The 123704-nt window shown below is 48.1% G+C and overlaps 1 protein-coding gene across 2 annotated transcripts; it reads right to left on the bottom strand.

Moving 5' to 3' along the window:
- Positions 1-2925: 2925 nt before the first annotated feature.
- On the bottom strand, positions 2926-97859 carry LOC149342826 (uncharacterized). 2 transcript variants are annotated; one of them, XM_089545307.1, is made up of 24 exons: positions 97477-97591; positions 49946-49961; positions 43362-43522; positions 41240-41263; positions 40066-40137; positions 38086-38118; positions 34063-34170; positions 30831-30884; positions 29328-29546; positions 28385-28411; positions 28262-28297; positions 27193-27216; positions 27076-27114; positions 26945-26986; positions 24249-25028; positions 21741-21800; positions 19989-20063; positions 19231-19398; positions 16290-16552; positions 15934-16034; positions 15248-15350; positions 13528-13746; positions 3690-3800; positions 2926-3107 (listed from the first exon to the last, which is right to left on the bottom strand). In XM_089545307.1, coding segments are annotated over exons 2-24 (2877 nt in total). In that variant the 5' UTR covers positions 49948-49961; positions 97477-97591; the 3' UTR covers positions 2926-2951. The 2 variants fall into 2 exon arrangements, with proteins under 2 accessions (XP_089401433.1, XP_089401434.1); XM_089545308.1 differs by lacking the exon at positions 49946-49961 and having other exon boundaries at positions 97477-97859.
- Between the last annotated feature and the right edge of the window lie 25845 nt (positions 97860-123704).

Raw genomic sequence — 123704 nt, 5'->3', positions numbered from 1 at the left:
AATATAGAATTCGACTTGTTACAAATGCATGCGCCAGCCGCAAGGCGTCCTTACATCGTAACCCCCCGCGCTTGTTAGAAACCCGGCGGACCAAGCGGCCCACCAGGTCCCCCACCTGACGAAGTTTGGCCGATGTTGTTTCTGACCGTCTGTCTAAATGTATAAAGAGCCCCAGTACCCGGAATTCAGCATTTTTAGGGATTGGACCTGCCTCAAGAGACAATGAAATTTTGGCTGTGCACTTTGGTGAGGGCTATGTGCACAAATTCAGACTTTTGAGTGGAGCATTGGAGGCTGCAGCGGCGAGCATAACGGTCCACTGTGGTCGCCGCCTCCTGCAGGTTGGCCTCAAAGTCGCCGAGGGACGCTACCACAACAGCAATTCAAGCGGCACGCCCGATCGCAAAAAGTATCGAACCAAATAAAAACTGACTCAAACTAGACCGAAATGCGCATTTTTAGCCGTAAACTAAAATTACACTTGCTTCGTACATTTCTTGGTGTTCAGCGTCCGTAAACTGACGCAGGACTCCGTGAAAAACTTGTAGCTCCGTACCCGGTGGCGTTCGGAAAGTGTTTTGAACGCGTAGTAAGTGCCTGCGAAGTTACTTGGAAATTTGGGCAGCAGAAACAGGTCGACTGACCATTCAGCCATGTTTACAGGCTCGAATGACAGGAAATAAAATTTTCGAGCCAGCACAGCAGTAAGGAAGCTAACGCAGGGCACGCCTAAATCCAGAGAGCAGAGGTGGAACGAGCTTCAGGTCCGCGTGGCAGTGCAGCCCACAATGCGAGCCCGTTGCCGCGGTGATGTCACGGCCATCGCCATTTCGCCACAGTATGGGGTACATGCGGAGTCAACATAAACCTTATTGATGAAGACCTCTAGGGAACGCGTAAAGCGGGCCTTGCAAGAAAAGAGAACCGCGGGATAGGTTCTCTAAAGCGCGGGAACGACTAGAAGTATACGGAGAGACGCGCGGGCGTAGTGCATTGAGAAGTTTGTGTAGCTTAGGAGGTCGTACGGGTTGCCCTAAGGCGTGGAGATAATGAAAAATTGATCGTGACTGGAAAAATTGCAGCGCAGCAGTAACAAGGACGAGACGAGAAGGACGCGAACACAAGCGCTGACTAACAACTGTGTTTTATTGCTCTGAGCCAGCCTATATAAGAACTAGGTACAAAACAACGTAACAGAAACCAACACATCATCTCACGCAGTCGTGGCACGATTATGGGAATTGTCTCCCGTTCCTCCAATCTTTCGTCCTATCATTGGCGTTCAGAAATGACATTTTTTTCACTAAGGTGCACAGAGGGGTTGCTGACATCGTCACACCTGCAGTCGCTGCTGTGGCATGTACCGCCATATTGCCCCCGGTAAAACCGTATGCCCCGGTGTCCTATTGAACTGACTACCTGCCTGTGCATGCCTGTGATGCTTTCGCAGGATGCGTTGAATGGCCGTGGCATCTCCGAGGCAGGGCGGAGTGATCCGCGCGTGAATCAGTCAAGACTGACTGGTTCGATACCGGCGTGTGGGCGGCAATGGCTCCACAGATTACGAGAATCATAGCGTGCATGAGGGTACTGGAAAGAAGGTGTAAGCCCCCCAAGTAGACGGATGTCTGCGTACAAGCCCACGCCATTCGAGCTTGTTCGCCAGAGCGAGCGGAATCAGTGTAAGAGTATCCGAGTGCGCATTTGCAAGCTGACGCATTGCATGGAGCAAGCGGAGGGGAACATTATCGCGAGCTATGGGGCGACACAGCCGTCGAGAAACGACCCGATTATCCCATGTGGATAGAGGCTGAGTGAGTAGGGGAGCATTATCATGTCGCTGGAAGTCCCAAGCCAGAAATCGCCGTCCTTGCAGGGTATCTTCGAAGTGATTGTAACGTCGGATATTGGCCTCGGGGATGTCCTGCACTGGTGTCAAGGCAGCAGTGCGTTCAAGTGCAGGTACCTTGGTGTGCTCAGGGAGCAAAGTAATGGTTCGTTGTGTAGACCTGTGAAGGCGTTCGAGATTCTTGGATGTCGGTAAGAGGGAATACAGTATATGAGAGTGGCGTAAAAAACCTTTCCTACGGCAACTACCATACTTAGGGTGCGGCATGTTGTCTTGCTCCTCTGAACTTGTCAGAGAGGCGACATGCTGTGTGAGCATGGCCGGCCATGCTTGTTGCAAATTGCGCACCCACTTTTGGGGCTGCTACAGCTGGCGATAGGTAAACCGAGTATCTGATCTGTCCGTTCTGGGACGGTGTGGTGTACGGCCCAGTATAGCGAGAGATGCGCATGTCGGTATTGGTACGATACTTACCATCTATGCTGATCAGTTCCGTTTTCTGAGGGGAAAGTCAGCCTTCGGTATCGCCTACTCGTCCTCCACCAGCGACGTCGCACTCTTTCCCAATGATTCGCATCGGCCTCAGCGCAGAAGGAACAAGAGTATTATATTCTGGATGGGCATCATCCTGTCCTTTACGACATTACTTCAAGGCCCGTTTATTAGGGAGCGCGTTGGCGAGGCTGACATTCGGTTGCGTACAGAATGACATCAAGTGGCATCTATAACCGAATATGTCAGCCTCTCCACGCGTCTAGGGCCGCCCGTGTTGAAGGCACCCACATTGCAGATCGGCGGCAGAGTAAACGCCAGTTATGATATCCCCTGTCTGCACAGATACAAGAAGCCCGCCGACATGCGACAGATGTGGCTAATGTCATCTACAGCTGTAACGAACCGACAGCTATAACGAAATCACGAGCTTCCTTCGACTTCGTTATAACGAGACATAATAAGATTTTGGCATACGGCAGCGGGATGTGGGCATATTGCGTACTTCGGAGAATTATTAACCAGTTTCCTCCATGGTGGCACATATGTGGGCATTTAATGAAAAAAAAGATGACGATGTGGATGGTGTGAGGCTTGCAGCCGCTCGCCGTCAGTACGCCAGTTCGGCAGTGGCCTGACTGAGGCTCCGCAGCAGCGGGTACGCCGTGTCCGCACTGCCCCGACAGCTGCCCTTCACGTCGTCCGAGTCCACGTGCCACGCCACCACGCACAGGTTCTCCCAGCCGTCCTTCAGGAGCCACTTGGCCTGCGCAGGCCAGTGGATCGGTTTCGAAGCAGAACCGATCTCAATTAGTTTCAGCAGTCTCGCCCTCGTCCGATCTATGTTGCTACCAGGGAGCATAATAGAAGAGAACCAACTCTGTTGTCAAGAACACGCAGCTAGTGCTTCCATCTTGTGGAGCTTTGTGAGGGCATCCAATAGATGGCGTCGCTAATCACTGGCCCTGGTAGAGCGCTCGAGCCTTCCGGTGCTTGAGAAGGCGCTCATATGTAAGCTAAGTTCAGGGGCGGATTTATGGGTAACTTTAGGAGGGTACGGGGGGGAGGGGGGGGGGGATTTGAACCGTGCATTTCCTCGGCTTTTTTCATCAATACACAGAGTTCAGCTTGGTTTTCCTCTCTAAAATTTCTCGCTTGAGGTGTGTGTGCGTGTGTACGTGGGGTGGGGGGGGGGGGGGGGGAGAGAGCATAATTTAGCCCCTGCCTACGTTCGCATCCTTTTATAGGTTCAAGTGTCTCTACCAATACACGCTACTACAGCTCTCTCGGATTATCTTTCGAACATTCGCACTCGGGATCTGAAATGACCCCAGTGACCGCAGCTTACCTTGGAGGCGACGGCCTCTTCGTCCACGAAGCCGTACCACGTGTCTCCGACCTTGTCGTAGCAGCTCTTCTCTACGTGTGCCCGGTGGCAGGTGAGGTTCAATTTGCACACCTAAGCGAAAAAGCAATATGGAACCGGGGTTGACGAGACAGACAGCCAAGAACAACACAGTAAGCATTCCTCGTTTGTAATACATTCGAACCTCGCTGATATGTTCCTGGATCATACGACTTCCAGGTTCAATAAAAATGCCTGATAAGAGTCTTACACAATTCTTCTTCCAGTTAATACGTTTAGAAATAACCCTATTTCCTGGATACTGCATTGAAATTTTCGTCGAATTCTACCCCTGTGTATGTCTATCGACAACCGCACTGAGGCAACCATACAAGTGGTCCCAATCAGGGGGCACGCGTCATGACCTATATAGAACGCAGCGGCAGTCACCCATTGTGGTGGCTTTTTTACAACACTTAAATGCAAAGCGGCCAAGGGTGAAGCAATAAAGAAGGAGCATCTGAGAACGGGCCTGGGCCTGGGAAATGTAGCATGGAGATCAAGAGCGCTGCGGCAGTCAGTTTCAGCGGATATTGTACTGCACTGCGTTAATAAGAGGAAGTAAAGTATCCGAAAACAACGAGGAGGAGATCTTGGCTACTTTCACCATTGCTATCGACGGATCAGATGTGCTACCAATCTGCGAGCTCTAGAAAAGGAGCTGGTCCAACCTTGGGCCAAAAGAATGGTGATTGATATTTTTGTGCAGTGAAACTGTAATAAATGGTATTGTACCTAATTGAGCCGTTCAATTTTTAATTTATTTAATTAATTAATTATACTGCCAGCCCTTTTTTGAGGGATTTTTTAAGGAGTGGGTTTTCGCCGCAGACAAGCAGTCGACCAGGCATAAACACTATGTCAAGTATACAAAAAGGACAGTGAAAATTATGAGGACAATGGGAAGAGGCATTGGAAAAAGGCAATACAATGATTACGCATGAATAATCACCTTTTCACTTCATAAATGGTCACGAGAAATACAAAAGAAACAAATGGAAATACAAATACATGGAAAACCTCCAAAAATGTTAGAAAAAGTAAAAAAAAATCAGTTTGTTCCCTGACAATACACTTTTGCCAGCTAGCGCCAAATATTTCTCAGTAGTTGGCTGTACAATCACTCAACCATCTAGGGAGCTCCCTTCCCCGCACAGCTCGCGGGAAAAAAAGAGCGCATAAAGGTATTAGCGCAGAAGTATTCTTGTATGGTTAGTTCATTTTTGGGACGCGTTTCTCTGGAAGTGTTCAAGGTAATGTATGTAGCAGAATCAACTTTAAGTTTGTTATGCAAAATAATTTACAGAAACTTCAGACGGTGGAGCGTCGCACGACTAGCTAGCGGATCAAGCCCAGTCTCAGATAGCATCTGCGTCGGAGAGTCGGTGCGCCTATATCTGTTGCAGATAAAGCGCACACTTTTTCGCTCGACAACCTCAATCGTAGTTATGTCATCCATTTACCGAGATAATACATCTTTATCGCATTTTTTTTTTCCTTAAACGTATCGGCGAAGCTCTACTGAGTAAACCAATAATAAGACGGAGGACGAGGAATCCGACGAGTCCCTCCTGCGACTCACTCTGGTTGAGTAGAAGCTCTCGGTCATCGCATTAATACGCGTCCAGCTTTCATTACTCTAACGGGGCGTCGAATCATGCGGAATACCTTTCAGACCTTTCGTTATAAAATGCTGCTTTTTTTTTCAGCCCGCATGGCTATTTTGTATGTGAAAGCAGCCCGGACGAAGCAATCTGAAAGAACGAGGCTAAAGTGCTGCTGCGCAGTACTGCGCTGTGTAGTTCGAGGCCGAAAGGTTCGAATACCTACAATAGGAACTGCCACAGCGCGCGATCTTAAATTGTCTTTGTATAATGAAGTTTGAATTTATTACTTGCTTTGTTATAGAGTCAACAAACGCGCAATAAAGTAGGAGCTATAGGCGTAGCCTGACAGGGGCTCCTGTCCTATCGAGCAGTAACAGCAGGCAGGATGAAATTTCACACAAAACTTGCAAGCATATACCATACATCTTGTACAGACAGCAAACGTTGAAATTGAACAGAAAATCAAACTGTAAAAACACTAAAACTAACCCATCCCAACCTAACCTAACAACTCAACCCAACCTAACCTAACCCAACCTAACCCAACCTAACCCAACCTAACCCAACCTAACCCAACCCAACCCAACCCAACCTAACCTAACCTAACCTAACCCAACCTAACCCAACAAGCATATAAAATACATCTAACACACATAGCACACGCTCGAAGAGAAAGTTAAATTATTGTATTCTAACAAAGCAACATGAGGATAAACTATAAAGTTAAGTACTTATTATTTCACTCTCCAGCAGGAATCTTCTTAGTGACTTCTTCGAATTACATGCCCTGAAATCAATCCTGTTTCTTAGGTTATTTAAAAAAAGGGAGACTTGGTAGTTTCCGTGTTGCGTGCCATAGTTTGTAAGTATGCGTGGCAGTAAACTGCCCAGATATAGGCCCGATGTACCCAGTCAATTCTTAATAAAGGTACGGCGGACGTCACTAGGCTCGTGGCTTAAGTCACGTCCAACGCACTCTTGTCGGGCTGCTTGCTCATCTCGGCAAAATGTACGAAAGATAAACGATACATTTGTGAGTTTCGAGGAGCTGCAAAAAGAAGTCCTCCCATTCATAGATCTCCGCACTCCCACAAATGACACAGGACCGGCGTCTTCGCGCCAGGTTGCGCGCAGCGAACTCGCACCAGGTTGCATGCAAGCGACGGTAGCAGGCGATGCGACGTACGCCAGCAGAGATACGAATTAGATCGGTGCCTTCGCTTCGAACTTTGTAAACAGTCGTCTAATCTGTCGCCTAGATCTGCTCGTAATTTAAGCAGGCTGCCACTATCATTTGCGCACCGTGTGATCTGCACCGACCTCTGAAGCGTAAGTGTACGCACTGTGGACCGAGCACCCGTGTCCTGCACAACACGCATCTCACCGTACAGAACACTCGTCCGTAATACTTTGTAATTCGTAAGAGATGCTATGCTAGCTCTTTTTTTACCGTCAAACAGAGCAAACAGCATGTTCACCATTAAAATTTTTAGATTCTACCTCACAGCCATGGCAAAATGCGTGTCGAATCTATTCGAGACCGGCCAGCGTGTCGATGCAAAAACGTGCTTCATCGTAGTGCACAAAAGAGCAACCGAAAAGCCACAAGCGAAAACGATCCGCTTCCGAACGAACAATAGTGACGTTATTTGTAGAAGAATAGGCTAGCACCCAGCCCGCAGCTTTGTCTTCTCTAACTTTCGCGTACATAGAGTTTATAACTCAACGGGTTCGAGGTTAGCGCAAGCCGAACAGTCCCCACTCAGCCGCCGCCATTCGCGAGCCGAGATGCAGCGCGCACTCAACTACGATAGGAGAACACGGCTCGCTGCAAGGAAAACTAAGATGTTCATGAAGCAGACTTTGGCACACAGCAGAAAATCACATATGTTCCTCATCTGGTGGGATTTTGCAGTTCGCACGCTGCAACCCAGCGACAAGTGCCAAACGGTACGTGATTTTAAGAAATGATGTCTGTTTGTCGTGCTCGCCGCAGCACGAACAGTTCATTGCTGGAACACTCGAAGTACCCGCACCGACCTCCAGTCGCCCCTTTCCAGGCAGTGGGTAGACATGGGTAAAACTGTGTAGAAAGGTACGCAACCATGCGATCCGCACTTATGCAATCGTACTATCCCGGATTTGCCCTGTTGTGAATACAACCAATAGTGGATGGAAACACACCGTCGTACCCATGACACCGAACCGACCAGAAGATTTTGTGAAATATTGTTACGGCTATAATCTTTATAGCCGGGGTGTTCTAGCTGGTTCAACAGGCCAGCGGCGAGAGGTTCGATCGGCGAGCGGGAATCAGCGTCCAGCGGGGCACAACACTCTCAACCTCTTCTTCTTTTGTTCTCCGGCCTTGCCCTTCCTGCGTTTCTCCAATCCCGTAACACTTCCCCCGTCGCAGGCGAAGCCCGCTGGGCGAGTCAGGCATCGGCACGTGGATGACAAAGTTTCAGCCGCGCGACATGGGTGAGTTCTGTGCGGGCAGAACGTCGGCCGCTTGCGGTGACGCGTGCAATCCTATAAGTGAGGTCACTGAGTCGCTCCAAGATGACATAGGGACCGGTATAGTTCGCGAGCAGTTTCTGGCTTAAGCCACGCTTCCTGAGTGGACGCCAAACCCAGACCAACTCACCAGGGAGGTAGGTGACTCGGCGATGATGGTCGTCGTAGCGGGCTTTGGAGCGGTCCTGTGAGGCGAGAGTTCTCAGGCGGGCTAGTTGGCGGGCTTCTTCAGCATTGCAGAGGATCTCAGCGATGCCAGGGTCATCGTCGGTGGAGAACGGAAGTATAGTGTCCATGGTGTGTCGTGGAGAGCGGGCATAGAGGAGGAAGAACGGACTGTAACCCGTAGTTTCGTGTTGAGCGGTGTTGTATGCGTATGTGATAAAAGGTAGGATGGAGTCCCAGTCTTTGTGGTCAGGAGCGACGTACATGGAAAGCATGTTGGTGAGTGTCCGGTTGGTTCGCTCCGTTAAACCATTGGTTTGTGGATGATAGGGGGTAGAATGTCTGAACTGCACTGTGCACAATCGAAGGAGTGCTTCAACAATATCGGCGGTGAACTGGCGGCCACGGTCGCTGATTACGACTCGCGGTGGTCCATGGCGCAGGATCACAGAATGCAGCAGAAAGACAGAGACGTTAAATGCTGTAGCCGAGGGGAGAGCAGCTGTCTCACAGTAACGAGTGTGGTAATCTGTACAGACGACAATCCAACGGTTGCAGCCATGGGACTTGGGAAAAGGTCCCAAGAGGTCTATCCCAACCTTCTCAAAAGGAGATCTGGAAGGCGTCACCGGGTGAAGAAGACCAGGAGGAGGACCGGTGGAACCTTTGTGACTCGCACACTGTGCACAACTAGCCACATACTTCTCAGTCGTATCGCGCATACGTGGCCAGTAAAAGCGCTCTTGGATGCGGTGGAGTGTCCTCGCAGAACCCAGGTGTCCCGAAGTGGGATCGTCATGCATGACACGCAAAACAGATGAGCGTAGACTTTCAGGCACAACCAGAAGGAAATGGAGACCAGTTGCGGAGTAGACCTTCTTGTAGAGAAGACCATCGCGTACACAGAATGCACAGGAGGTTGTAGGGGCCTGCGCAGCGGTAAAGAATGACGTGAGATGCTGATCCTTCCGTTGCTCCTCGTGGAATGTACGGGCATCGGGGAATTTAGGTTCTACGGATGCGATGTAGTGGTCAAAGTCGTCGGCGTCACATTCCGTCGTTGCAAGCGGCAACCGAGAGAGACAGTCTGCGTCAGCGTGTCGGCGTCCACTCTTGTACGACACTGTATAATCAAACTCTTGCAAACGGATTGCCCACCGTGCAAGACGGCCAGATGGGTCACGGAGGTTGATCAGCCAACAGAGGGAATGGTGGTCGGTAACCACTGTGAAAGGTCGCCCATAGAGGTAGCAGCGAAACCGCTGAACGGCAAAAACTACCGCAAGGCACTCCTGTTCAGTAATGGTATAGTTACGCTCAGGTTTGCTCAGGCAACGGCTGGCATAAGCAATGACGTGTTCCTTGTCGCCATAACGCTGAATTAACACGGCACCAATGCCAACACCACTGGCATCAGTATGCACTTCTGTTGGGGCAGAAGGATTGAAATGGCGGAGAATTGGATGCGATGTGAGGAGAAACTTAAGCTGACGAAAAGAAGAATCGCACTCAGATGTCCAATCATAGGGAGCGTCTTTGTGGAGCAAGCTCGTGAGCGGGTGAGCGATGTCAGCGAAACGGGGAATAAAGCGGCGAAAATACGAACAAAGTCCGAGGAAGCTGCGAAGTTCCTTTGCAGTCTGAGGTGTTGGAAATGATGCTACAGCCGCGGTCTTCTGCGGGTCAGGGCGGACACCTTCACTGTCGACGAGGTGTCCGAGCACCAACGTCTGACGTTCACCGAAACGACATTTCTTCGAATTAAGCACCAGACCAGCGCGTTTCAGGCAATCCAGCACAAGGGCGAGGCGTTCGTTGTGCTCATTGAATGTCCGGCCAAAAATGACGACATCATCGAGATAGCACATACAAATATGCCATTTCAAGCCACGTAGGATCGCGTCCATAAATCGCTCAAAAGTTGCAGGAGCATTACAGAGCCCAAAAGGCATTACGTTAAATTCAAAAAGGCCGTCCGGTGTGATAAAAGCGGTCTTCTCTTTGTCCTCGGGATGCATAGGGGTCTGCCAGTAGCCCGACCGTAGGTCAACGGATGAGAAGTACGATGCAGAGAACAGGCAGTCAATGGCATCATCAATCCGAGGAAGCGGGTACACGTCTTTCTTTGTTACAGCATTCAGGCGGCGATAGTCCACACAAAAGCGCCATGTACCATCTTTCTTTTTGACCAGAATGCCAGGAGCGGCCCAAGGACTGCAGGACTCTTGTATAACACCCTTTTGCAGCATATCCCGAACTTGTTGATTGATGACCTGTCGTTCTGTTGGGGACACTCTGTACGGCTTCTGTCGAATTGGGTGTGAGTAACCGGTGTCAATCCTATGCCGTGTACGTGACACGGGAATGCTACGGGAACCACTGGGCTCTGAAAAGTCAAAGATAGACGAGTATTTGACCAGCAAGGCTTCTAAGGCATCACGCTCGACACTGTTCAGAGACTTGCTGATCATCCGACGCAGCTGTGAGTCAGTGGCTGGAGTAGCAGCTACTGCGTCTGGTGCGTCAGCAACCAAAGCCACCGAGGCAGGGACATCTTGATTACACGTGGCGACCTTCATGTGAACTGGTAAAACAACTGGTTGCGAAGAACAGTTGATGGCCCACAACTGGGTCCTGCCCTGGAACACTGACACCAGGCAATGTGGAACCAGAATGAGTTTCTTAGCGCAGTTAGAATATAGAGGCGCCACTGTGGCATCGAAGGTATCGGAAGCACGGCTGGGGCATGAAACTGGGACGCACTTGATAGAAAGCGGGGGCACACTGGTATCCTCGGATACACAAAACACATCTTGTCGAGCCGGCGTCTCTTCGAAGAGTCCAGATGGAAGGGAACCATCAACGCAGAGTTCCCCAGAGCGACAGTCAACAGTTGCGCCACACATTCGTAAAAAGTCAATACCTAAGATAACGTCATGCGTACATCTCGGAAGCACTGCAAACTCCGCTGTAAAAATGGCTCCGCCGAGGTACACCACAGCACTGCATATCCCCAAGGGGCACAATAACTCACCGCCCGCGCCATGAAAATTAACACTGCGGTCCCAAAGAAACATAACTTTGCGGCCTAACTGGTTCTTGAATGACAAACTCATAATTGAGACAGTTGCACCCGTATCCACTAACGCCATTGTGGGCACACCATCTACAAGCACATGAACTGTGTTCTTCAGCATAACAATTGAGGGAGGAATTTCTAAACGCAGCGCACAGTCTCCAGCGGCCTCACCTCCCGCGGCCGCGCTGACTAGTTTCCCGGCGAAGGCGATGGGGAACGTCGCCGGGGTGACGAATAACGGCGCACAGAAGAGGAAGGGGGTGGTGAGAAACTTCGGTCGGAGACGGGAGAGTGGCTGCGTTGTCCGTCGGGCAGAGGATAGTCGCTCGAGGTCAAGGGCCGTTGAAAAGGAGGGTCGTACGCATTGTTGACGGGCGGAGGAGGATGGACGGGCCGCTCGTATCGAGGTGGTGGACGGCGGCGGCAATAGCGAGCAATGTGCCCCTCGATGCCGCAGCGGCGGCAAACGGGAGCGGTGCGACGAGGAGCTTGTTCGCTTGAAGACTCTGACGAGGCGGGAAGCACTGAATACCCACGCGCGTCCTCAGGCCTTCTGGCTGGGCGCCGGAAGGAGGGTGCAGGCGGTCTTGAACGATGTTCATATTCTGGATCGTAGTTCAATTCGAAGTCCGCCGAGCGTGGGTAGGAGTGATAGGGATGGCTGGGTCCACCGAACCTGGACGTGTGTGCAGTGTTTACAGAACTCAGCCCAGGCATCGAGGGGACTACTAATGGAGAACTTTGATAAACGGGAACTTCAGACGGCACAGATGGAGGACACCGTGCATGGGGCTCGAATCTCAGAAGTTCCTCGCGAACGATCTGGCGGATCGTCGTTGAGAGATCCGTAAAACGCTCTTCGACGCTGGCCACAGTTGGAACGTTAGCCAGTCGCCAAAATTTAGGCGTAATACGACGAGTCTTCAACGTCTCGAATGTGCGGACGTGCCGAATGACGTCTGAGACGGCCCCCAAGTCATCTTTGGTGATTAGAAAATTGTACACATCTTCTGCAATTCCCTTCAGAAGATGTCCTACTTTATCATCCTCGGTCATATTAGCGTTCGTTGTTTTGCATAACTTAAGTATTTCTTCTATGTAGGTCGTGCACGTTTCGCCCGGTAACTGAGCCCTGTGTGCCAGCGTTTGTTCGGCCCGCTTGCGGCGCGCGAGGCAATCGCCAAAACACTGTCGCAGTTCAGTTACGAAGCGGTCCCAGGTGGTGAAGGAGTCCTCGTGGTTCTCAAACCACACCAAAGCTGTATGGGTCAGAAAGAAGACCACGTTGGCTAGCTGAGTGGCGGCGTCCCAGCGGTTATAGCGGCTCACCCTTTTGTAATGGGTCAGCCATTCCTCCACGTCCTCGCCTGCTGCTCCGGCGAAACTGCGAGGCTCCCGATAGTGCTGCGTTGAACCGGTCGCTGTGGCCACACGCTGGTCTGAAACTTGGATCGCAGCGTCACTTCGTGCTGCGGATGGCTCTTCGGGAGACTGCATGGTTTCGGTCAGCGGTTCCAGGCCGGCAAGGCGACGACGCCGGCGAGGCTGCTCCAGTTGTTGCTGCGCCGTTTTGTTGCTGAGATCGTTACCCCGCGCCTCCACCAAGATGTTACGGCTATAATCTTTATAGCCGGGGTGTTCTAGCTGGTTCAACAGGCCAGCGGCGAGAGGTTCGATCGGCGAGCGGGAATCAGCGTCCAGCGGGGCACAACACTCTCAACCTCTTCTTCTTTTGTTCTCCGGCCTTGCCCTTCCTGCGTTTCTCCAATCCCGTAACAATATGATGGTCTTTGAGAAACACATTTCGATCTCTCCGACATACTCGGGGAAAAAAGGTACCGGGTCCGTCTGACGTACCTTCAGCCACAGCATCAAAACACAGATCAGATCCGTCCCACGTACCCGGGGAAAAAATGCCATGCCCGTACCAAAACGTACCTTTAGACACAGCCAAATAAACTTTCATTTAGCGCGAAAACCAAGGTAAGCAACCTACTGTCTACGCACAAGCATGTAGCAATTCGCAATGCACTCTCCTCGCCTGTTCCATCATCCCATTGGCGCTTTTTCAACAGCTTCCTCTACTGGTTGTCACCGACGTTTACAGGGGATCCTCCATAGGTACCACGTCGTTTGGGAGCTCAAATAGAAACTAAGAAAGGAGCGAAATTGCGAAAACGTACCGAAATGAGCGCACTGTACTCGCTGCCCGGTCGCATCTGCTCGGACTGTAATGCATACCATACGGTAGGTGCCATCATCTGGAACTCATAAGCTAGTAGCGGCGAGTGCAATGCCCTGTTCCGTCATTACAATAGCGCGAGAAGCTTTGCCGAATGTTGTCACTGCTTGAAGCAGCGCGCTTTTCAGCACTCAGTGCTGCCCTCTGTCGGAGTCAAGCAACACCACTTACCTCGTCGTAGGTGATGGGCCGCCCTTCCTGGGGCAGCTGCGCCATGCGTGCCGCCACCTGGGGGCCCTTGGCGCCCGCCTGGTTCACCAGGGGCACGTACTTGGCCAGCGAGACCCCGGCGTCCACCTTGTACGACACGCCGGACAGGCCGAACGTGAAGCACAGCTGCCGCGAGTGGCTCGCGTTCAGCTCCTTCAGCACGTCCGCGATGGCGGTGAACTGCACGCAAACACGCCGAAACAGAAACGCATAGCCGCGTTAATCTACGGCTTTATACATGTCCCTTTCACGACTGCTGTGGCTGTGTGAACCGTGAACTCATCGAAACCGTTTAGGCTGACCATTACCATTACCGCTACCATTCAAGCGCTGACAAGCATGCTTTGGCAAGCAGGCTTCTCCGCTCAGCTAGCTCAACTACGGCGAAACTCGCTTGCAAGGGGTGGTTTTCTCGACGAAATGGATTGAGTGATGTGGCTTGTTTATTCCAGCACTGTTCAAACATAATGGGAAGTTTAGCTGTATTTTGTGAATCGAATTGACGTAAATTCGATTTGCTAAACATATTTCGCACCCAGATTGTTGTAGCATATATATGCCTGACTAGCTTAAGAACAAAGACGCATTGCAAATAAACAAATATCGCCATCTTAGCGCCTGTAAAGAACAAGCGATGCCAGGACAACAGGAAGCCAGCAACAACCCGCAAGAAAGCTTCTCTACAGAGCAAAGCACCATCATTGTATCGGCACATTACATGCATTTGTCACATTGTGGCACACGTGCACAGAGCCGTCACTAGCGGGGCGCGGCATTGTAAGTAGTGCGGGAAGTGTGGACTGAACTGGGTGCAGCGCTGATAGGGGTGCAGGTGAAGCTTAGGGAAGGCGAAGGGCGTGTAGGCAGGCCCACCAATGAGAACAGAGGAGCTAGTACGTCTGTCACCTGAGCCGTCATTTCCGTCCACGTCGCGCTGAAACAATATGATGAACGAAAACCAACACGCCGAATACTGCGTGCTGTTGATGTGGTGCATTGGCGAGGGTGTGGCTTGACGCAGCACGCGAAGCATGAAATGCTAATGTGGGCGCTCAGGAGAATTCAGATTCCGTGCATTTCAGTAATTTGCTTTTTTAACACCGAAGTTTGCTTCCCTGCATTTTTATTTCTCCCCCAACACACAGGGGCAATGCAGCCTTAAAACTCAGTGAGCCTTTCTTTTCAACGCTAAACAGTTTCCACGGACCGTGTGAATTCGTGCATTATTATTAATTGCCTCTCTTGGTGATTTCAATATACATACTGCCACCTAGCATTGCCAGGTGGCGCATAGCTGACGACGACGAAGTAGGGCTCGCGCCGTGTGGAATCTGTCGCCTTGGCTGCCCCAGCTTGCGTGGCCTTGTCTGTCTTCGCACTTGGTATTAAAGCCCCCTTCGTCAACAAGTACGTTACAATATCAAATATAAAGCTTAATTGTTTCAGCATTCGACTATTTTGTCATGGATTTATTGCCTCACAAGAGGTAGACTAAATGAGCCCGTATGTTTAGCGTGTTACCATTTATCTGAACGTGGGGCGCAAACGCATTTATACATAGTTACTATACCATATCCTGCTCCGATCGTGCTGCAAGTGCATCACTGCGAAAACCGAGGGTCGTCACTCAACCACCGCATGAGCAGACTGCTCTGCACTTGATAGCTTTCCGCGTACGCACCATGCCGCCAGTGTCGATGTCCTGTGCAGGTCCGTTGAAGCGGGTGAGCGTCGAGTACGGGTTGAAGGTGTCGTGCGTGCTTACGAAGAGGTAGTCGACAAACCTGCGATGTTTTGAACCGGAAGCACGAAATGGAAGCAGGTCGACGCAGCCAGAAGAGCAGCATGCCCCACAGGCTTCCGATAAAACTTATTTGCTACGGTAGGGTCCAGTATGGAAGGTAATGTGTTGTCGCTTCTTTTCGTACACATCAAAACTGTCAAAACTGACACTTGATTCCTGCTTGCAAATACTTTGGCGGAATAATTCTTACAGTGAACTTAGCGTGTGTAAGTCAGAGCGAAAAGTGATCTGCTATGAAGCAGTCTCTTAACTTACAAGGAAGAGCCTAGGATGAGGTTAACTAAACACAATATTTGATGGGAAAAATTGCGCTAAATGATTTTCGTTTGATCAAAATCATCCTGCAACGCACTGTCTACAATGCGCCGAACACAAGCTTCATAGATCTAAGTACATTAAGAGAGTCAAGAGTTATCATTACAAGTATAAATCTAGCACATGTATTACATTACTTAACCACTATTGCGAAAGGTGTCTGAACCACATGCTGATGAAGCAACGTTTGCTCGAGTGATCGTGATGATGATGATGGCTTTTACGACGACGACTGCTGCCAAACTTACGGCTGCAGTGCTCTGACGTTGAAGGCTGCGTTTCTCTCCTCTCTTTCGTTCGGCACCACTAGAGTGATGATAGACGACGGACCCAGCTCCTTTCGCAGTTTCTGTCGGGCACAAACAAGGAGGGAGCGTTACTGTCATGCGCCTCCTCACTGGCCCCCCGACATTCCCCTGTGCCAATAACCGATAGCGCCAACCTATTCTAAAACTCTATAACCTCGCGGCGGCGCCAGACTGCGAAGGCGCCTCAAAATGGCGCACGTTTCGCCACCCTGAACGGTGGCGCTGCCATCGAGGCACTCTCCTAAAAGCGCGTGAACAATGTCAAGTTGAGACGAGTGCATTGGAGAGGTACGTACTCTGACGAAGGTGACCAGTCCCTTGGCGTGCGCTTCGACGTCTCCCTCGAGGTCCGGCACGTTCCAGTGCACGTTGAGGCCGTCCAGGCCACGGCTGCGCACGAGGTTCGCCGCCCTGGCGGCCAGTGCGTCCAGCGTCGCGCCGCCGGCCTCGAATGCGCTGGCCAGGTGCGCGTCCTCTTTCTCTCCCCCGCCGCCCAGGGTGGTGAGGAGGCCGACGTGGGGCCAGCCCGGCCGCACCATGGACATGAGGTGCAGTTGCTCTGCGCGGACGGGAAGGGGGGGGGGGTCGAGGCTTAAATGACGAGTTGACGAGTCAGTGAGAGGCTACACTGGTTAGTCGAACAATGCAAGTGGTATTGTAAGGTCAGTACGTAACAGTGAAAGCAGGAATGGTTTAAATAGAAGGTAGAAGGATTAGAAGGATTAGACTCAGTGTTATGGCGCAATACTTGAACTCAAGAACGAGTCTAGTAGTATTTAAAGGGTTTAAATTCGTTTAATATTTAAGCTCTCGAACTTTCGACGCTACAGTCGAACTTTTACGAGTTAGTCGGGAGTTATTTACCATGCAGTCTGGGCTGGCCAGGCTGCACGAATCTCATACCTGGAAGCCGCAGCTTTTTGCGCACCGGCGACTGTCGCCGTAATGCGCTGGCTGCTTGAGCGAGCCGAAGCGACGACGCTTGATTATGGCGCTATCCAAAACCCGATAGGCAGGGAAGCCTGAATCCATGGACTATTAAATTATGTGCCTCTTCGAATTGTCGCTGTTCGATTCGATCGTTGTACCGATCAAAATGTATTCTTTTTTGTCTGGTGTATTTGGTTTATTGGGGTTCAACGCCCCAAAGCGACTCAAGCTATGAGGGACACCGTAGTGAAGGGCTCCGGAAATTTCGACCACCTGGGGTTTTTTTTTTTAACGTGCACTGACATCGCACAGTACACGAGCCTCTAGGATTTCGCTTCAATTCAACCGCCGTAGCAGGGATCAAACCCGCGTCTTTCGGGACAGCTGCCGGTTATATGCAGTTTGGTTTTCTTGGAGTGCGCTTCCCTCAAACAGCCGCGCGTGGTTTGCAAGCGTCCTTATATCGCCCTGCCCAACTCGCCAGCAGCCCAACTCGCCAGCAGCCCAACTTACAAGCTGCTCCAGAGTACTGTTGTATTTTTTTTTTTTTTTTGAGTAACTACATGGTAACTTTCACTTGTAAACATCCACTAACATTGACACTTTAACACTCACTTGCTTATTGAACTTACCAGTGTTGCGCGGCTTATTTATTAAACTTCGTGATATCTTCTACCACAGCGTTATTTTTTATGTATATCCTTAGAGTATAGTGTTTAACGTGAGGCACAGCCGCTGAGTAGCGGCACAGTTGCTTTCTCCCGGTCCCCGGCTGTCCTCCACTTCGCCTCTCCTCACTTGGTTGTACACGGAGCGACCGCTCGATTTGATTTGATTTGATTTGATTTATTGGGGTTTAACGTCCCAAAGCGACTCAGGCTATGAGGGACGCCGTAGTGGAGGGCTCCAGAAATTTCGACCACCTGGGGTTCTTTAACGTGCACTGACATCGCACAGTGCACGGGCCTCTAGAATTTCGCCTCCATGGAAATTCGACCACCCCGGCCGGGATCGAACCCACGTCTTTCGGGTCTGCAGCCGAGAGCCGTAACCACTGAGCCACCGCGGCGGGGCGGAGCGATCGCTCGAGTGGAGCTACGGGAATGCGTTAGGGTGAATTTGTCCATTCGGAAACGAATCGGATTGAAGCTTTTACCTCGACGTTCTTTTATCTCTTCTCACCCTCCAGTGTACTCCTAACGTCGCGCTCCAGGTGGCCGCTTTGAGACACTAATTATCGGCGTTTTCCTTCTAAACCCACTCTGCCAACTCCTCTTTGGCTTTACGACTATAGTGCCTTGGTTAGAGGGCCGCTGTTCGATACACTGATGGTTCATGCACTTTCGCGTTTGATGCTCTCTTTTCAAAACCACTAGGGGGCTGGAAGCTAGTCCAGTGCAGCTCGCGCACCGCCGCTCGTGTAGGACGTGCGGTGGGTGACGACGCTGGGCCAATCATTGTCCTTGAGTGCCCTTCAGAACACGTTAATCATGCGCAGTTAAACGCATTGTTTTTTGCTCACGGGAGAGGACGGTGGTCAGTGATGACTTATTTCTGCGTGGTGTCTAACGCTGCCGAGCCACAGGCAATTTCCCTCGGTGTAACGGTACACAAAAAAATGAGCGTATAAATACTTCGCAAAGGCGGCTCAGCGGTCTGTGATGACGTTGAAGTAAGCCATTACGGGAAGGTGAAGTTAACGCCGGATTTGTGCCGGGGTGACTGCAGGCTTGTAAGCACAATGGTACAGCCTTCAATATGGCGATGCGGGGTAGGAGAGAAAGGTGGCAAAGGAAAGTTGGGGGTGATGGGGAGGGGAGCAAGGGATGAAGGGGAAGAAAAGGAGAAGCCGCTGGCCTATGGCGACGTGCAGAGAATAAGTAACTTGGTTGTGAAGGAAGAAAATGGCTGTCTAGTTTGGGTTCAAGGAGGAAGTGAAAGAAAGGGGGGGGGGGGGAGAGAGAAGCGCCGCGGTGAAGGGTCCCTGGTTTAATATTTACCAGCTGGGGTTCTAAAACGTGCATTGATATCGCGCACCACGCTGTCATCTTTGCATTTCACCTTCATCGGAAATAGGCTGTCTCCAACTGAGCAGGAGCGCAAGGAAAAAATTGAGAAGGGAGAGAAGATAGGGAGGGCTCAGAAGTGCAGGTACGTTACATACCACGGATAATAAGGGACATGCGTGGGGACATGCGTCCAACCCTCGCCAGTGGTCGGAACCGCGCTGTCTCGTCCTACGTTTGCGCACTGCAGACGCCCCTGCAGGCGCAGCTGATGAAGGCCCCATTCCTTAGAAAGACGTACCCTTGGTTCGGCTGTCCATGTCGCCCACGGTGATCTCTCCGTCGTGGGCCACGAGGGGAAGCCGGCCGAACAGAATGTGCGTGCAGTAGGAGGCCAGCGACCGAGTGATGGCTTTGCGCACCTCGCAGAAGAGCGGCCTCTGCGCACTGGGACCCGGCGCCAGGGCCTCTGCGGCGGGGCACAACGCATGGAGCCTGACGTGGCGACCTCAGCGAGCTTTTGGCGCCAACACTTCCGAACGTTGGCATTTACAATTTATAATACCACGCGGCTAGTACAGTGTAACGATTTAAGGTATTGAGGGCCTAAGGGCGTTTCCCATAACAAGATCATTATCCATGATGGGTTCCAAAGCGCGACAAGCCGGAGACGAAAGGGCTTGTCGTGTGTGTTCTTTTCCTTTCGTCTCCGTCATGAATGTTTACCAACTTGCCCAACTTTTTGCCCTCCTTCAGATCATTATCAATCAACCAGTGCGACGCAGCTAGGCTACTCTGTACCATATGGTGCTGTACCAAACGGGGAAGTGCGATTTCTAGTCTTAGATTACTGCTCGATATGCAGTCATGTTCTAACACTTCAAGTGCCTCTTCGCGAACCACTAAACTGATTTGCAGTATCCATGCAAGTGGTAAGGTGCCATTGACAGCTTGCATAGCATCGGGGAAGAATTTGAGGAGGAACTCAAAAAAGTGGGGAGCATCATGGCACATTTTATTGGTCCATTCTATCTGCAGGCAGCAACGCAGCCCACGCACCGTTCGCTGCTGTGTCTCTCGACTTGTCGGCGTCTTTCTGGTCTGAGGCGGCCTGGTTCGGGAGGGCGCCATCGCCTGCAAACGGAGGGGGCACGTGACGTCAACAAAGCAGCGCATTCAACTCATCACGAATTACGTCGAAGTAAATAGAATGAATCGCATGGTCTATTGACAGACAAGGCGGAAGCTTGGGCATGTTGGTTTGACAATATCGCTACAGCGCAAAAGACGTGGACGAGACGAGTACACATACACGGCGCTGAACTTGCAACTGATTTTTATTGAAGGTCTGCCTCTGCTTAAGTACTGTGGCAAAAATATCAAAAGAAAAAAAAACACAAAAAGTGACAAGGACGCCACTACAAGAGCACTGCGCGCGTCAGCAGTGACACATGACCAGCTGTGCGCATTTCCCTGTCGATCTTTAAGGAAGCGTACTTCTTTAGCTATTGATGCGGTGCTTACGCATTGGTCTTGACCTCTGAATTTGGAAGGCTTCAATAATCAATCTTGTGATTTTGATGCGGCTATCTCTCAATACTTCGTACTGTTACTGTTTTTTTTTCTATTTTCCTTTCTTTTTTTCGTGCAGTCTTTTCAATGAATGCCCAGATGACCGGCCATGGCGTTGCACACGTTATTAACATTATATTCTCGCAATTTACCTGTTTGTCCCATGTCGTGTTACCACATGACAGCCTGATGCTGTAAACAACATTGCTAGCGCACTGTACAAATATTTTTGGTACTTATTGGCGCAGCCTGCTTTGCTTGTATTACAAGAGTTTACAGAGTTTTGAGAGCTTATTGGGCGCAGAAAACAGCATTCCCACTGAACCGTTAACCAATCCTCTTGAGGTCCTTTGAAACCCTATATAATTACGAGATGTATGCAGGTAAGAGGTCCTATGTTTTCCTCGACTGATTGGCGACCGCAACGTACGTCCCTCTCACCTCCCACTTTCCCTACACATTCTCTCCTCAAAGTGAAAAGGGGCTCCCCTCTCTCCACTTTGCCTCCGGCTACCCGAGCCTTCACACGTCGTCTACGCCGGACACTTGTCTATAGCCGTTTTAATGCTAACGCATTGAAACATATTAGCTCCCAGATCTTTTTCTCATCTCCAACCTGAAGTAAGAAGCGGCAGCCACTACTGTACGAGAGCTTCAGGCAATTATTTTCAAAACTATTATCATAGTTATTCTGTCTTTTGGGTCCTTCCCAGCTCCGCCTTGATACGGGTGCCGGTGGATGACATCGACAAGTCGTAACTGCCAGAGATTTTTATTGGCCAGTAGGTGAGCGCGATGTTTTCGGCTACGGCGCACTACGCCGATGTCGATGACGATGTCGGTTACCATGATGATGATGATGATGATGTCTAGATTTAAATGGCTCAAGGGCAGCGCGGCCAAAGAGCCGCAAGGGTAATGTGTTGTCACGATGTCCTTAAACCACACTCTGTATTCCGGCCGAAGAACACAAAGTTGTCTTGAACGTCGAAAGGGAGTAAGACTGGGAGCTGACCAAGAAGATCTTCAGAAAACTCGAAATCCTGCTTTGCTCATTAACAGCAAAATGTCATAGGTTAGCATTAATGCCAGTTGTTTACTGATGGTAGTGTGTATTCCCTGTTATTCCTCTTTTATTTAACATGTGCTTTTGTGGGCCCTGTTCGCTCACTGATAAGCGCACTGATCATGTATGCCCATTGTGCGAAACTCAAGCGTGGTGTTCGCTCCTTCACTTGCCTTTGTCCTTTGCCACCGAAGGCACATCATCCGGCTTGGTCTCGGTATCGCCTGGCGAATCTGTAAAGAGGGTATTCAGGTGTAAGCCGGGTTGGGGTATTTCTTCATTTGCTTGCACATGACACAAGCCTCTAAGTATTGCAGCGGCATGGAACAAGCTACTCAGGACTGCCCAGCTCATTTTATTAACGAGGACTGTAATGCCTTGGCAAACACTTTGGTGCCCGCATTCTGCAGCCGCTGCCCTGAGCTGTGGTTGCCGATGCTTTATTTCCTGCCCCAATAAAGCACGATGGCAGGAAAATTTAGTGTTCAAACTTAGTTACGGCAGAAAGGGGATGTAACGCGTAAAACCACGCGAAATAGCAGCAGTACGATCGTGGTAGTTAGCTTTTAAATGCATCGCAATATGCAGCCAGGGCTCCTATAAAGAGGGATCGCTTATAAAGAGACGGGGCTGAAACCTTGGCTTATTCTTGGGGGCTATAAATAAAAACAATTTTCGGCAGGTGTCAAGGCTATTTCTTGTAACGGGGGGTAGGGTACTTGGCGGTGTATGCATGCTCTAGACACATCGGGGGGGGGGGGGGGGGGGATTTGAAGAGGGGGGGGGGGGGATGAGCTTGATTTGGGACGGAGGGAGGAATGCCCCACCCCCTCGTGCCCTCGTGCCATCCCTGTGAATAAAAAAAGTGGTTTTTGAGGGAAGGAAATGGCGCAGTAGCTGTCTCTCTTCTCTAGAGGTGAGACCTCAACCACGTACTAAGGGAAGGGAGGAAGGTAGGAGTGAAAGAAGAAAGAGCGAAAGAGGTGCCGTAGTGGACGTATCCGTAATTATTTCGACCACCTGGGGATCTTTAACATGCACTGACATCGCACAGCACACGGGCGCCTCTTGCGTTTCGCCTCCATCGAAACGCGGCCGCGCGGTCGGGTTCGGACCCGTCCCCTTTGATTACGTGCCCGTAGAGGCCAGATATGGCAGTAATACATTAATATAATAAAATTACTGCAATTCATTTGCTGTTGTCGGTAATTTGCAATATAATGCATTACTTTTCTGTTCCAGTATCTTTAGCAAAGTAATGAACTACCTGGAAGCAGCAATTTGGCAGAAAAAGTAATTAATGACTTCCTAAATTCCTTAGAATGAATAGCTGCTCTTCGTGTCGGCAAAGCTTTGCCCTCTTTTACGCCAGGTGGGGCACCTCGAAAGCAAGAGACGTCTGGAAAGCCTACAGGCCTGTGTAAATTCAGGAGTGGACGTATTGCGAGCATCAAGATGCGAAGTTGTGCTTCAAGGCACGTCAGAAGCGCACGAAGGGGAGCTCCCATTGTTACATAGGCCAAAGGCACAGTGGTGTCCGCGGTAACGGTTGTCCCTACGTGGAACGTAAAGCGAGATAGAAACAAGCACAGCGCTGTCAACATTCTTAAACGGAGGCTGTAAGGATGTGGATAATACCACCGAAGCAATAATTAACTGCTTTCGTAGCGTTCTGTGTAGACAGCTCCGGGCAGCGAGACACTGGGTTCGCCGCTCGTTTCTGTTTTGAGCGCAATAAAGTGACGAGCGTTAGGTTAGGTTAGGTTGGGTTAGGTTAGGTTAGGTTAGGTTAGGTTTAGGTTTAGGTTTAGGTTTAGGTTTAGGTTTAGGTTTAGGTTTAGGTTTAGGTTTAGGTTTGGTTAGGTTAGGTTAGGTTAGGTTAGGTTAGGTTAGGTTAGGTTAGGTTAGGTTAGGTTAGGTTAGGTTAGGTTAGGTTAGGTTAGGTTAGGCTATGCTAGGCTAGGCTAGGTTAGGTTTGGCCGTGCTCCTGTTTCCTTTGTTTTTCACCAGTGTACACGACACGCCGAAGTTCATCGGTGGAAGAATAGCGACGTCAGCGAATTTACGAATTTTTAGTGGCGCCCAAGGCTGAAAGAGCTTTCCACGTAGAACACTGGGCTGCTCTCATCTGTGTGAGCAGACTTGTTCAGTATGACCAAGGACATACTTTCTTAAAGTAAGGCAAAATTTTCTACATGCACTTTGTAGCTCAACTGTTCCTGCGGTGCAATCAGTTAAGAAACCTGAAGTGCAGGGGCTGTAACCAATGTACTTCTTTGTATGCTTGAAAACTCGAATGTAATTTAAAGCCACTATATTCCTTTTCATTATTAACTGTAGTGTGATGCCATTAATTTTTGTCAGCAGTAATTGGTATATAATAGAACTACATTACGGTGATTTTTGGGAAGTAATTACTACTGTATTTTAATTTTTTTTTAAGTAATTGCAATTATGATAGAGACCTTGTCGAAACTGGTTATAACGAAACAGTTTGTGCCGAAATAATGAATATAACGAAGGAATGACTATTCTCCTTGGAAGCTCGGTCAACGCGGGCTATAACGAAGCTGCGGCTATAACGAACTAATCGCCGGGCCTTATCGACTTCGGTATGACGATGTTCAACTGTACGACTTCAGGATCGGGCCCGTGCCCCTATCTCGCTCCGTCGTTCTTACCGCGTCCGTCCGCTGAAGGTTGCCTCTTCGGCTCTCCGGGAACATCGGCGGCTTCTTTTTTCGCCAACGAGCCCGCCGATCCAGAGCCAGCGGACGCGTTCGTCGACGTGCCACTGGCGGGCGCAGGGGGAATTACATTCGCTTGCTTGCCTGCAGACTCGTCAGCGGCAGTCTTTTCAGCGCCGGGTGCGGGGACAGCCGGAGGTTCATTCAGGGGTGGCGGTAGATCATCCACTGACTTGCCGCCGCTGGAAGCACCGACTGGCAGGACGTCTCCGGCCTGTGATCTGTGGTCAACCGACGAGTTGGCCAGCGAGGTTTTGTTAGCCACAGGCGAAACCGGTGGAACGGCATTGGCGCTCGGCCCCTTGACTGCAGGTTCGTCGCCGCCGTCCGAACTACCCGGGGATGGATTTTCTGCGGGCTTCTCTGCAGGAGATTTGGCGGCCGTGGCTGCATCGCCTGGTGAACCCTCGACCGGCGAGCCACTGGTCACTGAGGAAGAGTTGGTGAGCGACGTATTTCCAAGTGGCTTGATGACGAAAGATGAATTGCTGAGCACTGGCTTGTCGTTCGGTACGCTGTCGAGGGACGTATTTCCGAGCGACGCGTTGGATGCCGTAGCTTTGACAGATGGGCTACCGACCTCTGCTACTGATGACTGGTTGTGTGAGGCAGTCTCGTCGGCCTTGGATGCATTTTTAAATCCGGCCGGTTTGAGCAGCTTGATCGTGACGTTCCGCTCCGCTGCACCGACGCCACTGTCCGCCGACTCTGAACCTGGTGCGCGAATGTAGAGAACAGAAGTGTGTGTGAAGAGCAAGGACTAATTGCACTCTGTGCTCAGCATCTCTGAACCCTATTCGTTTAGAATTCTGCCTATGTAGATTATTTAGTTTGGTTTAACTACTGCGCAACTGAAAAACATTAAGTGCATTTTAACACTTCATTTTTCCTCTTGGCTTTACTGATTATTGAAAACTGGTTTCCATGAGCAGCGAGCACAGGGAAATTAAAATTTACATACTCTGTCGTTTTTCTCGGCATTGTATTCTGTAGTATGAAGTGTATTCTGTGGTTTTCTCGGAGGAGGCTAAGTCACCCTTTTCGGAGGCGTTAACTTTTTCCCATATTCCAAGCGGTACCTGACAGTTTATGGCAGTTCTGCGCTTATATCCCGTGGGTTTTTCCTTTCCTGACACTCCTACAAATCTGTGCAATACAATCTGGCCATGCTTACCGGTGTTTTCTGCGGGGATAAAGTCTGCGAAGATAAAATGACCGCAAGCCGATAAGCTCGTCGGGCTTACCTCAAGCAGGGAAGAATCAAGCTCCGCCAGTTTAGTAGAGCGTTTGATCGATAAACTTGCCGATTATTTATGAACGCCTTAATCGTGATTAGTTAATCGCAATTCATCGGCTCAAGTTTCGTGCGCCGAGTGAAGTACGTATATCAAGCCTACGAAATCTGGACAAACGGTTTTATTTTGCGCGGCTACCACAACTGTGCAGCATCGCACTGATAAAAAAATTACCGCGGTAATTTTAAATGTCTGGTACCACCCGGAGCCTGGCCACACGCTTGGCACCTGGGCACACCTTATTGATTTTCTATTGGCCGTCAGAACTAGCCGTTGCGAGCAAAGGGAGCATTTTATGTTACGCGGTGTCCTCTACTAGCGGCCGACAGGTGGCACTAGTTGGTGGCGTCCAGGAGAGTTTGACATGGTCTTGTCAGTTTGGATTGCACTTGTCTGAAGGTATTTTAAACACTTAGCGCCTTTCATTGCAAGTCTACATTTCTGACAACTTCAATAGCGACATGCTCATAAAATGCAGTGGTGTTATCAAGCGATATCCAGGGTAACGAAATCTTGGCGAAGGCCCCTTGCTTGTTAAAAATGGCCTCAGTGATGTTGAATGTATTTCGCAGTGTACGTACAAGGCAGCCAGTTCTTGCATGTACGCAGGAAGCGAAGCGCAGAAGATTGCTAATTTACGCGACGAAATAATTGTAATCGATCAGGAGATAACGTCTGATTTGGTAAAAAGTTTTTCAGTCTAACTTAGTGGCAATTTTCATGTTGTTTGTGAAATATTGGCCAAAGAATATGACAGTTTGTGTCCTGTACACGAACGAGAGATTGTATTAAGTACACTCTTGCACAAAAAGACCCGAAAAACACATATTTATGAAAATTTTTGCTGAATAACCGATATTTCGGGTTGTACCCGAATTTTAACTAAAAAAATATCGCCTCGTTTCTAGCACCCGAATTCCGGTCAGAAAACTAAACGGCCTAGGCAAACTTAGCAATAGCGCGAAGTTACGTAGTCGTGTTTTCGCGAAAAGGGAGACGAATGAACTATTTTTTTTACCCCCGAAAGCGGCCGGAGTAATTTTGGGTCTAGAGGTGGCCGTAGGAAACTAGTGCTTGAGTTGCACTGTCGTGGATAGCGATTTCAACATGCGTTCGCAACAACAGTATTAGCAGCTGTTTATGGCTTTACTGGAATTGACGTCACTTCCGGTCTGCTGACGTCACTTTCCGCCAACCAATGTGAAGGCTCCCCTCTGATGACGTCATCCAGCCAATGGGCGAATTTTATGACCGACAAATGCATTTTGGCCTCTAATACTATCACACTGAAAAGTAATTGGCACGCAATTAGTAATCCTTCCTCGAGACACGTACCAGAGACGTCGCTGAGGTTGACCTTGTCCGGTACTGCATGGGCTGCCATAAAGAAAGAGGGAAAAAACTGTTGCTTCATCGATTTCTTGTTTGAGTGGAAACTGCACGACGTGCACGCTTTAGGTGCTTACCAACGGGAGCCTTGTCTATGCTGATGTTCGGTGGCTGAGCTGGACAGAAGCGGTAACTGTTACTCTCAGAGATAAAAAAAAATGTTCCAATGGCAGCATTAGAATGCCGGCACTAACCTTCCGAGTTGCCGTCCATAAGAACTGGCGCCATGAAAAGAAAAGAAGAAAAGAAGCCCATTGAAGGATAGCCGTGCCGCGGACTAAAATCAAAGAGCCAACAGTGTGAAAAAATTCGCACGTATGAGATACATCCATTATTGACCGGCGATCGTGCAGCGCTGGTCAGTCGCGGTAACGGCCGATTAATTTTTATCCAATCATATTCACGAAAGTATGCAAAGAGCATGGCGAGTATGGATCCCGTTCACTGAGCGTCATTCCTTGTTCGCTTAACGAGAAATCGGTAATCTAAAATGATGCACGACGCACTTAATTTTAAGATTTTCCCTCGACGACTGAGAAAAAAAAACAACGAAATTTTGGATATGTAAGGGGGGGCATATTCAGCATGGAATGGGTCGTTAGAGCTACTGATCCAGTACATCCGCTCCCAAGACTGGACCATCGATTCTACTGCCCCAGTTCAATTCGCCCGTCGTAAAGTTACAATGTTCGCACCTACTGTACAGAATGTTGCCGTTCTATTTGCAGTGTTTTAATGCGGCTACAAGAAGTGCAGTACGTTTAAACGCAACAAAGGCGCTACAACTACACCCATCCCCCCAACCCTCTCCTTCAAGCCTACTTCCTCCTGTACACTGATCTCGTGCTCTCCTTGGGTTAGTCATACTTCGCTAGCTCACGAACGGACCGCCGTAAACAAGAGGCCTGGAGGCAGCTTCTCGGTTTGGAGCTTTAGCATAGCTTTACCGTACACTACTACCGCGAGTCGCACACGGAGATGGACCGACGAGAAAGGCGTGGGGAATTTGCGCATGCGCTGCTGGCGGCTGTTGGCAACGGTATGCGGAAACACTTCGTTAAATAGAGAGTTTTAGCATAGTTGCTGTGTAACGGTGGCGATAGCGGTCCGGGAATGCGGTGGAGATATGCTAAAACTCTCTTATCTCAAGCACAACAGCCACGTTCGAAGTTCGGTCCCTTTACTTCGTGCTGCAGGACCGCTCTCGCGCACTGCACAGCCTTGCCTGGGCGCCTGACAAGCGAACGATTACTGCGCGCTCACCTTTCATGGTTTCGACGATAGCTTTGCGCTTCTTCTCTGCGTGGAAATGAGTGCAAGGTCAGGCTTGTAGCTTGTTTAATAAGTTCGCATCACGAGGAGAGGTCGGTAGACACGGGTACTTACCCTTCGGAGAAACTTTCTTGGCTACAACTGTAAAAGAAAGCCAGAAAGAATAAAAGTAAAATCCTAGTTGCATTTCTGCTTGAGATAATCACTTTTATTGGGACAGAGCGCATTTTGCCCAAGTCCAGTAACCAACGGCATTCACCGCTCCTTTCATGACTGCGGTTGCGTGCTCAAAAACGCTGCGCTAAGCCTGACGAATGGAACCACTGCTGCATGAAAAAGTCTAATTTGTTGCTTATACAAATTGCAGGTGCTTTGAATGCTTGAAGGGACGATGAGGACAACAAGTTAGAGTTGGCCTGTATCGCTGGAGTGCCCTGTTGTAATCAAAAAGCTCTATGTAATCACAAAAACGAACCTGCAGTGTGTTAAGGTAGAAGAGTAAAAAAAAAAAAAATCTTAATTCAGGTGTCGCCGTCAGCGGCCGATTTCGGAAGTAAAATGCGTGCGTCGTCACCAATTTTTAGCTACGGATCCCGGTGGCTATGTTTTACAGCCATTCATGAAAAACTGTAGCAACTCGTTTTCGTTAAGGACGTCATGAGTGAATTGACTGGCGGGAAGTTGTTTAAACCCAATAATTTCCGCGATACATAAACTTTTGTTGCCGGACAAACGTCAAAATAACCAGAACGAGCCAAAGAATCTTTTACTGACAGCAGTCATTGCATGGAGTTGTACTCAGCATCTGAGTTGCAGCGTTTTTTCGCACGAGCGCTTCAAGAGTGCGGACGCTTCTTTTAGCATGACAGTGCTGCCGCCATATTTACGAAACTGTACCGCTTTGCCGGCATCAACAACCGCAAGTGTGAACACCAAAGACGCAGAGCTCCTAAGGAATGACGGCTGCATCGTCTCTGCCGTCACTCCAACTGCGTTATGCTTGCAATGTTCAGCGGTGCCTCACGGCCTTCAGAAGTGCTTTCTCTGATCCGCTCACCTTGCGGGAAGCCTTGGTCGGAAGCCTTGGTTTTGGTCTTTTTCGCACTGATCTCGATGCCATCCCCGGTGTCGCCGCCGCTGCCACTTCGGCCTTCCTTGGCGCTGGTCTTCTTCGCCTTGATTTCGACGCCGGCGACGCCCACGTCCGAGATGTCCTTTTCGGCGCCGACTTCGTTGACCTCAGCGCTGGCGGGTTTCTCCGCCTCCTCCTCTTTTTCTGATCGGGAATAAAGATGGGTCTGCTCATTTGCACCACAAGCCAACGCTAAATCATCCAAGTATAGACCACATTCTGGTTACTGCCAGCAGTCTTGGACATCTCACCGTGGTCTAGTGATGCTGGAACGCCTAGTAGCACTCAGTGATGGCATCCCAGTCTTTAATAATTAATTATACAAGAAATCGAATTTGTTAAAGGTTTAGTTTGACTCTTCGTGCATAGTTAGAACCGTCAAGAGAACCTACATTGTCATCTTGTTGCACGAGCGTACGGTTAGATTCGCGGGAAGAAAAAGAGTTGCCTAACTGCTCGCGTGCCTTTCTAAGAAAATACATTCATGTGAGGAATCAGTGGTTTCGGAATAAATTGCGTGCACCCTCTACTCTGAGGGCCCGATGTATAAGACCGTCCAGCGGGAGCAGTTCATTCTTTTTTTTCTTTGGCTGAATGACCCAGCGGAGTGACTTAATTGTGCTCAATCAAGCTAATTATGACACTTTCCATCCACTCAATCAAGCTAATTATGACACTTTCTATACACTCAATCACCTCCATTCGGAGACATGCACACACTTCAAGAGCAGCCGCTTGGGCGTCTAGTGTCGCAACGTAGTAGCACCATGAGTGGATTAGCTAGCGAAATAAATTTTGTTGTAGAGGTATTTCATCACGTTCATTTTGCACATCTATAAAATATGTCCAATTCATGTTCACTACTAGTTCCATAACGTATCCACCATTGCTTTAGTAGATATGTTTCAAGGATCCCGCCCATCCGTGGTATAAAAGCAGCAACTTAGTGAAAGAGCCCCTGAGTGAGCACCATTCCCCCAATACGGTTTCGGTGGATGTTCCGCAGTCGTCTCGTGTTATGTACCTGACAACTTTTTTTCCTTGTTTACATTTGTTGCTCACAGACAATGGCGTCACGTATTCTATGAGGTCTTGGAGAATGAAAATGTCTTAGAGTGCCACTTTTTTAAATCCTCAAAGTTCTCTTTCATGTTCGCCAGGAAGGTAAAAAGCTGAAGCAGTGAGCCCCATTTCAACGATGCTGCTTTCTTTCGCGGTCTTAGCATGATGCGACTGCACTTTTTAACCTTGGAAACCATTGAAAACCGCACCAAAAACTTACTCAAATCACGGTCTGCGAGAAAAAGAGAGAGAGAAAAAAAACTTGTTGGAAATTTAACGTTTTTCATGCGCAGATGGAGAGAGGCTGCTATGTGTTGCCCATTTAAAATTAGAGGCCACCAAAATGAGAACCGCCGTCGTTCTTACGTTGGGCGATGTTGGCTTTCTTTTTTCCGTGCTTCGCAGTTGTTCTGGCCGCCGCTGGAGAGAACACACAAAGATGTGCTCAACGGTTTTGTTAAGAACAGTGATTCTTTTGCACGCTCAAGCATGTGCAGTACAGTCAAGTTTTCAGAATGCGGATTCGCGGAAAAAAAGATTTCTGCAGTGCCAGGCTATAGCCGGATACAACTCAAGAACGAAGCGGCTTTTTCCCGTCAAAGGTTCCCCTTCAAGCCAATCGCGTCGGCCGATTCTCATGAACCTGCTAGCTTGACAATGCAGGGAGAGGTATATTTTCAACCATAGAAGGAGGGGTACATCCCCTTTCATCTGCCACTCCATGCAGTGTCACATTAGCAGGTTCATGGGAACTGGCCGACGCCATTGGCTGGAAGGGGATCCTTTGGCAGGGAAAAGCCGCTCCGTTCTGGAGTGGTATCCGCCTATAGCGAGTCAGCTGGTATTCATACAGAGAGCTGCCACTCCATGCACTGTCACGTTAGCAGATTCATGGGAATCGGCCAACGCCATTGGCTGGAAGGGGATCCTTTGGCAGGGAAAAGCCGCTCCGTTCTGGAGTTGTATCCGCCTATAGCGAGTCAGCTGGTATTCATACAGAGAGCTGCCACTCCATGCACTGTCACGTTAGCAGATTCATGGGAATCGGCCAACGCCATTGGCTGGAAGGGGATCCTTTGGCAGGGAAAAGCCGCTCCGTTCTGGAGTTGTATCCGCCTATAGCGAGTCAGCTGGTATTCATACAGAGAGCTGCCACTCCATGCACTGTCACGTTAGCAGATTCATGGGAATCGGCCAACGCCATTGGCTGGAAGGGGATCCTTTGGCAGGGAAAAGCCGCTCCGTTCTGGAGTTGTATCCGCCTATAGCGAGTCAGCTGGTATTCATACAGAGAGCTGCCACTCCATGCACTGTCACGTTAGCAGATTCATGGGAATCGGCCAACGCCATTGGCTGGAAGGGGATCCTTTGGCAGGGAAAAGCCGCTCCGTTCTGGAGTTGTATCCGCCTATAGCGAGTCAGCTGGTATTCATACAGAGAGCTGCCACTCCATGCACTGTCACGTTAGCAGATTCATGGGAATCGGCCAACGCCATTGGCTGGAAGGGGATCCTTTGGCAGGGAAAAGCCGCTCCGTTCTGGAGTTGTATCCGCCTATAGCGAGTCAACTGGTATTCATACAGAGAGCTGCCACTCCATGCACTGTCACGTTAGCAGATTCATGGGAATCGGCCAACGCCATTGGCTGGAAGGGGATCCTTTGGCAGGGAAAAGCCGCTCCGTTCTGGAGTTGTATCCGCCTATAGCGAGTCAGCTGGTATTCATACAGAGAGCTGCCACTCCATGCACTGTCACGTTAGCAGATTCATGGGAATCGGCCAACGCCATTGGCTGGAAGGGGATCCTTTGGCAGGGAAAAGCCGCTCCGTTCTGGAGTTGTATCCGCCTATAGCGAGTCAGCTGGTATTCATACAGAGAGCTGCCACTCCATGCACTGTAACATTAGCAGATTCATGGGAATCGGCCAACGCCATTGGCTGGAAGGGGATCCTTTGGCAGGGAAAAGCCGCTCCGTTCTGGAGTTGTATCCGCCTATAGCGAGTCAGCTGGTATTCATACAGAGAGCTGCCACTCCATGCACTGTCACGTTAGCAGCTTCATGGGAATCGGCCGACGCCATTGGCTGGAAGGGGATCCTTTGGCAGGGAAAAGCCGCTCCGTTCTGGAGTTGTATCCGCCTATAGCGAGTCAGCTGGTATTCATACAGAGAGCTGCCACTCCATGCACTGTCACGTTAGCAGATTCATGGGAATCGGCCGACGCCATTGGCTGGAAGGGGATCCTTTGGCAGGGAAAAGCCGCTCCGTTCTGGAGTTGTATCCGCCTATAGCGAGTCAGCTGGTATTCATACAAAGAGCTGCCACTCCATGCACTGTCACGTTAGCAGATTCATGGGAATCGGCCAACGCCATTGGCTGGAAGGGGATCCTTTGGCAGGGAAAAGCCGCTCCATTCTGGAGTTGTATCCGCCTATAGCGAGTCAGCTGGTATTCATACAGAGAGCTGCCACTCCATGCACTGTCACGTTAGCAGATTCATGGGAATCGGCCAACGCCATTGGCTGGAAGGGGATCCTTTGGCAGGGAAAAGCCGCTCCGTTCTGGAGTTGTATCCGCCTATAGCGAGTCAGCTGGTATTCATACAGAGAGCTGCCACTCCATGCACTGTCACGTTAGCAGATTCATGGGAATCGGCCAACGCCATTGGCTGGAAGGGGATCCTTTGGCAGGGAAAAGCCGCTCCGTTCTGGAGTTGTATCCGCCTATAGCGAGTCAGCTGGTATTCATACAGAGAGCTGCCACTCCATGCACTGTCACATTAGCAGATTCATGGGAATCGGCCAACGCCATTGGCTGGAAGGGGATCCTTTGGCAGGGAAAAGCCGCTCCAATCTTGAGTTGTATCCGACTATAGCGAGTCAGCTGGTATCCATACAGAGAACTGAGCCCACCCCACTCATGATTCCATGCGTTTCTTGGTCTGCTCTGTCTGACCGCACAGAAGCAATATTTAACGCGGTATCGTTACAAAAAACAGAGGAAAAGCCGTGCGCGTGGTCACACTGATTCAGAATTGGTCGAGAAGCTTGTGACGTCACGCTGAGCTGTGCAACGAAAATGATTAAGTTACGAGTTAAATAGTGAGAGGTCGTAGCATGACTGCAATGTCATTGTGACATATAAGGACGTAAAATAAATTAATAACGCTGCAAAGAAAACTGGGGCAGTCAATTTGGAATCGAACTCATGAAACGGGTTGAGAGTCAGACGCGCTACGCCTAGGCCCTCGAAGCATCTTAGTTCGACTTGGTTAAAAAGAGTCTTCCTGTGTGTTGTGGCGTATCGCGTGGTCTGCACCCTATACACGAATACGCCTACATGGGAGTAAAAGGGAGTAAGCTGTCCTCTAGGGGGCGCCTAAGGAGTACGCTAGATGACAGATCACTCCTTTTTACTCCTTTATGTACGGCTGTATGCTAATCAGTGTGCGTAATTAGAAATAAGTATTAAGAAAGTAACAACCATTAATGCTGTCGTGTCATACCCTTAAAGCGCAGCTTAAGTGTCCCAAATTTTTTTCCGCGAACTCGATTGCGGTAAACTTTGCACGAGCAGAGCGCGGTGTTTCTTGTACATACCGCGTGTTGTGTACGCTCGCTTCGTCTTGACCTTGGCCGGAGCCTTTTTCGCCCTTCTGGTAGTGTGCACCCTTCTCTTCGTCTGCCTCACGGGTGTCGGCTTCTTGTCTGCGCAGGCGAATGGAAGTGCTTTCAGAGGCACTCCTAAGCACGAAGCCCAGCGCTTTCCCAGGGCTGATGAGTGGCGCTTAATTCACGAGAGCCTTTCATCTTTCTTTTTACCTCAGCTATGGCTCAGAAGGATGGCAGCCATACTGAATGCCGCAGAGTTGTTATCGAGGAAGCCTGCTGCTGAAGGCGACGCTATGACAGAGGAGCACATAATTCTTTGGTGGCGGGATGTGAATGGAATGTCTGTTCGACGTAGCACCTGTGGCATAAGACCTCAGTTTGGCTGCAGCGTCACATAACATACTGTGCTACACTCTAAGCGTGAATATGCCTATATGGGAGTAAATAGAGAGTAAACTGTCCTCTAGCACATTCTCTTTTATAAAAGGGAATGTGCTAGAGGACAGCTTACTCTTTTTTACTCCTTTCTGGTTAGAGTGATATGATCTATTTCAGTTGGCCTCAGGCAATGCTTTCAAATGGGAAAGGAGTTAGGACTTTCATACGCTACGTCAGCTAAGGGCGAGCAGCGAGAGCTAATCTGCAGCTAGCTTTGGTTCGAACCTGTCCTATGTATCGCTCACTCTTTCTTCTGATGTGTTCGCTTCAGGTAAGATGGGAATTGGGTGTTTTGGCGGCATAAATGAGAAAACCTGGTGCAAAACTGAGCTAACATTTTGCAGGCAATACACGTCACGTCGTTCTTTCTACTTAGTGTGATATCTATTTCAGTTGGCCGCACGCATTGCTTTCAAATGGGAGAGGGGTTAGGACTTTCATACGCTCATACGTCAGCTAAATGCGAGCAGCGAGAGCTGACCTGCAACTAGCTTTGGTTCAGACCTGTCCGATGTATCGCTCACTCTTTTTTCTGAGGTGTTCGCTTTATAAAAGATGGGAATTGGGTGTTTTGGCTGCATAAATGAGAAAACCTGGTGCAAAACTGAGCTCAGATTTGGCAGGCAATACACGTCACGTCGCTCAAAGTGGCCGATATGCCGATGATAGAGCCAGAGAGCATCCAGATTCTGTCACTTCAGCGGACGGCACACACATCAGTCGAGCCACTGAAAAAAACACGGTAGCTTCGTGCGTTGTTTTGAACATCGTCGTTCTCGGACGCGGAAGGAATAGGTTTGAGTGGGGGTTATTAGAGGCGTATATTATCATATTTGGAGAAAACTGCGCAAGTGTGGGGCGCTTATCTTCAAGAGAAATAAAATTTTCTTCTGATGCGCAACATGTCCGTGTTATGCTTTGTTCGTGCCACGTGTTGACAAAGCCTTTTTTTTTTTACTGTACACCATTTAATTCAATGCTGTACAGTTGTCAGCGGGCATGCATCTAGAAGGTTTGAACGCCGCCCTGTGGCACATTGGAAGGGAAATTTTTAAGCAAGTACACGATTCTAGAGACAGTGCTTGCGCTGTAGCCAAGCAGCATAGACACACAATTTCCACCGGCCATTTCACTGTATCAACAATAGATGAGTTAAGTCAAGAGTCAGGCGTTCTGATGACTGTACCTTGCGCATGCGCGGTCTACTACTTTGCAGTTACTACTACTTTGTTGTTAGCCCAGCATCGCCCTGCCGATCCATGTGTGTTTCCCGTAAGTCTTATATTTTTCACTGGCTTCCCAATTCACTCTATGTCAGGTACAGGGTCGTCCACTCTTAGTTATAACACGCTAGCGCATGGCCGTGCTCTTTGGAGGGTCACTGCGTCCGAAACGGCTGCGCATCGAAGCGAAGTGGCAGATGATGCGAAGCACCACGTCCAGGTAAACCTTCTCCTGCGCCACTTGCTGCGATAAGCGACTTTGTCATAAAGTCTTTGCCAAAAGTAACCCGGCACAGGTGGTTTGTTTCGTAGCCGCGTAGCGAAGCACTCATGACAGCCCTTAAGCCCTGATTCTGTGTAAAGAAAGGTGAGACCTTGTCCTTACATTATGGCACCGTTCGGTCTTTGGGGCTGCTGTAAATGCTCCGTTATACGTTTGAGAAGCAAAAACATGTTGCTCGGTTACTTTTGGCAAAGAGGGCACGTACGCATCAGTGTGCTTTGCTTTTTAAGTGCGATGCGCGTTCAGAACCAAGAGTGCCGTGAAAAGCACCGCTAACCGACATGGAGCAGCTCGAATCGGCTGCGTTCTAACTTACGCTTTTTTGCCTTCTGTTCTGCATAATAAATGAAGAAAAAAAGGAGGAATGGGATACTTGCAGGGCGAGCGTTTCTGCGTCTGGCTTTGCGAGCAGGACATTCGAATCAGGCTTGTACGGCCGCAAGGCTTACATACTTGAGTGGGCCGCTTCGTAGAAGGGTACCTTCCTGTGGTAGCCATCTGTCGGGAAGAGAGTCTCTTCAGATAAACTGCCGAGTCATTATTGTTCATTTTTTCTCGTTATTTTGACAGTTTCTTGACGCTGTGTTGCAAAACGCTTCTTATGCATGGCCCCTTAGGTCTTTTAAGGTATGTAAACTAATGAATCAACGTCATTTGGGGTCCTTTGACAGAGCGTTCACTGGCCACAAAAATTTCCCGGAAATTTTATTTTGGGGCAGAACTGGCCTCTACAACAGAAGCACTATAGTCGTTTAGGGGCCAACAGACCACCATGCAATTGATGCCATACAAATTGTTGATGTTGCGGAAGATGTTGAATACAGCTTTCTTTTAAAGCAAAAAATATGGCAGCGCACATTAAAGTAGTACGCTTTTAAGCATGCTCTGCTCAAAAGAGAATTCAAAGCCATCGCTAAGCGCCACCCAATGCTGTGTGTGTGTACATGAATTAGATCTGCACTGAAACCGCCAATCAAGCCCAACCAATCGGGCACCGCGGTCAATTCTACCGGCAGTAATGTTCGCCTAAGAGGCTCTGTAATTTTTTTTTTTTTTTGTAAATATGGCTCCTTGAATTAGAAGAACGCTTTTTTCTGGCATAGCATTTTCCGCGATGTGTCGCATCAGAATACAGCTAAAACGTGCTAGCTAGTAGGTTGAATAATTAATATTTAGTAGTTAACTTTTAAACTATTTCTGATAGTCTCCTTATTTATTGAGAGGAGTCAGACCACCGTAAGTAATATCCATATTAGTTTTTATAAATTCGAAAACGCAGTTACCCTCGGCGCTGTGGCCTAACAAATTTTGGCTACAGCGCGCTTTCGAGTAGCTTGCACGTCAAGCAACCGCTTTACTGCACGTAACTCGTCGAAATAGCCAAAATTTGTTGGGAGTAACAGCTTTTGCATGCATGCGTAACTGCTTTGGAGAGAGGTAAAGTGACTACGTCGGGCCTGAAATTTCTTTTACTCCGGCATTAATATTTGCTGCTTCTGAAGAGCAGAGACAGGCTCGCTTACCTCTCGCCTTAGCCACGCGGTAATCTGTAGCAAACAGAACAGAATACGGCTTTTTATTACGTAGCATGCATCGTTACGTAGCATGCAGACACCGACATGCGCATCCCATAGAATACATTCACGAAAAAACTTTACCCTCACGTTATTCTTCTGAGCTCAGCGCATCCTTTTTGCAAAAGTTTATTACAAAGATACAATTCGGGCTTTTTTTTTTTTCCAATGGCAGGCTCTACTGCATGGCTCATCGCCTATAGAGCATGAAAATGTTTATAATCTGGCGTTAGGAGGGTGAGGCATCAAATCATCAGCACGGTATATAAGATGTAGGCTTTTATGCTGGTTATAGTGACAGCGTACGTTTCTTTAACATGTGCTAGGGATGCAGTGTAGCACACAAACAAACAAAAAATAATATTTTAATCGTCGGGCATCGGGAAGTACTCTGCACTTTCTTTTTTCATTTTCCCTTTTTCAGAACTGATTTTTTGCAAATGACAGGCACGCAAAACACGAGGCCCTGCGTTGAGGAGCTTTGGAAACTTACGGAACGGATCGTCGTCGTTGAACACTTTGAAATCTGGAAATAGAAAGTAGTACTAATCATAAGTACGCAGGAACTTCAATGTCCCCGATGCGAAAAGGAACGGCTGCACCGCCACTCTAGATGTTCAGTTCCATTCATAATCTTGGTTTTGGGGCACTGCATTATTGGGCACTACAAAGCTTTATTTGCTTGTTAAAATCTTTATGCTCATAACAAAAATTTGTTATCTTTCTTTGTATAAAACATTCTCTGTATGAACTAGTATAGAATGACGGATTGTCATTTGTTTTCTTGTACGCATAATTTGCGTAGTTTAACTAGTGCAGAGATATTTCTTACATTAAACAGTGCAAGTATTAGTTTAATTTGCTATTATTTTCCATCTCTCTTTTTTTACATGGCCGACGCGTAGTGTCGACTTTTTCGCATTGTTTTTGTGTATTACAGCAGAACTTAGTTTAGCCAAGCAGAACTTAGTTTAGCCATACATCACTTTTTGTTGCCCTAATTGTTTGCTTTATTAGCACCAAGCTATAAGAGGAGCCAGGTTCACTAGTGGAGTCATTTTGTTTATTATTAATGAATATTTCTTCGTCTAGCTGTCGTTCAAAATTAAATTCGTCCACAGTTGTGCTAAAAAGTAATGTCAGCTTCACCCCATGTTGTTCTGCCTTGAAGCAAAGCCTAATTTTAGTCGAACAACAAAGCATTTTTTTTGCCGCCTTAAAGGGCAACTAAAGAGGTTCTAGATTTTTACCATTTTAAAGGGCTCGAATGCCTGAAACTTGCAGGTAAATCATGCAAACTCTTATTGTGCTAGCATTTGGAATGGTGGCGCAATCACCATATAAAGCAGCGTCGGGGCTCAGGCTTCTCTGCAGTGCACAGCGATGGGCAAAGGCCCCACTGAACACGGCACGTATTGCGGCGTGACGTTTAGAGCAAAGAAACGGTTTTTGCAAGGAAGAAAAGCAATGCCACCGAAATTGAAGCCCACGACTCGTTGTTTGACGGCATCATACGACGCACGGAAACATGTGGGCTAAGGTAGCGAGCATCTGAAACTTCGGCAACAATGACGTCATCACAAGTTTCCCCGCACTTCACTACCTCAATGAAGAGAAACCTGTACGCCGTTGCGGTTTAAATCGGCGTTTATGTCACCATCCTATATGCTGGCGCTAAACTATTTGGCATGCTTCGCCAAGAAGCATCATACATTCAAAGTATTGAACAACCTCGAATTCTGAAACAAACATTTTAGCTTTCCTTTAAGTCGCTCTGCGATAGAAAAATAAAGCGATGGCTTCTTTTAGTACTGCAGTATGTACACAAATATCAAAAGCAAACTGCACGATTTCGGTTGACTAAAGAACGCATATAAAGTCACTCTTTGTTCTCGCTACACATCAAATTAAGAAAGCGAAGGTAGTTCTCGCGTGTTTCTCATTGCTGGCAGCTCACCGTTTCGATTGCCCGTTTTAGAGACCCCTCTCTCTCTGGGTGGCATCGGGACTTCCCCACATCACTGTTAGATTGGAGACCTCCTCAATTATTCGTGGAGTCTTGACTTCAATTTTACACATTGGTGCACCTTTTACATGAGTGTTAAGTTGGAGCTTATCGTCCGAGTACATTCTCTCATCAGTCCTCTGGCTGAGACGCGGGAACTCAGAAATAAAATTTTACAGTAAAACTGACACGAAAATTTAGAAATCCATTCACACTCTCTGAACAAACGATGTCGTTTAATCCACAAAGTATGCGCCTTTTCCAGCTATAGTTCTTATGTCTGATTTCTCGCACAAGATTGATGACGTACTTCCGGATAGAGCGCAGCATCTTTCGCCTCAACCGCTGAGCGGAGCCCACACACATCGCCGCGCACCGCGCGACGTGTCGAAATGTTTTGGCGCCTTCATCGAAACCACCGGAAAATTCTCATCGACAACAGAGATCAGGTGATCAAAGCAAACTCACCGTTCGACTCCGAGTCATCGATCGAGACTAGCCTCGCTTTGGGTGGAGGTGCCCCGGGTGCGACTGGGCCCGCTGTTTTAGAAAGGAGAAGATTGTGAGTATATATCGATTCAGTGTCTCGCCTTTCTGAACGTTAAAGGCAACAGCTGGCTCTCGTTAATTCGAAGTCGTTTTATTTCGAACTTCCGATTAATTTGAACTGGCATTTTGGTACCGTCAACATCATGTGTGTTAAAAAGACCCCCGTTAATTCGATGTAAGCTTAATCCGAACAAGTTTCGTTGCCCTGTGAGCTGAAACTCCCAAATTAAACTGTGTGTTCTATTCGTGAGTGGCGCGCTGTCTTGCGGCCTTGCGGGTGGTTATTGGCCAAAGTATGTACTGACGTCAACCATTACAGATGACGACAGCGTGCGTGTTGGCGAATGAGTCCTCGCAAATGGGTGCGTACTGAGACAGTTTCGCGCACTGCTCCTCCAAAGGCGATGTGATTTAAGTGCATTGCGGTATGGTTATATGTCATAATGGTTATACTACGCTACGTACGAGGAATACTGCCACAGGGACTTAGCGCTTGCGTGTATTGGTCAACATGCTATTCCGCAGTAAGCATTGAGTTGTTACACAAAGCATCCTTTTGGCTATGGCTATTGGTTATCTTACATAAGTGGTGCCGAGAAATTCAAGAGAGCTTCCCAAATCGAGTGAAGCACGTTGGCTATTTCTCTTCCTGAAAAAATAAGGCTGTGCTAAAAATGAGAGAGACCGCATACTGTAATGAAAAGGTAGCCTTCACCGCACTAGGAGTATTATGACAAAGCGCACTTGAAGAACGATAACGACAATATTTATGAACATATTTTTTTCCGTTTCGTTGTCTGCTAAAGAAACACGTCACTACAAAAAAAAATTATATAGGAGCTTGAAAATTGCTGCCCAGTTGCATTAGTTGTTAACTAAAAAACTGTCGCTTCTCTCAAGATGCCGTTCCAAAACAATAGTTTCGTTTTAATGCATGCAGAAAAAGCATTCACTGGAGGAGCGAGTTTGTTTTTGTTTTGTTTTTTTTTAACCCAAGTATGCTGTTTTTTCTTCATTCTTTGCTAGCCCAGTACTTAGACATGCGACGACGTTTTTCTTTGATCAAAGGACGCTCGCCTTTAGCCCTGCTTACCTGTCGTGACGTTCTGGCTGATGTCTGTCGGAGAAAAGAAAGAAGCACATGGTAACAACATCAGTCAGTGAGGTATATCATACTATCTTCGTTAATTCATTCACTTGTGTTAAACCGCTTTGTAAGCGTGCCACACGGGCCGTCCAGACCGCATTAAAATCACGACACCACGACATCTCGACACCATGGCATCGAGATGACTTGTTGTAGAGATGGAAAAAACTAGCAGCGTAGCTATAGTAGAAGCTGGCTTTTCATGAGCACATGTGTTCTGTGTTTTCGCCAATAATTCTTCTCCAGTTTTCGCGCAAATGACACTGATCACTACGCTCAAGTGCCCGCAAAAGTTCCAAGAGGTTTGGTTTGGTTTGGTTTATGGGTTTTAAGGTCCCAAAGCGACTAAGGCTATGAGAGACGCCGTAGTGGAGGGCACCGGAAATTTCGACCCCCTGGGGTTCTTTTACGTGCACTGACATCGCACAGTACACGGGCCTCTAGAATTTCTCCTCCAAAGAAATTCAGCCGCCGCGGCCGGTTTCGAACCCGCGTCTCTCAGTCTATAATTGATGGCTGCACTGCGCATGTCGCGACTTTAAGTGCACAGAGCAACACGCACAAACCTTTTGCTACTGTATTATCTGACTGCCAGTGTTGTTTTTTTTTTGTTGTTTTTTTGCGGCTTCCGAAATCTGAAAACCTCTGTGAGCACTTTTGTGTGCAAGAACGTATACTACCATAACGTTTTGAATGCATGGCGCACAAATTGTCGCTAACGAGGCATTCATTGCGGTGCCGAGGTTATTTGAGAAGCGTGCGCATTTCAGAACAGGAAGGGCGGACGTTCTCTCGTGGTTGATGATGTCAGACGTACGTGACCGCGCCATTCGAACGCAGTAGCGTAACACGAGAGCAACGCGCGTCCTGACTTGGCGGCCATCCCGAATACGATCACATTTCGTTTGCTCCCATCACCATCAATCAGTGCAACCCTTCAACAACGCTTTCTTGAGGGCAGTTGTTAAAGGTGTCTTCATAGTTTTCTGTTTAGTAAGGATAGCTGTGCCGTCATAGCTGAACACGGCACGCCAACTTTATTACTCATAGTTCGCACACTTCCCTTTTTCGCGGTATAGCATAGCGCTCTAATTTTTGGGTTAATCTGGGACGGCGCAGCTGGTAGGCTGTATGAACATGCTATTTATTGATCCGATAGCATTTAGGTTGTCGTCTTAAAAAAAAAAAAAACGCCCGGTTTCTCCGTAACGAAATTCCCTCAATAGTCGAGAGTGTTCTGAAGTCATCAGCGCTGCCGAACTTGAAAACCTGAGGACCGGAATGTTTGAGTACATTCTATTGGATTATCGTATGGTGTTGTACTCTTCCATCTTAATCCACCACCAATACCTAATAATTCACTAATCTCACGAATCCACATTCATCTACCCACAAATCCATATTAATATATTTTCTGGAATGACCCTACTTCCAAAATTTGGGGGAGGTTCTTTGGAATATTTGGGGCCGGGCCAACTTCCGAATGCTATCGCATTTTCAAGAATTGATAAATGAGAGGAACTAACAAAAATTGCCGGGCGCTGACAGAACGGCATCGATTGTGCTGTACCAGGTGTTCGGTCTTTGTCAAAAGTATACGGGCCACGGCGTTTGCTTTTGAGTCCAAAGTGGCGCCCCTGGCTCACTCCTAAAGCACAGGTGGTCTGAAAGAGGTAATGACGGGGCTCTTTTCCCCCTTAAGACATTCGGAGCTTCAAGGGCGCCTCAAGTTCTACACTATACTCGGCGGGAAGGGAAAAGCGGCCTGAAGACCTATGACCAGAGCTGTATATCGTATGTGACGTCACATGTTTAATATACTGCCATTAGCTGGACGCTCGGTTCGAACTGATTTCATTGAGCATGCACTTTAAACAGAAAGGAGTAGAAAAAGGGAATGAGCTGTCCATCACACACCCTTTCATGAAAGGGTGTGCGGTAGAGGTCAGCTTACTCTCTTCTTGCTCCCATATAGGCGTATTCATGTTTAGAGCGTATCTGAATGTTCACTTTTATCCTGGCCGAGGAGACAGTATATGCAGGCAGGGTGCAGGCAGAGTGCGCTTACCGAGTCGCTTCTTCATGAGCATGGAGAGGGCGACCACTCCGCCCACGACCATGACGACGATGACGAAGCTGCAGACGTAGACGACGACGTCGGGCACCACGGGGTCCTGCTTGCCTCCGCCTCCCGCGGCGGGGGCCGGCTCGGCCACCGACATCTCCGTCCTGCGCGCATATTCGCCCCCGTCTGTGTACACAGCGTGTGGTGGCCGGTGCTGCCTTCCGCTAGCACATCATCGCTGTAGGCATTGCGAGAGGTGCTGTACATTGTCACGTCGTAGTGACGGCAGTCAGGCGGTCAGGAAGACCACGAAAAGGGCTTCCGGAAGAACTCTGGGCTGACTCGCGCCCCGAGAGAACTGAATGATTCGGCGGCGGCGATACCAACAAGCGGACTCGGAGGTCGTCGAACAAAATGCCCGCCACTCTCGGCCACGCTCAGTATAAAGTTGACAACGAACTTTCGAGATACACCGCGCAAGTAACCACAATAGTCTCGAACAAAGTGGAATCTGTTCTGCCTGTCTGCGATCACTCGCGATAAATGTGGTCGCATCTTATCGCCGAAAAAGTGATAAAGACGCGTGCAGGCGGCACTGAGCATGATCAAATAAATATTATAAAGCCATATGGCGCACTCCTCCTTCCTTCATTCATCAAACAGTTGTAAACTTAAGCGGCGAGGGGATTCTCATTACAGAGCAAGAGAATACAGAGCACCGTGCGGAACTGCCATTTATCTTCGTCCAACCCCGTGAATAAAACAAGAGCGGTGTGTCTGGTGCAAATGTACAGCCCCCGTCAAAACAATACAGCCCGAGGGGTTCGCTTCTAAGCTTTTTAGTGGACCTGCCTAGAACATCTAGCTATCTAAAGCTTGGGAGGATCGAAGAATCGAAGCCGTTTATCATTCGAAAGTTTACGGTCGCTGAGTATGCATAACCAGGCACGCTAAAGGCCTCGTAAGCAAACCCCTTGGCCTGTATACGTTTGAAGGGGGTGTTCGTACATGGGCTCCACCGGGTGTCGCCGTTATGTGCATTTATTGCGTATTGTTGCGTACAGTTGGGGACAAAAAGTCTCCAGGAGGCATGAGCTACAAACGAAAACGGCTGCTCTGTGAAAAATCGGTGACAGGAGAGCACATTTCTGGACGTGAAAGTCGTACTCACGAAAGTCATACTCTGGGGTATTAAAATGAGGTGAGAGTTGGTAGGCATGAGTGCTATGCGTCTAGGTCGGTTCTTGCTAGTCTGAAGACTTTTGTCCCCGATAGTTCTGTCATGTTGCACACGTGAAATCATTTTTTATTGTTGCTGTGACGCTTGCTATGCATTTTATGTTAGTATTCAGGATCAAGAAACTTTCAGAAATATCCTTTCATTATTCGGGGGGTTTAACGTCCCAAAGCGACTAAGGCTATGAGAGGTTATTCATTATTCATTACACAGTGTATACGCTTGTAACTTTGTTTGAATTCCTAAATAAACTTTCAACTTCAACTTCAACGGTACAAATTGTCCTTACACACGGTCTTAGAGCAATTTGTCTTCAAGGAAAACTCGGGGTGGTTTCCCGAACATTTTGGGTTTATAGTGACATCACATTCCTTAGTCCGCTGTCTCGGCCACAAAATTACGGGGCAGTCAGACATCTGACGCGACAGTTCTGAGCAAACAATTGGATTTACTATAATGAATGCTTTTACCCTAAATCAATGCTTCACACATGACACACGATTTTTCTGGAGGGTGGAGAAGGTGGGCACAGGGTTGTGTTGGGCGGCATAAAGCCCTACGAGGGTGGAGACGAGGTGGGGAAGAAGATCGAGTCTGGCGCTGGGTGGGTGGCGCTTCTGTAGGGTGGGGGCTCTCGGAGGCCACAGAAAGACGCCGGCACTAGCGCATCGTGACACTGTTGCTGCTCTACTGCGATAACAGTTTTCTAAAAATTCCGAGTGAAACCATTTCAAAACAGCGAAAACAGCAAAACGAAACTCAGTCCACGGTACGGTGCTTCTCGTGACACAGATGATTTCACAAGCATCAGATGAACAGCACTTCTACGTGCGTTAAATGGATGACGAAGCATCTGGAAATGATGAGCCCTTGCATAGAATGCCTGAGACGACCTCAAACAAACTTCTAAATTTTGCTTTAGTGAAGCTGGGAGACGGTGCTAATTTGAGGGGATTGTTTGTGACGTCAAAAATGCACAGTTGTCTGTAGAAATCGTCTGAACTGAGGCCACGGAAACGGCAAACTTTAAAATCGATTTGTGCCGGAATAAAATATCGCACGGCTGTCGAACTCGGTGGAAATCTGGGACGGGAGGAAAACCTGTAGTAAAAACTTCATTGAAATACGGTGCTCTCGAAAAAAAAAAAAAACCAAGCTGCTCAAACTATGCAAGGTGCATGTCAAGCCATCTCACGGCGTGGAACGTAGCTGCTTCCTACATTTTTTTTATGTGGAATGCAAAAAGGGATTGAATTAAACTGCATGAAATTCAAAGCTCCTCAGTAACACACCTTGGTGCAGCATTCTGCGATGCAGCACTCTTTCCGTGGTGGCTGCTTCATATGAAGAAATGTGTAGGGTGCTCTATGGTGAAGTCTCTATGCTGCATGCTGTATGGCAGCACCCATCCCAAAAGATGTGTAGAAGCAACATAAATAAAAATTCGCTCAATAATTTATAGCCACATTCAAGGGCGTCCGCAGAACTCTTTCCGGGGGGGGGGGGGGGGGGGGGGCACCCGATGTCCGGGGATGGGGGCGGCGGTTAGCCCTTGCCCCCCCCCCCCTTTCCGGACGCCCAGGGCCACATTCGCAAAATGTTTAAGTATGCGCGCTATCCGACTGGCCAGCTCACTACCGTTCGCCAGCTCTGATAGCCAGTGATACGGCAATCAGAAATTGTGGCAATCAGCAGGAAATGCTTTGATAATAAACAAGGTAGCCAACCCGAATCATGATAATTAACGAAAAACAATGTTTACGAGAATTTTCTCGACAATGTTAAGATTTTTTTTTTTTTTTATCGAAGCCGCTGGCTATGAGACCCTGCCGCTTTCTTTCAAGTGGGCTTCTGTTCTGCGGATTTTTCTAATCGTACGTTGTTAGTAAGCAGCTGCAAGTTTTGCCGTTTCCTGGAGCTCTTTTAACAAGTTCGCTGCAGCAGCGATTTTCTGGGCCTTAATCCCAGTGTGTCGTGTTCCTCTGGTGGGCCACCCTTTGGTTTTCTTGGGTGCGGCTAGACCCACCAGTGAGCCTCCGGTGAAGTCAACTTACTGGAACCACCAATAGATGGCACTAGCAAACTGGCTTGTGTGTTTTTCGCAGGCTTTTTGAAACATCGGAGCTGTCCCACTAGGTCACTACACCACTGCTTCAAGGGGGCACTCAGTATTCGTGGCACATATAAAAAATACGCGACGTACCCCACCGCTGACTCACGACTCAGTGAATGTGTTAATGGTAGCAAACAGGAGCAGCCACACATTGGGATACATGGCGTTAAACGTTAGAAAGTGAGATAGACGTATGTTGAGATTGAACTGACGAACTAAAGCTGAGAAAAGAGAAAAAGGTATGCCTTTAATCCGTGGTACTAAAAGCCTTTCTGCAGGTTGTAAATTTTCAGAAAATCAGAACCAACTGATGTTACTAGTCGCAGTGAGCGGCTTGTACTGCTGAATGACATAAGCGGGTGCCGTTAAACAAGCAATGCAAGCTGTGGCCTGTGCAACGAAGTGCGGTGGCGCTGTCGGCGCTCTTACTCTCAAATAACGAACGAAACGCGGCTCAAGACAAAGTGCCGTCGTTCAGATGACGTCGGAACCTGAGTTACTTGTCGTTCAGAAGAGGAGGGAAAGGGTGGGATGGGGAGGGGGGTATAACTGTCTTACACGCTGGTCCCTTCCAAGTGAATACTATGCATTATTTATCTCCTGAAATGCAACCAGCCCCACCGAATGCGAAACCACGTCGACTCGGGAATCTCCACTGGAGTCCCCGCTTCCCGCCGATTATCCAGGCCGCATAGTAGACGTTGGCCGCATAGTAGAACATCGCCCATCTCCTCGTAGCAGCAAAGCTAGTCTAGTGGAGTGGCGTCGGCCCTATGAAGCTACCATCTATACGGGACCCGAGTCATAGAACGTGTTCGCAGATGGCACGCTTTCGACTACATACACGTGCAGTTCACAGCGACAGTCTCTGCCTTGCAGCTTCTGTGTCAGCTTCGATAGGGTCTCTCACTGCTATCACGCCTCGCACTTACGCCTTCTCTCACCTCTTACCCCTCCTCCCAACGTTGTATGAGACGCAAGGGGCCTCGCCATTTTTTATTTTCCTGTTACAGGGCACGTCTTAAGCAATGAAAAAAAAAAAAAAATTGGTCATCTATATAGGAAAGAGCAAGCTCCGGTACGTCCGACGTGCAGCCTGTACTCTTGATAAGTTTTGGGGTTTTTTTTCTTTATTGTGGTCTGGTTGGCGTCTCGTACCGGCTGGTGACACTCGGCAGGCATTATCGAACTGGCCACAGCGCGCGCGAGCGGTGCCGTTGGGGCGCCGCGCCTTTCGTAAGCGCAGAGCGCGGTGGCCCGGCGGCGGCGAACCTCACGTCCGTGTTGAGCGCCGCGGGGGTTCACTGCTGCTGCTGCTCGCTACGGGCGATCGAGGTCGCCCCAGCGCGAGCGAGCAGCGCGCGTGACTTGGGTTCCTGAGCCCATAAGGCGACCGGCGAGCAACGGCGGCAGTACCGGTAGGGGCACTGACGATGGCGCGCCGTAAAAACAGAAAAAAAAGGAAAGAAAATTCGGCGGCTCCGGGACTTCGGGACAAACGCCGACACGCGCATAGGCTACTGCTTGCGTCGACAAAGAAATATATATATAAAAGAGGGGGGGGGGGGGGGGGGGGAGAGAGAGAGAGCCGAGTGATAGCGGCAGAGAGGAGCTTTTTGGGTGGGAAACGCGAGCAAAAAAAGAATCGCTTCTTTTTCTTTTCTCATTCGTCTCGAAACTTTCCGTTGGCTGGGGAAGATAGACATCTCTCTCGGTTGTCGTCTCTGGGGGCGAGGAATTCGCTACATTGCGACTTTCTGAAGCGAAGGAAACTGGAATCAAAGGGGAAGACAGAGAAGGGTACCTCGCGGGCCCCGTGGCCGTTGGGCTCAGGGGTGCGCGGTGACGCGATATCTAGCGATGCGGATCGTGTCTACGAATACTCGCAGCGCGACAACGCCCCGCTGTTGTCACAGAATGGTTCTTAATACCAGTGTCATTTCGACACACTTTGCAGGCGTATCGGGAGGCAATTATACACTGTATTGACAGAGATGTATTACGGACAAGGATACACGAATGTAATTGTTCTCCTTCCTTACGAGACACGCAACTTCTGAGAGTTTCGCTTGACTCAGGGTGAGTTTCGAAATATCTATCGATCATTGGCTAATCGGCGCTGGTGCACCGGCTAAGCGCTTTGCCAATCATGTGCAGCCAACCGCTCTCCCAATCGGCGCCGACAAATTGCGCTGTTGCACGAGCCAATCTCGACACAGTATATATCGCCCCAATAGATTTAGTTTTTTAATGTGGCTCGTGTTCCCTTCTGTTGTAAGTTTCGCTTTCTAGATCGATTTTGTCACGGTATATGTCCGTGCTGATCGGCTAGAGTTTGAAAAAATATTTCAGCTGACGTCCTGTTTTTTTATCAAACGTCAAACAAATTAGGAAACAAAATTTCATGTTCAAGAAATGTAGTGGAATGCGATCATTTAAGTATGCCGTCTAGGCGCTGGAAAAGAGTCATTCGGTGCATTAATATAGGGAGAACATACATTTCGCGCGATGAAGCTATGGTTGCTGATCAAGTGGCTGAACAGTCAACTGTATACAGATCTGAGCAGGGATACAGCGCTTCTATTCCAATTCTATTTCATCTTTTTATCTTCATCTTTTGTCATTGACTAAAGCGAAACTACAGCTCGCTGTGGCCAGAATTCTTATTCTGCGACTTCGGTAGGATACAGGGAGCTGGCCTCAAAGCTGTTCTACGACTTAAGCTCGCATCTCAGGAGTTGTCTAAAGGAGTACCAGAGTTATAGCGACGAGCTTCAAATCACGAGGCCAGGAAACTGATCATGTTGGGGCGAATTTAACCATTTTGTGGTTATAAGTATCTCTTCACCCCAAACCTCGGCCCCCAATCATTTTTTTCTGCTTTCTGCCGTACTTTTCCTGAGCTATACGCAGCATCCTCTCCTCTTGCTAACAGCAGCGTCAAACCGCAAAAAAAGCACTATTTGTTTAATCTAATATACATGCTCACTTCGGCAAACTTGCTCGGAAGAGCCCTTGATTCCAGACTGCTGTAGCCTCCCGTCGAGTGTAGTGCACAGGTTTCAGCAACCGTTACGCATAAATTAAGCGATTACTTTGTCTCGTAAACGTTACCATACTGCTATGGCTTTTTTTATCTTGTTTCTTTAAATTGATTTGTATTGCCAAAGGCCGACAGCGCACATTTGCATGCATGTGGATACACGAAGCATGTGGATACACGAAGCGTGTACTTACATCTTGGACGATTTTTCTGCAAAAGGAAAAAAAGCGGCACGTTCAGTAATGTTTCAGTTGGGATTAAGAAGGGATCCAAAAGAAAAGGGGGGGGGGAGTGGCTATCAAGCTCAGCCCCTTCTCCCGTTGGCAATGCTTTTTTTTGTGCATGTACCACCTAGCATCCTCCCCTCACACTCCTCCTCACTGATACAAAAAAGTATCTCGCGCCACTCCAAAGAGAGATTTCTGGCTGAGTTCCTGGTTGGGATTCTGACGTGAAAGGTGTTGAGAACCCTGCTGACGTGCTTGTTGCTAACCAACGCATATTTCATACACGTCTTTCAGGTAAAGAAGCAAACATTAGCAGTGAACATAGATTGTCAAACACAGCTCGGAATAGCGGATACTCAAAATTCCGCGAGTGTGCTTTCCCGCATAACAATGTTGCCCAAGACAAAATGGCTGACCATGCGTTTCCCTCTGAAACAAAGCAAGAAGGACGTTTTTTTGTTTGATTCTTCCAAAATATGTTTCTTACATTCTATCCACACCCTTAGTGACTGTCCTGTAGCCCACTAAGCTTTTTTATGGGGAAGTCTGCCATCTTGTCTTTGGCAACACCCGTATGTGGGAAAGCGCACTTGCAGAATTTTTAATATCCGCTTTTGGATCTTTGCACCGCTGTCTAATGAGAGTTTCTTTTTCACTGTGTACATCGAACAAAGCGTTCGCGTTTGCATGTGTCTATCTCTACTTGATTTTATTATTTTTCCCGTGTGTGTGACGCTGACTGTATAAGGTGACGTTTCTAGCAATAAGGTGTCGTTGCAATTTGACTGCAGCGTCCGTCCTTGTCCAGTGAGTTCCGTCTTCTGAACTCAATTGTCTTTTGCGATAAAGGCAGCCCGCCCAGAAGACGGTCTTCCGATAAGCATTCCAGTCTGACTTTACAATTCACACTGCAGATAAAATGCAAAGCCTATCAGGTGATAACGGTAATGCGCCACCGTTAATTTCGGTTCTGTTAATTCACCTGGCTGCGTTTGAAGGTCTGGTCCAATGTGAATGCGTTCTCCTAACTCGCTGAAATATGCGATAATCTTTCCGGTTTATACGACAAAATTTGATGGCAATGATAGGGCACAGATAATAGAAGTTCGCGGCACTTCGATCAAGCTAACCCAGTCAGGACGTGCAGTTATGACTTTCAGAGGCGTTACACATATCCTGATGACATTACAAAAGCCTCAATGGCGATGGACTGTCGTGCTGTTATGGCGTGCTCACGAGAACGCCACAACTACTATCAATTGCACTTTTTTTTTAAATGTCGATGCTTTTGTCACAAGACGACTAATTTATTTTAGCACACAAGAAGGATTACCAAAGCAATGTTGGCACTTAGCATAGGACAGTCGCTAAGTCGTGACAACAATCAATTTCAAACAAATGCAGGTGCCCAGCCCGCATACAATGTTGTGTCACTACGATCTCTACGCTACCTAGAGAAAACGCAGTACGGCGCAAGCTTTACCGTCTTACTTGCGACTATATGGGGTGCAAAGGTCAGTACAGTAGTGAAGAATATGAACGAAAACACAGAACATTCATTTATTGATTACATGTGACAATCGCATTTTTTTTCTCTTTCTAACTAGTTTTCCTCTTCACGTATAATACTCCAACATCGTTCCCCAATTTAGTAGAGAAATAACCAAGAAATTTGCAATGTTGAGCCAGACGATTCTTCCCTCTCATAGTTTTCACGGCTGTGCATGCCTCCAACAGTTTGCAGCCAAGTGAACCTGTAACTGCCCCCGAGAAGCGTCTGGATGTGAATGGCAGTGCTGCGCGGTAACAATGCTACATATTGTCACGGAGATCAAGCGGGACTTTAGAGGTCGTCGTGCAATGCGATAGTACGCTTTGTCGCAATGTGGGCGTAGCTGCAGCGCAGGAAAGAGGCTTGCGTCTGCGTGTGTCTCGCACAAGACGTGCGCCGCGTTTCACTGTAAAGCCCGAAAATGTCAGCCTGGTTGAGCCGACGGCATCCGAAATCCGAGGATGTCTGACAGATGCGCACCCCGTTTGTGCCCCCCCTTTTTAAACCATTCGAGAATAACGGTAGCCCTATTCGCCTGTAGCCTGTATCGATCTGGATTCGGGTGTTCTTGAGTCGATGCTCCTTCAGCAAATCGTCCTTTACTCTGAGACCGATGAGCTATACAGACCTGCACCATCTGATCGTGATTCGACATCACTTTCAGGAGTAACTACTTCATGGCTGCTGCCTGCACTTCGCGCAGAGCCTCAGTCGCGCCGGGTTCGATACGCCTTCGCGACCATGCTGCATCGCGACTATAGGGCTGTCTAATAGAACGAGCTGCGAAATGCCCCGATAGGCCCTACGTTTCGTAACCCGCGCCGCACTATCGCTCCTAGCGCTACGAAAGACCTGCAGCTGTCGCGTCACCTGCATCAGGGACGTTCAGCGGTTATCGCCCACAGCCGGCAGTCGATACGAGATGTCATTGCAGACGACGTCTACGCCTGCTAACTCCCAACGGTTGAGAACAGGAGACGCTCTTCGAAAACCGGTATGATCCGATCTCCCACAACGGCTAACGCCGAAAGCACGTAACCTGACACGCTTTCCTGTCTAAGTGCATGATTGGGTACACTAGCGTGAAAGGCCCTCAACTAGAACGAGCATCTGAGGAGAGCGGGGCAGGGGCGGACGACTCACATGGGGTCGGCCGGTGCGGAAGTCGAAGCGCGAGTTCTGGACGAGCTCGTCGTCGTCCGGGCGGCCGCGGTAGCGTGGCGGCAAGCCGGTTCGTCACCAGGCGGCGTGTGCAGGTGGCGACGGAGGCTTGGACGCCGAGGAGGCTCGGTTTTGCGAGCCCCAGAACCAGAGCCGCCACAACCGTGCGCTCGTGCCACGCAGCGCTCGCCTCCACGCGCCGCCGGTTCACTTCAAATCGCCGTCTTCGTCACGAGGCGGCCATCTTCCTCTTTTTGTATTGATTGAAAACATTTATTTCAATTAGGATGGGTTAATTACATTCTAGCCGAAATCAGGAGGATGAAATGGGCTTGGACAAGGCATGTAATGCGAAGGCAAGATAACCGCTGGTCCTTAAGGGTAACGGAGTGGATTCCAAGAGAAGGCAGGCGTAGCAGGGGGCGGCAGAAAGTTAGGTGACCGGATGAGATTAAGATGTTTGCGGGCATACGGTGGCTGCAGCTGGCACAGGACAGGGTTAATTGGAGATATAATGGGAGAGGCATTTGTCCTGCAGTGGGCCTAGTCAGGCTGATGACGATGATGATGATGGTGGTGGTGGTTCAGGGGCCTAGTTAATGGGAGAGGGTTTGGGAGTGAGGTAACATTTTGTGGTCGGTGCCGGTAGCGCGCACAAAGGCCCAGAAGGATAGGAGCGTGTCTTTGGAGCTAGCAGAGTTACGGGGCATAATTCAATCCTGGAGGAAGCGAGTATCCAGGGTAATGTGCTGGGCGCGGATTTGTTGTAGTTTGACACACTGCCATAAAAAGTGATATATGGTCGTGCCTGTGTCGCATGTATTGGGGGTATTCACTCGACCTTAAGTGGCCACCATATTGGTGTACATGGAGAACGGCGAAAGACAGCGTGCTGTGCCTAACGGCGTTATTGCCACCTGCTTCGGACTTGTGGTAAATGAATACACTTGTGGTATTCGTTACCACAAGTGATGATAATGATTATGAAATGCGTGGCATTATGATGCGCATCAGGCAGTCGCCCTCTCTTGGCAGCGTGTTCTGTTCAGCGAAAACACGGCACAGAAGAACAAGCAGAAGGCTGGTGTAAGCGAGTGGGTTCATTGAGAATAATAATTATAACAAAACTGCAGCGCGAATAAAAACATGGTCAGAAACACAAATGACGAGGAAAACGCCCGTCTTCTTCATCTTTGTCCATTTTTTGTTTGCGTTGCAGTTTTCAGTGTTTTTCTTTTCTTTATTTCGAAGACTTGTCATGTGATATAAGAAGAGGCTGTCAATAAGTTAGAATATAGTCGTGGAGGCTATTCTCTTCCAGAAACCAGAGCAGGCTTCGGCTCTTAGCGTCGTCCGTGAGTCACAAGGCTACGAGCTCCCTGGTGGATTCGGGAGACCAAGCTTGGCCAGTGACCGCACGACAACAGCGCTTGTTGCTGTGTGGTCACTGCCCTATGTGCGCGTGTTTAGCTGACTTTGTGAATAACCCGTCGGCCTACCTTAGTAGAGTCCGGGCCGCTTCATTCCTCTTCTTGCGCAGTGTCCTCTTTGGCACACCTTGAAAGTTCCAGACGGACTCACATGCAAGCAGGGCACAAATAGAATTTCATATTTAATTTCTGCAAAGTCGTTATCCCCTTCTACACGCTAAGGCGGTTTGTTTATTTGCTGGGGATGAGGTTTCACCAGAGACCACGAAAAAAACCACTCACCATTAAGAATCCAAAGAACAAAAAGCGAAAGACGTGTGGTTCTCTATACTACTGATAAAGTTCAGCTACGCTTACTGGTGAAAGTAATGAATTGATATACGAGCAAGATATGAAAAGCTGAGCGAACATGTGTCACTTGAAGATCGTAGCCTGCAATGTAGAAAAAGGGTAATGGTCGCGGAAACTAATTACAACGCGTGACAGTTAGGGTGTGGTACTAACTAGGAAGTAGACGCCTGTTGAAAAGAAGCAAGGTTGTAATACGAAGTAGTGCTTAGTGCTGGTTTGAACACTTTGGCGTACGGTAATGCTAAACAATGTCTAATGGTGATAAGGAAGACGATGATAACACTGACGAAATGAAAGAACGTATCCAAAATTTCCGCATTTAAAATATCTTTTAGTAATTTTCATGTATTCAATATCTTTTCACTCGTTTATTTTTATTCTTTTTTTTTGCTTTACTCTTTAATAATTTTGATTTATTACCCAAAACACAACCATTAGCTTGGCGCCAGTTTACCTTCTTTTGGCTCTCCTCTTTAAACCCTGGCCTATCCACCGTCGTGGGTATGTTCCATGTCACTAAAGCAACAACAATGTGAGCATGAGGACGATAAAGGCTTCACTTGTATCTGTGTTGAAGTTAACTGTACTACTGCAGTTCCTTTTTGCTGGCGTGCGCAGTACATCGCATTCCTTTCTCATTTGATCTTTCCTTTTATATTCGTTCTTTTGTGAATTTCCGCTCGACCATAGCAGCTATGGTAATGCACGAACTCTACCGCCATAGTGCAGCCAGTCCACATAGCCTAAGCGCATCGACCTAATTTCTAACAAGCACTCCAAAGGCTCTGATAGCTGTTCCGCGCTTTGCATGTTTCTGTACCAGATACTTTGTTACATTAAAAACACTGATCCGCACGATTTTAGAATACGGCTACGACCTTAGGGATCACCGTAAGCTATTGGATGTAAACAAATTGGAATCGGTTCATGAAAAGGCTGTCCATTTTATAATTCCCTGACAGGAGAGATATTTTTCGCCTCCTTCTCATCTGATTGATCTTGGACTTGCTCCAATGCCTTCATGCCTTCGCATAAACCGTTTAAAGTTCTTTCACGTATTAATTAACTCTGCGACTTGGGCCACTTGAGCGAAGCAATTAAAATTGTCCAAACTATCTTCATTAGACAGCTATCATGAACTAAACATTTCACCTTTCAGTCCTCATGCTGTCTTGTTCTTGTTCAATATAGTTTTGGTCCACTTCTGAAAAGCAACAATAAATTTTGCCCCCTCATATTCAGCGCACTGCCGAAATTTAAAACGCCCTCTTTGGCCCTACCCGTGCTCCTTGAAATTATTTTTAGATTCTGCTATTTGTAGTTGCAATGCTCTACTGTGCGTTTTCTTGGGTTTTCAGAGCATCTCGTACGCCGTTGATCGATTTTTCTGCGTATTACTTATCTCCTCCTGCCATAGCCTCATGGATGGCTGTAGGATGTGCAACTAAATAAATAAAGACGTAGATAAAATTTTCTCTTGTTATCAGTGGCGAAACTGTCACCCTTTTATCTCATTTTTGCTAACCTAAGCACTATTATAACATGTTCTCGAAAATCATTTTTGATGCGCTTCAGATAAACAAACCGGAAATTTCGCTTCAACACATGTGCAGTCACAGTATTACATCCCTTCTTTGAACTGCACATTCAGCGTCAAGCTGTGCATCTCCAGGACAAGTCAGCTCTGTTCGTTTCCTTCTCGTCATGTTCGAGAAAAGAGGAGGAGGAGGTGGAAAATAACTTTATTGTAGTCTATTACTGCGTCTTCGTCCGCCAGGTCCCGTTGGTAATCCGCCGTGTCCGAATGAAGCCAAGCCAAGCACTCCTGTAGGAAAGGAAAGGGTGCGGGTAACATGCGGACGTGACGGCAGCGTTATGTGCGTTTAGAATGACATATACACCATTTTACGAGGAGCGGGCAGGAAAGGGAGAAATACTCTCAAACACGTGCGCTGCGCGACACCCCACTGTTGCCGTCCTCCCCTGGGCTGATAATCCGGTGCGCGGAGCAACGTCCGCGGCTGCTTAGCTACCGGTCAAGCGCTAGTTTGCCTCTGTACAACAAAAACAGCAATGTTGTACGGAACACCAACGTCTTCTAGACATCATTGTTTTATTGTCGGTGGCGGAAATAGTCGACTAAATTAGAAAAAAAACGCCGCCAGTATGTACGCGCACCATGTTATGCGAAGGTCTCAGCACGTCTGCGGTGTCCATTTCTTCACCGCTTTTCCGCCGGTCCCGAGTTACATTGGCAGTGGGCGTAGTTGTGGAACAAAAAATACTTGCGCCAACAAAAAGCTTAAACGTTAGCGCACTTTGTGAACAAAATGCAGACAGAAACAAGCCTACTGCCTGTGCCCAATATCGGGCGCGGAACGAAGCGCAGCGCCTGGGTTACCAAACTATAATCTGTGCATAATTTTAAGAGATCAAGTAGTTGGACGGCCTTGGCAGAGTTCTTTTAATTCAGCAGTACTCTATGTGAGGACTTCAAAAATTTGGCCACAACTTCATTTCGCCGCCCCACATGATCGTCAATATCGGGAGGGTGTGGGGATCGCCACCTGAAAAAAATTAACATGTCGTTAGTGCAAAAATACTAATTTAATTTGCGCAGCATGGCATGAATAGAAGCGGCGACATGAACTTTTACCCAACTGCAAAGTGAGGAAAAATGCAGCCATGGCAACGTAAGATGAAAAAATACGCGGCATGCACAGGACGGTAAACTCGGCCACGCATTGTAATAAATTATTCGACTCAAATCGCATCGAATGCACTGTAAAAAAAATCCACACTATGCATAACCGTGCCAGAGATACAACAAACGCAGCGACTTGAGCAGGGCCCCGACCCGATTGAGATTGGAATTCTCAACACAGGTGCGGCGATTCTGCCCGTCAGTAAGTGGTAATAGCGTTCCATTAGCGTACCAACCTATTAGATCGTGTAATTGCACATTTTCTGGTATTTGTGCACCAGTGAGTACTGGCGGGAGCGGTGAAGGCGAGAATGCGAATTGCTTTCAGTCAACTGGCTTGTATCGCTCGTAGTACGAACAGCCCTACGCAAGCGGCAGGAGGGGCCGAATTTCAATTTCATCGCGCGTATTTCCGCAAACAAACATTCTAATCATCAGAAGTGGATTCGTTTCGGTCATGTACTCGCTGTTTCCAAAATGTTCAGTTTGTAAACGGGGTACTCTGTCGCAAGCTCAGCATCTAAACTGTCACACTCGCCATGTCCAAGCAGGCAGCGAAAGCGTTCATGAAAAACTGCGCTCCACGAAAAACTAGATATTCATTGCTCTCCGCGACCTTGTGTTTCAACACATTTTGCTTTCGTATTTCTAACATGCAACACCGTGCCGCATTCGCCCTACAGGCAACCGGCGACAAAAAAGCACGCGTGAACTGCGAGCATGGCACTCACCGATGCTGATCGCTCGCTGCGTCGAGGAATGGTCGCCTGCTCCCAGTTGGTTATTGCAGGAGCTAATGGCATAGCACACACGAGGATGGACACGAGGATGGACACGAGGCGAACGCCCACCCAGAATTTCTAGGCTTGGCAGGAATAAAACGGGCGAATGACACTTTCAGAGATCGCACGCTGCTTCGTCTGCAGCCCACCGGCTGCAAATTATCAGTCCAAGATGGCGTCGGCGGTAGGCGGCGCTCGAATAAAATAAACATGGCGGCGCCCAGGTATCGAAACTAAAATCATGTATATATAGAAGTAACGTCTTCTAGTATGGGGCATGTTGCCTGAAGATGTGGTTTGTGCCGTGCGAATGTATACCCATTATATAAATTCCTGTGCTAGATATGATCCCAGTATACGGCGCTGCGATAAATATAAGTATAAATAATGCATGACCTGTTGCCGACAGGCGGGTAAATTTTTGCTCGATTGATCTGTTGCAAGGCACTTTTTTTTTTCTAGAACATTGCAGTGCTGTGCAGACTCAAGGACTTAGTTTGCTTGGCTCTGTCTTCATGGGAAAGTGCACCCCGACAGCCGGCTGCTGACCCGAAAGAGGCGGGTTCGATCCCGGCCGCGGCGGTAGAATTGCTATGGAGGCGAAATTCTAGACGCTCGTGTACTGTGCGATGTCAGTGCACGTTAAAGGACCCCAGGTGGTCGAAATTTCCGGAGCCCTTAGCTACGGCGTCCCTCATCGTCTGAGTAGCTTTGGGACGTTAAACTCTAATAATCCAAAACCAAACCAAACCACCATTGCATTTCTTCTTGAGGCTCAAAGTACTCACGAAACACATGCCCTTTTTAGCTTTCGCCTTATATCCACGAATGTGCCTCTATGCAATAATCTCATCACAAGATAGCAGTATCTGTAACAAACAAACAAATAAACAAACAAACAAATGTATTTTGCCGCGCGTCTACAGATGAGCAGACTGCATGTTTATGCGGCAACGTGTCTTATCCGTGAAGTGCTAAAATGGGGTGATGCCATCTTTTCAGCTTCAGCAGATGAAAAAATTATGCTTCATTTTTCTTTCTCTTTGCCCTCGAATGTCAGTCCTAATTGAAAAGCTGTCGTGTTGATTATAATACTGGGTGTTTCACCTTTGATACTCTGCAACTGGCGAAATAATACAGAACATAAAAAGCTACGGCGTAGCTGCTCTTGTCTGTGCATAAATCTTTTGCTTCCTTTAAAGATCACCAGTGTCTTCTCCCGGCGCCGACATGAACCAGCAAAAGGTAGTGTCGACTTTTTGATTAAAGTTCTGAATACTCAACAGTTTCAAAGTCCACTTGTGCTATCAGAACGACGAAAGAGAAGGCACTGGGCGAAACGATAACCGATTACCAGGCGGAGTTTGCCGATAAGAGCGCCACGAGTGAAAGTGACGCTAATTAATTAGACAGTTCCCTCCTTCGAACCCAATCAGAAATGCTAGGTCACTTTCACAGGTGCGTTTATTGGCAGACTCGAAGCCGATGAGAAGTCCTACATGTACTTCAGGTCACGTTCGATGCTTTTCTAATTTTTTTTATCATTCTCAGTCTGTCTCACTGCTCGTCGTAATACTGCGCCCATCAAGGCCAGCATAGCTGCGCGCCGTGTTAAAGAGTATACCGATGTTGAGGAGACGAGACGAGCGTTGCATCGGATAACGACAAGAGCAAGGTCTTCGTCGAGAGAAGGGGGTCTGATCGAGACGCGACGGTGGCTGAGGGTAGGGATGATGGCGGGGTAGAGTGGGGGGGGGGGGGGGGGGGGGGGCAGGACAGGGAGCGCTAGCAGCTCGGGGGCTGATAGGAAACCAGTTCCACGAGGAACGTCTGACCCGCCGGCCAGCTCTACAGCCGCACCTTGAAAATGTGCGGATGAGCGCGGTGTCCGCATCGCCGCCGCCCGCGGCATCATTCCGGTTTCGATGGCCGACCGCTTCATCCCTTGAATAACCAACCGCTGCTGCCCCTTGGCGTACGTGAACGGCTGTATAGTCTCGCGACGGTGGTGGCGGGGCTGCGGTGGCGTCGAGCTCGGCGGGTCGAGCCAGCCGGCAGCTCTGCATCATCAATGTTAATGCCGCTCTGTGCCGCCCCTACCACTGGCGAACTGCGCGGATTGCGCAATAATGAACGGTTTCTGGCTTCTACGAGCTCTAGACGCCACTGCCCATAGAACACACGATAAGGGCGCCAAAAAGTGGTTCCGTCTTGGCGCGGCTTAAGAAGTGGCTTCTGATGAGATCCAGCCGATATACGTAACGACGTTGGAGTAAGCCTTACAACTGTTCCGGCTACGTGGCGGTTGGGTATTATATTTATTCGAAGCCTCGTCGTCCAATGGTGTTGGGTGCAAAGTTGCTGAGGAAAAAAGGAGGGAGTGGTTATTAAGGTCGTTGTATACATCACACTGTACCTGCTTTATTCAGTGAAGCTGTCCGTATCGAAGCATAATAGTAGCTGTCCATTACGTGCTCGAGTTTTTATAATGTGTGGATGACCGTTGCAAAGAGGGTGTCGATTCTTTACACTTTGTCGCACCTCTTCTCAAAATCGTAGGTTAAATGTTTATTAACTTTTTTTTTCTACTACGACCGTCGAAATTGCTAGCTCTTCTGTTGATATTTCTGCGGGCTGGTTCATTAGTCATTATTCGCTACAACTTTTATTCAAATGCTATTGAGTTTTGCTGTTGGACTTATTACTGCGTTAGCCAGCGTTTGCCACACAGGAACTGGGATTAGGCACGTAACTCAAGAAAACTTTCCACAACTGCTGCCTAAGACACTTGAATTTCATGACAATGGTCGCTTTGAAGCCCTCTGGAGCGTGCACAGCAGCAAGTTTTCGAGTAATTGCAAGTGAAGTATAAACTTGCAATTTTAATCATATCTCAGTTCGCCAGCTTATGTAAACAAAACTGCGAGCTCTAGGCTCCCCAACGGTGGGCGAATTATAGGCTTTGATGTTCGGCAACGAGAGCGCGCGCACTTCTTGACGCACAAATGCTGACGACAAATACGGAGCACTCCGGGTATCCAAAGTGTGAAGCTTATTTCCCGGCCATGGCGATTACGTTTGCAAATTACGCCTCTACGGTGACGCGAATGGCCGTATGACTTCCTCGTCAGAGAGTTTAGCATAGCCGATACGTCCTGACTCGGAGGTACGCCAGCACAGCCGGGCGCCTGCGGCGCGTGCGCAACAGGTAGCGACCTCTTGCGGTGCACGTCTGCGCTAGCACGTCTTCGCTGTGCAAAAACTACGCTTGACCATTTTGCAGCACTACAGTTCTTAAGCTCACACAATACGCGTTCCAATACGCACAATATGATTACCAAAAGAGCTTTTGGAAGGTACAGCAGGCAGCGGTGATCAAAGGGTACAAGCATATGCGATCAGACTTCACTCCATTCCAACGCTCGTCAGCTCCTTGATCGAAAAGGAACACCGGAGGCAAGCGTGCAGTTTTACGTCGATCGGGAAGGAGGAGAGGGAGGGGTGCGGGGGGGGAAGAATGAGTATAACGCATTTTTTCAGGGCAGAAAAAGAAAAAAAACACAGGACGAAGAAAGGAGATACAGCATGCGTACGCGTGCGTACACGAACACCGAAGGCTAGTAGAAGCCGCGAGAAGGATTTGTGAGGTGTTGACGCAGATCGAAATTCAAATGGCGATGGTGTATGTCGCAGTAAGACTCCACTTTGGTTTCGGAATTGGCTTTTTTCTCAGCCACATGAGGGAGTACTGTCATGCCCGCTTAATGTATACGACTCGACTTATGGACAATTTTCTAGGGACGAACCTTCTTCAATGTATTTACGTCCAGTTAATATCGAAACTCGCTGTATGGTTAATAGGTAGGGTGAAAATGCACAGATCCTATTAAGGCCCATGTATTTTAGTCGCGCTAATACGGACAATCAGTGGTGCTCCAGCCATTTCAAGTTCTGGAGCAATTTTTGGAGCAGAAAAATATCCATTCTGGAGCACATTTTTATCAGAACGATAACCCTGGAGCAACATGGGAACAGCATGAACGGAATAAAGGAGTCACAAAGAGTTTGTTCCTAACGAGATAAGGTTCAGCCATGCATAGCTAGGAAAAAAAACAATCACAAAAACAGAGAAAATATTTTAATAATGCTCACACTGCCTTGCACGCAAGTTCAACCAAGCGTGCTCGACTAAAAGTCCAGAGAACACGTTTACTAGAATCATTATTTTTTGATGTTGGCTCTACAGTTAAACGTGGCCATAACGAAATTTTTAAGAAGTCTGAGATTTTTCTTTACATCCAGGTTTCCGTTACATGTAGGTTTCACGAAGTGAGTCAAAAGGGCACTGCAGAACGGGAACCGAAATAAGAAATAAAAGTAGGTGCAATCACCTCGAAAACATTTAAAAACAAGCAGTGTTACTCTAAAGTCATAAACGTGGAGAAACCTTTTGCGATCACGCTGATAGTGTGACTGCAGCAGCAGCTGCCGCCACCTCCGCCGCGACCCGCGCAAGGCGGGGGCACCGCGACCGAGCTGGAGAGGAACGCGAGCGGCCCTGCCGCTGTCGTAGACCAACCGCGGAGGTTCTTCCCCGCTGCTCCCTCGCTGTAGCCCCAGGAAATGGACTCCTCACCTTGCGTCGCCGGCGAACTCCGCCATCCCCGCTCCTGACACGCCAAAGTTATCGGCACCGGAATCACGCGAGCAACCACGCGGCAGTGATGGCCGCGCACTGCTCGTGTCTTTTCTTTTTTGCTATGCCCTATCATTTTTCGTTGTTTTTGAGCATGAACAGTTGTAACGCCACGTGGTATGACGTTCCAAAAGAGAAAGAGCCGGAGATGCACCAACGGCGCTGGAGCACGGCGCGTTGCGCCAACTGCAGCGGCTCGATGCGATCGGCGTTCCTCTCATGTCAGTTCGTGCTTTATCGTCACGGAACTTTCGCGTGGTTCTAAAAAATTTTGAGTGGCTCAGCACTAAGATAGAGGGCGTAGCCAGTTCGTTACATCAAGGTCAACTCCCGCAACACCTTTACTACATGAAGGTCTGAGATCACGCGCTTCAATGGGAGCGGCGATGGTCTTTATGACTAGGCTTCACCGGACGCTCCCTGCTCAGTTTTTTTACCTACGGGAGCCGGCTTCAAAAAATGAGAAGTAACAGCCTCTCCACGAGTTCTTTCCTTCCTCCATAAAAACTGGCTGCTAAATTCTACCACAAGGCAGCCCACCAACGCCCTAGGTTGCTAACTGCGAAAACGTTTTAATAGGTTGTCAACCGAAATCCTGAATGGCTCTAAATATAGTTGCTTTCCCGCGCCCGTATCTTCTTTTTGGAGCAGCTAAGGCACAATATTGATCAATTTGCCACTTTTGGAGCAGACTGGTGCAGCAAAATGTAAATGTATCAAAATGGAGCAAATGGAGCAGCTGGAGCACCACTGGACAATGATAAGGACAAAAACTCGACTGCCACAACCAGACCTTTCCCTTCCGGTATTCTGAGTGCAGGACACGAGTGGAATCCAGTGAGAAAGCGCAAATGTTTAAGTGACGGTTTTTTTTCTTGTGGATTCAGACTTGTCAGTTTCAATGTGCCCGCTCATGCTCCTTGTCATGTGCCGTATTTCGTGAGTAGTTGTGAAGAAAACTCTTATAGCTTGTGCTACGCTGAGAGCAGAAGCTGTCTGCTGAGTACGTGTATGTACTAACGGGTCGGAGGATATGAAGAGTGGTAGTAGGAGATACATCGTCACACAACTGGTTGTCATCACGCGTCTCATGGAATACTAGGCGCTAAAAACTGCTCTACGTTGTTTTTAAAATAATGGCGGCTATGATAATGCACTGGCAGCTCCGAAAGTTTTGTCTGATTGCCACTGCACTGTCCACCACTGTACGCTAAGCAGACCAAGGTGGATCGTAATTTTTTTTTCCTGACCAAATTTTTCTTCACGATTAGTTATTACGGACGAATCGCTTTACGGACACTTTTGCGAGGGGAAAGAAAGTGTCCGCAATAACTAGGCACAATAGTATTTTTAAACCGCCCGAAACCTGTCAACAAGGAGCGTTTGCGAAAGCATGACGCAGAGTGGCGTGCTCTTCTCGCACTGACTGCACTCAAAAGCGACTGTGATCTCGTTGACTTTGACTTTGACACATGACTCTTTAGGTGCAAGCGACAGCTTTGTGCGAAAGTATGACGCAGAGTGGCGTGCTCTTCTCGCACTGACTGCACTCAAAAGCGACTGTGATCTCGTTGACTTTGACTTTGACACATGACTCTTTAGGTGCAAGCGACAGCTTTGTGCGAAAGTATGACGTCCATTCATCTTATTTTAGGTCGGACCGAGGTTACTGCTCCTCTCAGCCCGGCCTCTACAGGCGCCCGCCTCTAACTTTTGTTTCCGCCGTCGCCGAAAAGATTCCTCGATTTCAGGTCCTCTCTGAAGGTACCCGGCATGCCCTGAAGGAATGCGTGCCGCCAGCAGTGCAGCGGATAAAGTTAACTGCAACACAGCCCATAGTCCTCCCGAGCACTCCACTGCGGAGGAGCCCGAAGCGCTGCGCGAGAGGACCTCAATTTTTTTTACGACCGGAAAGTTTATCATGAAAAGTCCTGCAACTTTGAACTCATCTTTGACTTAGTAACGCACACAGCGTACATTCTAGATTTTTTTTGCACCTATTTTTCGGCGAGGTATGTTTAATATTTTTGCGACTTGTGATTCGAGTCTATAAAACTTTTACAATCAAATATTTTCGTTTCCGAAAGCAATATAAATCTCGTTTTTTTTGCTTTGTATTATTTAAAACAGAACTTATTAGCTGCACTGTGATATGCTGCAGTGAGGTAAGCTTTTTAAATTGATTGGTGAAAAAAAAAATTGCACACCACCCTGAAAATGTCTGTTTTCCCGCGGTAAGGAGAGAGTTAAGCTGACAAATGCAGCGGTTCTACGAAATGTTTACCGTCTATAGTTACCGACCACTTTGTACAGATGGTCTATCTATTTAACGAACACAGCAGTCAGTGTACTTAGTCCACACAGTAGCGAAGTATCCGGTGGCAAAAATCCCCGTTGCAACAAAATTTTCTTCGCGCTTTGTTGAGGCTTTTAGAAGACAAAAAGTTGTACAACATGAACTGTTAGGCGAGTTGGTCAGACATAATTCTTAGTGAAACAGCCCAACGGCGCAAGGCCAAACGGAGAGGACGGGACGAAACAGCGCTGTGGATCGTCCCCTCTTCTCCTTTAGGCCTTGAGACGTTGCGCTGTTTAAGAACCATGAAACGCTGTTTCTATCAGCCACCCTCAATCAAGTCTAGTGTAAAGAAATGAAATCTTCATTATAAGAAACTAACAGCTGTGCGATAAAGGACAGGAACACCATGACTTCCAAAAGATGAGCTTTATATAGGATATTTTGTTCTACAATGTTTAAACAAAGTGAGTTAAAAATTAAAATCAAAAGCAAGTAGAAAGAGCAGCTGCAAATAGAGTCCGCACGTGTTGCAACGTTCAAGTATAAGTATATGCCGTGTCAGATGCTCCACCTAGTGTTTCTCATTCCTGTTTCCGTGTAATGCGACTAAATGGACAGATGGGCGATTAGAATAACTTTGCATCTTTGCTCACTACAAGCGCTGATGGAAAGCAAAAAAAAAAATTATGTAAGACGTAGAAAAAATATCACGTGATTTTTTATTTATGTTTTACTGTTCAGTGTCTACAAGAACTGCATGATGAATTGCAAGATCGATGGCTCCGTGAGACAAGTTACCGCGTATACCTCTCCAACACTATATTATAGTGCGTTACTCACAGATCTCGAAACATCCTAATAAAGCTATAGAAGCATATGCCGATTTTTTGTGGTTCATGATCCGGTGCTGCATGCAAAAGACATTTGAGAATAAGTGCGTGTGTATCCTTGTTTTGTTTCCTGGCTTCGGCTAACTGTAGGAACCGGATTTTTAAGACGCCTGTGTGAGTTCGGAAATCCGTTAGGACATGTATCCGCCTCTTTCACATGGCCGCTTTGCGCATGCGCGCCTCTCCTCTACCAGCTCACCGACTGGTTGAAATCTGCCAGCACCCACTGCGCTTGCGCTGTTCATGTTAGTTACAGGTGCATGCGTCAGATGGCGGCAGCTGTCAAACACTCACTTGCCACTACGCAGACGCAGTTGTCGCTTCGTAGAAGCTGATCGCGCCTGCGTCTCCCACGCGGGTTTGTTTTCAACCAGTAGCAGACACATTTTCTCCACCCTCCAGATGGCGCCACGTGTTAGGAAAAACTGCGCACGGCAGCCATGACATTCCAGTGCACGGACTGTTTTAGCTGAAGCCAGGTCGACTGCGAACTCCTCACGTTTTTAGCGGAACAATGTTATGTTTTTTTGTTTTTTTTTGTCTTCGCTTCTGCATTTAAATACTTGAAGGCCAGGCAAGGTTGGGTCCCGCTATAGATGGGGTCGGCCTCACAAGCGTTCGCACGCCCGGGGTCGCCGGCAGGGAATTCCTCCGCCCAGACTAAAGGGCCAGGCAGCCTCATCAAAGAGACCGCGCGGCGACGGGCGATGAAAGAGTTTAGCAAACTGGTTCACTTAGGGGCCAACGCTCTCCCACGGTGTACGCGGCGCAGGCTTGACCTGTTCTCGCGCGGACCAGGCCTCCCGGCGGCCGTTCAAGAATGTCTCGATGCTTTATTTTGTTTATTGTCCAGTCGAGAATGGAAGTCTGTCGAAGACACGGTTTCTCTTTATTCCGAGGGCATTTGTATCAGGGAAGCTGTCAGTGATTCACACAGTATAAATCTTCGCCGTCCGTTGTCATTGAGTCCATAGGACAGTAAAAATTGAAAATTGTGTGACGTCACTCCTGACCACTCACTGTCATCCAGGTTCCTAGTATGTGAGGTGAGAATAGCTGTCAATGAGGAAGGGCCGCTTGTGGGCATGGTCGAACGACCGTGCCCACAATCGTTTCAATCTTTGTTTTCTTGCAGCGTTTTCCCGAACATTTATTGCGGGTTGTCAGCGTTGTGCACTTCGCTTGTAGAGCCGTGCGCCATAATTTTCTCTCATATTCCTGAGTTGTGAACAGCTGCAAACGGTAGCGGACGTCACGTCTCACCATGCTGCCGTTCTTCTTTCATGCCTAAACTAGCGACCCCATACGTAAGCGGTAAGTATGATGATGCAATATTTAGTGACATATATAACAACCTCTACCCGTGGCCCAGACCATTCGGGCTCCTTCAATAAAGCGACGCCTCGTTTTGCTCACTGTTCCTCTTCCTCACTGTTTTCAATTACGTAACCCTCCGGATGAAGTGAACTGCGCGGTCTCTGACCAAGTCTGACGATGGACTGATGTTTCGGAAACTCGTACGGTTTGCTTACGCAGTTCCGAAACGTCAATCCATCGCCATACTTGCTCAGTGACCGTGATCTACTTTCTCCTATGCCTGACCAGCAGAACTTTCGTCGAGCCTTTGCTATAATTTTCTGGATACGCGGGATCTGTGGATCTGTGCGCTGCCAGCATTAGAGAGATTTAGCATAGCGCCATCCGTGATCAGCTTCCGGGGGGTCCCAGCTGGGCGTGCGCAGTGGTAACTACTCGAGGCCGTCTGCGCATGCGCACCTGACACCTCGTGGAACCGGTTAGCGTTAAAGGGTCACACTATGCTAAATCTCTCTATTGGCACTGTGATGTGGCTTGAGAATTGCTACGTCTTTCAGCATCGTAGAATGGCATTGTGTAGCTTAGAAAGTAAATTCTCTTTGTCATAGTAGGCACCCGCAAATTATCGTGCCTTATGTATTATTTATTAACAGGAATCGTCTATTTTCACAGAGCTCAAACATGAATCACGAAGTTGTTCTCTACATCTCGAGGCAAAGAGACGAAAGGTCGTATTCTGCTTATAGGCAGTGTCCGCGCTTCATCTCGCCATTAAAATGCATTGAAAAATGTGCTAAGCGCCTCAGCAACCTTCAGCTAGTTCATGTCAGTGATCACAAGCACCGGTAGACGTTAACACCTAGAGAAACCTGGATACAAACGACTCGTAATTCTCTTGTTTCTCTACTTCATTTGGCGAGCTTATAGTGACCTCTTTTATTTTTAAGTTGCTCACAGTCCATCGCTCCTTGACTGAGTTACCCGCTCCCTCGAACGTCCCCTTCTCACAATTAATTTCCTCTTTCTTTACTTTTGCAGGAGTCATTACACGCTGAAGATACTGGATGAAGTATTCCAAGCAGTTCAAGCAGAATAACGTTTTACAAGCTCCCCTTACGGTACGTGAAGCATTCAATGAGCGTGTAGCACATTTTTGTGAGGGAAATCCCAAGCGCTTAGCACTCAGGACGTATATAGACAACGTGACAACGTTTCACGCAAAGGACCAAGTATGAACTACTTCGCTAGTAAAATTAGCAAAATTTATCATGTAGCCCGACTCCCTGCAGAGCCGCGGAGCGGACTTACACTATACCACCCCCGTTCCTAAAAGGGCAGAACGAGTGAGGAGAAAGGTTCTCCTTTCCCCACAAAGCTTTAGAAATTGGGCGTTGAGACGTATTGTAGGGTCCTGAAGAAAATCCTATCTATGTTCAGCAAATTTTGAAAGGGATGGTACAGTGGTGAGCAGCCTTGTCTAGAGCGCTTGAGCAGTGCGCGCTTGGTAACAAAAACCGAAATTAGAGAGCAGCCTCTCATTACAGGGCAAAGTTTTCGTGCCTGCTTTGTTTACGAGGCTATCTGGCGCTACTTCCGTGCAAGCGTTGCAGCTGGACCTTAGAGGGTGCCACAAAATCTGGATTTGTTTGCAAGGAAGTGCACCGCCCGAGCGCTCTAGACAAGGCTGCTCACCACTGTACACTCAAACGGTCGCTTAAAGCTAACCAATGGTCACGTGCAAGCACGCGTGCTCCTTTATTCACATCCTCTCATTATCTCCTCCATCATCACCGGTTCATCAGATAGTTTGCTGTCATGTCATCACAATCATTTTTAACGTCGTCATCGCTACCGACAAGTGTGTCGCGTCCACCGGAGGTCTCCTGTTCAGATGCTTTATTTTGACTCTCATATAGCCCCACGTGTACGTCGAGTCCTAGGGGCATGCGAATTGTACTTCTTCAAAACCGAATCGAATACGAATAGCGCAGCTTCACTACCGAATCGAATACCATTCGAATTGTATGCAGTTATAGCTATAGCTGTCAAGATAGGCAACACTGATCTCTACTAGGTGGTGCGTGATACCAGGCATGTATTTTAACTCCATGATCGTCATGTCAGACGTACAGAAAATTATCTTTTGCTGCTTATGACAACGAGTTAACTAGCGCCACATCTCAGTATATGATAGGAGCGGGAGCTACGTATGAGCCTTGGCCTCGGAGGCCGGACATCAAGGCATGGTTTGCTAAACATGCCCAAGGCCAGCCGCGTAATCTTGAAGGCCATGTGTGTGTATTACCAGGCATTATGAGCGCTGTCGCATGAATGGACTGTTTCGCCGCGCTGAAACCTCTATCCAGTGCAGACCGATCGCGGCAGCATGCTCTTCGACGTCGTACCTATTTTCACATTAGGCGGCCAAAAAAACTACGATGTGCCTTGTTCGAAATTTGGGCCAATTAATCGAAAACTATTCGAAAACTTGATAACATATTTGATTCGATTCGAATAATCTTGAACATGCACTATTTGATTCGTTCAGCAGCAAATCGGATAGGATTCGATTCGCTATTCTAAAGGTGGGAATATTCGCGCACCCCAAACTTTGACCAATCCTTGCCCTCCCCTGCTTCAAGAAGGAAGCAGGCCTTCAAGCCGAGCCCCAGAAGCTGTCCCAATCATCTGCTTCATACAGCAGGAAATGTTCCAGTGGTTAAGTCACAAGCAAAAACAGATCGTACATTGACAGCGCCAGACCGCGAAAGAACTGCTCTAGTTTAACGCGACACACCACTTAGGAACCACTCAGCACATTACCACCGGCAACGGAGCGGTTAGAGGAAAAGAAAATAAACGAACGTCGTTATTCCGAACTTTCGCAACTACACAACCCAACATCACCACGTGCCTTACCACTTCCTCACTCAGTCCGATCACTCAGTAGAAAAGTAGAGCAAAAGCGGGTCTTTTAGCCGGCTTACCGCCTTAGCGCGATCCTTGTCTTGTCTTAACCCCGCGCAAGCCATCTGGAGCGAGGCGTCGACCACACGACCAAGCGGCAGCCGCCAACGCCCGAGGCGTCGCCAGCTTGCGTTTTGTCTTTTTGTTTTTTCCTGTTTCTCTTCCACCTACTGTCGCGAGAGAAGACAGCTCACGCCCAGCCCTTCCGTAGCAACCGGAGCGTGTCAGAGATGCGGTGGAACCGAGCTAAAAAGGTCTCCCGACGAGTTGTCCCGAAACTGAAGACCACAACATGGTGTTGTGAACACAGGAAGCACACACGGAGTGGTGGTTGGTGGTGGCGATGGCCTTATGTTGTGGCGTCAGGCTGTTATAGCCTTACAGGATTTCTGCCAGCAATTCCTCCTGATGTGCCTCCCAGAGATAAGAGAAGGCTGTAGTTCCATCCATTGCCCCTGAAGGGGCGAACCTAATCCTGGTATTGAAAAATTCAGGGGGGCATTTTGTTAAGCGCGGTGTCGCTGCTTGTGTCACTGATGTGGGGTTAAGATGTTAATTAAGTACACAATTGGGGTTAATTAAGTACACAAGTGGGGTTAAGTTGTTAATTAAGACACTGGAGGGCGTTTGTAAGGCATCGGTCTGATTCGACGCCTTTCTGCAAACACTCTCCAGCGTCCTAGACAAGGAGAACTACATATTCGTTGGCAGGAAGTAGCGTAGCCATTAGCACGCTTGGCTGCGGAACGGAAGGGTGGTGGTTCGAATCCCATCGTGCACGAAGACATTTTTTCTCTTCTGACTAGAAAAGTGTGGCACCTCTGCTGACAACCTTCTGTCGACCACGATGCGGCATTAAAGGATTTCGCCTTAAAAACCGTTCTTCGTTGAAACCGTTTCCCCTCGTACATCTCTTGCTTGCCGTAGATCTGAACCTTTCTGCCCACTGATCTGCAGGCCACAAGCAGGTGCGCTTATGTTTGTAGCTTGTAGGTTTCCTTAAGTGATGAAACGCAGACCCGCCGTAATTGGTAAGTAGCTGTGGCGTTGTGCTACAGAGCACGAGGTCGCAAGATGGAATACCAGCCGCGGAGGCGCCATTTCGGTGGACGCGAAAGGCAAAAAATACCCATGTTCTGCGCGTTGTCAGCGAACGTCGCAGAACTCAGACGGTCGAAGTGACTCCGGAGGCCTCGGTTGCAACGATCCATACGCCACACTCTGTCCCCCTTCCTTAATACCTGAACTCGTCGGTTGTCCACTGAGAGTGAGACAGTTACTGCGCCTTTCCTTTCCTCGTATAACCAATATTATGAAGTCAGCAGGGTTGTTTAAGCTCAAGGTCCTTGAGTCAACTGCACCGAGGCATTTGTACACCACGTCCTTGGCGAACTGCGCCTCGAAGACAGAACCAACCGGCGCAGCCTCCTACACCGGCATGCGCGCGCTGACGTCAGTCGTTGAAAAGCTAACGAGAGTTACGATCGAGCAGTGCGAGCCATACGTCTACCGCACCGCCCTTTAAAAAAAAAAAAAGCGAAAAAGATAAGATACGGGGTAGCAATGTACTGCAGCGCTCCGTAAGGTCCTTGCGTATAAAAAAATAAAAGAATAGAAAATGAGGGGCGTTGGCTGTGTTCTTAGCCGGAACAAAAAAGAAAAGGAAGCAAACGGATGGCGAGACTAGAAGGATGTACTGGAGAGATGGTTGAAGGCGAGAAGGGAGGGGGTGAGGAAGGCTACGCTTTGGGGTGGAGGGTCTCCTGGAAGAAGATCGTGCCGTGCAGAAGCAGCAGAGCGGGATGCTGCTGCTGCAAATGAGAGGCGGTTCAACAAACCGTCGCCAGGGGCCCGACTCCAACCGGATTCCAAGCTCGCCGGCGGAGCACGGCGGCGGTTCGCCAATGGCGCAACTCCTGGCACGAGACGCACGCACGCGCCCTAGGTGCTGCCGCCACGGCTGCTCGACCGAACGCGCTCGCGCCGCCGCCGCCGCGGAGACGGCAGCGCTTTCCGGCTTAACCACATTCCAGGCCGAATCAAAGCCTCTCTCACACACACTCTCCGCTCAGCCGTCTCCTCTCGCGTCCTCGCCTTCTATCTCTTCTTCTTTGCCTTCGGCATTAGATGAGAAGGAAAGAAAGCCACGCCGAGCCACCCGGGAAGCAAAATCAAGCAGGACGTTGCGAGGGGAAAAACAAAACAGCGAAAAAAGCGTGAGCAAGTGTCTGGGACCCTGCTGACCATCCTACCCTTTTCCTGTTGGCGCGTCTGGCCCTGAAAGCATGATTGGTTCGGGTGGAAGCAAAAAGAAAAGAAAGAGGAACGAAAGAAGAAGGAAACGGCGGTGAAGAGGCCATGCGCGCGAGCCGGGGCGTTTTCTGCCGCTTTGTGGCCCCCTTCACGTTCTGGCGAGCCGCTCCGTTCTCGCGGGAGACTTGGTGGTTTTTTTGCTGTTGTTTCTCCGTTTGGCTTATGTGCACGTCCCTAGTAATTTCCCCCGCTGCTGTCTTCGGCGTGTGCGCATTTCAAACGGCGTAATTTGTTTGCGCGCGTGCGCTTTCTCTCATGGCATGCATGTTTTTCTTGTTATGCTTTGTTTTCTGCGGCTGGCGCCTGGAGCACGGCCACGACACCGAAACGTCCCCTTGTGGCGTGTGACGTAATGCCTTCACGTCTGTGGCGGTATTGGTTTGCTTTGTTTATGCGTTATGCCTCTTTTTTTTTTTCGCGCGTCTTTCTTCTATTGAGCCCTCGTAAAAATTTGTGCCCGTAGGCAACCGATAGACCGGCTATTGAAATTTTTCTTAGGAAGGGACGCGTCTCAAAAGGATGCTGCACATGTTTTCTCCGTCACCAGCGCTTTCATTGCAGTCTGAAAGCTGGCGAAGGACACGTAAACCGGGCATTCGTGACCGAGGCGTGTTACGGTCGATTGAGCGCGGAAACCGGATTCGCTCGTACGCAAGTTTCGTCCCTGATCCTGATTTGCCGACGGCCGTACGCTGGCCAATCAGGAAAAGTAAACGAAACGAGAGCCAATACACTGGCAGATTAGCGACCAGTCTTTCATGAGAAGGTCTTTTTCATCGTGTCACGTGTTCCTACTATTTCGTTCCCGGGTGGTTAGGCTACATTTGTGAACGCCTGACGAAGTTTTAAAGAAAACTTTCTCCGTGGTAAATTTGCACTTATATCTGCTGTAAACAACAGCAAGGTATTAAGGACGCGTAATTTGCCTTTCTTCCGTGCATATTTCTGTAAGGGCTCTTGGAGGTTGCAAAGCCCTGTAGAAACTTGTAAAGCCCATATACCATATGCCATCCTGCAAAACCAATGTATTTATAAACCGATCTGGCATGCAAGCCACAATGCTTTGAGAAATGTTAAGGCTTTTGATAGTGTGTCGTCAGGTTGCTTTGTCTCCTCTCCTCTCTCTCTCTCTTTTTTACAGCGTAGCTGTTAATGGCTCGATTGCCGCTTGGGCGTCGGTGTAGCCAGATCACGTGACTATGCCGAGCGCTTCTCACGCGCTCGTGCTCAATTCGTCCTCTTTGTGGCTAAGAGCGAAAGTTGCAAGGACCATTCGTAACAATCTTGGCAGGAAAGCCTTACATGCTTACCCTGAATGTGAACGTGTCCCATGGCTTAGTTAACGGTACAATATCACACGTGAGATAAATACAATATGACACCAAAGAACAGCCAGTGGGAATCTCGCTCGAATTTGGAGAGTTGAGATCGAACATTGTACGGTAGTCAGTGTACATAAGCGTTCATTTGAGATCACAAGGCGTCCTTCGCCACTCTCATGAACATTCATTCCGCAAATAGAAGACGTGTTTGAAATCATCGAAAAAACATGAAAATAAAAAACTAACGAGAAAATATGTGCACTCTGTGAATAAAACCACTTTAATACTCCCATTAACAAAAAATAACATAACAAAACTTTTCCGTTCAGTAACAGCAATCACGCACAACAGTTGCGCTCTAATAATGCATTACCGAGTATCAGAATTTTTTCGTGAGCAGTTTTTTTTTTTCTTTTGCAATGCCTACTAGCTTCCTCTACTAGATTAATCTGAACAGTTATTTCTCAAGAACCTTCTTTAGTCGGTGTGGAGATCGCTATTGTAGCAACGCGAACTTAAGTTTGTTTACACCTTGCAACGTGAATAACATGGTAGTGGGCCGTGGTCATGCAAAGGTTGTTCGAACATTTAACGTTCGCGGGAAATTGCGTTATGCGATTGCGTGTTGGCCATACAAACAGATGTGGGAGCGGAGCGGTGGCAGAAAAATTCGCATTGCCCCCCCCCCCCCCCCCCCCCCCCGCCCCCTCCTGCCTTTCAACCGATCGCTTCTTCGTGAAACGTGCATTCATAGAAAAAAGGTAGAAGTACCTACTAACTTTTACTAACTACTTACTAACAAACTCGCATATGTTGCTAGATTCTTCGTACGGTGTGCTGGCGTGGCTTGTCGAATTTATGCATACTGGAAAAATAAAAAAGCTTCATAGTCAGTTTGACTAATTCCCGAAACCCGACAGAGCTATCAGAGCGTGCTGGCCGTAAATCACACACTTAGGTTTAGGTTTATCGCGCATTACACCTAGAAATTATGTGAGGTGATGGCATCAACAACCTTACCGTGCGCACACAAAGGGTCAGAATGTAGGAAAACCCCAAATCAGAAAGGGCCACACTCGCGCACTGCGCGTGTACAGGTAAATCGTTCTCAGTCTTGTATACTCCGTAAATCTGACTCTCATTTACGGGCTAGTGGCTCAATAGTTGAGCTAAGATACTAGCGTCAATTGTGAAGTTGAAACTGTAGAATCAGCTTAGCCTACTTAACCGTGCGCCCCTGCAGAAATGATTAATTACAAAACCAATTGTTTGGCAGGACAGTCTGTCAGTTATATTCTTTGACTTTATTTTAGGGTTAAAGGAATGGTTACTAACTAGGTAGTAACTAGCGACCATAGTAAAAAGGTAGCAAGGGCTACTTTTACTAACTATACCTTGAGCAGGGTAGCAAATAGCGGATAAAAAAGTAGTAAAATGAAGTCAGTTATTAACTGCTGCACTTACTACCTTTTCACTGCCTTTTCACTAACCATTTTTTAAGAGTGTACCAAAGCGAATTCAGTACACGAAAAGCAAAGCTTCAGGGGTGTTCTTAATTCCTCATATAAAGCTACTTGTAGTATCACCAGAGAATTTAGTGCGGCACATTTCGTGGAAGTTTGTGCACTCTGAACACAAATATGCCTATATGGGAGTAAAAATAGAGTATATGGGAGTAAAAATAGAGTATATATGGGAGTAAAAATAGAGTATATGGGAGTAAAAATAGAGTATATGAGAGTAAAAATAGAGTATATGGGCTTAAAAATATGCCTATATGGGAGTAAAAATAGAGTATATGGGAGCAAAAATATGCCTATATGGGAGCAGGAATACAGTATATGGGAGTAAAAATAGAGTATATGGCAGTAAAAATAGAGTATATGGGAGTAAAAATATGCCTATATGGGAGTAAAAATATGCCTATATGGGAGTAAAAATAGAATATATGGGAGTAAAAATAGAGTATATGGGAGTAAAAATAGAGTATATGGGAGTAAAAATAGAGTATATGGGAGTAAAAATATGCCTATATGGGAGTAAAAATAGAGTATATGGGAGTAAAAATATGCCTATATGGGAGTAAAAATAGAATATATGGGAGTAAAAATAGAATATATGGGAGTAAAAATAGAGTATATGGGAGTAAAAATAGAGTATATGGGAGTAAAAATAGAGTAAGCTGTTCTCTAACTCCTCTATCTAAGAGAGTGCACAAGAGAATAGCTTACTCCCTTTTTTACTCCTTTGTGTTTAGAGTGTGCAACATGCATTTCTTGGAAATTCTGTGAAAAAAAAACAAGGTACGAACGTTACACTTCGTGCGGCCGATGTCGAATCACAACAGCGTTCCATGTTCGCGCTCATGTTTGAATCTATATCTGCAGACATTTTGTTCTCTTTTGGCCACAGGGGAACGCAACTAACAACGTTAGCGAGCTTTAGAATTGTAGGGGGTGGCGAGGCTTGTCAAGCGGTCGTAATGACTGCTTTTTTCTTGCCGCCCTCAGTTTTTGTAAAAAAAAAAGCTGAAATAAAGTGATTGATTGATATACACATGCGTGTATACGCTGTACCGTACGAAAGCATTTTCACGTCGTTAACCTTTTAACAACGCAAGTCGCACCTGGCCCCGTCTGCATGGCATTTGCAACATCGTTTCCTGTCAAGAAAACCGCGCTTCAAACCAGATGAAAAAAAAAAGCGCTATTGCTTTTTCTTCCAGTCATAGTTGAGAAGCCGATGTGCCATATAAATGACCCTACTGAAAACCGCAACGACAACTCGAAAGCGTGGGATCCCGGCTTCAAATAGTAGCGCAACGCAATGCTTCTTGCGAATGCGACAACTACGAGCGCTAAAGTGAAATAAAAATAGCGTTCGTAACCGAAGGTTACGGAGTGGTTAAGTCTGAAATAGCGTTTGGCAAGTGTGCGCTGCGAAGCTGACTATTCTTGCATACGCTATAATAAGAGCGTATGTATACCTGCGCGTTGAATGACTCGAGGAGTTCGGAAAGGAATCAAAGAACTATGCGTATACAGTTGGGATATGAAAATCCGAGACCAAGACAAGGCAGGTGTCGTTGGAGAGAGCTGAGGGAATTTAGTATTTGTCTGGCAGTGCAAGTGATATGGCTTTTTTTTTTTTTTTTTTTTGAGGAAAGGCAATGGCGCAGTATCTGTTCCACATGTCTCCGCAGACCCCTGTACCGCGCCGTTAGGGAAGAGATAAAGGTGGGAGTGAAAGAAGAAAGAGATAAAGAGGTGCTTTTGTGGAGGTCTCCGGAATAATTTCGGCCACCTGGGGAGCTTTAACGGGTGCTCCGGCTCGGTAGACGAGCGCCTTAACCACTGAGCCACCGCGGCAGGTCTCGGTTATGATACTGATGATGAGGATGCCGACAGCAAAATTTGCAGCTATTTTACATCGTAGCTCTATAGCGACATTTATTGATGGTTTGTCGGGGTATCCTCGCGGTAGTAGTAGCAGTATACTATTAGCAGCAACGGCGATGTGCCTGTCTCGACTGAACGCTCAATGAGGTCATAGTTTTGGTGCCACGTAATCGTCTTTTTGGCCAATCACAATACAAAGCTGCCATGTTCACCTGCTAGCCAATGAGAATGCGTCGTTCCTCGTCACGTGATTTAAACATGTGGGCCGTGTTAAAGGGGGAAAGAGTGCAAGTAATGAGAAAGTGGGAAGGGATTGGCAAAATAGCTGTCCCTGTAACCTCCTCCCAGAAGAAAAAGCATGCGAACTTGGTTTTTAATAACGAAGGGAGCTTATAATGAGAAGGACTTGAAATGAGCTCGACTGCGATAGAGCCACGATTGCACAGCTGTATTGCCTGAGCGATTGTCGAAACGTTGGCGAGAGCCATGTTCTTCAGGTTGTTTCAGCTGCATGGTCGTTCATCTTCGAGGCGACGTCTTCAGTGAAGCATTTCGGCAGAGCTGTTAACTTTGGTAACCTAGCTTTATGATGTTCAAATGTCACTCATACAGCTAGATAACCAAAGAAAATATCAACGCCTTTCCTCCTCTTCGCCGGAACCGGAAGTCTTCATAGTCGTCTTCGAGCATTCAGCAGGCAGCAAGCGAAGCTTTCTTATGCAAAGGTAAACAGGTGACTCCTGTTTTTGCTGACGTAGAATGCTCAAGAGGTAGCTATAAAGCAGCTGCAGAAACACTGTGGCAATCTGACGTACTGGTAAATCAAGATGGGAAAAGGGGAGAAGGATGGGGGGGGGGGGGAAGAGTTGTTGTAGTTCTATTCGATAGTGTGTACAGATTTTCCACAGACACAACCTCATTGAAGATCATTTAGAAGGGAGCAGACCAACTTGCACGACCGATCACCCGTGGACATATCCAGCATCAGCCTCGGCAAGGCGACGTCGGGTTTCTCGTACGAATGACCGCACTCAAGCCCTGCTGCGGGCACTCTCCATCGACAGCTAATGCGCCCGGGGACTTAATTTCTCCGGCCGTGTCGAAAGGGCCGGCATTAACGAAGCGGGCACGACTCAATACCGCCGCGCCTTCAACGTTCCCGCCCTCGGGGAGGTCAGCGCTTTTCTGCGAGCAACCGCGGTGTGTTCTGCCGCTGTGAAGGCCGCCACGCGCGGCTCTGTGATTAATGCGTGCCCTGCATACGCGTGCGGTTAGACAATCGTAAGGGCGGCAAGCGAAAGGAAACGGGAGATCAATTTTCGCGAGCGTCCCTCAGTGGGCGTGTAGCTAACCATATGTCCATGTCCGCGGGAAGATGTGGGAGTCATTGCTAGCCGTTTAAAAACCACACACTAAAACAACCACAGTTTTCTAAACCGAGCAGCAAAGTTGAGTATTAGTTGACGCTGCAAAGCAGAGAGGCCTGAAGAGAAGCGGTGCGCTCGGTAATTACGGCAGTAACGCATGTTTTCAAAACGCGCAGTTCACGCTACACGGACTTCGCCAGCACTTATATGTCACCCGACACCGCTGTCAACACTCTCTAGACGCTCAAGAGCGACTCCATCACGTGATTTGCTTGTTAGAGAACTTCAACTAACCAGAGAACTAAAGTGCGAACCGGCGTCAAAGTCGACAACAAGGTAACGAATAGTACCATCCGCTCTTCTAAGAGCTTCGTTTCATTGATTCATTCGTCACTTCTCGGATCCACTCCCCTCTCATATATACCCCGCTTCTCGGCGTAAGGTACGCCTCCAAGTTCAATGTCTTCGGTTGCAAATGTTATCCTAAGAGAACAGGATTTTTTTTTTTTTTAATTGATATCGCCGCCCTGCACTTGGCATCCAGGAAGCAAGCAAGTATCCGAGACAGTGTATCCACATGTTCTCACAGACCGAGCCTGTCTACCGCGCCAGCTCCGACTTCGCAAACATCTTATGGCAAGCTGTTTTCGGCCGAGGAAGAGACCCATGTCTCAAGAGGGGCTCTTCCTTCGAGGGCCTGCGTTGCCGGCGGCTGCCGCACATTCGGATATCCCTCGGGCGTATCGCTGCCGTGTATGCGCCCATGTCCGGATGCTTGGCGGCGGGGACCTCGTATAATCCGGCAGGACTGCATTCTTGGACAGCGCAGGACCCCCCGGTCGAGACGACGCAGCCGTTCGGCCGGCGCTACTCTTCGGCCTCCTCCTCCCCCCTACCCCGTCCCTTCCTCCTCTCTCAGGGACGAGGGTACACGCGGGAGCAGCAGCCTGCACACGTCACCACAGCACTTCACCCTAGCCTCTTCCACAAACCATCGCCTCGCCCGAACCGATTGCAATCGCATCGTCGTGCGGAAGGTATCCCGATAAATCGCCGCAAGTCGACCGGGCTTACGTACACGCGTACATACACGTACGCTCGAGCACTGCCTTGAAAGCGTCCGGGCGTCCTAGAAGACCTATTAGCAACGCTAATGGATGCAACTTTATGCAGAGGCCCGCTTGCTTTGCGACGCCCCAAGTCGCCTCCCGTCTATAGCAAACCAACAGGCGTCGTCACATTCGCGTCTGTACAACGCGCTGGCGCGTAGCTCCGGTCGGCCAGGTTCGATCAGCGAGAGATAACATGCAAGCAGCCGTGATCGGGAGCAGTAAACTGTGTGCACGTGGTAGGCGACGACGGAGAGCACGCTGGAAGCGTGAACAGAACGCCTTTGCATATGCCGTCATCTGGGGTAGCGCCATCGTTAACCGCGCCTTCCTGGAGGTAATTGCGCATGCGCGCGTTATACTGCGCGTACACTGCATAGCGCTTGCCAGGAACGGTAGCGGTACAGCGCTGTAACGACGTGCTAAAAAGCTTTAACCTTACGGCAGCTGACAAATGGTCTTGGCAAACCGGAATCGAGCAGCTTGCTTCAAGTATTTCAGGGTACAGTGTCGTGTATTAAGGAGCGTTGCGAGGGTACGAATTCCTTCATGTCCTCAAAACGCAAACTCCTCCCTCTTTTGTCCCGTGACGTGCATTTCTGACCGCTTCATGACACTGATTACAGAAAGTATGGTAACGTTTGAGTTAACTCACTGATTGAACAAACTGGTAAAAATTACACGGTAAGCTCGTGCTATAACCCAGGCTTAATATCTGACGCAGACCACGCAGACACATCGTTCCACGGGTCAGTAAACTAGCTTTAGCACAGAAAATCTTCCGGCAGATCCGTCAGTGTGTTATGTAACCAAAAGCACCAGACATCGCCAGGAATTATAAGTACAGGACTAATTTGCACCCCCGGTACCCGCTTAACTGCATCGTGTACACATCCATTATTAGTCGCAATTTATAAGCTTATCTTTTTTTTTTCTTTCTGCGTATCAAATTTTGCGACGACTGCCCTCTACAATGCCGCTAATTACGGGTCCTTCCGCACTGTGTACGGGTTTTATATACAGGGGCTCTCCTTCTGAACCACCATTCCACGGCGTCCACAACCGGTAAGAACACTCCCCTTCTCCGATCCTGGTAATTTCTTCGCAACATTTTCTTTCCTTTTTCTTTTTTAGTACTGCTTCTTGCCAGATGGAGCCGGTCGAAGATTCATGGCGTCCAGCCCTCCGTCGTATAATTGTGCGCCACAGCAGCACTTCCCGATGAGGCGCGCATCTAAATGTTCCCAGACCCTCGTCGCTTCAATTTGGGCGTGAAAGCTGTCTAGCCTTTTCTCAACTTCTCTTTTTTTTTTCTTTTTATTCACGACGCGCATATTTCTTTTGCTTGGCACGACCGGAATTCAAAAGGGTCGGCAGCGACTGTGCACCACTTAGGCGTGCGGCGTCCTTGGAGATAATTACGGCTCTGGGGTGTTTAGAGTTTGATTTTGTGTATTTCATTTCATTCATAGGCTGCGCATTCGAAAACCCAGCTCGCAAGAGCAAGGTTCGGACTTTGGTATATAACGTGCGTTGCTTGCATTTTGTTTTATTTTTTAGCTGCAAACTAACCCTGGACAGCCTCAGGAAGCATTCTTCGCAGATATGTTAGCAAAGCTTATGTTGTTGCCGTTGCTGCTAGCGCCAGCAGCACACTTCTTTTAGTTTTCTCTTAGGAAATAAACGGTAAGAAACGCGGATAGCATATCGGATTTAAATAGTACTTGCAGACATCAATGGTACTTTTTTACTGAACCTGTTTCCTAATCCTCCGTCTTCTAAAATAACTGCGAATGCAGCTTTCCTTAACGCTGGAGTCCGTGAATATAAGTCATTCTGTCTGCGGCGTTTACGAGGAGCGTGCCAAACGTAGGCGTTGCAAGATGCTTGGACGAAGAATATGAAATGCGAAAAATAAAAAATTGTTTTTTGACTCATTAAGCGAATCAAGTAAAAAAAACGATAAAATCTGTGCATTTGTGAACATGAGATGCATAGTAATATAGTCTAGAATGCGTTTTCACCAGTTCCTTCGTAAACGATGGAATGTTTTTAGACGTTCGTTCAACAATGTCTTTCCACTGCCGAATCGCAAGCACATAAATGAGTCATAACACACGATGTTGGTTCCCTAACACTTTTCCGAGACCACCATGGAGCACGCAACATGCACTCAGGTGTTGCACAACGCTCACGTCTGACGCGAGCTACACGAGAAGGCTAAAGCCCCAGTCGAAACCGCACACGCACATGGTCGCAATACCGACATGCAATGGATATTTGTCGATAACAAGAGCTCTGTCGTTCATCCTTGCACTTTACAACTGTCGCCAATTCAAGCTGTCGATTGCATGAAGAAGTTCTTGCCTTCTCCTTCGAACTATGCTAAGCTGGCACAATACGAGGACTAAGGATGCAGAGACGCAAGAATTCGCTACTCGACTTGCCAGCTGTTGTGCCTACACTCTGAACAGAATGGAGTAAAAAGAGGGCAAGTGGTCTTCTTATGCACACCCTTCTTATAAAAGAGTGTGCACAGAGAATATTTTTGCTCCTTTTTTGCTCCCATATAAGCGTATTCGAGTTTAGAGTGTATCCTCTAAACCTGTCCCCACGTCTCTGCAGCTCATCCGAAGGGAGAACGTACGATGCCAAGGAGCCGACTAACTCAGTTTTCGCAATCGGGGAATTTCTCTTCCTCTGGTGCCTCCAGCACTTTTCTGTATTCTGCATAGAGAAACAAGGTCCTAGGGCGTTCCGGCGTACGCAGACCAAGCGGATCGAGGTCGAAACGGGGAAAACCCGGTCGAGAGAACTCTGTTCGACAGGCACTGATACTTCGAAACGTGACTCAAGACTTTAGTGCGCTCTATGGCACAGTTTCACCAGTGTTACGTACATTTACGATCCTGAAGCATGCATTGCTGAACAAACTGCACTACATGCAGGAACGAACTTTGCCCTTTCTCTCCTTCACGATGCGGCAAATACTGAATGTTTCTATTACTCAACACGAGGTCGTGGGTTCGAGCCTAATTGAGATGATCGCCGTTTAGTGAAGGTGAAATGTAAAACCTATGGCGTATTCTGGGACGGACGATCGGCAAGGGCGTTCGTCACTGCCCACAGTGTTTATCCGACAAAGAAAAAAAAACTAAACAAACCTTCCATCAACCAACATATAAAAGGCAATTGACTGTGAGCGTCAAGTGCTTGACGCACTGTTCACGCTCAAGTGTTTGACATGCCTGAAGGCGTTTTAAGCGCTTGTTTGAAGTCGTTGAAGGCAGTGCTTGAAGAACCGGTTTAACGCTGCCCGTATACTATAGTGAATTTGAAGAAGGATGCGACTTCGTTCAGTGTAGTCTTCATGTGCAGATTTTAATCGACGATATCATGCCAATCACGTGCTACAACTGATTACATTAAATCGTTGCATAAACCATGCAGCGCCTCGAAGGCAATTATAAAACGTCTTTTTATTTCTCTCTCTTTCTCTTTCTTTCCGTCTCTTCGCTGTCGCTGCAAAGTAGCGTTTCTTTACGTATTTCGTTACTTCGAAACGGGGCCGTCCTTGTTTCGACAGGAAACAACCTCCACTCGGGAAAACCAGCTTACATTAAACGACCGGAGAGATTATACGTGGCGATCGAGCCACCGCCTTTCCGCCGCACTTTTTTCTTTCTTTTCGAACGCTTCCAGCTAGCTCTTTCCTGAATCCTGCTGTATCCAGCCTGAAGCAGTAACTCTGCGAAGCCTTTCACGTACGAAAGAGAACCGGGTTTTCGATCGGTATCTTTACGCGCCCATTAAAATCGCCGCTCGCGCGCCCGCTAGCTCACCGATACCCTCTGCGTTAGCTCGCCCGTCCCTTTTTGTGTGTGCGAGTGTGCTGGTTAGTTTTTTTTTTTTTTGCAAGCTTGAAAGCTGTAGTCGAGATTGTCATGTGAGAGAGACACACAGGTGAGAGAGACACACAAACAACCAATCCAAATCGCGAGGGGGCCGCCTCAGTGAAAGTGCATACGTCAACTGGTTTCGCAGAAACCACGAAACTTTAAAGATATCCATGGCGTACGAAATAGATAGGTTCAGTGTTTGCGGTTTTCTTTTGTTTCTTCTTTCGTTCTTCTTCTATTTGCTTATCCTCTTTTTCTACGACACCAGTTAGGCCCACGAGCGGCGCAGTAAACAAGTTTCTCCCTATCTCCCCATCAATTTCTTTTTACTGGTCGCAACAGTTTCAACTGACGAACGGGTTTTACGGCGGAACTTTACGCGAGTGCCGTTCTGCGCCACCGAACACACGGCCCGTGCATCCGCGCTTGAAGTGCCGTCTTAACAGCGCGTTGACTGCAGTCCCTTCCCGCATATAACGACGCAGCTCACGTAACATGGCTACACAACACTCTGTCTAGCCTTAATCCAGCGCGCCAACGCCGTGCGTGGCGCCACTATAGCAGGATACAACTTTAATAAAAAAACATAAAAAACAGCAGTTGTTAACATTGGGCCACGGTGCGCGGCGTATCGTATTACTCCGCTAGCCAGTCACAAAAGTAAGCGAAAGCAGCTTTTTAATTTTTGACTTTATTAAACAAGCCTCGTATCAAAATGTTAGGGCTAATAACTTTTTTTCTCGTGATTAGCTTCTTGTTTAGGTGACAAGAGAAGTGTTAACAACGGACTACTTTTTTGTCGTGGAGGAATTCTGTGCGCCAGTCCTAAATGTGGACGTAGCTTCACTGCAGACTTAAGTGGTATTCGACTATAGTTCACAAAGTGTCCAAGCGCTCTTTGTTCATCGCCTACACGCAACATGTCAAAGTGCCCGCGAAATTCGACCAGCACGCTTTTTTACAAGTACATGGCGACTAAAACAGGATGGCCGACCACATGGTTCCGGGGATCCCAGCGTAACAGTGAGCTTTGTTTGGTGTTGTTGCTGTTGTTTGCTCCCTCCAAAAGGCGCGTTTACATGAATGCGACAAAAGTAGACTCCAGTCCACTTTTCGAGAGAAAGTGCGAAAACGTCGAGGAAGAGAGTAGAGGAAGAGTCACGCCTCTCCTGCTCAGAACCTGCTCTTTCCCTCAAAAAGTGGACTGGAGTCGGCTCCTGTCGCATTCATGCCAAGGCGGCAAGTATGTGTTTTACACATCCCGTTCACACCTATGCCACTCGTCCTTCGCAATCCCTCTAGGGAAGGCTCCGCCATCTTGGGTTGCGAGTTGTAATGCGTGAGAAAGCTCGTTGGCGGAATTTCGCATAACATCCTTCGCGTTTACGTACCGTGCACTCGAAGGGGAACCGAGTTGGGAGCAGGCGTTTATAAATCATCGCGCGCTAGACACATACGTAGTTTTCCTCGGCACTGTCTTGACTCTCGGCTCACGCGACTGCAGTTCGTGTGCTGAGAGTTAAGTACAGCGCTTTTTGAAAGCTCGAAGTCCTCTGCCAGCCGCTCAGGAAATCGATCCGCGTGATTTTTTTGGATTGGAAAACTCTTATTGGCTTGAGTAACAAGTGGATTAGTCAATCTTACGTAAACTTAAACGCACCTCGACGCTTATTAAGGAACCGCCGGAGTGCGGAATAGCTATATACATAGACCTTTTTCCAAATTTTTTGTTCAGTCAGCTTTGTCGCAGTAGCAGGTAATAGACGCGAATTCGAGCGCTTTTTGAAGTAGCACGCCACGTGCAGTTTGTGTCTGGCTCTTGGACGCTAATCGGTATTTCGTCTCCTTGCCTGACTTAGGGAAATGAAGTCATTAGTTGGGTAAAGTGCATCGTGGAGAAACCGACACAGCGGTTAGGCAAAAAGAGCAGGATATTCAATTCTTCGTATAGTAACATGAATATGCTAATACTCCCTTCTTCATATAGTATAGTATGCTAACTAACCCGACGCGTAGAAACACAGATAGACTAATACTGCATTCGGCGTATAGTAACACGAATATGGTAATACTCCCTTCTTCATATAGTAGGAGTAAGAGTATGCTAACTAATTCTGCGCATAGAAACATTGCATTCGGCGTATAGAAACACGAGCATACTAATACTCCCTTGTGCATGTAGAGACACGAATATGCTGATACTTTTATCTGCGTGTAGGAACACAGGTATGTTATTATTCCCTTCCGTTCAAAGGAGCAAGAGCATACCGTCGCTTTCGCGCGGCCTGTAATTCAGCACCGCTGCACGCAATTAGCAGCGCCAGGGGCAGGACGAGCGACTGCGGAACCGACCACGCGAACCAACCGACCGTGCAACAAGAGGCGGAGGAAATTTCGCACTTCACGAAGGCCCGTGTCGCGTCACGCAATTACGTCACGAAGCACCGCGCAGCCCAGCGGAACGGAACGCTCTCCTCTCGCCGTCGTCCTCTCGTTTACTGCGTACGTGTGTGTGTTTGTCAACTCAACTTTGTTTGTATACGAACGCTGACTTGACTTCTTCCGTTGTTTGGAGGGAGAGAACGGAGAACAGGGGGGGGTGAAAAAAATGCGTTAATATGGACACGCTCGGATGGGCATGACGTTGCTTACTAGGTGTAGTATACAACCGTCTGTGTGTCGAGGCGTTCTACAGGAGCGCGAGCTAGCGGTGGAAATCAGCTGAGCAGACGATAACATGCGAAAAATTAAGGGTGATTGTATCTCAGTTCAAAGCACCAATTTCTGGCGCTGAAAGAGTTTAAATGTTGTTGTAAAAAAAGAAAAAGTTTTAATCGATAAGCGCTTGAAATGTATGTATATGTATGTATTCAGAACTGTATAAAAAACTAGGCTACTGAAATCACGGAACCTAATCTCCGGTTGACGCGAGATACGGACGTATTAGGATAAACTCTGCAGAACACCATGCAGCACACAGAAAAAACTAAATCGTTGCGACTGTCACATAGCCAGTTAGATCTCAAAGATGAGTGCTGTGACACGAATTTTTAAATTTTGATTCATCGTCTTCGCTCTGTACTCGTATCTAACTACCAATACTTTTTTTTTCTTTTCAGTGTGAATATCTTTAAAAAATAACCAAAATGCGCAGAAAATGGGGCACCAACAACCGAATTATTACTTGAGACGTTATAAAACCCCTCGAAATTGAGTTTCAACTGGTTGGAGAGCTTCACGAACCCGTAATACAGCATCTTCGTGGACGGTCCGTGAAGAATGCGTTTGGCTAAACTTTCATGAGAATGGTATTTTACTTTTAACAAACCGGACAGGCGTTGTTTTACAGGAAACATTCTCTGGATTATCTCCTGAAAAAAAGTAACAATTTTCCTCTGCGTTGCGTATAATCGCATTGCTGCTAATTACAAGTTCTTTGCAGACGTCATTCATTATCCTACTTTCTTTTTAAGTTTTCTGATTCAATAGCTACACAAACGGTCTGCGCAAACATGCTCTCATAAGCATCCAAATGAGATTGATGGCTCGATTATCGATTGTATATGTACACGGCGAACGTGTTTCTTCATTTACCAAGTGAGGAAGCGTGGCGAGTTATTAACGTCAAGTTATGAGTTTTTTCCACTCCAGACCCAGTCACGGCTTGTGTTTTGTGAATGATGGCAAGAGCTGAAAATGAGCCGGAGAAAAAGAGTTCCACGACGAAAGATGGACCTTGCATTTAGGAGTGCGAATTTAGGTTGACTGGCATTGAAAGGAAGAAAGTCCAGAAAAAGTTCATCGTTCGAATGCTCAAAATACTCCTGCACGAACTCTGCGTGAACGCTCTGCATAGGTGTTGTCTTAATTGCGCAGAAACAGAACGGAGAATTTCTGTTTTGTCAGTACATTAGCATGTTCACGAGGCTGCCAAGTCGTTGTTGGTATTCGATGTATACACACCAAAAAAAAAAAAAGGGGGGGGTGGGGGGGGGGGGGTAAGAAATTTACTGCCGCTCATCGAGCACGCATATGAGCAAACGCCCCCTTTCTCCCTTTCGTATACGGTCCCCGACCTTTCCGGTGTCGTCTGCGCGAGCCAGTGCAGAAGACTGCATGCAAACACGTACAAAATGGCGCTCGCGGCGCGGCAGCAAAAGAAAGTATGCGAAGAACAGGCCGCACGAAAACGAGGAAAGAAATATAAAGCGAGGCCGCACAAGCACTAGCCCAGACGACGGCAGCGCCGTCTGACTTCTCTCTTCGCAGTTATTCAAATCACGCGCCCACCTTCGCCGGCATGCAGTCAGACGGGCTGGCTCAAGATGGCCGCCGCCCTCTCAGCTTCTCTCTACTGCCCCCCTCGTCGCATTTTTGGTGAAGCCCCCCCTCCCCGCTTTTCAAACCCCTGTAGTTTTTTTTCTTCTCACCGTGATTCAGTTGTGTTTGAGCTCTTTTTTTTCTTCTCGTTCGTTTGTCGTCTGATTATCTCCGGAGTTCCTAATGCCGCCTCCTCCTGCTTTTCCTGCGCCATCTTTTTCTCATTCGGCACGCTAGATCTACGCTGGTTCCTGCGCACGCCTAGAGAGGGGGGATGTTGGGAGTAGACGCGAATGAAGCTGCTTTATCTACCCCACTACTTTTAAGGCATTTTTTTTTTCCACTACCATTTTTGTTTCTTTGCTTTACCGCTATAGGGTTCGTGGTGTCTTCATATCTGACCTCGTCTCCACCACTCGCTGGATGTTTTCGTTCGCGTACAGGTTCCCGGCTGTCAAAAACCGTCTTTGCGTTCGCTGTTCTTATTGAAAGAGCATTTACACCGGTGTCACTGATACTCGCGTCTATTGTTACGCCAATTAGAAACAGACACCTGAACAGCCGCTTTCGGCTTTGCCGGAATCCTTGTTTTTCTTTTTTAAATACCGGTCCTCTTGATTTCGATCATTTAAAACGTGCATGAAAACGTAAAGCTACTCGCTCGAAGTGGACGCGCCAGTCTTCCGTCGCAGACATACTCCCACAAAGACAAATATTGGAGCTTAAGCCTTGCATGTATCTTCATATTTTCTGTCCGTCCAAGACCGCGTATATTAGGGCAATGCTAAGCAGCTAACATGATTTTAAAGTTGGCGCGAACATGCATTGATCGAAAACCATCTCGTCTGACGTTACAGGTAGGCTATAGCCTGTGATGTCAAACCTGTGCTGACGTCGAAGGCTGGTAGCCTGTTATGTCAGGTAGTAGCCTATGCGACTATTATCTGTGGAGAATAGTCGAATGTAGTTCATAAGAACAGACACGTGTCTGCCTCTTTTTCGTATTTTTTGCGTCTCGGGAACACGAATAGTGGAACAATACGATCTCTGGAGATGAGAGTGGTCTAGCACGGTTACGAAGATCCCAAAAAGAACGAAATTCTGTATTATGACCTGTATAATAAACCTTCGTCTGTATAGGCTCAGCAGAATGTGAATGTGTCAGCAACGCACGTCTAAGAAAAGGACAAACACTTAAGAGCAGCATGAACGCCGCTGAGAAACTCTAGAAGTCACTTATGGTTTATGAACGGTCGCACTAAAGTATGGTGATTGGATATTTGTTAGTGGGTTCTCCACGGAGCTACCTCGGATTCTAGTTGACGAAACGACTCTAACGAGTGCACAACACGGTCGAGATGATGATGCTAATACATCATGATGCTCTTGGAATATGATGCCTTCAAACGCATGCTGGAGCCTGAGCCGTGCTTTTCGGTTTTATACACCACGCGTTTGTCACATAGAGATGGCACGCCTATCCTCTGTGTATCTGGACTGCCGATTTACCGAAACCGCATAGCTCATCAGTGTAGCAAAAATGCTCTGCTAGATATCTGTTCATGCGACATTACGATTTAAATCGTTAGCGAACCGAAACCCGACTCCATTTTAGAGAAATGTAATCAAACTGCTCACGTAGGTGTCATTTTATTATCTTGAACGTCGACAGAGTAACTGTTTATAATTAAAAGATTATAGATAAAAAAGAAGAAAATGTGCGCAACAGAAGTGTACATTATTACGAAACGCACTGACGTATATAGTATGCTACCTATACTGATATTTTCCGTTCTTATTTCTCCATTCTTTTGTAATGTTCGTATCCTCGTCCACAATGAACAGATATTTCACATCGCTCATCATCTTAAGTTTACTCGCTCTCGTATTTGCTTCAAGGTGCGCTGACGCTGTCCTCTCCATTACGCAATGTATGGACCCTAACAGCAGCGAGCAACTCAAGACGACTTCGTGCGTGTCGACTTTAGACTGATCTTAAAAGGGAACCTAAGAAGAAATTGAAGTTGGCTTGTATCAACAGATGACCGCATCCCAACAACAAAACACTACCTTTCACTTATAACGAAGATTCTATAAGCTAGATAACGTAAAAAAATATAATAAAATGCAGGTGCCACCGTTACTGGCCCGTTTTGCAAGTATACCGAGTGCTTCGGCGCAGATTTTAGTGCGGGCATCCTAGAGGCTCCATACACAACGCCGCCATTCACTTCAAAACAGTTATCACGGAGTCCTTTCGGCATATAAGTTATGTGTTTCCATCGTTCGACACGAATATTTTCAAACTTAATTTTCTGCGCAATAATTGAGAATTTTACTGCCGGAGAAACATTAACATATACCCAGAAAAAGCCATATAACTAATTTCATATTAGTTGCAATGCATTTTTCCAGTGGCCCTGAGACTGCTGCACAATAGTCATTCAAGTCTGCACTCTGATACAGCGGTGTTGCAGACGGGCGCTATGCCTAATACGAAGTGAAATCAACGTAGGCATCGAGGAAATTCCGATTATCGTGACCTCCGCAGTCACGTTTACAAACCACAGAATGGAGGAAGGAACGCAGCAAACTATCGCCGAGGTATGCATCCTTCACCCCGCGACGTCACGGAGATGCGGTGGCGCTGATGTCAGTAGCGACTTTCGCGTGGTAGGCAAAACAGGTTCCGCTTGCCCATGCCTACCGCAGCCGCCGCAGCTACCGGCGGCTGCATCGTGGCTACGCACTGCAGAGGTAGCATGTACTGACCAGCTGTGTCGTTGTTTATCCACGCAGTATCATAAAACGGAAAATTAGATTAGCCTTAATAGGTTTCTCGCATATAAATACCGCATTAGGAAATGGGCCGCGGTAGTAAAAGCGCGAAGTCTGGGTGTCGACAGGCGCTGCCAGTCAGCGTACTTCATAGCAGGGAAATTTTTGCGCTCGTTCAAATGAGCAACAGCATGGTACGCTTAAAACTGCGCAATGAAAAAAAAAAAGCATGTAGCTACGCACGTACTTATCACCTGCAGCGCTGGTGTGCACGGGCGCCGGCAAGGTCATTCACCATCAACGAGTGCGTTATTTTGTTGATAGCACATGTTTTAACGTGTGTAGAAGTTATACGAAAATATAATGGCGTGTTTTAGGGCATTTAATATATTCTTGAAACTATTTCTGAACATGACCGACATGATCATTTGATTCTAGTAGAAAGCAGTCTGGTAAGTTGTGACAATCTTGCGCGGTCACGTTGGCATGCTTCGAACAGCGTACTTTAAGTGTGCTAAAAATCACATCCTTTTCATCGCATCATGCATGTGTCATAAGTTGCTTCATGAAGTAGTACATGATCGCGAAGCCTGTTTGGAAAGAAGCAACCGCAGGCGGGCTACCAAAAGAGCACGTAGCGAGATTTACAGGGGATGAGGCAATGAAAAGTTTTTTCTTTATTGATGCATGATATATGTAACCAAATTTGGTGCAAATATGAAATTGCTCTGGTAATTTTAGTAATGCGTTTTATTTTCAGCTATACCTGGTGCAGTTCTTCGGTAATTACAATTAACACCCTCGTCAAGTCATCCCGGGTCTTGAATAATTAAGTATAAAGTGCGGAAAGTTTTTATGCCAGCATGTCCCCAAAGCCCTGCTCTCTATGATGGCGGTATTACTTCTTTTTTTATTAGATTATCAGTACTTATGCTTGCATAGTCACATGAAAACTTTTGTTATAAAAATAACTAACATACTACTGCTCCTGTAGGAAAAAAATCGGGACATTTATTGCACTTCTCTACGTATCTGGAACCGTTCGCGACAAATAAAATCATTCTATTTCCATTATTTACAAATTTACGAAGGGGGGAGGGATGCCAATCTCTGAAAATGTGGTAGATCAAAAAACAACCCTTTAAAGTTCACTCCCTTGTCATGGCCTCTTCGCTTTCGCTTTGGTCAAAGAAATGCGGCACTGAAATCAACGAAACCTCTGACCCTCTTCGTAGTGATGCTACCATTGTGGTACTCCGTCGTCGGAAGCCCGCAGAATTCGCGACGTGCAAGGACCATCAGAAACCGCATTACCTCACAATTTTTGACGACCAGAGATCTAAAAACCGTAATTTATGAATTTCTACTGAATATTTTGCTATATTTTTTCGTCACAAAACCAAAGACCCAGGGCTAGGAAAGAATATAATTTCAGGAATTCAAACTTTTCACTAAATCGACCAGTTCAAGAAGGGGAGAAGTCGGCCTGGCTGGTGCCTGATCTGACGGCTAAAAACAGTGGTTACGCGAGACATATCAGATCGGGACACGATCGACGCTTTCCCCACTTTTCGTACTGCGCGACACGTGTGTCAAAAGATGGTGAGCGCACGTCGGCTCTGCCGAAAAAACGCCAGTGCTTACCTCACTACTGTCCTGAGATAAAATCATTCTGGCTAGTGCAGAGTGTCAAAAACTTATCATTTTATTCAATGCCTAGATACAATACACTGTGGCGAAATACGCCGTACATGGCCAATGCGAGTCTGTGTACTTCGAGGAATACTAAGTTGAAAGCATCAACCATTGCTATGATTTTTAGAAACTCAAAACGCTCCTACAAGCCTTGAAAACCGGCGCCGCGCCACCTCAACTCGACGCCACTCCCTGGCCTCTTGCCTACCGCGAGCCTGCTAGCGACTGCAGCGCCACCTCGCTTGTTTGCAAACATGGAGGAGGTCTATACGGGCGACCGCATTGTGCGCTACAGTCGAGGCACCATTGTTGCCTGCGACGGCAGGTTGCGACAACAGGCAGCACACATACGTATCGCCCTCGACAATGGCCTCCCAGGAAAAAGGCGGAGATAGCGGGGGAGAGAGTAAGGGGGCGGGGATTGAGCACGACGCTAATAATAGAAGAGGACATACGCGCGTGCGTTCCGCTAGAGTAACTATACTGACTACGACAGGTGTCAGCGTAACGTTGCCTCGACAAAAGCATTACCGTCATCTTTACGCGGGGGATCGGACGGTGGAGCGACGCAGGGATGATGCACAACGCATTGCAACGGTTAGGTTCACTTGTGACAGCGGTCACGAGTCAGGCTTTGTCGTTAAGGGTTTTGAAGCGAAGTCAGCGCCCTCCTGTGGCATGTGAGTAAAACGAGTAAAAGCATGTCCCGATCAGTGCTGAACGGTGTGTGATCGGCGCAGATTACCAAAATAACAAAACGACATTTTACATCCTTTGTCTAAAAGTACATAGTACAGGGAGTTTGCATCTTGGCAGTGTTGTGTGACTCGTTGTGCATCGGCACTGTTCTATTTCTATTGAAAGCCCTCCAACAGCTAGCGCTTCCATGGATGCCACTAGAGCCGCACTGCACGCTTAGAAGCAAGGCCCTCCAAATCAGACATTTGAGAAAGGCTGCACATATTGTTCACATGCCGCCATGTACTGACAACGGTGGTATTTCGTAATTACGTTGACACCTACCTACACATGCGCTTCGCAAAAATTTTCTGTTATCGCTCGACTGGAAATGTAGCCCGTGTTTTCGGCACGGTCTTGGAAGCTAAGTCGCCTCCTGTGAGCGAGTTGAGAGCACGAAACAGGAGATGCAACATCTTCGGCAAAGAAACATTCGGTAACGATCGAGCTTCATTGCAGTTGTGTCGATTCATTGTCCTCCTCATTACGATGTGTCTATAAGCCCTCGCTGTAACGAAAATTTACCATAAGTGTATATCAACACTGGACAAGGTTTCTTTAGTAGCGTTGGTTTATGAGCCCGTTGGCTCTTGATTTAAGACCGACTACTTCATAGAGCTTATCCCGTCTACCCTTATGTGATGTGTGTTTTGCGTTTCGCTTAGAAGTAGTCCAGCTTTAAAACTAGACGGGGTAAATCGAATAATATCAAGGGCATGTTTATGCAACGCCGTTTTTCCACCTTTTCACCGTGACCTCAAGGATTTTCTGAGGCGCAGGAAAGAGCTATCTGTAAATTGAGCAAAGAGAAATAAAGAAAAGACATAGAAAAACGCCGTTACAAAATGCGTCCCGCACAGGTGCGGAGAACGGGCGCGCGCATGCCAACGTGTATGCACTTGGGAGCAGAGATTACGAGAGAGAATTCTCCTCCTTCCTTTCTTCTTTCTATTTTTCTCCGAAAGTAAGAAGAAGCAGCGAAAGTCGAGGAAGAAGAGAGCCACCGCAGCCCGCCACTGGAACGACGACATTGTTTCTAATTAGGTGCATTGTTCTTCACGAATGACCGCGTGCGGTGCGGACCGACCGCTTGCCGGAGAAAGCGCATACAGCGTGATTACGCCGTGAAACGTCCCGTGAAAAAGAAAGAAGAGAAAAAGCGCAGTGCGAAGAGCGAACGAAGAAGCAGTGAAGACATCCCAGGAAAGGCTTTGTGAGAAGAAGAATAAAAACAAAAAAACGAAAGGAAGCGTGCGTGAAGAGAGAAGGAGGCTGAACCGACTAGCCGCTAAACGGAAGGATTGGGAGGTCGCCATCCACGCAACGCTGCGCTAAGAGCTTCCCAAGGAAGGGGGGGGGGGGGGGGGGGGAGAGCAGGAAGAAGTTTGTGCACGCTGTTGCAGCGGGAAAGCGGAGTCGCACAGAAGGGGCGGAGGAAGAATTGAGAAAAAAAAAGAAATCAGAAAAGAAAAAGGAGACAATAGAACGTGACTTCCAGTAGCGGCTCTAAGTTTTCGCGGCTATTAAATGCCTTCGACAGGGTCTCCCTCACTAAGAACTCCTCTCGACAGGAAAATGCGGCGTTTTTTTTTCTTAATTTTATATTTCATTTCTCCCACTCCGAGCATCGTCCGGTAAACCGCGCGTGTCCCCTTCCACGGGACACCCCCCTCTTCCTTCTGTTCCCATGCGGCGTATTGCTTTCGGAGGCACGCTTTTCGTGCATCGTTCCGCGGCACTGCGTGTCCTTTTCTTAATGCCGCACCGAATGGAATTACATGCTTTCTTTTCCGTTTTTTTTACTTTCCCTCGCCTTTATTCCTTGTCTCTCTCTCTTTTCACGGTGTCTTTAGCGCGAAATGTTTCGTTTTCTCGCGAGCCGCAAGGGCCCCTTCGCGTGCGTGCAACGGCTCGGAACCTGCGAGAAGGCACGCCTGTAATCTGCGGCTCTCTAGTCGTGCTTAACGTTTCGCTAAAAAGCGGCAGCGTCGCTTGCGGTGAGAATGCGCTAAAACGTCGCAAAATCTGGCATCTTATTCTCAAAAGTTGACAACAGGGAACTGATTCATTCTAAACCACACCGCACAATCATTACGTCAACTCCTAGATAGATGACTCTTAGCCTCCTAACCTCATCCCACCACGTAAGTCTGCCACCCAAGGCTGGGACGCACATTACACAACTAATCCAAACGCATACCACGCACTATTTTAAAAACACGTTCAATACTTCACATCTTCACCCCATGTCCGCTTTCGTTGTAATAAAGAAAGAATATTCGTCAATGACATCAGGTTTAATTTAGTCGCTCACTACATATTTTTGTTTCCAGTGTTCCATCTGACCAGACGTAATGTGGTGTAAGCCCCGCCGCGGTGGCTCAGTGGTTACGGCGCTCGGCTGCTGATCCGAAAGACGCGGGTTCGATCCCGGCCGCGGCGGCTGAATTTCTTGAAGGCGAAATTCTAGAGGCCCGTGTGCTGTGCGATGTCAGTGCACGTTAAAGAACCCCAGGTGGTCGAAATTTCCGGAGGCCTCCACTACGGCGTGTTAAGATCGGCGTTAGCAGGAAGAAGCCAACACCCACGTTTCTCCAGGATGGCGTCTCTCATAGCCTCAGTCGCTTTGGGACGTTAAACCCCAATAAACCAAACCAAACCTAATGTGGTGTAATGGTTCCTGACTGGATCGCTCTCTTGACATTAGCCGTTACGTCGGGCCCGTGCACAATGATCGCGGTTCTGGCTGAGTACCGTACCGTTCTAACGCGTGAACAGCTTTAAGAATTTGGCCTTCGACTCTCTGTCTCAGTCGCAATGAATGAACGTAATTTACCAGTTCACCTGGTATCCTACTTTACCTGGTAACCGGTACCTGGCAGTAGTGTCTGTTATCGACAGCAGAGAATATCTTATACGCAGTCTCTCTTACTGCGGCTAATCAACGTAACTCAGCTTGACATCACATTGCAATTTAAACGCACCAAACGGAGGAACTGGTAGGAGCAAGGCTTTGCATAAATTTTCCCTCCTCGAGTGTGCACTAAGCCTAACGCGAGGCTCCTCTGCCCGGAATGCATGCGCGGCAGCCTTCAACACTGGCCTAACTTGCACACACGCTACCCTAAATGTGCACTAAGTAGTGTACAATTGTCAAAAGATATTTTTATTTTCTCAAAGAATTCTTCGCGAGCAAAAGTACTTTGCACGGGCAAATATGCGGCGCATTTCCCGTGTCCCTATCAGCGAAGAGGGCGTAGAATATACGTAAACCGACTTTGGAAATAAGGACTATAGCAGGCGCACCTCTGCTCACTATGGATTCATTCCGACCGGTCATTAACAGCCATGCTGTTTCCGGTTAGCCACGTGGTTTCCCGACGTATTTAGCGGCAGCTCCCTCTCCACGACGAGCTCCGTTCCTCAACCACCGCCGACACGTGCAAATACGAGAGGTGTGGCACGAGCTCAGCTCTCGAAGCAGTGCGAGCCCGCTGGAGGTGGAAATTGATGCCATTACATGTCGATCCAAAGATCAAAGTACGCTGAATCCTTGTGCAAATCGAACGCTCCTTGTGAAGTCGCATTAATTCACTACACAGCGAAAGCCTCGTTCACGCGTTGCAAGTCATATTGATCGCGACTGTACATCCGTAAGCGAGAAGAAACGTCTTACCGGGCGCCGGAACCTGCACTGTCATCCGTCGCAGAGACAAGCTCCAAAGTGCTCTACGTGATCCGAGCAGGAAAGACGGGCACGGGGGCTTCTGGTGTTGCACACCGGCGGGACGACCGAGCCCTCTCTCCCCCACCCGGCGAGAGTGGCGTGGGCGGTTGCACGTGCAGTACAGGATTATCCCCGCCAGAGAAGTGTGCAGGTGCTTACGGCGCCTCTTCCACGAAGTTCGCTGCCCCTTTTTGGCGGGCGAGGAACGGCGAAGAGCCACCCCTGGTGGGGTCGAACGATGGCTTCTTCGAACACTTCCCCCGCTTTGCCCGCCCGCACGAAGTCCTGCAAGCTGCCAATTCAAGCCCGGAGGCTGCAAGTTTTCGCGCGTCAGGCTTTTACGATTTGGCTTCGATCATGCCCTCAGCTATCGAACCCTGATGCAGGCTAGAATCAACGACAGGCCAGGTTATAGTCACCGGACACGTCGAAAGCGCCACAGTGAGCTCAAGAGGTGATGATCATGGTACGCGGCAAAAAGACGCGGGAAACGCAGAAATCCGCGGGCGACCGTTCCACGGCAGCGGCGAGGAGGTATTCCAACAGCAGCATACCGGATCTTCGTGTCCCACCTGTCGAGAAACGTGGCTTCTTCTACCGAGACTTCGACAACGCCTTCCTTAGCTGCGTTTAGCGTTCGTTTTCTCTAAACGGATGCAAATTTAGAAACACGTTATACTAACCTGCGGATCAGAAGCCGGTCGGAGCGCCCTGCAAGGTGTGCGGGCGTAGGGGGCGACCAAGGGAAAGAGGCTCGCGTTGTCCGTGGGAGACAGGCTCCGCCGGCGAACTGGCGACGTCGGCAAGGTCGCTCGCTTGCTCGCGGAGCGGCGGCGGGGTGCCGTGCCACCGTGGCACGGCGGGCATGGGAGGGGTCCCCGCTGATTAGTGCAGCCGAGGCACACGGGGACGTAGCCACCCGACAACTGTAGCCTCCCGCCACGCTCGCCACGGCGCCCTGCACTAGCGGGAGGGGAAGAGGAGGAGAGGAGAGGACAGTGCGCGAGAAACAATCTCCTCCAGGGGCGGCAAAGAAAGCTCGCGGTCGCAGAAAGAGCGACGGCGGGGGGAAAGACGCGGCCAGGTACGCGGGAGAACGAGAGAGAGGGGTGGAGAGAACGAAGCGAAAAAGAAGAAAGCTGCACCCCCCCGGGCTCTCCGCTGCACGGCCGGCTTCGCAGGTACCTGGGTAGGCAGGTAGGCAGGCGGGTGAGGAGGGCTGCACAGATCTGCGAGCCGTGTAGCAAGATGCGCGCTGATCAAGTAAAGACATTAAAACAAAAAGAGAGGTGAGGAAGAGTGCGAGAGACGACGGGGACCCCTGCGCGAGCAGAGAAAGAAAGAAAGAGGAACAAAACGCCAAACTTGTTCCCCCCCTGCGCCACTACCACCACCGCTAAGCCCCTCGCCAAGTCGGATTCCAGGAAATCTGGCTGCGGGCCGTCCCCCCAACCACCGCCTTGTAGCACTTACCTTCCTGCCTACCTGCCTGCCTGCCTGCCTACCCGAACCACCGATCTCTCTTGTGGGACCCCCGTCCCTCCTCGCCCGCCAAGGGAGAGGCGTCTTTCTCCACCGAGCCGGCCGACCAGCGTCTTAGCGCTCCCCTATCTTTCCTCCTTGTGAGGCGGCACGACCCTCCTCCCCGTCCCCACGTCATCTGCGACTGCTACGCGTCTCTCTCTCTCCTCCGTTTCTGGTTCGTGGTTAAACCGGTCTTTGCCGTCTCTCCCTGGTACTACAACGGTTGCCGCCGCCGCCGCCGGAATGCCTTGACATTTTATGTTGGCCTTTTTGCATTTTTTTCTCTCCCCGAAGCTCTCTTGCTTCAATTTGTGTCGTCTGCTCCTGCAGCAGCGCAAAGAAGTTTCGCCTGATGCGTCTGCTAAGGCCCGTACCGTAGCCGCCTTTGCATCGCCCCTGTTTGCTTGCACCACGAAGGCGCGTACGAAAGAGCGTTACTTGTAAAGCTGTTGGTCTTCAAATTCGTCTCCGTGTGGGCATGGCTTCACCGCGCCTGCTTTCTGCCGCCACGCATCGCGCCGACGCCGAGAGCCGGTCAATTTTCTCTTCTGGCGCTCGTTTTGAGGCATGGAGGGCGTGATGCGAGGACAGACGGTGACGCCCTAGTCTTCCAGTGCCCGCATAACAGCAGTGCCGTCTTTAGTTGCTGTTCCGTTTCCTTTACAAACAGGGCTCCCGCCTAGCAACCCCCCTTTCTTCATCCCTCTTTCCTTCGTTTAAATGTTTTGCTCGTGAATTCTGTGGCGAAAGGTCTGCAGGCCGAGTTTTTCAATGGCTACGCCTTCCCCTTCCTCAATTTTAATTTTCATTTCGTTCTGTATTCTGCTGCGGAAGTGGTGTATTCGTCTGCATCCTTATTTTTTGATGGATGGATGAATGATAATGGCTTTACGCTTTCTTTCGGGCGGCAGCTTGCGCCACCTAGACTATGATTTCCCCCTTGTTAAATTTTGTTTCTCCCCTCTACAGTAGCGCACGATATCACTGTGGCCAACTGAAACGCATACAGCACAATGATAAGATTTGCAATCACTCGCATACTTAAAAGCAATACGGAGCAAACAACTTTCACTACAGAGTCTCCTGCAACGCCTCTACTCTTCAATTTTTTTTTCATCTAGGTCTATTTCCTACCTAACAATACTGCACAAAAGCACTTTTGAGCGGGAAAGGGTTTTGAACGCAATTTTTTCATATATTGTAAGATTTCACTATAACAATCAACATGTCCGTAGATCTCCCATCAACAGGCTCGCTCTCTTTGCTATTAACGTTTTTGTTGTCAAAAACTTTCCACTTTGGTTTTCTGACAGTCTTAACTGCTCAATGCGAGCGATGAAAAAAAAAATTAAAGAAAGATTTTGCTACATGTCGAAAGAATGGAACATTATCTTCAGCATTTGCGTAACAGCACCTTACAAGATTCCAATATTCAAAATTTCTGTTCAAGAATGTCGGACGTGCTTACTAGTGGTGCATTAAGCACTTGCGGAATTATTTTTCGTTGTATCTCCATTATACATCCCCCTAGCACTTCAAGAGTGAAACGGTCCGTTATCCAAACTGGTATAAATCCGTGTTTGTCCCGTTCCCATTTCATTTGGCCTCGATAGTTGTAGTAGCCTGTTAAGCGACACATTCCCTTCGCGAATGTCCCATTTTTTTTCTTGTTAGTGACATACGACGGCCAGGCGCCTGAAGCCGAGTCTTCCATTCAAGAAGGCAACTGAACGCACGCATTAAAAATGCGTGGCGTCCTTGCCCTTACAGGACGACAAAAAAGCAAAAAAGAAATGGAACACGTGCTGAGGAAAAATCCAGAGCAAACCAAACGTCCTTGACTTTGCAGTTTTCGTCGACTGTATCAAGGGCATGAGTGAGAAAAAAAAAGGGGGGGGGGGGGGGGGGGGGAGGCGGAGCAGGTTTTGCTTAACTGCCCGACGTTCCAAAGCAGTCCGGCCTCGTCTATAAATCCCGCACAAGGTCCCACTGCAAGACCAGCGCGGCACCATTCAACGTACATTGAGTGGTGTCATTTTATTTTTTTTTATTTTTTTTTTTCAGAAAGCCAGTAGACAGAAATCAGATGCGGCGATCATGAATGAGAAGCGCTCACATTCCCAAGGAACGCGACAACATAAACGCTTTTACAGGTTGCTGGAGCGGGGCATATGCAAATGCACAGCCTCAATCAAAATTCTTCAGGCCATAGGGTCCGATTTCGAGCCTTGCACTACGGCATTTACGCTTCCTCATAACTCACAATCTCTGAAGAGTGAAAATGACTTTCACCCTCACCCCTCGAGACTTTCAGACCTTGGCAGGCGCCTTATGTTCCGCACTACTCGGCTGAAAAGCAGACTCCATGACCTGAAGACTTTTGGCCAAGACTGTACTATAACTGTATATAAGGTTATGCACTATACGAGTGGTAGCATGTAGTTGTATAAACTGGCAAAGGAGCTCGGTGCTGAGGACACTGAGGGAATTTTAACATATAGAGTTACCGTATACCGCTTCCTCCAGGTGCCAACTGCGCAGTGCTAGCTGCATGGTGACTGCCTGTAGATGTATGCGGTAACGATGGGCTAAAACTCTAATGAATCACAGAATGTTAGCCCCAGAATGGGCCCGCGCAGAAGTAATGGTCAAGACAGAGTGGGCAGATGTTCCTGAGAAGCACTCCATCCAATTATCGTTCTTCGTCAATTTTTTTTTTCTGGCTCTTTCGTCTGTCAGCAAAAAAGAAAAACCATTTATGGCTGATAAATTTTAACTCAGTGGCGGGAAATTTTTTTTATTCAAACATGTGACGTCCGCGCACAGAAGAACTGGTTATCGCCATTTTGAAGTGAATGGTAGTGCAGCATGGCTTTTGGGATTCTCCTCAAAGAATTCGGGGTCTCCTCCCGCAGTTTACTTGCGATACCGACTGGCGATGGCTACACCCGTATTACTTTTCTCTGTCTTTTCTCGCTTATAAAACGTCCCGTTTTCTGTGAGAGTGGTCCCTCTGATTATAACGCGGTTGCCTATCGACACAGGCCAACTTCAATTCGCCCACACTTTCCCTTCAAAGTATATGGTCGCCGCTCGCGAAACTTACCGCAAAGCGACGCATTTCATATGCAGGCATCCTGGTTAGTTCGCCGTTGGGGTATTCGCAAACTGCATCATTTGCGGAGAGCCAGATGAGTGTCCGTATTTCACATAGTGTCAACATAAAGGCAGCAAATATGGTATAGTGCGTCTCCTTGGCGCTATGCGGTGCGCAAACCCTGTCATCATTGCCATCATCATGTTACCATCGTCATCGTCATCCCGTTGAACAGTTGGCGGGAGATGGCCGGTCCCTGAAGGACAGTTTTTGCAATGGGTGTTATAACCGGCAGAGTCAACGTCAAAGTCTTCGACATTTACTTGGGAGCGTAACAAACGCTGCCAATTAGTATTCTTTTTACCGCGTTTATTACGTACGCACAATTTAACTCTTCTTAGAAAAAACAGTTAACCATATGGATCGGTATATGAATGAACTGACAACCCGCTCTACGGCACATCGATCATGTATTTGTGAACGGAGGCATAATATATCGATTTTATTGGTGACTGTTTCCTAGCGGGTCAATATCTAGCTCCTGGATGCTCGTTCAAAAGGTGGATTACACTTGTTTTAGCTAAGGTTCTCTCTGAGAAGAATGCCGATAAAGAAGCAAATTAGCAAAACAAAAGCGGTCAGGAGTCATTCGCAGCTCCTATCAAAAATATACAGGCCGCCATATGTCTACTACTGCGGCCATGTCTACTTCTGACTACTGCGCCGTGTGGATTGTCTTGCATCGTCAACACTTCAAATCTACCGAGGTTAAAAGTGACTGCCATGTTCGCCTATCCAGTGTTGAGGAGTCTCGGGAGTGCTACACGAGTTTCGTATTGAGCCTGCGCACAAACGTAATGGCACAAGCCAGCGCTGTCCGAGCTGCCCTTGCGAGCTGCGCGACTTCCTGGAGCCCTCTGTGGCGTAGCAACACAAAGATACTTTGTATATTGCCAGTGTGTGCTGTCTTGTCGCGACATGGCGAGCGCATTACCTAATACAACGCGCCTAATCAGCGGCAACAGCGCTTGTTTGTGTCAATGAGTTTTACTTGGTAGTTTGCCTGCGTCAGCTGTCCTAAACATTACCAAAGACACAGACGGCGAAAGAAGGTGAGGTTAAATGAGCCTAATGCCATGCGTGTCGCCTCTTGACATCTTAATGCTACGCCTTTATGAATGCGATTGTCTGACGGTTGACAAGAAAGACGCGAAGAGCGGTGCCAAGACAAATATGAACGAGGTGCAGCTGCCTACATAGGTGACTCGTATCTGCCAAAATTGAATTATTTAGAAATACTGAGTTTGCATTTCATTCCTCTTAATTTTGCAGCCTTTCTTCAGAACTGATTTCACAGCGCAGCTGATCGAGACTCGTGCGCGCGAATTAAGCGGCTGAGAATTGCAACATATGGCAGCAATACTGTAGTAAGCAGTAGTGCTTGTGTGCTGTATGTTGAGGTATTGCACAAAAATGTAGATGCGGAACGTAGCATGCTGTTTTACGCATGCATAATAACTCGCATTGCACTCGTCGCCTTAAAGCGCAATACACATGCAGACCCCCCCCCCCCCCCCACACACACACACATACACGTACGTTTTTTTTTTCGTTTTTGAAATACTGCAGGCCCCGTCTCACGTCAGGTCTCGCTCAAGTGATGATACGCATTCTCCATCCCGTTCGTTTAACGCACTTCACCTATGTTACCAGGCCGTCCGAAAATATATTAACCTCATTTAGCGTGTCATTGCTCAGCAGGTACAAGGTTTTGTTGCATTTTCATGAGTCGATGCGCGGCACGCAACAATGTGGTGCTATGCATATCGCGCATGTTCATATGTCTCCTGAATGCGTGTGCCTTTAATTCTAGCTGTGGCATTGTCCGTATTTTTCCACACATAGAAATGAACCCAACCACAAACGTACGTACACTCGTGCGATTACTGGATGTCTCCCTCAATAAGGACCCGGACGAAACAGTCACGAGTCTCTGGAGCTTAACCGTATACAGGGCAAGATTCACATAGCAACATGAGGGAATCGGTGCACGGATCTTGAAAGATGCTCAAGAACAAGATCCCACTGAAGCCCAGCCCCATTTCCCCTTCCCATACTGTACCCATCGGACCTACTTTTCTTAACCATATTAATTCCCTCATTACTAGCTTGGAGTGGCAGCCACCATGGAATGTGCAACCGTGCATCGAATTTTGTTTCCATGCGCTGAAATTTTTATTGAAGGACGGCATATCGATGTTTGAATACAGTTCTCGAAAGACAGCAGATCATCGAACTGTCTCATGGGCACATTGTTACGAAAGCAACACTACGCGAGTTGCCAAGCCATTTCGCGGAGCTGAGACAAGGCCATTCTGCGCATGCGCGAGGAGCAGTGACGTCACACGGCGCACAGCTGGCGCGCCGCCGCCATCGCTGCGCGGGTAACTCAGAGGTGCCGCCGCCGTGCTCTTCAGTTACGCATGCACAGTAGCAGCGCATAGCTAGCGTGCCAGGGCCGCCGCCACTGCCGCGCGCTCTCCATCGCCTCTCTCTCTCTCTCCTCGTTGCTTTCGCAATCCTCCAGGTTTAACCAGAGCTAAACCACTGCCGACCACTGCCAATTTTTTTTATGGCCCGTAGCAGCCTATGTCGCAACGCTCTGCATACTGTATTAGAACGGCAAGCTGGGCTACTTGGTGGATGTTCATCTTGAAAATTGGGTTACTGCGCGCGTCCTGTCCACTTCTGTTTCGATTGTCCGTGTTTTCTAGCGCAGTAACCCCATTTTCAAGATCTTCGTACTGAGTGGCGACCCTCCCCACAAACTTCATGCAAGCCAGTGGTGCGCATTATTGTCCCCGCCGCCATAACGCAGCGGTCGAACACGTGGGGTCGCAACTTGTAACAGCAGGGCGCCATGCACGTGCTTCGCTCCGACGTCGGGGGGCACACGACCGCGGCGTGCTGCGCGACCTTCACGTAGTCGTTGTTGGCAAATTAGCCGCGATTACCATAATGCGCCAGCGTGCACGAGCCGCTCTGAATGCGTGCTAGCGACGCATGCCCCCCGTGAAACGTTCTCAGTCACTCCCGGACGTCCTTGCCACATTTGGCCGACCTGTGAACGACCAGCTAGAGGGAGAGAGACACGAAAAGGCGGTCGTTTGCTTGAGTTTTTTTCTTTTTAATTGTTTTTACATTCCCTCTGGGCAGAATCTGGAGCTCGGAAAGCAACAAGCGGTTTTCATTTTTTTTTTCTCGTGGTCTTTTAGCTATAGACGCCCTTCGACGCCTCGCGAAGTTAACCTAACGGCAAGACTCATCTGCCCATTAGCAGACGAATCTTGAAGGAGATAATTGCATACCATTTACAGAAGACAGTTAAAGAGGTAAAACAGAACAATTGCTCGTGAAGGCGCAATAAAACAAAAGATTCAGTTTATTATACATTACTCAGCACTCAGTACTTTACTCATTGTTTCAGCCGGTAAAATGTTATGTTCGGTGGTTTCTCCGCTCCCCGAAAAGGCGAGGGATTATATTGGTATAAGGAAGGTAAGGAAGGAAAGCACATTTGTATACCGGAATCCCTAATACCTTGCTCGTATACGGTTCTCTCCAGTGTCTGCCTTCGCATTGACTTCTGCAGAGACTCATACCCGGCAATTCTGGACAAAAGCATGTTTCAACGGGCAACCGTTTATTAACGCATTTTTTTTCTTATAGACTTCACTATAACAATCAGTATATCCGCAGATCAACCGATGGCAGTCTTGTATTTTTTTTTATTAACGGATTTTATATTGTATAAAGCTTTCCCCATCGGTTTTCTATGGCAGTCTTGACTGTTTGATACGATCGTTGGAAGCACTTTAAAAGAAATATTTCACTACATACCAGAAGAATGGACCATTACCTTCAATATTTTCATAACCATCACTTACAATATTCCAATATTCAGATTATTTGTCCGCGAAAGCTGGAATTGGCGTTACATCTAATTAAATAAATTTTATTCGTATTTTTTTATACAGAGAGGAAATGGAGTGAGCGAGTGTATATATTAAAGTGTGCTCGAGAAGGAGCTTGGACGTGTCCTCACTTCATTGTGCAAAGCAATTTGGTGCACATGGTGGGTCAAGAAAGTTTCAAAAGAAGAGTACGAATAGGAATAAGCACGAGGTAAGGTAATTTTAAACCACGAGGGACGCAAGACGTTTCAGAAAAGAGAAGCATCACTATATTATATATTAAATTCTTTTCACGTGAATCTCGCAAGGAAGAAAGAAAACGCTAAGAAATACATCATATTTTAAGATTCACACTAGATGGTATACCTGTATATCTAATTTTAGCCGGCAACCCGAGTTCGTCGGCAACAGTTCTCAATGCCGGCGCAAAGCAATGGGAACGCTGCTCGGCGTTTCGTAGGCAGACCGCGTCCGTCGATGAAATGAAGAATGAAGCCGATGCTTTCTACAAGTCCTGGCAGCGCTCCTCAGTCGTCGGCCGAGTGGCAGCGCTCCAGCTCTTTCACACGCGGCGGCGGGAAGACGACGCCCTCGGGGTGAACCTGGTGGGCGCGTGCCAACGTGGCCGCTTACGTGGAAGGGACGACCCCCCCCCTCTCACTCTCCCTGCTCCTTCCTCCGAAGTCCGAAGAAGATAAAAAAACCAGCCCTTGAATCACAGGCCGCTTAAACTTTTCTTTCTTTCTTTCTTTCTTTCTTTCTTTCTTTCTTTCTTTCTTTCTTTCTTTCTTTCTTTCTTTCTTTCTTTCTTTCTTTCTTTCTTTCTTGCTTTCTTTCTTGCTTTCTTTCTTTCTTTCCTTCTTCCTTTCTTTCGTTTCCTCTCTTTGGTTTGGTTTATTGGGGTTTAACGTCGCGAAAATTTCGACCACCTGGGGTTCTTTACCGTGCACTGACATCGGTTTCCTCTCTTTCTTTCGTTTTCTTTCTTTCTTTTCCTCCCTTATTTCCTTTTTCCCTTTATTTCTTTCCTGCTTTCTTTTCCTTCTTTCCTTTCTTTCTTTCTTTCTTTTTTGCTTTCTTTCTTTCTTTCTCTCTTTCTTTCTTTCCTTCTTCCTTTCTTTCTTTCGTTTCCTCTCTTTGGTTTGGTTTATTGGGGTTTAACGTCGCGAAAATTTCGACCACCTGGGGTTCTTTACCGTGCACTGACATCGGTTTCCTCTCTTTCTTTCGTTTTCTTTCTTTCTTTTCCTCCCTTATTTCCTTTTTCCCTTTATTTCTTTCCTGCTTTCTTTTCCTTCTTTCCTTTCTTTCTTTCTTTCTCTCTTTCTTTCTTTCCTTCTTCCTTTCTTTCTTTCGTTTCCTCTCTTTGGTTTGGTTTATTGGGGTTTAACGTCGCGAAAATTTCGACCACCTGGGGTTCTTTACCGTGCACTGACATCGGTTTCCTCTCTTTCTTTCGTTTTCTTTCTTTCTTTTCCTCCCTTATTTCCTTTTTCCCTTTATTTCTTTCCTGCTTTCTTTTCCTTCTTTCCTTTCTTTCTTTCTTTCTTTCTTTCTTGCTTTCTTTCTTTCTTTCTCTCTTTCTTTCTTTCCTTCTTCCTTTCTTTCTTTCGTTTCCTCTCTTTGGTTTGGTTTATTGGGGTTTAACGTCGCGAAAATTTCGACCACCTGGGGTTCTTTACCGTGCACTGACATCGGTTTCCTCTCTTTCTTTCGTTTTCTTTCTTTCTTTTCCTCCCTTATTTCCTTTTTCCCTTTATTTCTTTCCTGCTTTCTTTTCCTTCTTTCCTTTCTTTCTTTCTTTCTTTCTTTCTTTTTTGCTTTCTTTCCTTATTTATCTCTCGTTCTTGCTTTCTTCCTTCCTTTCTTCCCTTTTCTTTCTTTCTCTTTTTCTTTCCTTCCTTCCATTCTTTTCAGTAAGCCACCGTAGTAAGCGGTAAGCAAACCTAAGCAACAACAGTCTACTCGGCGCATAGACCGGGCTAGGGTTCACGACGCGTCAGTTAGTTGTTCCAGTGGCGGCGTCTGTATGCTGGCCGCTCACGACAGAGCTGTCAGCACCGCAAACAGCCGAGCAACAAACTTATCCAACTTTGGCGTATAAAGCTCGTGGAATGCTGCACGAGGTCCACAATGGAGTCGTAGCATCTGTAGCACTTAGTAACAGTTGAACAGCAGTATTGGTAGCAGCAACAGTACTAGTACTAGTAGTAGTAGTAGTAGTAGTAGTAGTAGTAGTAGTAGTAGTAGTAGTTGTAACATTAATAAAGATTTTTGTCAGGGCTAGTTGGTACATTTTCTTCGACAGATTAATACAGCGCTATGGAATGCGGACACAAAAGAAGACACGCAAGACAGGATTTCTTATTCTTATGTGCGTGTTTCACAGCACTATGTAAATATATTTCTTTATTAGTAGCAGAGTATTACAGTAGTAGCAGTCGCAGAATTATTCGTTACAGTGCGCTAGCAGGCACATCGAACTGTGGCAGACCAATCGGACAGCCGCAGTCTGTCAAACCGCGGCAGTGTGAAGAAACGAGTCGCAGTTTTGTTTTTGTTTGTCCTTTTACATTGCTCTCATGTTTGATACTACCGCCTATCCCCAGCCTCCACCACTGTTCGATTAATAGGCGATGCGCGCTCCCCTTCGTCAAGACCGTCAACAACAGAGCAGCTGAACGCAACACTGGATATTTATCAAGCTCGACAAACCTCCGCGAGAGAGCGATGTCTGTCGTCACTCGGGGCACTCTGCCTGCAAGCGAGCGGTGCAAGATAACAGCGCCGAGGTGCGGCCCGCAGCCATTCCGCTGCCCTAATCAGTGGTCCATTTACTTTTCCGGCCGATAGTAGTACACACTTCGCATTTGACCAAGTAAGCTGAAACGGCTGCAAAATTTTTTCTATCAATTTCCAGGTTATGTGATCACGTTTTGTTCAAGGCAGATAGAGAAACATCGTGTTACCCTGCGGTCTAATGACCATGTGCCACTATGGTCACGTGGTCCAGGGACCAGGTACACGGTTTGTAGATGTACAAGTGGGTGCTCGAGGGAATGGTGGACGTGGACGAGTGGGTGCTTTCGTCGCTTCACCCCGGGGTGCGCATAAAGTAAGGAACATTTAAATAGGCAGCATCCTTACCCTCAAACCCTTGCCCCGTGCATGTGTGCACGGTTTATCCCATAGTAACAAGCGCCGTCAGGTGGCGCCACAGTAGGCTCCGGAGCCACTGGGCTTCTCCTGATCGACGGAAGCCTCGGCTAGCAGCAGCGTGGAAATATCTTCGGTGTTGACCACAGAGAATTAAGAGGCTTCAGCAGAGGCGGATTATTGTGAATGACTTTCGGGACCCTGGGGTCTCCGGAATGCTTTCCACTTCCTTTAGCTGCTTTTCCTTTTTTTTCTGTTCATGTCCTGCATCATTTCAAATAATGCCTACGGAGCAGTCGTTTGTGTCCATCATCATCACAATAATCAACAAGGGATGTAATGGCTGCCTTTCATGGTTACTGCGAGCTACCGAACGAGGATATAGGACTGCTCACAGAATGGCAAAATCATTGATTGATCAGTTACCGAGGAAAAGGGCACCTATACCTCTAAGGTATTCATAGAGCTATAGGTCCTATGCATACTGTTGACAGTAAAGCGCCACTGAAAGTGCCGTTGAGCTTAAATGGGGACACGTCAGTAAAAAACCACGGCGGGCACCCATGTTATGCGAGGGAGACTGCTGTCCAGGCTGGTCGCATTCGTTAGCGTCCACGTGCTCATTTTGTGCAAAGCTAGGCAAACGTGCTGTGTCGGTACATTGTGCGCGCGCGCTTGTGCGTGTGTGGCGGAGAGAGCGACAGAGAAAAGGACGGACGCTAAAGCAGCCGCACTGTCTCGCATTCTCGATAGATGAATTATACCCCAGCATTCTAGCTTCGAAAGAAATTTCAAAGAAATCGGAAATACTACCGAAATAACGCCTCATGTGGCTTACTAGTGGATACAACCCAATCCGTTATTTTCTTCGGGGTGTAAAGACTGCGACTACCGGTCCCATCGGCCAATTCCATAGCAGTGTAATCACTCCACAGTGCCGAATTCGAACGGGTCCCGTCAGCGCTCTCAAAGCTCGCGCCAGTCTCTACCTTCCTGCCAGGGCGCAGCAATTCCCAGTGCGGTGTTGGCAGCAGCAGCGCCTGGCAGCCACTTGGCAGGGTGCACCGTTTGACCCGGAAGCACCCCTCTAACGACGTGGAAAATGAAATGGCCGCCGACGACTGGGCGAGCGCGTTCACGGTGAGCGATGCATTCCCTTGCGCGGCGGCCAACCTTGAAAGGACGTCGGCGGCGGCTGCCGCCTCCTCGAGGAAAGGAAGCCCGCAGCTGGACGACCACCGCTACGACGACCGCCGCTGTGACGCGTAAACAACTCGCGCGCCCATGAAAGGGGCGCCGGGCGGGAAGAGACGGCCATAAAGGGTGGCGCTATTCACCGCGCACATTATGACGGCGGCGAGTTGGTGCGTGCGTGCGTGTGATTGCACACATACAAGCTTCAGAAGTCACGTGGTGCTTCAGGTGGCAAAACGAGCCGGGGGTGCAGGAGGAAACCAGGAGCAAATAGAAGGCTAGCCGGCACTGCAGTTTCCTCTTGGGCTCAATGGCTTTCTTTCTTTCTTTCTTTCTTTCTTTCTTTCTTTCTTTCTTTCTTTCTTTCTTTCTTTCTTTCTTTCTTTCTTTCTTTCTTTCTTTCTTTTAACACGCCTTCGGCCATTGTGTGCGCGTCGCCGTTGTGGACGAATGCACTGCACTGTCCCGCCCTTCGAATTCGATGAGTGTGACGTCCTCTAAAGGCAGGAAGGAAGACGTCGAGGCGCGCGTCCGTGAGCGGGAAAGCTTTGAAGCGGTCGCGCGTCACGCTCGTTGTTGGGCGCGGCGGCTGCGTGCTCGTGTGGTTTTAGATATTCACTTCTTGACAGCGCGTGAGCAACTCTAAGCGCTGTTCGAAAAGTACGGCGAAGTATTCTGTGCAAGCCGGATATGGAAGAGAGACGCGCTACGTTTACTGCTCTCGCACACGCGCAATTAGCAATGAGGCTCAGGCGTAACACACTGATGAACTAAAGTGGCTGTTTGGGCTTGTCGGTCAGTGGTCATGGTTAAAGAATGCAGCGCGAAAAGACAAGCGCCAGTCCTGTTCATTTCTTCGGTTGTCCTTGTCTTTTCGCGCTATATTCTTTAACCATAACACACTGACTCATAGTTCTGTGCACTGCGTCACCTTCTTTGCAACCTGACAGACTAACTGAGTACAACGCGGCACTACCCTGAAGTGTTCGAACGAAGGATCGCTTACAGTAGTGCTGAACCTGCACGTCTGTTGAGACACGCTGGTATGCATGAGGAGCTATGCAGTGTGTGCATCCTCATGCACACCCTGGTATATTCACCGTTGGCCAGGACATATGTATAATACGGGGACACTAGTCCTCCGGGCGTACCGCCATTACGACCTCGTTTTCCCGTGTTAAAGTCTGAACTTCGGCTCCTCGCTGTCAACACGTCACGCCGAGCCCATTTCGCAGCACCGTTAGCGATAAACACTTCCAAATGAAGAAAACTAAATCTAACTTCGCCCTATAGACAACAGCGCTTAGACAACGCATGCACTCAGTCTTCGAAACCCATTCTTTGCTTTTACACCATCGGTCCGGGTCGGCTCGCCGTCTCTCTCTCTCTCTCTCCGCCTTTCCCTTTGGCGATCTGATCGGAGGCGCATTTTAGGGTGACCGAGTTTCTCGCGGAAGACGTTATCTCAGATAGCGCCGCCACCGCTGCTGCCGTCGCGGCGTATTTTCGTCGCGGAAAAGTCTGCGTGCACTGAGAAAGCGGAGGTATAGGACCCTTGCCGCGGCAGTCGTTTTGCTTTTGTATACCGCGCCCCGCAGGTTGGCTGGATGGCACGGCTTCTGCGGGTGTGCGTGCTTCTAATGGAAGGCGTGCGCGAAGAGAATGAAGCCCGCGCTCCTATAAATGCAGGGATTGCATGCGCCGAAGGAAGGATAGCAGAAGGAGGAGGGACGTCTGGGGACGTTGGCTGTTTGAAGGCGACAAGCGCGGTGGGCCGCCGTGACTATCCATCTTCATCCAGCTACCCTGCGATCATGCACTGTTATGCATCGGGTTGTATTCTAGGCAAAAGTAGGTAAAATGAGATTGTCTGCTGCGGTTATAGACCTAGCGACGCACGGTAAATGTGTGAGCAGTCTAGCGTGGCGGATGGCCCTTAGCAGTTAGTATATAATGAACTAATGATAGTGGTAGCGCTGTTAGTCTTAATTTTTTTCTTCGTACGGAACGTGACGGGTCGAGATTAGAAAGGATTAGGAAGGGCGATATTTGAAAACTTGCGATTGTATGGTGGATGCAGCTGGCACAGAAAAGGGTTAATTGGAGATGGATGAAGGTTTTGTCCAGTAGCAGACGTAATAGGACTTCTGCTGCTGCTACTGCTTCTGCTGATCATGATGGCGATGATAATGAGTTAATCCTAAAAAGGGTTAATTTCTGTATAGCTTTAAGGGAGATTTAACGTCTGGTCTGCAGCCGCGACTGTTTTGCCGTTAAAACAGTACAGTGCGCTATAGGCGATGCGAGATTGGCTAAGGAGGACTCCAGTTACGAATCTCCGAACCAAAACCTGGGTACGAACTGGCACGCACTGAGACCAGTTTCCGAAGGTGGGCAGACTGAGGCGTCTCCTGCGAGCTGCGCCGTTGTTTATCTCTGTCGCCCTGCAACTGCTCCTCCTCGATCGTGACGATCGAAGCTTTGAGTAGTTCGCGTGGACGTCGCAGGTGGCGCGGCAGTCAGCTAAAATTCGAATTCTGGACCAATTAAAGAACTGTCGGGGCCACAGACTCTGCACTAAGGTTCTTGTGACTACATATTGAGCGGCAGAAGGTGCTGCTAAGTTGAAATTGCGCTTCGCTCTTTGTTACTTATCACACCTAACCATTCGGTCAATTCAGCTCTCAGCTCGTCTGCTAATAATTCAAAAAGATGACAACGCAAAATTGGGTGTCTAGACGCAGTGCATGAACAGTGTGCATGCCTGCACGAAAGCTGTACTGGTATTGGCTGGCGTCCAGGTCCACTAGAGGGTCCAAAACGCTGTGGTTCTGTAAAGGCAGAATACACTATAATTGTCTCGATGCATAGACTGGTAAGGACTTCTTGGTCGGGCGAAATCAGGCTCAGTTCATGGCGGTTGGTCTTACAGACCTGAGTGACTGAGTCCGTGTATGAATACGAACATAAAATGAGGGCGAGTTTGTAGCTGCTCGCATTCAGGCATGCTCACTTGATTTGGGATTTCCAGAAATTCCGTTCGATTGTCATCTGCTGAACAACCGCTCCGCTATTTGTAGGCATGCGCAGGAAATAAACGAGCCGAAAAATAAATTAAATTGCATAGTGAAGTGCTGTTAGTTTGTTGTTGGTCAAAAACGTTTCACCTGGTCGACCTTTACCACAAAGATGTGTTCTGCTTGTTTCATGTAGAATGAGTGAAGAAGTCACCTTTTACTTTCCCCCTCCTTATGGAATATGGGCCCTGATTTCGAAAAGTCCTTTCAGTAATGAAACATACTATTCACGGACAAAGTCGCTCTTACTCAGATCCTATCGTGTATGATCGCCCGTGTTGCTTCCAAAGTGGTCGTTTTGGTCAGTGATGAGATTTAGAGAGGTACCCTTCGAAGCGTGAACCACACGGCTTCAAAGTTCCTTCACATGCAGACGTACTTTCTCGCAGCAAAAGGAATTCGACAGCGACGTTCTTGTTGGTCCTTGCAGAAGAAGCAAGCGACTAACCGTCAGATTATGATCATGCCGCGGCAGTGCATCGTTCATAACTCTCCGTGTAATCCGTGCTTTCGCTCAAGGAACAGACTGCCGCCATCCACATAGGAAGGAGAAGGCATTAAGGCCACGGCCGCGCGCTCGAGTCGGACGGAGAGATCGTTCTCCGCGTTCGTGCCGGTGATCGCCATAATGTCCGTCATTCAGAAAGACGGACGGAATGCGCTTTAAGAGCAAATAAACAAACAAGCAGACAAGGAAGGAAGACTTTCCTCCCGAATCCTCCGCGGGGCGGCAGTGAACAACAATTTTTTTTTCTTTTGTCTTTGTCAAGACAGATAAGTACCTAAGTACTCCGGTACCACGAAAGCCGCATCACCCTATGTGTATACGCTTACACACCGTAGCATCACGGGAAGAGACCCTTTATAAGAATGAAGTCAATGATTATTCCTCGCGTACGACTACGAAGCGTATACTGTTTGATTTTTTGCCCATTAGTTTTCCTCTGTATATGCACATGATGCCTTTAGCGCCTTTTGAAGTTACATGCAGAAGAAAATATAAATTATATTACCGAATGCGCACTAACGGCTCCTTGTATTACTTGCATCTGTATATGAAGTGAAGCGACCTCCACATATCTGCCACGGCCGCTTGATGCAAAGCGCAAGGCTGCTATCATCAGTAAAGGTGCAAAAAGTACACTCTAAACAAAAAGGGTAAAAAGAAAGTACGCTGTCCTCTAGCGCACACTCTATAATAAAAGGGAGTGCTCAAGAGGACCGCTTACTCCCTTGTTGCTCCCATATAGGCGTATTCGAGTTTAGAGTGTACTAAAGGGAGCACTTAATTTTCTTATAACCAGCGATCACTTCGCCGAATTTTTATGAGAAGCAAGCATTTCTACTGCGTACTTTTCGAAAACAAAAAAGAGATTGGCCTCTATTACGTATCTTTTCAAGCCAAACGCAGGAGTAAAAATAAACCTGACTCTGAAGTGTGAACTACGTTTTTTTTCTTTCATGTCGCCGGTGCCTGCTGTATGGAGGCTCTGCCCGGCGACCGAGTCACGCGTTCGGCGGTTTTAACGCGTTGGCCGTCCTCCATGGCGCATTCCTATCGATGCTCCGCTGGCCTAATGCAGCGCGAGATTCCCGGCGGCACTTGACGACGACGTCTCCCGGCGGCCGACGAGGAAGACGTAACGGAAACCTGTTTACTGCGGACGCGAATCGTCGCGACGCCGCAGGCACGCGCGTGTAATGGGCCCAACGAGACGCGTCGAACGCAAATGGTGGCGCGCGCGTCTCGTCGTACAGAGCGGAGGGGTCGAGATACGCGAAAACAAAAAAAAGGAACCGCGTGAAATCCTCCTACATTCGTTCCAGGTGTTTGCGAAACGCGGTTAGCATTTGTTCCGGAGCGACGTCGACTTGACCGTGTATGCAGTCGCGCTAACTGCTCTCTCTGGAATATCGGCGAACCCAAAGGCACGCAACAAGTTCAGGGAAATAAATACTGACGCTGGCTGTTATTGCTTGCTAAGAATGTGGGTGATCGCTCGTGAAAAGCGAAAACTAACCACGCAAGCAATTTTATTCAACAAAAATCTCCGTTTTGCTGTTGTTCGCAGCATGGGAACAAGAAGATTGTACAGGACCTTTATAGTTTATGGTATATGGGCGTTTAACGTCCCAAAGCGACTAAGGCTATGAGAGACGCCGTAGTGGAGGGCTCCGGAAATTTCGACCACCTGGGCTTCTTTAACGGGCACTGACATCGCACAGGAGGAGACATTTAAACTCCGTCTTATGGGTATGACGCGGTAGCGTAATGGGTTAATTCCGATATATACAGATATATATATATATCCCACCTTCTACGGTGGGCAGTTTTCTCACTATCCGGTCAGCAGGTTGAGATGACACCGCAAGGTCACATGGTCTAGGTGGGCCACCTGCCGCATAAGTTGTTCTCTGGGCACCACCTGAAAGAGTCATGCTCTCGATTTTTCGCTCACAACGCCGACGACCACGACAACGCCGACGGCGACGCCGAATTCTCTGAGTAATGGGGCCTTCAACGTTATCGCATTAAAACACAAGAACAGGGACGCACGCTCGTCTTTTGTCCCCTGATCTTGCATCTGGTTTCTCCGGTGCTCTATACCCTTTGTTAGGTTTTACCAACTAGCCCATGTCTCTACCGTTGTGATCGTGCTTGATTTGACGCCTAAAGTGCATTCTTGTGAACATTGTTGATGTTGTCTACCGCCAAGGAGGATAAACTAAGATGGGAGCACAGCGTAGCTAAGCTTCGTTGAAGCCGTTTGATTGTTCATTTCCTTTACTTTTTCACGCTGCCTAACTCCGCGTGGCAATAACAACGATGCTCCTGTCCAAATGCTCCGCACGACTGACGATTTTATATACACGCTCTTATTCTTTTATTTTTTTTAAGTATACTCTACTGTCCATGAACACAAGTTAAGCAAAGTCTGGTTCCTTAAATAAACGCGCTTGAAAATTGCTCAGGTGCCCCTCCTTTCGCATTTCGAACCCATCCATGATTGCGCAGGCCTCGACGGCAAGCTTTCATAAAAAGAATTGTCTTCGAGCCAGCGGCATCTCCGTCAATTTCAAAATCGACACAGGAACGGTGCCGACCCAATGGGCCTTAAAAATGCACGCCGATCGCATTTCAACACAACCGCAGACGCGGGTAGCATTGCGATAGAGTTTGGCGGTCGCGGACACAATAGGAACGGAATATCATTGTGCGCGTAAGCAGGCACTGAACAAGGCACCTTTGTTCGCAGTGGAGCGCGGTCACTGAGAGAGACGTCGGCTCCCTCATTGCGTTTGAGCTACTATTACTTGGGCCACAGGAGCAGAATGTCAGGAGAAACAACCTGCGGACGACAGGGACAACACAATCGGCGGGAGTGAATGGCAATCGCGGAGAGAGAACTCAGTAAAGGAGGTGGACAAGTTGTAATTTGGATAGCCACACGCGGCTACCGTGCGTGTACACGAGTGCGAGTTCTGTGCCGAAAATATCCGACCAGATTTCATATCTCCGAAACTTTCCGCTTTCTTTGCCGACTAAGTTTCAACGTTGGAGTTGTATTAAATGACGTACTGTGCACTGACGGTGTCCCATTCAGAACAGATTTGATCCGCGCGTTCACACCGCGTTCTGACAGTTCATAGTTTGTACATTATTGTTAGCATGAATGTGATGCGCAATGCCGACGTAAAATTTATAATGGTATATCAACTTGGATAACGCGTTTGCATAAAGTCCGAGGCCCATTTCCTGTATTTGACTGGAAAAAATAAACATTCAATTTCAAGTTCTGCTTTCGGCTTAGAAATTCATCTTCGGAAGCTTTTCGAACTATCCTTGAAGTTTTGGAATACAAGTGTCAAATTTTGGTACAGAGTTGAAGGCTTGGTTCTGAGGTGTAAATGGAGTATCACTTAGTGCTGCTAGCACCTATAGTCCTGTGGGTAACAAATCGTTTACGTCTTGTTACTAGACCCTAACGGGCCGCATATGCCCAGTCCTATAATTCCGCCAGAGCTATAGAACACCAATGAATATTTCCTGTATAGCCTATCAGAATTCATCCTTTCTCATCTACTGCATATGAAGTACGCGTAGTGCTTGTTTCAGGCGGAGAAATAAGAAACGAGGATTGCCGAGCCACCTTCGTGTTTAAGGAACAGCGACGAACCACCATCTCGAGGCGGGATGAAGAGGCTGTGGGAAGAAGAACGCCAGTTGTGTTTTAGGAGCAGGGAAAATTGATGATGAGGGACATCTGAAGACGGCAGGAGGCCGGTGGATACGGTAAACTAAAAATCCTGCCACTAGTACCTCATGTGACTAAAGAACATCCTGGCGGTCTTCATCTCCTTCTGGTGCCGAAGAGCATGCAGTAAGCAGAAAAAGTTAACACTCATCGCTTTCATTGGGTTGAACAAGACGGAAATCTGTAATTGACCTGAAATCTACAGTTTGTCATGGCTCTGTACGTAGCTCTGGCGTGCTGACATTCGCAATTGTGCGAGTGGCAGCACATTGCGTTCCGTGCAAACAGAAGCGTAGCAGATTTAAACGGGTTATCGAAGGTGAGGGATCGGATACGTCGCATACCCCACCGATCTAATTTTATTTTTTTTTACAAGAACTGCCCTGCAAAAAAAGAAAGCTTAAATTTCAACAGAAACATTCCCCTCTCTGTCGTCTCTCTTCCGGTTTCTTCTTGGAGTCATCCGCAAAGGTTAAGGTACTTCGAAATTAACTATCTACCAGGCTGAAGTCATGATAGGGTTGCATATGTCGGATTGGTCGATACTAATAATACATTGATTTTCGGGAAATCATAACAAAGGATGGGCCGTAAATGCACAGTCTTGATCTAGAGACGAAAACCCGATGGAAGTGGTCGGGGACATCACGTCAGAAGAAAGCTCGGCCAAGCCAGATCGTGATGTTCATTTTAACGCTTTTCTTTGATCCCGAACTTTGGCGTTGTTCCCGATCAAAAAGCTCCTTCAAGCTACTACGTTGCAGACCTTCGCCGCCTCCAGAATGTCAAGAAGAAATAGACTGAAAGAGTGTATAATCGGAAATTTTGTCTCTGTCAGCTCCGCCATTACAATTCTTCACCTTATTCTTTGCGCCTGTCCCCAAGTTCTTTGGGGAAACACGCCAGTACGCCGGTCTGTCAGTCCCCTCACAGCCCGCATGAGAAGACTTTTGGGTGTTCCACAAGCTCATTCCGCCCTCATCTGCTTTGCGCACGCGGGCTTGAATTCCTGTTTGCTACCGGCCGCTACCTCTTGATAAGGTCCCATGCCTGTTCAATATAAGAGTCAGGCCAGGTCATATCAATCGGGCTAAGCATTACACTAGGCTGGGGCTCGCGGCTTCAATAAGTCGGGGTGCTCTTTCCATGAGCAGAGTCAACGCTCCTCTGTTCCTTTATCGTAGCCTTGCGTTTGCTTTTTTTCCTTCCCGTATTCCGTTCTCTCAGCTCAGGCTAGAAACACAAAAGAATCCCCAGATGCCTCTTTCCTCTGTCTTTCTCTCCATAAAAAGACTCTCGTCCTTAGTTAATTTTATGTGTCTCATACCTAGTTACCCTCCCTACATTTCCATTATTTTGTCTCCGTCTCACGTACCTCACCAATGCGCATACATCTTCTCGGTCATGCACCTTGAGAATTTTCCTGTTCAAATCTGCGCCTTCGGAATGAGTGTGAAGTACAGTCAAGAATGAGGGTTTGTAAAAGTAAATCCGAAACGTTTAAATGCATCAACATCGCAGTGACCGCAACGCCGCCATGTCCCGGGCTTTTTCGATACAGTCAAGAAGTTTTTGAAGTATCAAGGCGCTTTCAATACGTTAGCTTCCCTTTCTTAATGGTGATTTCACTTGAATGGCGCAACGGCGGCTTGGCCGCAAAGTGTCATGGCCAACGAATTTATCCTAGTGTACGAGCTGGGACCCAAGACCCATTTTCCCAAGCATTCCATGCATGACAAAAGCAGACAGTGTGTCCAAGAGCCGCTGCCGCAGCGTGTGTATACGGCCTACAGGTGGGCACCCCGTCGGTAATGGGGATCATACCCCATTCCTTCTGCATACGAGGCGGACACTCAAACTAGCATTATTGTATTCGCTTTCTTTCTTTCTTTCTTTCTTTCTTTCTTTCTTTCTTTCTTTCTTTCTTTATTTCTTTATTTCTTTCTTTCTTTCTTTCTTTCTTTCTTTCTTTCTTTCTTTCTTTCTTTCTTTCTTTCTTTCTTTCTTTCTTTCTTTCTTTCTTTCTTTACTTCTTCCTTTCTTTCTTTCTTTCTTTCTTTCTTTCTTTCTTTCTTTCTTTCTTTCTTTCTTCCTTTCTTTCTTTCTTTCAGCTAATTCTAATTCTTCCCACTAAGTTATGATAACCTACGTCATGTCAATTATTTTGCCTGTGTCGTTGCGTCGTGTCGTTGCGTCGTGAGAGAGAGAATTTTTGTTTAAAACGTCCAGGCTTGCTTTCCTGCGGCGAATATATAAAACTGTTCTCTCAGTACGTTGTAAATCGTTGGCGAAAACAAAATGACAGCGGCGACAGGAGCCGTTCCACTGACCGACGAATGGAAGAAGAAGAAATCAAGGCGAAGCGGAAGTGTGCAGGGTTAGGTCGTGCCAGAGGACGGTACCGGGAGCAGCAGCAGCAGCGGCGACGACAAGTGCAGGCCGCCATTGTAGCGAGTCGTGGTTGTGTCCCAGGTGCGGGCTATGGAGCACGAGGCAGACCCGCGGGGCGACTCGCGAGAGCGTCCGACCGCCGCCTCGGCCTTCGTGGAGCGATGCGCCTACTCGGCGCCCCCGTTCTCCCTGATGCCCGTTAAGGGAATCGCCGTCAAGGACTTCGTGCCCGTGCATTTGGGAGCAGGGGGAGGAAGCGCAGGTTCGCCTTTTGACTTTATCCTTACTACCAAGATAAATAAGAGGGATGTGTTACGGGAAAGCTTTACATTATGTCGCAGCGCCCACGCTCGCGAAAACATATTATACCTGGACTTTGAGAAGGAAGCTTCATGACACAGATAAGAGCTGAGCTTTAGGTCACTAATAAGGGAGCTTTAGGTCAATAATAAGGCAGCGCCAGGAAACCTATAACGGAGATTCAGCACACTGCACCCTGTACCCTGTCAGTACACAGGGTACCCTGTGTGTTGTTTTGCGTGTGTGTTTTTTCGCGCAAATTTACCATGTCAAAACTAATAAGAGCGCTTGAGGACACAGATAAGGGAGCTTTTAAGCACACTGGTAGGGAGCTTTAGGACACTGATAACCGAGCTTTTGGACTTATAAGGGGACACTAGCTCCTCCGCCAGCAAACTGATGCGGGAGCTAGCTTCAGGACACCAAGGGTACACTAGGCGTAACATGTTGGTGTGCGGATGGGTGGGTCATATAAATTGTGCGCTGTTAACCGTGCTCTATTGGAGCCTCATCGTCTCCTTAGGTTGTATTCGGCTGGTGGAGGTTGCTTTCAAAATGCAGTGTGCCTTTTTCGGAAAAAGCTCTGAACAGTCCGTTCCCTGTTACAGGTGGCCCGTTGCCAGATCAATTTTCTTGCGCTTGTGCTTAGTCGCAGCATAGACTCTTGCCTGAAAAATGAATTTATGACCTGCTGCTTTGCTGACCTTGCTTTGCGTCATAAGTTACATATAAGAGGCTGCGGCTTGCGCAGGGAAGTATCAGTGGACTTACGTGTCGGATGGTGATGCTAATTGACGATGCCAATATTGATGCCTGCCTCGAAGTACTTCTTCGCTCCCTTAGCCGTGCGCGCTTGCTTGTCTCGCCCTTCCGGTGGAACACAATGAATTACTCGAAGCGTCATCTCCGTTCAAGCGCAATAGATGCTTCCGTCATGGCATCATCTAGCGGGGATTTTATCTACAGATAACAGGGCCTCATACTGGCGCTTGCCCACTCTCCCGCCCCAGGGAAGAATGCCGGCGTGCGGAGCTCGCTCACCAAGGTGAAGAAGGCGTGCTGCTTCGAGCCCGGCGTGGCCGACACGCCGACCATGAGGCGCAGCTCCCCGGAGTTCCGTCGGCTGCCGCGCGAGGACAACGACCAGTCGAGCTCGGTCCTCACCCGCTACTTGCAGTTCCCCAGCGACGGCAGCATCCTCACCGAGTCCAGCGTCTTTCCGGAGCGCTCGCTCCAGGTGAAAGCCGCTCGTAAAGGCCTTTCCAACGAATGGATTTAGTTTGCCGGAACTCCATTGAGCCAGGTCCAGGGGCTATATCGACGAGGCACGCCGTAGAAGCGGAACTCTGCGGGTGAACTTGACCGCCTGGTGTTTTGTAATTCAATACCCACTGAAATACAGACCTGCACAGATGGCCGGGTCCTGTGGAGCCGAGTGCGCAACTTTAGCTTTTTTGCACTTGAGGGCTGTCGGTTGCCCTGTTTGTCTGCTATTGTCATCATCATCTTCTGGTAGTCCGTGCGTGCAGTTATGGTAGATTTACTTTGTCTTTCTCTGCTCTCTCAGCATCAGCAATGAAAACAACCATAATGACTACATAGTCTCTAGAAAAAAGAGCGTGTTCTCTTTTGCCCGTTTTCTTTTCGTCGGCAACACCCCACGTATAGATAAGGCGATGATTACATGGATAAATGATGAAAATGTTCCCTTTGAACTACAGTGATGGAGGAGCCCATATCCCCAACAGGTACATACTAGTGTCACATCACCGGTAGTGTTTCTGTCTTAGCGGCGAAAGGCGTGAACTAGGACATGCGCGCTGGAGCAGTGCAATATGTGCAGGTCTGTGCTACAGCAGGCCTTGGTTTATTTATTCAGGTACCTACAGCGCCCTGAAACGGTCATTAATGTAGGGGACGTGCATCTGAAACCCATGGGGCACACGAGCTTCTAATTGCACTCCTTTTCTATCGAAATGCGGCTGCCACTTTTCTTACCTTTTTGACCCACGCACACACTGTCAAATGGTGCATGGTATGTTTCTACACTTCTTTCTTGCTTCTTTCACTCACTGCACCCATCCCTTCCCGGCGTGGAACACCATCCGGTGAAACATGTAATCACTAGGGCCCGGAACTTTAGGCATTTGCCTAAACAAGCCTATAAATGCCTAAACGGAGGATTTTTGCACTTGCCTGCCTTTTTGTCATTTTTTAGAAAATACTGCTTATTTAACTGCATTTTTTGCCTATAAATGCCTAAATCCAGTATTTCAGTCCTCGGTGCCGTTTTTCAATTTTGAGACATCTGCTAAGTATGGTGAATGGCGCGCGCCGATGCACGCACAAAAGGCGCGGGTTTCTCCAAGCGTTTTTCTCGTAGTGTAACTTGAGCGAAGTGTTTTTCTTCAAGTGTATCAAGAGGCGAGCTTGGAAAGAGACCTGTCATGCATAGCGCAAACTTCTCAACATTGACGGCAAGGATGCCAAAGTTGGAAATGGCTGACTCTCAATAGATGAATCATTGACGGCAGTCGCCGAAGTACCAGCAGCACTTCAGGGACTGGAAGGAAAGGGCGCTACTGCTTCTACGAAGATGCAACAATTTGTAGAAAAAAACAGAGGCCTATAAACAATGTCACAAATCAGAGACTTTCTACGCGGAGACGTAGGGCCACATTACCCAAGGCCTGAGCCACTATCAACTCTCATGTTTAGGTTTGCGCCACTAACTTCATGTGACGTCGAAAAAAGCCTTTCAAAGTACAAAGCTATGCTTAGCGAAAACCGAAAGAGCTTCAAGTTCTAAAACCTGAGAATTTGCTTTATTGCTTCAGTTGAGGACTGCGTATACGCTCCGTGCTTAACTGACAAATCTTGTACTAATAAATAAAGAGTATTATTCAAAGCGCCTATTTTTGCTTTATAGCGCCTATTTCAGTATTTTTTAGAGCTTAGATGCCTGCCTATTTCGGGGTTCTTTAGTGCCTAAATTTCCGGGCCCTAGTAATCACCACCCATTTCCTTTTTTTTTTTTTTGCCGCCGCGGTGGCTCAGTGGTTATGGTGCTCGGCTGCAGACCCAAAAGACGCGGGTTCGATCCCGGCCGCGGCGGTTGAATTTCTTTGGAGGAGAAATTCTAGAGGCCCGTGTACTGTGCGATGTCAGTGCACGCTAAAGAACCCCAGGTGGTCGAAATTTCCGGAGCCCTCCACTACGGCGTCTCTCATAGCCTTAGTTGCTTTGGGACGTTAAACCCCATAAAACCAAAACCAAACCAAACCATTTCCTTTTTTTAATAACCTTGGCCACCTCCCTGACATTTAGCACAAGCGGCCTCAGATCTCGCCCTTGATCTGTATGCCGCAACCACAAAATTCCATAGGAAACCCACACAGCTTTCTCAAGTATTGGCATAGTTCAGGGATAGGACCATTGCTACAGCCGGAGTCACTATAGTCTGATGCAACTCAAGAAACAAGCTGCTTTTCCACGTCAAAGGACCCCTTTCCAGCCAATGGCGTCGGCCGATTCTTATGAGCCTGCTAGCGTGACAACGCAGTGAGCGGCGGGACAATGCAAGAAGGGGACCATCCCCTTTCATCTGCCACTCACTGCGTAGTCATGCTAGCAAGGTTCATGAGAATCGGCCGACGCCATTGGCTGGAAGAGGGGGTCCTTTGATGGGGAAAAGCCGCTTGTTTCTTGAGTTGTATCCGACTATAGTGACTCCGGCTGTAGCAATGGTCCTATCCCTGAACTATGCCAATACTTGAGAAAGCTGTGTGGGTTTCCTATGGAATTTTGTGGTTGTGCGCAGGTGTATGTTATTGCAGTTCCTCCCTCGCTTCACGTTATCACGGTCCCGCTGTGATAGCCAGCACGACTAGTGCAAACGACAGAGTGAGGCTGAACCGATGTTGAAGTATACAAGCAGTAGGT

The sequence above is a fragment of the Amblyomma mixtum genome, chromosome 5 (assembly GCF_055824585.1).
Source record: "Amblyomma mixtum isolate Tamu chromosome 5, ASM5582458v1, whole genome shotgun sequence".
Lineage (NCBI taxonomy): Eukaryota > Metazoa > Arthropoda > Arachnida > Ixodida > Ixodidae > Amblyomma > Amblyomma mixtum.
The sequence above is the reverse complement of the archived record's forward strand: the minus strand, read 5'-3'. Positions and strand labels throughout refer to the sequence as shown.

Excerpts from the sequence above, each read along its gene's own strand:
- LOC149342826 (XM_089545307.1), bottom strand. Across the intron at positions 41,264-43,361 it reads GCTCATGAAGAAGCGACTCG|ACATCAGCCAGAACGTCACG; the intron begins GTAAGCGCACTC and ends TTTCTCCGACAG. Across the intron at positions 3,108-3,689 it reads AAGAGGCCGTCGCCTCCAAG|GCCAAGTGGCTCCTGAAGGA; the intron begins GTAAGCTGCGGT and ends TGGCCTGCGCAG.